Source organism: Peromyscus eremicus, chromosome 23 (genome assembly GCF_949786415.1).
Source record: "Peromyscus eremicus chromosome 23, PerEre_H2_v1, whole genome shotgun sequence".
NCBI classification, from domain to species: domain Eukaryota; kingdom Metazoa; phylum Chordata; class Mammalia; order Rodentia; family Cricetidae; genus Peromyscus; species Peromyscus eremicus.
Window position 1 is genome coordinate 30,223,348 of NC_081438.1, and position 136,889 is coordinate 30,360,236.

The following is a 136,889-nucleotide window of genomic DNA, read 5'->3' on the forward strand; positions in this document are numbered from 1 at the left end:
TCCATCTTGAATTTTTCTGTTTCTTTTTCTTTTTCTTTTTTTTTTTTTTTTTTTTGGCAGTAATTGGTGGGGAGGGGCGGGGGTTGCGTGCCACAGCATGTGTGTGGAGGTCAGAGGATAATTTGTAAGAAGTTGGTTCTTTCTTTCTACCACAAGGTCTCAAGAGTCATTCTGGGTCATCAGGCTTGGCAGCAAGCTCCTTTATTCTCAAAAACATCTCCCTGGCCCTCATATTGTTTTGGGGGGACAGAATCTCTCACTGAGACCTGGAGTTAGCCAATTTAGCAAGGCTGGCTGGTCCCTGAGCTCCAAGAAGCTACCCACACCCAATTCCCCCAGCACTGGTATTACACAATCACGCCACCACATCCAGCCTTTTCACATGGGTCTGGGGAGTTGAACTTGCTTGCGCAGTGAACCCTTTACCAACTGAGCCATCTCCCTGGGCCACAACTCAGCATCTTTAATACCTGGCCAAGTGCAAGTCCAGAGCTCCTTCTTGCATACTGGAACCCCTAAAGCTCCTGGTCCGTACTACTGCCCTTGCCACCAGTGATGCCGCTGCCCACCAGGTGGGGAGAAACATCCTCCCCAAATTCATCTTGATTTTCCTTAAGGGTCCATCCTCCTGCTGCAGATCTCTACAGTGAATTGAGTTCTCCAGTTGAGTAGTTAGGAGCACTCTGTCATTCTGGCGGCTGTGTCGGGAAGCTCTGGTGAATCAGTGGGATCAACCCACACCTCTGGGGAAGCCAGTGCAAACACCCAGACACATCTATCTTTGTCACCCGACAAACACAGCCCTGTCCCTAAATCCACAAGCCCGCTTCCTTTCCTCTTGAATGCTGCTAGCCTCTTACGCCATATCCCATAGAGAGCCTGTGGGTTGCTGGATCCTGTATGTATTAATGTTTCCCGACACTTCCTGGGAACTCTCTATCTGTTGTTCGGGTTAAGCAAAGCTTTGAGGTGTTTCTTCTTGCCAGTGGTGTATACCAAGTTGGATTTGCTGACTGGTTTGTCCAGACTCTTACTTGCTAACCTGTGTTTTTTATGGTAATCATCTCTCTTTCTGCTTTTTACTTTGGGCTTCTGTGGTGAGCAGTGTTTGTTGTGGTGTGAAATGATATACATTCAGAATTTTCCAAGACACAAAAGCGTAGGCCTTTTTTTTTTGGTCCTGGTTTGATTTTTTTTCTTTTTCTTTTAGCAACAGATAGAGGACTTGAGTTTCCTGCCATGCTGGAAACACTGAATCAGACTCTTGTTTTCTTTAAAATCTGAAAAGCTCAGCCAGGAGTCAAGAATCAAAGAGGCTGTTGAAGGTGGTGTCTGATAGGCTGAGGTGCACCCCTTTCCCAGGGGACTGATGAAGCAAAGGTGTGTGTCCACTCACACAGGCAGTCAGATTGCTAACTCAAAGCGCTCCTTCTAGGAGGTCATTGGGAAGATGGTTCCATCAGTTAAGTCCTGAGTTCCAGCCAGAATTGATATTTAAAAAAGGAGGAGGAGGAGAAAGGGGAGGAGGAGGGGGAAGAGGAGGAAGAAGGAGGAGGAGGAGGAGGAGGAGGAGGAGGAGGAGGAGGAGGAAGAGGAGGAGGAGGAGCAGGAGAAGAAGAAGCAGCAGCAACAGTAGCAGCAGCAGTTGGATATAGTAACACTAAGACAAAGACATATAGATCCCTGGGGCACACTGGCTGGTCAGACAGCCTAGCCAAACTGGGGAGCCCCAAAACAGTTAGAGGTCCTGTTTCGAGAGTAACAAGGTGGCTGGCTCCTGAGAAGCAACACGCAGGTTGTTCTCTAGCTCACACACACACATGCACATACATGTATACCCACAGGAACACACACACACACACACACACACATAAGAAAATTACTGGGCCAGCTCAACAGGTAAGGGTGCTGATCCCTGGGCCCCACGTGGTAGAAGGAGTGAACAGACTCCCAAGAGTCGTCCTCTACCCTCTACACGTGCACCAGGGCACCTACATGCTTGTGTGAGCACACGGGAGCACACGCAAGTGATAAGACATTAAATGCTGTAGGAGGCTGAGCAGTGCTTGCCCCTCCTGTGATTTGTCCGTTCCTTCAGTTCAACACCCGGCGTCATCCACAGAGAAACCGTTGTGATGAGCATGCCCCTGCCGTTACCAGCCCCGGGACCTCAGACAGCTCACTGAACTGCTGTCTTATCTATGAAATGAGGACAAGTCAGGAGTTGGCCCCCTCTGTAACCCCCAGCTCTCAGGAGGTGGAGTAGAGGGATCGGGAGTTCAAGGTCGTGCTCACCTACATAGTGAGTGTGAGGCCAGCCTGGGCTGGATAAGACCCTGTCTTGAAGAGGAAGAAGAGGAGGTGGTGGAGCTAGAGAGGGAACGGGAAGCAGGCAGGCAAGCAAACAGGACCCGGGGGCTCACAGAATTAGGACAGTCATCTCGAGAAGGGGCTCCTGGGAGATGGGTGAGCCCACCTCCTTCTCTCCTGCTCTCTTACATAACCACTTTTCCCCCGTTCCCTGTGGGGTGAAGCCATAAGCAGATTCTCACCAAATGTGGCCCCTTGACCTTGGACTCCGCAGCCTCTAGACCCACAAGCCAAAATGTTTCTGTTCATTGTACATGACCCAGTCTATGGTTTTCTGTTCCAGCAGAAGTGTGGTGGACTAAGACACATGCACACACACATACTAACACACACACACACACACATCCCACATACAACACAGACACACAATACCATACATATCCAATACTATACACACAATGCATAAACACACATATATACACATATGCACTTAACACACACCCGGGAACTACCATGTACACTCTGGGATGTACTAATAATTCAGGGAGCGGGAAATGGAAATATTGCTCAGTGGGTAGAGCACTTACCTAGCATGCATAAGGCCCTGTTTTCCATTCCCAGTGTTGGCTAAATCAGGTACAGTGACATTTACCTGTAATCATGGCATTGAGGAGACAGAGGCATGAATATCGTAAGTTCAAGGTTATCCTTGACCACATGGTGAGTTTAAGGCCAGGCTGGGCCACATGAGACCCTGTCTCAAAAAAGTGTGTCAATGAAGAAAAGAAAGATCTCTACCCCGTGCGTATCATCTGGTGTCATAGTTAGCACTTAATAGACTAGAATCCCCTGGAAAAGGTCTCAATACTGTCTTTATCAGGCTGGTCTGTGGACGTGTCTGTAAGGGATTGCCCTGACTGCTGTGGGAGGGCCTCACCCACTGTGGGCAGGACCATTCCCTTGGCAGGTGGTCCTTAGCTAAATAAGGAAGTTAGCGAACAAGCCAGCAAGCCGCATTCCTCCATGGTTTTCTGCTTCAGGCTCCTGCTTGAGTTCCTGCCCTGACTTCCTTCAGTGATGGACTGTGATCTGGAGGTGCAAGCCACACAAACCCTTTCCTCCCTGAAGCTGCTTTTGGTCGAGTGTTCCACCGCAGCAGCAGAAAGGACACTACATCTGTTGAGATAGATGGGGAACAGCCAGGTGCAAGACAGCACACTTGCTTTGATGATGAGCTAGGGAGCAGGTTGACCAGAAGGAGTACAACAAGACCTCCTGGAGCTGGGAGAAGCTGAAATGACAATGGGAACATGAACGAATTTTAGTGTGGCAGATGAGTGGGGAAAATGGCCTATACAAGGCTGGGGCAGGGCCAAGATGGAGTTCAGCATGAGGCCCTAATCCTGTCCCCAGAACCCATGTTATTTAAAAAGAAAAAAAAGGCAAGGCAGTGTACCTCTGTAATCCAGTGCCAGGGAGGTGGAGACAAGTGGATCCCTGGGATTCACTGGTCAGCTGGCCCAGCCTAATCTGTGAGCTCTGAGTTCGGTGAGCGACCCTGCCTCAAAAAACAAAGTGAGTGTGGGGAGATGGGTCGGTGGGTGAAAGTGCTGGTGTGCAAGTGTGAGGACCTGAATTCGAATCTCCAGCATCCAGGGAAAAAGCTGGGCATGGCTGTGCACGCCTATAACCCAGCACTGCAGGGAGTGGAAACAGGAGGATTGGGGTGTCTTGCTGGCTGCCAACTTAGCTCCAGGATCAGAGAGAGACCTCATCTCAAAGGAATATGACAGGGAGTGACAGAGCATGGCATTTGATGTTCTTCTTGAGCCTCTACATGAATGCATGGCCACCTGCACACATACACACACATACACACACATACACACACACACACACACACACACGGCTGAGGAAGACACCTGACTTCAATCTCTGACCTCCACATGTGTGAGTACATGTGTATACACACACACACACACACACACACACACACACACACACACACACCCCTACAGCTAGTGTTGTGTGTATTTTAAAAACTAAAAGATATGAGGACATGGGGACATGGGTGGAAGGCCACCACAAGCTTGGGATGCTGTGCCAAGGAGGGCAGATGCTGTCCTACAGGCGAAGCTGAGCCACTGGGGCATTGGAGCAAGGGCTGCATGCCAGGACGGATGGACAGGTTACAGAGATCACGGACAGCAGTGAGGAGAGCAGATGGAACCCTCAAGGCAAGAGGCAAGCCCTCGTTTAATTGGACACAGGCCAGGCAGAGTTTATTGCTACTCCAGGAAACTTCGCATTGAAGTACAACACACACACACACACACACACACACACACACACACACACACACACACACTCATTTGAGAGCCACGCAGCTCCTGGGTGTGTGTTTTTGTGATTGCCACAGAGTGTGCACACACCTCCAAGGGACATTGAAGTAGAAACAGAACACAGCAAGCTGAAAAGTAATATTGTAGGATGGTGGTTTCTACTACAGTAGGAACTTCTAGTTATGTATGCCCAGCTCTCCCATTCTTCTCTCTACTTCCTGACCGCAACAATGTCACCAGCGGCTTCACACTCCTGCCACCCTGATTCCCCACAGTAGTGGATTAAAACCTCAAACTGAGCCAAAATAAATCCTCTATTTTAGATTCTATTTTATTAACGTGATAAAATACCCTGACCAAAAAAAAAAAAAAGAAGCAAAACCAACTTATGGGGAAGGGTTTATTTCAGCTCACAGTTCCAGGGAAGTCAAGGCAGGAACTTGACACAGCTGATCACATCACATCACATCCACAGTCAAGAGCAGAGAATAAATGCATGCATGCTCAGCTCTCAGCTCCATTTCTCCACTTGTCCACTTCAGGATCCCCTGTCTAGGGAATGGTGCCCCCGACAGGACTGGGTGTTCTCACATCAGTTAACAGTCAAGACGATCCCCCACAGACATGATCTAAGTCCCTTACTGAGACTCTTCCCAGGTGAACCTACACCGTGTCCTCCTTCTTCTTTCCTGTATACTTCACTTTTCTCACCTCAATAGCAAAAGGAACATGGTATGAGTTATACTCTGTAAAGCACACTCGTTTTAAGCACATATTTGGTGGGTTTTCATAAATATCGTTAGCCATGTAGCCACAATCTCAATCGAGATAGAGAATGCTTCCATCGGGCCAAAAAGCTGCCTTGTTACTCAACACGATCCCTGGGTCAGCATCTTCCACCCGTACCTGGGCTGTCAGAAAGGCACGCTCAGGCCCCACCCTGAACCTGCTGGATTCAAATCTCTGTTTGACAGGTTGGTGAGGGACTCAGTGTGCACATATAGACAACCCAAGTTCCCACAGAGAGAGTTGATGAGCCCAAAGTGCTGTTCCCCTTGATGTAAGTAGCATAGCCTGAAGCAGGTCCGGAGTAAACGATATGTGATTGAGTTTGAAGAGAACAAAAGAGGAGTAAGGAAAATGCCAAACGGGGAGGAAACTGGGAAGCCATAGCGAGAAGCTGCTCTGATCCCTGGACCACAGACTTGCTCTTCCCAGGCCTGACCTCCAGTGACATGACAGCTCCGGAAAACTGTGAGGGCAAGATTTGGGGACACTGTGGCTTATGGGGAAGCTACTTCTAGCTCTCTGTTCTGGACCAGAATTGAGGAAGCCACCTTACCAAATCTGTGTGGTGTGGCAAAAACCTTAATTTGGATATTTGTCTAAAAATTTTTTAAATTTTTTATTTGTTTGTAATATTGGGTATTGAATCCAGTGCCTTGCACATGGGAGGGGCTCTACCACTGAGCCACACCCCAGCCCCTCACTGGGGGATTCTAGGCAGGTGCTCTACCACTGAGCCACACCCCAGCCCCTCACTGGGGGATCCTAGGCAGGGGCTCTACCACTGAGCCACACCCCAGCCCCTCACTGGGGGATCCTAGGCAGGGGCTCTACCACTGAGCCACACCCCAGCCCCTCACTGGGGGATTCTAGGCAGGTGCTCTACCACTGAGCCACACCCCAGCCCCTCACTGGGGGATTCTAGGCAGGAGCTCTACCACTGAGCCACACCCCAGCCCCTCACTGGGGGATTCTAGGCAGGTGCTCTACCACTGAGCCACACCCCCAGGCCTTCACTGGGAGATTCTAGGCAAGTGTTCTTCTGTTGAGGGCCTTTGTACCTTTTATTTAGGGAAAAGGTCTTCTAAGTAGGTCAGTTAGGCCTTGACCATATAATTCTCCTATCACAGCCTCCCAAACCCTGCAATTATAAGCATGAAGCTCCACACTCATTTCTGTGGTTTTTAAATGTAAATTAATTTTTTTAACACTTAGTTAGTAGTGAGTTAGTTAGTTAGTTAGTTAGTTAGTTAGTTAGGTGAATGTGTGGATCATTTTCTAACTGGGGAAGTCTTATTCTGGTGCCAGTAAATGAAGCCAATAACTCAAGAAGGACCGTGATGGGAGAAGAGTGAATTTCCTCTGACAACAAGCCAGCAGGTAGAAAATGGACAGTTTTCACTCCACATCCATTTCTTATTAATTTTTTTTTTTTTAAGCAGAATCTCAGCTCTTCGGTCCAGGTTGTCCTGTACTCACTATGTAGCCAAGGTTAGCTTCAAACTCGCGGCCCTGCAGTTCTGTGGTTCCTAATTCTTGTAGAACCTCCTAACACTTCCATTTTCTGTTCACCTTACCCCCTACTCCTGCTTGCTCCTTATCTTCCACCTCACGGCATCTGTACGTGAGTCATAATTATTCTAACCCCTGTCTGATCATCCCCAACATCTGTCCACATCACTGCTGGATCCGGCTCTAGCACCACTTTATCTTCAGAGTGTGGTTTTGTTTGGTTGTTTGTCCTCGTTTTTGTGGCACACCTTGTGTGTTTTTCGATGATGGCTGTCCCTGCTGGGCTGAGTAATAGTAGCTGTGGACTGTGGAAGTAGCTCATCTCTGAACTGCCCCTGTTTTCAAGTTGGGTTCCCAGCACCACAATGAGGCTCCAGGGATCCAACACCCTCTTCTGGCCACTTGGGGGCACTGCATGCAGATGCACAAACCCCCACAGACACACAGGCATACATAGAATTAAAACATTCTTTTAAATCTTTTTTTTTTTTAACAAATAATGGAATGGGACCATGCAGTGGGAGGGTTTGTGTATTTAGGTTCTGTTCAGTGTGTGTTGTAGTTAGAGGTTCCCAAAGCTTCAAATTGCTGGGACTGCCCTACTTGCCCCCGGGCATCCCTGTGTCCTTCTCCTCACAACTGGGCTTAGTTCTGCAGGCCTGGCAGCTATAATCCACCGAGACTTGGGGCCCCCGTAGTGGTGTAACTGGGGTTTGAGGGCAAAAGTTCAAGCTGCAGCAGCCTTGGCAGGTTAGGTCCAGCTGCCCATCCCACCACAATCCTGAAAAAGATACGTTGTGCTGACCCGCCGAGAGGGGAGAATTAACCAATGTCACCACTGTAAACAAAAACCCCCTCCAAGCCCACCTTCAGGGACTGATTCAGGTTTAAGCAGACCAGGAATTGGGGCATGAGGCACAGATGGGGAAGTGGCCCTGGTCAAGACGGGGTCTGGTGGGCTGTCATCTCAGCTCTTGCTCTGCAAAGTGTTCTAAAGACGTCCTGATCACTGCCATGGCTCGGTGGAGCCAGCTGGATCTCCCATGATGGAGATACCTCTGCTCCGGCGTAAGCCTTCACCATCGTGGTTGACTGCCCTGCCTCACCTCATTTGGGCAGAGTGTGTCCAACAGGCTCCTTGTTGTGTCGGAGTTGGGTTAGGTCCCTCACAACAAAGACGCTTGTGGTTCAGCCCCACTGTTCATGGAATTCTGAGTGACTCAAGGGGAAAGCTGAGGAGGCAAATGCAGAGCCAGGAGGTTCATGGAGGAGTTTGTGAGACCAGCAACTGAGGTCCTGTTTCAGGCATTCTTGAAAAGCATGGGCAAAGGAAAACGTTTTATAACCTGTCACTAGTGTCAGTATTTAGTGAGCCTGTGCTTCAGGACTGGGACATTCATAAGTGACTCTCCAAGGACGTACTTTATGGTCTACCTCTGAGGCCACATGTGGGTGAGTCCACAGGACCAGAGCCAGCCCCTCCTCTGGCCACTAGAAGCTGCAATGTAATAGCCATTATTCAGCCATGGCTCACACAGCCTTCTGGGGTTTGCAGAGGATATTCCAATGGAACCCCTCCCTGGGACCCCCAAAGAAGTTCTGGAGGGGTGTGGCATTCTCTGTCTTCATTGACATCATCCTTATTCCTGCTGTCACTGAGGGGCCCTCAATGGGGCAGTACCCAGTTAATGTTTTGTTTGTTTGTTTGTTTGTTTGTTTGTTGTAATTGACTCTGCTCAACTCACTGTAGAAGATTTGAGGAGTTCGGTTTAAAGCCAAAAAGATGAGAAACCAGAGCTCCTGGCTTCCTGGCCCACCTGCATGCTCAGTGTGGCTTGCTGTCTTCGTCACTTGGCGCAGCTCATGACCTCTTAGAGCTGCGGGATGACAGCTTTGATGCCCTGACACTGAACTGGCAGGACACCAGCCCCTCGTTACCGTCCCATGCCCCCTCATACCCGCTCTGTCTCCTCCTCAGACTTCCCCTAGAGGAAAAGGGGCATGCAGCTCCTGCCAGGTGAGGGGGTGGTGGCCTGGCCCCACCCTGTGACCAGTGTCCATAGAAACTTCAGATCACACCTTCAAGAGGCTGAGGCGGTGGTTCAGTGGATAAAGTATTTGCCATGCAAACAGAAAGACCTGAGTTCAGTTCTCCAGCTCCCACGTACAGCCAGACTTGTCTTTAATCTCAGTGTCTCTATGCCTAGAAAGGAGACAAAGACAAGGAAAACCCTCAAAAGCTCAAGGCCAACTCACCCAGTGTGTGCCATTGTGAAGGACAAGATAGCCCGCCCCAAACAAAGTGAAAGGTAAAGCCAATGGATGAGATGGTCTGCTGATCACATGCAGGCAATGGGCCATACATGAGCATCTACACACACGTATACGTACATATGTATCACACACACACACACACACACACACACACACACACACACACGGTAAAAAACAAACAAAAGCCGGGCGTTGGTGGAGCACGCCTTTAATCCCAGCACTCGGGAGGCAGAGCCAGGCGGATCTCTGTGAGTTCGAGGCCAGCCTGGGCTACCAAGTGAGTTCCAGAAAAAGGCGCAAAGCTACACAGAGAAACCTTGTCTCGAAAAACCAAAAAAAAAAAAAAAAAAAAAAAAAACCAAAATGCCGTCAAATCAACTGCACTTAACTCCTACATCAGGTTCAGTTCTTGCCCAAGCCCGGCAGGCCTCCCTCACCCCCTGACCTCTGCCCCTCTGCTCCTCCCTTCCTACTTTCCTGGCAGTTCTCTCCAGCTCAGCTGCCTCCCTTATCTGACTTTCCATTACACTCTGTGGTGAAGAGAAACCACATCCCTGGCTGTGGCTCAGTGGGTAGAGTGCTTGCCTAGCATGCAGAAAGCCCTGGGTTCGATCCCGCAGAAACTAGTGATGCATGCCTGTCACACTAGCACTTGGGATATGGGATCAGAAGTTCAAGGTCATCTTCAGATAGGCAGTTTGGGGTCTGCCTGGGCTTCATGAAAACCTGTCTCAAGAAAAAAAGAAAAGACTCAAGGGCTGGGGCTGAAGAAATGGTCCAGTGGGTAACAGCATTTGTAGCGCAAGCATGAGGACCTGAGTTAGGATCCCAGCACACACCTAATCAGCTGGTTGTGGCTGCATGCACCTGTAGCCACACTGCTGTACAGGTAGAGACCAGAGGCCTTGCTAAGGCTTGCACGCTATCGGGTTAGCTCCAAGCATCATGGGAGATGCTGTCACATGGGAACAAGACAGACAGTGATAGAACAAGGTACATGCCATCCTCCTCTAGCCTCCCAACATGCACATACACTATGAAAACACACACACACACACACACACACACACACACACACACACACACGCACACACACGCACACACACACAGTGGAGAAACTGCAGTACAAATGAAAACAGCTGCAGCCACTGCAGGAAACATCTGGGCAGCTGCAGTAGGAAGCTCCCTTAGAGTTAATATTTATTTATTGACTGTGGTGGTTATTTATTTATTTAAGGTGTGTGGGCATTTGCCTGCATGTATGTGTATGCACCACCCATTTGCCTGGTCATACAACAGGTCAAAAGAGCGCATCAAATTCCCCGGAACTAGAGTTACACATGGTGTACCACCATGTGGGGGCTGGGAACTAAACTTAGGACCTCTTCAAGAACAGTAAGTGTTCTTAACCACTGAGCCAACTCTCCAGCTCATGACGATTATCTTGATTATCAGTTTGACTGAACTTAGAATCACCTAGGAGACACATCTCTGGGCATATCTATAAGAGACTATCCAGAGAGGCTGGGGTGTGGCTCAGTGGTAGAGCACCTGCCTAGAATCCCCCAGTGAGAGGCTGGGGTGTGGCTCAGTGGTAGAGCTCCTGCCTAGAATCCCTGCTCTGATGTTGGAGATTCCCAGTCTCTCTGAGCTCTGGTTCCTTATCTGTGAGATGAGTGCTGTATTAGCCTCTGTTTCATTTCTGTGACTAAATACCTGACAAAACTACTTAAAGGAAGGAAAGTTTCACTTCGGTTGACAGTTTCAGAGGGGTTTCCTCTAAGGCCGCTTGACCCCGTGCATTGGGGAAGAACATCATGGTGGCAGGAGGGTGTGGTGGTGGAGAACTGTTAACTCATGCCAGACAGAGAGTAGAAACAGAGACAGCCACTGGCCAGGACAAGACATATCCCCTAGTACCCATCCCCACTGACCACCTTTCTCCAACTAGACAGCCTCCCAGTGCTTCCAGAACCACCCAGAGAAGCACCACCATCTAGGACTCAGGAGTTGAACACATGAGCCTATGGGGGACAGTTCCTCATCAAGTGACAGCATGTGTACTGTGTGTGTATCACAGACACAGGCAAGTAGGGTATCTGCTTGGAGACGCTTAGAGCCACATGTGGTCAAGTCAGCCAACAAAGGCGATCGTTATAGGTATTTACAATCCCAATTTCCTCCCCTGTCCTTGTTTGGATTTTCACATTAATCACCAAACAGCCCCCTCTCCCTGGTTAGTTAGGGTGACCTTCTAATTTATTATCCAAACCTGGGTGCTTTTTGTTTTAATTAACATCCAGAAAATTGACTCCCTTTGGCATGTAGTGCTATGAATTTTAATGCCTGTGTGGGCTCATGTAACCACCACCGCAATCTGGATTCAGAATGGCTCCATCTTTCCCGAAATAACTCATGAGAACTGCTCCTCCATGACACACCTGCTTCTCTTCCCAACCCAGCGCTACTGTTGTGCTGGGGCATCGTGGTTTTCTCTTTGCATGAACAGTCTATCAGTAGCATTCTATAAGATGCAGGCTTTTGACAGCACCCTCATTCACCGAATCACCTACTGCCTTGGAGATTTATCCATGTTAGGATATATGTGAATAGAGTTTTTTCCTTCCTTTTTTGTTGTTAAGTAATATTCCACTGTATGGATGTACCATGTTTGTTAATTCACCAATTGGTGGACACTTACATTGATGCAGTTTGGAACAGTTTGTGTATAGATATGTATATACATTAGTTTGCAGGTTTTGTGTGAATGCAAGTTTACATTTTTCTTAGTTTTATAAAAATGACTAAGCTGCCTCCCAAAGTATGCTTTGTTGTTTGGATGTTAGCAGGGATTGAACCTTGGCACCTCATGCATGCTAGGCAGCTGCTCTGACACTGAGTGTTAACAGCCCTCCCAGTGAGTTCTAACCACTGCAGGTCTTCACCAGGGCTTGGTATTGTTGGTATTTTTTTTTTCAGCTGGAGCAATGCTAGAGCTGAGGGATGTCATCTCAATGTGGATTTACTTTGCCTTGCCTTCATGGTGAATTCTGCCTGTTATGGCTTCTGTGTGATGGATCTCCCACAGCTTTGCCTGTTGGTGCTGTTTGGGGAGTTTGTGAAACCTTGGAACAAGGGGTCTGGTGTGCAGACACAGGAGTGTGGGGACAGGGCTAAAAAGACCAGTCTCTAACATAGCACCGTGTCCAGTACGCCTGCTCGCTCTCTCTCTCTCTCTCTCTCTCTCTCTCTCTCTCTCTCTCTCTCTCTCTCTCCCTCTCTCTCTCTTTCTCTCTTTCTCTTTCTCCTTCTCACTCAGTGAACTGAACCCTAAGTTCCAGCTGCCACAGATGCATGCTACCACTGCCACCATGCCTTCCCTGCCGTGATGGGCCATATCCCCTTAAACCACGAACCAATTAGATCCCTCCTCCCTTCAGTCATGTCTGTCTGGTAGTCACAATGATGTGAAAAGTAACTAACACAACACTGAAACTTCTTTGTATGTAGTATGTGCACATTTGGACATGTGCATGTGCTTACATGAACGCATATGTGCAATGTATCTGGAGTTCTGGGATGGAAGAACTTTTTCTTTCTTGAAGCAGGGTCTCTCACAGACCTGGAACTCATCATGTAGGATAGGCTGCCTGGCTAGCGACTTCCAGAGATTCGCATGTCTCTACCTCCCCAGTGCTCAGATTACAGGTATACACCACTACATCCAGCATTTTTTAAAAGCAATTCTTTGGAAATTTTATTGTATGTGTATGGGTGTTTACCTGCATGTATGTCTGTGTACCACGTGCATGCTGTGCTCATGAAGGCCAGAAGAGGGCATAAGATACCCTGGAACTGGAGTTACTGATGACTATGAGCCATCACGTGGGTGTTTTGAATCAAACCCAGGTCTTCTGAAAGAGTAGCCAGTGCCTTTAACCACTGGACTATCTCTCCATCCCATGCCCAGATCTTAAAAAACAATTCTTTATTATTATTTTAATTTTGACATCATGTGTGTATATGACATGCTGTGATGACATTACCCCAACTACTCTCTCACATCCCTCCTTCCGTGCCTTCATCCCTTCTTCCTACCCACCCTTCCTTTCTTCTGTCTGTCTGTCTTTTCTCAGGGACCATGCATGCAGTCACAGTCATGTTTGCAATGGTCAAACTGCAAACAGAAGGCAGCGCCCATCACCTCCTTCCCCATCCTTCAATTCCCACACTCCTTCCAACCCTTCTTCTGTGGTGTTCCCCGAGCTTCCGGGGGGGGGGGGTCACAGATGTTCTACTTGGGGTCAAGCACTCAACAATCCCTTATTGGCAACACTTTGCCCAGTTACGTGCACCCATGTTGGCCACATGCATGCTTATTTAAGCATATGATCCGTTGTGAATTCACTTTTGTGTAAGATCTCAGATGTATTTAAGGTTTGTTTTTTGGGTAACAATGGCAAATTCTTCAAGTACCATTGACTGAAAACCTGCCCTTCCCCTATTGGATTGCCTTTGAACCTTTGTCAAAACCTTGTTGGCCACATGTTTCTGGCTGTTATTTCTATGCACGGTGCTGTCCCCTGACCCCTGTGTCTGTCCTTTCACTAATATGACACTACAGGGTATGGCCACTATGGGAATTTTACAGGTCTGTATTAGGTAAAGATATTGCTAGAAATCCACAGAGTCTGCTTAATGGACAAAGGAATTTATTAGAGAAGGGAAACTCATGATACAGAACAGAGAAATTATTGTAGGGTCCTGGAAGGCTGGGGCACAGTCCCACGCTGTTCTTTTGTCTGATCTGTCTCTAGCATCCAAAACCAAGAGGGAATGAAGAGAGACAAGTATGTGCATCCCAGGTCTTAAGGGTCCTAAGCAGCCATGCCCCAGGGGCATGTACTTCAAGGTCATAGGCAGGTATAACAGTTACCTACTACCTCACTAGGGGCAGTGCTTCAAGGTCATAGCTAAAACAGCTACCCACTACAGGTCTGAAAAAAAAATCAGATTTTTCAAACCATTGTGACTATCTTAGTTTCTTTGTCTTTCCCTATAAATATATACTCCTCTGGTCTGTGTCTACAACAGTAGGGCTGGGACTCTATTGTCACTGAGCTGAATCAGCACATCAGCTCATCAAGAGTGTATTTAAGTCTTCTTTGAGTTCCTTCATCCATGTTTTATAGTTTTCTATAAACTGACATTGTACTCATTTTGTGAGAGTTTTACTTAATTTGTTTTGTGGGTTACGGGGAGTGCCTTTAAATCACATCAAGCATTTGGGGGGGGGGGTGTCAGTCTTCTTCTGTGACAAGTACCTTAGAGAAACATTCTGATTCCTAAGGAGAAATGGTTTTGTTGGGTTCCTAGTATAAGAACGTTTTAATCCCAGGTCGTCAGTGGGATCTACTGCTTTCATAGCAGGAATGTGTGGCAGGGCTGCTCACTTCATGGTGGCCAGGAAGCAAAGAGAATAACAGGAAGGGGACAGGGCTGAAATACACCCTCCACAGGCATGGCCGAGCAACATGCTTCCTTCAGCTAGACACACCTTCACCTTCCACAGTCCCATCACCCCCATGATGGTCCAGCTACATTTCAAATCTATCAATGAACTAAACCATTAATTAGGTCTGAGTTCTCATGCTCTGATTGAGTAGCTTGGTCTAGTCAAGGCGATGGCCATGGTCACAATTACCCATCACAAAGTGACCCCAGGCTTTTGTGCCTTGCTGTTAATACCCACCTCCCACTGCAGATGGGTGGCCATTTCCCTAGGGCAGAGGTCAACATGGAACTACTGTCAAGTGACTTAACTTGTCTCAATGAATATAACAAAATACCAGGAACTGTGTGGTTTGTAAACATTTATTTCTCACAGCTCTGGAGTGTAAGAAGTCCAATCTCAAGAAGCTGGCAGGTGAAGGTTCCCTTCATCTTAGATGATGCCTTCCTGTTGGTTTTCTGCATGGTAGAGGGGACCAGACACATCTTTAGGCCCATTTTGTCAAGGTATTCCCACCTGTACTAGTTAGCTTTGACTGTTGACTTGACACCTCAATTACCTGGGAAGAGATTCTCAAGTGAGGAATTGTCTGGATCAGATCAGCCTGTGGACATATTTGTGGAGGATTATCTTGATTGTTAATTGATGTAGGAGGGTCCATTCCACTGTGGGAGGCAACATTCCCTAGGCAGGTGGTCCTGTCTGAATTGTTAATTGATATAGGAGGGTCCAGCCTACTGTGGGCAGCAACATTCCCTAGGCAGGTGGTTCTGGACTGTACAAGAAAGCTAGCTGGGCCTAAGTCTGTCTACCAGTCAGCAAGCATCATCCTCCATGGTTCATGTCTCATCTCTCTGGCTGTGAAGTGAGTTTCTTGGTCAGATAATGCTGTGTAGAACAGCAAACAGTCTAGCCTTCAAGTTCCTGCCTTGACTTCCCTCAGTGATGGACTGTGATCTGGAATTGTAAGCCACATGAACCCTTTCTCCCTCAAAGCTGCCTCCGAGTGTTTTATCACAGCAACAGAAACTGGGACTCCACCCTGTTGAGGGCTCTATCCTTTTGACAGAATCACCTCCAAAGGCAGGGTGCTCTATCTCCCTTCCTGACTGACCACATAGAGTCAGGATCTCAATGCATGGTTTCTGGAGAGCGAAGTCATTCTGACCATAGCCTCGGGTGTGGGGACCGTACTGAGACATATTACCTAATTGGTACCCAAAGTGGCTGGACTAGTTTATGACCAAGACAGAGGGGTCTGTTTATTATCAAGTGTAAATATGTGTATGTGAATATAAATGTTTGCATGAATGTGGGAGCACATGCACCTATGTGCACGCTTGTGAAGTTCAGAAATTGAACTCTAGTTTCTTCCTCAATCACTCTCCATCTTATTTGAAAGATTTATTCCTTTTCAGTGTGTGTGTGTGTGTGTGTGTGTGTGTGTGTGTGTGTGTGTCTATGTGTGTGCAGTACCCCTGGAGGCCATAAGATGGCATTTGATCCCCCTGGAACTGGAGTTAAAGGTGTCCTAAGATGCTGTGTGGGTGCTGGGAAATGAACTCAGGTTCTCTGCAGGACCGGCTAGTGCTCTAACCACTGAGCCACCTCTCCAGCCCCTCTCCCATTGTTTGTTAAATGTTTAAAATTAGGTTTATGCATGTGTATCTGCAAGTGCACGTGCTCATGAGTTCAGATGCCCACAGAGACCAGAGGTTTCATTTCTCAATGGAGCTGGAGTCACAGGCAACTGTGAGCTCCCCAACATGGGTGCTGGGAACTGAACCCCTGTCCTCTGCAAGAGCAGTGCACATTCTGAACTGCTGGGCCATCTCTCTGGTCCCTCTGCCTTATCTTCAAGTCAGAGTCTCTCACTGAACCTGGAGCTCACTGATTTGACTAGACTGGCCAGAGAGTCCCCGGGATCTTCCTGTCTCCACCTCCCAGCCCCAGGGTTACAAGTGTGCACCACCACACCCTGCTTCTATGTGGCATCGGAGGATCCAAATTCATGTCTTCACACCTGCATGGCAAGTCCTTTACCCACTGAGCCACCTCCCCAGCTCCCTGTGGCCTGTTTCACAGCTCCGGGAGCTCGTGTGAAGCACGGCTGTGTTATCTCTACACATTTCCAACCCTGGCAGCAAGCCTCCTCGTCACTGTGCTCTTTGGCCATATAAGCATCGGTGACTTGCTGTCTGGATTTCCGGCTCTCCTCTGCCGTGGGCCTTGTCTTTCTCTTATTGATGGTGTGCGTATTCATCGCTATTTCGTATATTACAGATGTTTCCCTGGACCATAACTTATATTTTAACTTTGTCATGCTGTTTTTCACCAGGCTGGAGTTTTAAATTATGATGTACTTTGAAGCATCAATCTTTTCCCAAATGACATTAGCATATTATGCCTTGTTTAAGGAGGCCTTTCCTATCCCAAGGTTATAAACATATTTTAATGTTTTCCCTCTAATACATCTGGAATTTATTATTTAATTTCTAAGTCATTCATCTATCTGTGGATTATATTGGCAAAGGGGCAGGGGAAAACATAATTTTTTTTACAACTTTGCTAGCATATGATCAAATACTTATTGAATATTTATTTTATTCTCTACATTGTTTTGTGATATGGCTCTAGCTATGCACTAATATTTAATCTGTATGTGTGTCAGGAGGGTGTACCCATGCCTGAACACACATGTGGAGACCAGAGGACAACCGTGTTCAAGGCAGGGCCTACGATTATTTGCTGTTGTGTACAAACTACTCAGTGGCCTGGACCTGGGAAGAGAGTATCACTGAGGGATTAGCTGTGGGCATGTCTGCAGGAGACTGTTTTAATTAAGTTAACTGATGTAGGAAAACCCAGCCCAGTGTGAGTGGCACCATTCCCTAGGCAGGATGTCCTGAACTGTTTAAGAGTGGAGAAGTCAAGCTGAGCTCTGCTCCTGACTATGGATAAGGTCTCATGACTTCCTGCTCTGATGGACTGTAACCCTACAATTAACCCTTTCACTTCAAAGCTGCTTTTTGGTCAGGGTATTTTATCACAGCAACAGAGATGGAACTAGAGCGTGGTGATTCCCCTGCCTCCGGCTCCCCAACCCATAGAAACATGGTGTGACAGATGCATGTTTCTGTGCCTGGCTTTCCCTGAGTTCTTCAAATTCGAACTCGGGTCCTCATACTTGCACAGGAAGCACTTTACTCACCAAGCTGAAAACGTTTTCTTGTACGTGGGATATTGACTCATCTTTTGCTCATTGTTCTAATTACCTGCTTCTGCAACCCTGAGCCTATCATGTTCTACCATGTGTGTCTTCTGGTCCAGGGCCTGGATGTGACCACCTAGCTGAACTTTCTCATCGGTAGAGATATTTCACACTCATGTCATTGTTCGTCTCTAAAGACTTAATCTGCGTTTTTAAACTTCTGGCATATATTTTAGAGATAATAACATTTTCATTCTCTAAATTTTTTATCACTGGGACTAACAAAATGGCTCCCTGGGTAAAGGTGCTTGCTGCCGAGCCTGATGACCTGAGTCCCATCCCTAGGACCCACACAGTGAAAGGAGAAAACTGGCTCCCAAAAGTTGTCCTCTGACCCCTACACATGTGCACTGTGACACCAACGCCATACACACTCACATGAATAAATAAATACATACATACATATATACATACATACGTAACAAAAATTTAAAATAATAAAATAAAAAAATATTGTGTTTTTACTAGCAAATAAGCTATATGTTATTCCTGCTTTTTGTTATTGCTGGAACTTACCTTGGTGTCTAACCCATGGTGAATTTCATAAAATCTGTTAGGAATTTGTATCCATGCTTTGTTGGGCGCCAGACTCTGGGCTCTGGGTTCTGAGCCCCTCTGAGACAAAATGCTTTATTTTGTCATTTGTAATGTACTCCTTCGTCCCCTTCTCTGAGAACTTTGTGACTGTAATGACATCTTTACTGGTTCATTTATATTTCTCTGAATTTTGGTGGTGTGTGTGTGTGTGTGTGTGTGTGTGTGTGTGTATGTCTGTGTGTCTGTGAGTATATGTGTGTGTGTGGTTTGTGCCTGTGTGTTTCTGTGTGTGTCTGTCTCTGTGTGCGTCTGTGAGTACAAGTATGTGTGTATGTGTGTTTCTGTGTGTGTCTCTGTGTATGTGTGTGTGTGTTTGTGTCTGTCTGTCTCTGTTTGTCTGTGTGTGTATGTCTATGTGTGTGCATGTGTGTGTGTATGTGCATGTGTGTAATGCTCATGTGTTGGTACAGATTTGGTTAGATGTGTGTGCATATACCACCATGCTTGACATTTTCACATGGATGCTGAGGCTCTGATCTCAGGTCTTTACACTGTGAGGCAAATTTCTTACCAACCAAGCCATCGCCCAGCCCTGGTAGCTCCTCTTTGTCCCTTTCAAAGCTGTAACTCTTAAATTCTATTGTCCTGTAAAAGTATGGCAGTCCTTTATTACATTTCTTTATGTATTTATTTATGTGTGCCCCACTGTAACAGACTCAGTTTAATTTAATTTGCATATTCTCTATCTATCTATCTATCTATCTATCTATCTATCTATCTATCTATCTACCTGTCTGTCTATCTATCTATCTATCTATCATCTATCTATCTATCTATCTATCTATCTATCTATCTATCTATCTGTCTATCTATCTACCTGTCTGTCTATCTATCTATCTATCTATCTATCTATCTATCTATCTATCTACCTGTCTGTCTATCTATCTATCTATCTATCTATCTATCTATCTATCTATCTATCTATCTATCATCTATCTATCTATCATCTATCTATCTATCTATCTACCTGTCTATCTATCTATCTATCTATCTACCTGTCTGTCTATCTATCTATCTATCATCTATCTATCATCTATCTATCTATCTGTTTGTCTGTCTATCTATCTATCTATCATCTATCTATGTGTCAGTCTGTCTATCATCTATATCTATGATCTAGGTTTTTTTGAGACAGTGTGATCCAGGCTGGCCTTGAACCCACCATGTAGCTGAGGATGACTTTGAACTGGCCCTCCTCCCTGCTCTTCTGAGGTGTGTGGCAGTATCCCTAGCCTTAATTCTTTCCTCACTAACCCTGTCTTGGAGCACGGTGATAGTCTGAAGTCCTGAGGGTTTAGAACTTCAGCATGTCAACATGGGGGACAAGTCTCCAGCCTGTCACAGTGCCTTCCTGTCATCTCCTGTCCCTTCCTCTTGAGGCTCCTCTCTCTTCATGGCCCATGTACATCTTTTACTAGTTTTTTTTTTTTCACTAAAGGACTGTGGGGTCTGGAAAGCTTTTGAATCTTTAAATGTATAGCAAAAACGTTTCCCCCGTTTTTCGAACATTTGTGTCATTGTTTGGCTAAACATAGAATCCTAATTACAAACTTATTTTTCTTCAGAACTTTGAATCTACCGCCCATTGTCTTCTTGCAGCTGAGGTTGTTAGTGGCTGCCTCTCATTCTTTTCATTTGTTAATTGGGGAGGGGTGTTTGAGACGGGACCTGATGTAGCCCAGGTTGGCCTCCAATTCCATATATACCCTAAAATGACCTTGAACTTCTCATCCTCCTGCCTCCACCTCCTCTGTGCTGGCTTTACAACTGGTTTATGTGGTGCTGGGGGTGGGACCCGGAGCTTCCTGTGTGCTGGGCCAGCATTCTACTCAGCCACAGGTCCCCAGCCTCATTCTACTACGCAGATAGCATATTTCTGCAAGCTCTGGGGGTTTTTCCCTAGCTTTTCCCACTAAGCCACTTAGATGGCCCTTTCCAGTCTTTTAGCTTGGTAACTTGGTCGTAAGCGAGATCTACTCATGAGGTCAGTCCACCTGCAGTTTCTTCTCTGTATGCTTGAGTGGCATCTCCCACTGCCCTTGGAGGGGTCTGAAGCACGCATTTCTTTGGGGCTATTATGTTTTACTTTTTGTGTGGTTGGTTGATTTTAACAGCATCTCCTTGTAACCTAGGCTAGCCTTGAATTTTCTATGTCATTGCGGGTGACCTTGAACTGCTAATCCCCCTGCCTCCACTTCTACAGTGCTGGTTTACACTGTAAAGTTACGGAGTTACAGTGTCCCTGGTGGAGTATCCTCTAGCTTTGTCTTTCTTGGATGTCCAGAGTCCTGGCGAGAGGACCATTCTCCCGCAGACATTCTCCCTGGTCCATCTACCATGGCTGCATCCGCTCACCGCAGCCTTTTGAGAGGACAAGGTGGGGTCAGCTGCGGTGTGAGAAGATGCGGCAGCCAATGCATCCGACTCCCTCTGGATTCTCCCTGCCCCCCCCCCACCTCCAAACCCCATGTCCATGTAGGAAGTCACCCCCGTGTGGTGGATGAGGAGAATGTCCCATTTCGGACAGGTCCTCAGTTGTCCCTGTCGAGCCGTCCCCGGCGCATGGCTGCTCAGGTCTTGTGGGCAGCCTTTCCTTCAACCACTTGCGTTGGTTTGTATACTTCAGCCTAGGCTTGCTGGTAGCTACTGAAAGATTTCTTGCCCACTCCATTAGGAGAGGGAGAGAGGGGGAGCTGTGTTTAGCGAGTGTGTCTTATACCATTAAACTGCCTGTGTGATGTCATCAGTTAACCTTGCCCAATTAGTGAATTGAAAGGCCACCGTGCTTTCTCATTTTCTCTCCTTTCTCCTTAAAACTCTTTTTGCACGAGCCAGGCCTAGTCGGCTCTTGCCTATAATCCCAGCATTCAGTAGGTAGAGGCAGGAGGACTGTCATGAGTTCAAGGCCAGCCTCGGCTATATTAATGAGTCAAAGGCCAGCCTGAATTATATAGCAAGACTCCGTATCGAGAGAGGGGAGGGGGCTAACAAGCTAGGATACAGCCTCCTGGAAGAGAGCTTGCTCAGCATGTGCATGTCCCCAGCTTCAACCCCAGTTCTCTAGATATGGATAAATAAACAGAAGAATTGCTTTTTGGCGATGTCAGCTCCTCCCATCCTGCTCTTTGAGTCTAAGGTACAATCCGGCATCTTCTATATGTATCTAAACAGTTCCACATTGTGGTTTGGACCCTGCATTATTTTAATTGTGTCGGAGGAAGCATGTGCCACAGCGTGAATGCAGAGGTCACAGGGCTATAGGCTTGTTCAGCGGGAGCCTTTACTTTACATCATGCCAACCCCAGGGGCCTCTGTTCTTGCCTGTCTTGTCTTCTTACATATTAATGAGTGTAATTAACATATTAATTATCCCCCCAATCTTTTGTGACTTGCAGCCTGTCCCCTATGTCTTCACTCACATACCAGCCAAAGGTGTTCAATAATAAAACAAGACCCAAAGTGGGACTTTTGTCCTCGCCACTTAAGACCTTCTCCAGAGTTTTAAAACAATATTCAACACAAGCTAGGCCTGTGGTGTATACTTATAACCCCATCACTTGGGAGGTGGAAGCAAGAGGATCAGAAGTTCAAGACTAGCTTCTGCTACATATCAAGTTTGAGGCTAGCCTGGGCTACATAACAAGATCCTGCCTCAGAAATTTTTACTCAACACACACAAACATGTGTTCCTACAAGTAACCTACTTAGGCAATAGTGTTCCCATGAGATAGCTTTCAGCTCTCCGAGCTGGCAAGACAGCTCCAATATAAAAGCATTTTCCATGCAAGACCGACAGCCTCAGTTCAATCCTGCAAACCCTGTGGAAAGAACTGATTTCACACAGTGGTCCTCTGGCCACATATACATGCTCACACACACATATGTGTAAGAAGGAAGAGGAGGAGGAGGAAGAGAGAGGGAGAGATGGAGAGATGGAGAGAGAGAGACAGAGAGAGAGAGAGAGAGAGAGAGAGAGAGAGAGAGAGAGAGAGAGAGATTGTCCATGTAACTTCTATTTTAGTCTCCGGGTCATAGAAAAATGGCCAAGCTGGGCACTGCGGCACACACCTGTAGCCCCAGCACTTGGGAGGCAAAGGTAGAAGGATCATGAGTTCAAGGTCAGCCTGGATTGATATAGCATGATCTGAAAAGAAGAAATGAAAAAATAGAGAGAGGAGGGAAGGTGTGGGGAAGACAGAAGGAAAAAGTGGACAGAGGCAGAAATTAGATGGAAAGTGTAAAGTAGAGCAGAGGTTCCCAAGTCTTAGACTGGGGGCAAGTGCAAGAATGTCTAACAATTTGTAGGATGGTCATGTGTCAAACTCATCAAATTTTGGATTTGGTGGCATACAGTAATGATCATTTCACTCATTTCTTACGACTTCCATGTGCCTACCAAAACCTTCAGGTTTTTTTGAGTGTGGTGACACATGGCTGGAATCCCATCTCTCAGGCAGAGGCAGGGGGATAACCTTGAGTTTTGAGGCTAGCTCTACATAGAGAGTTCCAGGCCAGCAAAACATTGACTGCTTTCCTATTCTGTTTATTTGGTTTGTATCTGTTTGAGAAAGGATCTGATGCTACAGGCCAATGGGCTGGCTTTGCTCTTTGAACCTGCCTCCCTCGGCCTTCTGAGAAACCAGGAGGAGAGGCTTACACCACCAGGCCTAGAATTGTTGTTTTTTGTTTTAAAAAAATAATAATCTTGAGGGGGCTGGAGAGATGGCTCAGCATTAAGAGCACTGGTTGCTCTTGCAGAGGACTCAGGGTCAGTTCCCAGCACCCACATGAGGCAGCTCATAATTGTCTGTAACTGTAGTTCCAAAGGATCCAACACCCCCTTCTGGCCTCTGCCAGAACTACACACACATAGTACACATCAATAGACACACACACACACACACACACACACACACAAACATAAATAAAAATAAATTTGATTTTTTAAATTATTTACTTTTTGTCAGTTTCATACACGTGCACATGTATTTTGATTATATGTACCTGTTCCTCTCTCACCCCCTTTCTACCTCTTCTGGAACCACATTCCCGACACATCCCTCCTACTCTGCTCTCATACCTGTTTTGTTGTATTTAATTACAGTTGCCTACATGGATAGGGGGTTGTTTACTGGCTCATGGACAAGTTACCAGTGGCTACACCATGGAAGAAAAATGATTCTCCCTCCTCCATTAACTGTCACTAGCTTGTCAGCTAAGCGTATCACCTCAAGAGCCCTGTCCCCCATCCATACCCAGCAATGTTTTGTCTCTGACTTCTCCAACCATGAGCTGATGCCAGGCAAATTTTCAAAGGCCTGTATAACCTTGACAGGTAAACATTGTTCCCTCATTCCACAGATGAGAAAGTGTAGAAGACTGCCTCATGCACCAGCTAGCCTAGCAGACAAGAGATCATGACTCGAACAAGGTAAAAGGCAAGAATCCACACCTGAAGTCATCCTCTGACCTCTACATGCACGTCCACACTCACACCTGAGGTCATACTCCCAACATGCATGCTTGCACTCACATGTGAATATTATCCTGGACCTGGGAGGATAGCTCATTGGGGGAAACACCTACCGCACAATCATGAGAACCAGAGTTTGGATCTCCTGAACCCATGAAAATGCTGAGTGAGTATGGCAGCCCACGAGTAATTCCAGCCTCAGCAGGTAGACACAGGATCTCCTGAGCAGGCAGACTAGCTAGACTAGCTCTGTTGGTGACCTCTGGGCTTGATGGAGAGACCCTGCCTCAAAGAATAAGGTAAAGAATGATCAAGATAGACTACCAAAGTCAGTCTCTGGCCTCCATGTGGGCACCCACCTGCACACAGGCATGCACCCACACACCTGCCAACAGGTACATACACATGAGAAATTTTTAAATTAAAAACATCATTCCAGAAGTAATCCCAGAGAGCAAGTGGACTCAGAAATTGCTGCCTACTGGGAAAGACTTCACTCTCTTGATTTTATGAGAGAGGCTCTCTTGTAGCCCAGGCTGACTTTCAACTCACTATGTAGCTCAAGCTGGTGGAACTCCAGATCCTCCTGAATCCACCTCAGCAGCACATGTGGATAGTAGTTCCTGGAGTGGAGGGAAGCCTGGGGCCTGAGAGGCAGGGGACTGACACATGAGCACAGACTGGGGACTTCCACCAGATCGCACTCTCCCTCTTCCCAATGTGTCCATTGACTACATCAATACATCTCCTTTCCTGCTGCCCACTATTAATGGCTCTTCTCTTTTTATTGACTTATTGTGGCCTTACCTGACTTAGGAGACAAGTTGTGATCCCCCAAGTTTAACAACAACTTCTCAGAAAGCCTTCAAACCTGGCCTGGGTCATGTCTCAGTGGTAGAGCACTTGCCTAGAATCCCCCAGTGAGGGGCTGAGGTGTGGCTCAGTGGTAGAGCACCTGCCTAGAATCCCCCAGTGAGGGGCTAGGGTGTGGCTCAGTGGTAGAGCACCTGCCTAGAATCCCCCAGTGAGGGGCTGGGGTGTGGCTCAGTGGTAGAGCACCTGCCTAGAATCCCCAGTGAGGGGCTGGGGTGTGGCTCAGTGGTAGAGCACCTGCCTAGCATGTACAAGGAAGGCCCTGAGTTCTGTCCCCAGTACTGCGAAGGAATAAAAACACTGGAGAAACTAAGGTGGAGAAAATTCCTGGTAACTTCTGAAATATACCCCGGGGGTTAACAAGCCATGCTTGACTCATTCTCTGGAAGAGGAAGCATTTGGTGTTGGAGCTGTGATTAAATGGATCCCTGTGTCAGCTACAGAAACAAGTGTGTTAAGGACGGCGAATCAGCCCCAACTGTGTGTGACCTCGTTTTATTGCCCTGTGATGTGACCTCAGCATTACTTAAGTGGAGTTGCTGTGTTTTTTATTGCACTTTCCCCATCTTTCCCCACGGCTGCCCATATTTTGTGCCACACTCCCGTCTCGTCAGCCACCGTCCATTACTGTCATACTGTCACTGCTCGTCTGACATCCTTGCAGCGGGTGCCAAATGGAGTTGTCCTGGTTAAATAAACTGAGCGAGACTGAACTGCAGAGGAGAGAGCGAAATCAAGCACCTGAAGGGAGCTGACAGTAACTGGGTACCATGGTGTGTCAGTTATTACTGGCAGAAGCCGGAGAGTATTAGCATGTAGAACACTGTAGATGGATCAGGACCAGTGCTGGGAAACTGGAAATCATTGCCCAAGCCTCTGGGAACTCTACCTTCTCATTTGTGGTGTGTGGCTGCGTTTCTCATTCATCTTTCTATGGTTAATTTTTATTTCCAGCTGCCCAACTGCGGACGTGAAAGATTATATATATATATATATGTGTGTGTGTGTGTGTGTGTGTGTGTGTGTGTGTGTGTGTGTGTGTGTATGTACGTACGTACATACATATGTATGTATGTATTTTAAGAAGAGGAGGAGCTGGGGAGATGTCTCAGTGAGTGAAGTGAACATGTGAGGACCTGAGTTTGGATCTCTAGGGCCCATATAAAGCTGGATGTGGTAGCGTGCCCCTATAATCACAGGGCTCCTGTGGCAAGATGAGAATCCCTGGGAGCTCGCGGGCTGGCTGGCTCATCATGCACTGCAGTGAACTATAAAGAGACGTTGTCTCAGACATGGTAACGTGGAGAACCAACACCCAAGATTGTCCTCTGACCTCCATATTCATATGATGGCATGTGCATGTCTGCACACATGTACACACCATACACACACACACACATACACACCATACACATAAAATTTTTAAAAAATTCAAGATATGATTAATCTCATATCACTCAGTCCTCCATTGATGCAGTAGGAAAATTAACTGGCTTTGATGCAGATCCTGGCTATCCATCACTCATCAGACTTGAGATAGGTCACCCAGCCACTCCAGATGATAGCTCTCTAATCCACAAAATACAAATGGTTCCAGAACCATTCTTTACAGAGTCATTTTAAGGATGAAATGAAACAATGTGTGTGGTACACATCTGTATCCCAGCTCCTCAGGAGGCCAAGGCAGGAGGATTACAAGTTCAAAGTCAGCCTGTGCTGCATAGGTAGTTCTAGGACTAATGTACACACACACACACACACACACACACACTGAATGAAAATATAGTTCAGTGATAGAGCACCTACTTAGAACCCACCAGTAAGACGGCCTTTAGCTAGACAGTGGATAACTTAACTAGAATTTGCCAGTGAAGGGTTGGGAGTGTGGCTCAGTGGTAAAACACCTGCCTAGAATCCCCCAGTGAGGGGCTGGGAGTGTGGCTCACTGTAGAGCACCTGCCTAGAATCCTCCAGTGAGGGGCTGGGGTATGGCTCAGTGGTAGAGCACCTTCCAATTCCACCCACAAAAATCACACAAAAAGGATTAAATTACGTAGTGCCTTTATATGTTTAATCCCAAGGGTAATGGCAGTCACAGGTGACAGACAAGAAGACATGTCACTCCAAATGCTACCAGCCAACCAGGACCAGATTCAAAATGCAGATTCCCAGAGTAGGGTGTAGCTCAGAGGGTGGAGTGCTTACCCAGAATGCACTAGACCCTGGGTTCTAGGACCAGCACAGCATAAACCAGGTGTGGTGCTCATTTCTTTAATCCTAACATATACGAAGATAAAGGATCAAGGTCACCCTCAGCTACTTAGCAAGTTGGAGGTTAGCCTGGGCTACATGAGACCCTATTTCTGGGCATGGTAGAGAGGAAAAGAAAAGAACTTTTAATCAAATAAAATACAGGTTCCCAGACCTGAGCTCTGCCCTGTTGTGTCAGAATCTACATTCAACAGGATTCCCAGCTGGGCTATCGACCCCAGCGGTCAAGAACCTCCTTGTGTTTTCAGGTAATTTTAGTCAATTGAACAAACAAATCTGTGTAACGCTATGTTATGAAGTCAAGAAAATAATTGGTGCTCCTGGGAAGGATTCACCGACCGAGCCCAAAAGCTCTCCGGAGTATTTGAATAATCGGACTCTTTACAGAGAAGGGGGAAAGCCCAGAAAGGAAGACTGTTTGCCAAGGAACGGCGAGGTTGTGGCTGCGTGGTCGTCTATAAAAGCCACCCACCACGAAGCGGCAATGGTCACTTAATGAGCTCACCCATCTGCAGTCCGGGTGGAGCCACGTCTACACCTGCCGCACCCATGCCAGTGAGAGCCGCTCATCTGGGCTCTGCTTCCCAGCGGCCGCCACAAGCTGGCAATGGCTGTGGTGGCCACGAGGGGGCGCAGCAGGTCTCGGGGCTGGGAACCTTGATTCCTCCTACCTGGGCCTATGCTCAGGTAGGTCTCCTCCCCTTAGCATGTGCCTGAGTTTTAGAGCGAGGGTCCCAGGAGACAGGCAGGGCCACACAGTCAGAAAGTGGAGGAGGAAGAGGGAGAGGAGGGGGCAGAGAGGGATGGAGAGGAGGAGACACAGCACAAGGTAATGGCCCCTTCCTCCAACTGTGTTCCTCCCTCCCCCCCACACCCCACTACCTTCTCCATCTTCTCTCCTTCCTCCTTCCCCTCCTTCTTCTCTGTTTTTCAACACTAGGTCTTGCAGTGTAGCCCCGGGTGGGCCTCAAACTCTCCATCCCCCTGCCTCAGCCTCCTGAGAGTCAGGATGACAGAAGTACCCGGCACACCGGACCCTAGTTCCTTCCAGCACGGTTTTGAGAGTCTCTTGGTGTGTGCCTTGCGTGTTCTCTCATTTTTATTAGTGTTCTCTTGCCGCGATTTGTTGATCCGCCCTCCTACGGATGAGTGTTATAGGCGGAGCTGCTCAGGCATTCACGCACAAGTCCCAGCATTCACGCTCAAGTCCCAGCACTCATGCACAAGTCCCGACAATTCATGCACAAGTCCCGGCATTCACGCCCAAGTCCTGACAATTCATGCACAAGTCCCGGCATTCACGCCCAAGTCCTGACAATTCATGCACAAGTCCGTCCGTCCCGTCCCGTGCCCCCCCCCCCCCCCCCCCCCCGGCACTCACGCAAAAGTGCCGGCCCACCGACATGTCTTCCCAAGTAAATCTCTACAGTCTCACTGGAGTTAACATCAGCTGATACAGGGCGGCTTCACATGCTGGAAGCCCTGGGTTCTATCACGCTTGTCATCCCAGCAATGAGGAGGCAGAGGCAGCAGGACCAGACGACCAATCCCCAACCACATAGCGAATTCAAAACCAACCTGGACTACATGAGACCCTGTCCCCAAACTTTTTACACGGAGCCTGTGAAGTGACCCAGCAGGGGAAGGTGCTCGCCCTCAGGCCCTCCACGTGTGTGTCATGGATGCGAACCCACACACATGCACATGTGTTCAACTGTAATAAAGGTATTTGCTTAACTCACAGGCTCTTGGGTCTTAGAACCCCAGGTCTCTGCTGAGTCAAGGGGGTCGGGTTGTTCAGTTTCCCAAACAGCTGTTGTTATTGACATCTACCCCACCCTTGTTCTGTGTGACTGTTTCCGCTGCCACACACCTCATACACTGGGGTTTTAGATGTTCACCATGCTATCAGATGTGTGTGTGTGTGTGTGTGTGTGTGTGTGTGTGTGTGTGTGGTATGTTCATGTGTGTGGTGTGTGTGTATGAGGTGTGGAGTGTGTGTATGGTGTATGTGGTGTGTGTGTGGTGTGTGTGTGTGTGTGTGGTGTATGTGGTGTGTGTGTGATGTGTGTGCTTTGTGTGTGGTGTGTGTATTGTGTATGTGTGTGCGGTATGTGTGGTGTGTGTGTGTGACGTGGAACAATGGGTGCAATGGAGGTGAAAGGGCAACACACACACCACACACACACACACACACCACACATACACACCACACACACACACACACCACACACACATACACACACCACACACACACACACACACACACCACACATACACACCACACACACACACACACCACACACACACACACACACACACACACACATACACACACACTTCCTTTGAGGCGGGGTCTCGTTTGCTGTTGCATACACTGCTCTGCTGGTCCAGGAGCTTCCAGGGACTCGCAGGTCTCTACTTCCCGTCTCACTGGAGGAGCGCCAGGGTGACAGATGCACGCTGCCATGGACTCTGAGGATTTGAACCCAGGTCTTCACCCTTGCACAGGAAGGATTTCCCCCACTGAGTGTCTCACCAGCCCCCTCACTGGTCCAATGACAAGTAGCTCGGAGCGTTTCCTCCTGCATTTATTGGCCATTTGTGTCTCTTCTTTTCCGAAATGCTGGTTTAAACCTCTGCACACTTTTTATTGGGCCGTTCATTCTTAAAGCTTTCATGTGAACAGTGTTTTGTCAGTTATACGTCTTGAAACTATTTTTTCTCCAAGTGCATGGCTTACCTGCTCATATCATTAGTAACATTTCTGATATGCAGTTGCTTGTTTTGATGAATTTCTTTCCAAATTTGTGGCTCACTGCTTTCTGGAGTGTTCTGAGATAATCTCTGCCAACCCTGTGTTATAGAGGTTGTTCCACGCCAGGTGTGATGATGTACACATCTGTAATCCCAGCATTCTGAAGCCCACCCGGGCAGGTGGATGGAGAGGTGGAAACCAGCCTGGACCACATAATGAGACCTCATCTCAAAAATACAATCAGAATCTTACATTTTCTTCCTAGAAAATTACAGCTTTGAGTTTGACTTCTAAGTCTGCAGTCTGGGGCTGTTAGGAGACGGCTCTGTCAGTCAAGTGTGAGGGCCTGAGCTGGGCTCTCAGCATACATGGAAAACCTGGGTCTGGCAGCCCAGTAACCTCAGCTCCGGGGAAGCAAAGACAGGGGGATCCTCAGAGCTCATTGGTCAACCATCCTGGCCAATTGGTGAGCTCCGGGTTCAGTGACAGACCTTGTCTCAAAAAATAAAAAGATTGTGTTGGGGAGGCGGCTCAGTGGTTAAAAGCATATACACTGTTCTTGTAGAGTGCCCAAGTTCAACTCCCAGCACCCACACTGGGCAGCTCACAACTACCTGGAACTCAAGCCTCAGGGGATCCGACACCCTTTTCTGACCTCTCCAGGCAACTGTACTCATATACATAAACCCACACATGGACGGACACGCATAATTTAAAAATTAAAAAATCTTTTTAAATTACAAGATGGAGGCTGAAGAGATGGGTCAACGATTTGGTTAAGAGCAGTTGTTGCTCTTGCAGAGAACCCAGGTTCAGTTCTCAGCATGGACATGATGGTTCACAACCATCCGGAAGTCCTGTTCCAGTGGATCCCACACCCTCCTCTGACCTGCATGGGCTCCAGACATAAACATGGTTCACATACATTCATGTAAGCAAAACATTCATGCACATGAAATAAAATAGAATAAAATAGACCTTAAAACTAATACACAAAGTGGAGACAGATGGATGAAGACACCCAAATGCTGACATCAGCCTGCACATACATGTGTACACATTCACACACACACACACACACACACACACACACACACACACACACACACACTCAATCTGTCTTGCACTGCTTTGTGTCCAGTATGAGATGGGAATTGAGCTTTGCTTTCCCGTGGGTATCTGCTTGCTGCCACTCCGGGTTTAAAAGACTTCTCTCGCCACCAAATTATCTTGGTGCCCTTGTCAAAAATTAATCGGCTATAAACAAAGGTCTGCCTTCAGACTCACCATAAGAACTGATAGTGGCTTTTCCATTTACTTTACCTATTTACTATTTAGCTTGACCCCCAAACCATGTTCACTATTTCTTGATTTGTGTGACATCACAGCAGCCCTTGAAATGGAGTCACATAAGTCCCTCACTTTTATCCCTCTGGCTATTCAGAGTTCCTTGCCTGTCTTTCACATTTATGTGTGGTGTGTGGCACATGCACGTGGGTGTATAGGTTCACACCAATGTGCAGACATGTGGAGGCCAGAGCAGGACATCGGCTGTCTTCCTCTATCACTCTCTGCCTTTTTGCATTGAGAAGAGTTCTCACTGAGCCAGAAGCCATTTTGGCTTGACTGGCTGGTCAGCAAGCTCCAGAGATTTGCCTGTCTCCACTCACACCCCAGTATTGGACTTACGGCCCAGGGCAGCCACGCCCAGCTTTTCACATGGGCCCTGTAGATCCAAACTCCAGTTCTCATGCTTGCAGAGCAAGGACTCAATCACTGAGCCATCCCCCCTGCCCCCTTGCTTTTCTGTATACATTTAAGAATTCTGTTGCTAACACTCAGCCAGAAAACCTAACTGGAATTTACTGAGACTCCAGATCATCGGACGATGTTATCTTAACAAGGTTGAACTATCTTGAAGTCCATGGACATGGTATATCCTCCCATTTGATTTAAGGCTCCTCAAGTTTTCTTAACATTTCTTTGTATTTTCAATGTATTTCTCACATCATCTATACATTCAAATCCTAAGCATTTTATTTTTTATAGGTCAGGTTTTATTGAGTTCTGTATATTGATCTTCTGTCCTATAACCTTGTTAACATGGTGAATAATTGTTGTTAGTTATTATTAATTGATTCCTATTGATTCTAGATTTTTTCTGTAGCCCCCTTTAGATTCTTAAGCTAATTGTGCTGTCTGCAAAGAATGGCAATTGTACTCTTTCTTTCCAAATTTCACCCTCTTTATTTCTTTTTCTTGCCTATTTAGATTGGCTGGGAACTCTAGTATGTTGAATAAAATGGATTAGTACAAGTATCCTGGCTTTCTGACAGGATGGTCTTGAATTCATTATGTAGCTCAGCCTGGCCTCAAACTCATAATCCCCCTGCTTCAGCCACCCTGTGCTGGGGTTACAGGCATGCACCAAGTTGCCCAGGATAGGAAAGTGGTTAGTTATTTTAATCTCAAAGTATGAGTAACTGTTACTGTGTGGAGGGCAACACCATCCACACTAAGTTCCTGAGAGATTTTTATACATGTGATGCTGTGCAGCGCTTCCTAGGGACACATAAACAAATGTCTATTCACCCAGATAGGTCACCAGTGACAGACCAGAGGTATTATCCCACTCAAGTATGATGTTCATTGGGGTTATTTACAGAAGTGTGAGTGAGGGGTTACTTACATAACATGGTTAACTCAAAGGCAGCTTCATCAGAAAAAAAAAAAAAAAGTCAACCCAGCACAGGTAAAGACTCGGGAAAGCTGGATCCCTGGAGGTCCCTGCACATCTTACAGGTCTCTCCGTTGGAGGGTATCCTGTCCATCATCTTCTTACTGTTTATATAACCATGGGAAGTTATATGCACTATAACTTGTGAATCCTGTAAGTTTCAAGAATTTCTTGAGACTTGTGGGTTTGGTTTACTTCCTGAGTCTTACAGAGCCTCCCTCCTCCCTTTAGGAGAGAATAGTTTAGTTCAAACAAAAAAGCTACAAAACAGATGGATACTGAACTTTGCCAAATGATTTTTTTTTTGCCATCTACTGATGGCAAGCATAAGGACTTGAGTTCAAATCCCAGAACCCATGTAAAGCTGGATTCAGTAATATGTATGTCTGTAATTCCAGTGCTCCTATGGAAAAGTAGGAGGCAGAGACAGGCGCATCCCAGGAAGCTCAAGGGCCAGACAGGCAGGCAGGCTCAGTAGCAAAGTGGAGACAGGGGCCAGCTACTTAGCACACATAGCCATAAACAATAGACTGTCACAACTGGAAGCTGTCTTCTACCTCCCACGCGTGTGTGATGGCACTTACACACCGTTCTTGCACACACACACTCATGTCACACACAAACACATACACGTGGAGGCATTGCAAATTAAAAATAAAGGAGATGTTATTTGGGGACCCTGCAGTCCTGGCTGCTGTGTTTTGTGACTGTGAGTTAAGTCCGGGTGATTGGCAGTATTGTTCTAATCTTCCATGACCTTGCTTTTTATCTACCAGTCCTAATATTTAGCAAAAGGGGGTTATTGAAGTGGATAAATACTGGGCAAAAAGACCACAAAGCTTCTGTACGCACTGAACAGATTGCTAAAAAACAATATAAAGACAAATTCTTGAACCTGGAAAATAACGTGTTTTACAAGCACAAGGACCCAAGTTCAATCCCCAGTATCCGTGTTAAAGAAAAACATAGGCATAGTGTCCTCCCTCGGGAGACGACAGATTGCTGGGTCTCACACACTGGCAAGCCAAGACAAATCAGTGAGTTCTAGTCCAGTGAGAGACCTCATCTCAGGAAATAAGGAGGACAGCGCATGAAGAACAGCACCCAAGGTTGACCTCTGACCTCCACGTACATGAGTACATGAGTACACACACACACACACACACACACACACACACACACACACACACACACTACTCTACCGATTAAGAGGAAGAAAAAAGGGAGGGAGCGAGAGAGGGAGGGATAGGGGAGGGAGGCAGATAGGTAGGCAAACTTCCCTTTCAGTTATACAGCTGCCTGAGTTCTGTATCTCTGGCTGGAACACATGTTCTAGATTCTTTTCTCTTGTTGTGAATTTGTTGTGTGTCTGTAGCATGGCCTTCTTACAGATGTCAGTGTCTTCTTGTCTGTTTTTAATACAGCCATTGTGTGCGTGTGTGTGTGTGTGTGTGTGTGTGTGTGTGTGTGTGTGTGTATACAGTGTTTCCCACTGTTTATCTTCTCTGGGTCTTCACAGATAATTTTTAAAAGAGTTTGTGCATGTATGGGTTATGAGTGTTTTGCTTGCATGTATGTTTGTGTGCTACATGCATGCAGTACCCATGGAGGACAGAAGAGGGCATTGGATCCCCTGGAATTTGGAGTTAGAAGTGGTTGTGAGTCACCATGTAGGATCTGGAACAGAACTCAGGTCCTCTGTAGGAGTAGCCAGTGCTCTTAACCACTGAGCTGAGCCATCTCTCCAGCCCCTTTCTCTGGGTCTTTACACTGAAAGTGTGTGTGTGTGTGTGTGTGTGTGTGTGTGTGTGTGTGTGTGTGTGTGTGTGTACGCCAGAGGTCACCATCAGGTATCTTTATCATTCTCTACTTGAGACAGGATCTCTCACTGAACCCAAAGCTCAGCTAGTCAGCTAGACTGGCTGGCCAGTGACCCCCAGGGATCCTCCCCTCCCCCCCCTCCTCCTGGCCCTGGGATTATAGTCCAGTACCACTGCACCTGGCTTATTTAAACATGAGTTCCAGAGATCCGAACTCAGGTTCTCAAGCTTGAGCAACAAGCATTTTATCAACTAGGCCATCTTCCCAGACCTTTCTTGCTCTCCGTGGGCAGACCCAGGACCTTTCTGAGGCTCCGTTTGCATCCCTCCACTGGCTCGTTAGCCTGATCCTGTGTTTTATCTCTGCACTCACTGTTCCTCTGTGGCTTTTAAAGTGGATCTTTAAGTTACCCTGGACTATTCTGTAATAATATTATATGACTTCGCATAGACCGCAGAATCTTACAACCACATCCATTTCATTAACCCTCTGTCTTCCTTTGTGCGGCCATCTTCCGCCTGATTTCTACCTCTATTAGACAGTGCACAATCCATTATTAGTTTGGCTTTAGGCAGTCACGTTTGAAAGAGACTAAGAATGACTTTAGAAAGTTCCTTCACTCAATACCTTCTGATCAAAGGTTCAAAGGAAGCCGTTAGTGCACATCAGAGCTCCATCTGGTATCATTTTTTTTTTTCAGTTTGAGAAATGTCCCTCAGCGTGCTTGGTGGCTCATGCCTATTACCCCATCACTTGAAAAGCTGGAGCAGGAGGATAGAAAGTTGGAGGCCACTGCATGACTGTGATCGTTTTCATTGTCAACTTGACACTCTAGACTCACCCAGGAGACAAACTTCTGGATGTGTGTGTGTGAGGAATTATATGGATTAGGATCGCTGAGGCAGAAACACCCACCATGAAGTGGGCAACGCCTTTCCTTGGGCTGGGGTCTCAGACTGAATAAAAGGGAGAAAGTGAGCTGAGCCCCAGTATCCATCTCTCTGCCTCCTGACTGTGGATGCCATGTGAGCAGCTGCCTCACGCTCCTGCCGCCACGCCTTCCCGTCATGATGGACAGTGTGCCCTCAGACTGTGAGCCAAAATAAATCCTTCCTTCCATTATTAGTTTGGCTTTAGGCAGTCACGTTTGAAAGAGACTAAGATCAAGTGTTCAACAGGATCAACACCATCCCCAGCAAAATACAACAAGTATTTTGTCACTGGTAAGCTAACATCAAAGGGGTATTGGTTAACTTACTCCTCTGGTGAGAGTTCCCTCCCCAGGACTGTCTGTTAGCTGGGGAGTCACAGACAGTGAGTGTCTATAGACACTCAGTAGAGTGCCTGTCAGTATGTGTAAAAGGGGAAAGAAGGCTGCCGCCATGCTGTGGCTTGGGCAGAGGCTAACATTCTTTTTTGAAAGATTTGCTTTTCAATCTGTGTGCTGGTGTTTTGCCTGCACATATATCTGTGTACCACATGTGTACCTAGTGCCAGTGGAGGCCAGAAGAAGGGGTTGGAACTGGAGTGGCAGTGGTTGTAAGCAACCACATGAGTGTTGGCCATCAAACCTCAATCTTCTGGAAGAGCAGCCCATCCTCTTAACCATGGAGCTATCTTTCAGGCCCCAGAGGCTAGATTCTAACATTACGTTCTTACAACTGGATTCAGAATATCCAGTCAGGCTTGAAAAGCTGTAAGCCTAACAAGTTCTGGGTGATGCTGATGTTGATATTGATGCTGATACTGGTACTGGTGATGATGATGTTGGTGATGATGCTGATACTGATCTGATGATGGTGCCAATGCTAAAGATGATGGAGATATTGGTGATGATGCTGATGATGGTGATAATGTTGATGATGATACTGATGCTGATACTGGTACTGATGTTAAAGCTGATGGAGATGTTGGTGATGAGGTTTACCCTGATGATGGTGCTGGGGATGGTGTTGATAATGTTGCTGGTACTGATACTGACGGTGGTGCTGACGCTAAAGCTGATGGAGATGTTGATGCTAATGCTGATGGTGCTGGTGATGTTGATAATGATGCTGATGCTGATGATGGTGCTGGAGCTGGAGCTCACACTGGTACTAAGGCTATTATAGCCCACGTTGCTTCACAAGGTGTTTGCGTCTGTGAGAAGGGTTTGCATGGGGCACTAAACCCAGAAAGTGAAGAGAAATGGGAATGGTTTTCAAAAGCTCATTTTTCTTCCAAACACTGGATGTTTTCAGCCAGCTGCACCCATTGAACTAACAGCCATGCCTGAAGGCATTCGGGCTATAGTACCTCAGACATGTCTGTACTGACCCAGGAAAATTCCTGCAGAGCCTCGAGGGGTCAAAACCCAGGCTCTTCTTTCCTGTTCATGAGCCAAAATCCAAATGCAATAAGCTTCTGATATTTTTTAATCCCTCAAAAACTCTATTACTTTCCATCATAAACTTTTTTTCTAGGATGTAATGATATGTGGTCTGACTGCAGACAAATTCTACAGCGCCATGCTGCAGACTCTGCTGTCCTCAGGTCTGACCAGTGTTCAGTGTTCTCAAAGGGTGGGTCTGTGTGCCTCCTCCTGTGTACACAGCACACAGGATCAAGTGTTCAGAAATAACCTCTGCATTGATAAAAAGACACAACCTTGAACCATCTGAGCAGGCAAGGATTTCAAACACAGTCACGCATACGACCCTGTGTGTGAAGATGCTTTTGGGGGCAAGAATTACGTTAGAACTACCATGTGTACTTGTTTTCCCCCGGCATGTTTGAGAGACGCACAATCAAGTTTTAACTTCAGCTTCTTGGATAATGTGCAGAACAATCTCTTTGTTTGTTTGTGTGTGTGTTCCGAAAGACAAAGTCTTGCTATGTAGCACAGGCTATTCTGGCGCTCATCATCTTCCTGATTCTGCCTCTCAAGCATAGAAGTTAGTTAATTCTTGATTTTGGAAATTGTTATTTGTGTATTTTGGGTTGGTTTGTTGGGGTTTGGTGTCAGAAACAAAACTCACTGCCTTGCACATGCTAGGTAGGCACTGTAGCACTGAGCCACACCCCAGCCCCTCAATGGAAGAGTCTAAGCAAGTGTTCTACAACTCATCTGCATTCCCAGCCCCTCACTGGAGTTCTAGACAGAAGCTTTGCTGCTGAGCCATGCCCCCTCCCCATTCCCCTCACTTTGGACTTAACAGGGAGCTCACAGATGGATGACGACAGTGAAATTCCAGACTTGGGCTTTAGAAACTCGTTTACACCCTATTCGCTGTAAGTGTCCTCACCCCTGTTTCGTGGGGAGGCTAAAGGCAGGCATGGTTGGAGGAAGAGAGTATGTTTTGAGGTACACAGGAGAGCTGCATAGTCCTGCTGACCTTCTAGGCCATGAGCAGAAGAAACTAAAAACTTCCCACCAGAGAGATGAATGGGTGCCCCTCCCCCCACAGCTTGACATCCCCATCAATGGCAGGGCCAGAATGGACCCCGCTGTTTGCACCTCAGCTCCCACCTAGCATCTCACAGTGGAGCCAAGATTTCTGAGGTCTGCTCGGTTTCCTTTGAGTTCCTTGGAAGCTGCACTGCACTGTGCCTGGTCTCTCCCTCCCGCCCCTCAGACAGTTCTCCTTTAGAAGGGTTGTGCCGAGGAGATGCAAGCCAGGCCATGCATACAAGGCAGACAGGACCAGCCGGACTAATAGGACTTAGGGAGACAGTTCGCTAAGGAACTGACTTGTGCAAGGGTCTCACCCCCCCTGCAGCTGCAGAATCTGAAAAACCAGTGGCTGACCCACTCCCAAGTCCAAGGGCCTGAGAGCAAGGGGGTCCAGTGGAGCCCTGGAGTCCAAAGGCTCTGCAGTCTGAGGGCAGGAGGAGATGAAGGTACAGCACAAGAGAGAAAGAGAACCCTCCTGAATTAGTCACTTGTCCCCTCACAGGGACGAAACACCTGATAAAAGTAACTTCGGGAGGAAGGGTTTATTGTGTCTCACACTTCAAGGGTACATAGTCCACCATGACAAAGAGACCATGGTGGCAGAAGCGTAGGCAGTTGGTCACATTGCCCCTGCCTCCGGGAAGCAGAGACAGGTGAATGCTGGTGCTTAGCTTGACTGTGGGATGATGTTGCAAACATCCAGGGTGGGTCTCCTCCTCCTCAGTTTACCTAATTGGTGGTTCCAAATGCTAAGAAGCTGACAATCAAGATTAACTATCAGTTCCAGCCTGCTTGTGCTCCACCCGCAATAGATCCAAGGGGCCCACCTATGCCGACAGTGGGCATTCTTCACCCATAGCAAATGCTCATACTCACATGTTTCAACAGCTCCTGCCCCAGCTGCCTGGGCAGCTCTCGGCTCAACCAAGCCAACATACAAAATCAACCATGACAATATATGGCTATTGTGCATAAGAGACTCAAGGTGGAGACACGGAACCTGGGTGAGCAGCCGTTCCTCATGCTCTGGCCACAGACTGGCTGAAGCAAGTGGCCATGAGAAAGGACCTAGCCAGGAACAGATGGACAGAGGAGAGGAAAGAGTTAACAGGATGGTAGGCCCTGCTTTATGTGACTCTCTGCATCTCCACTCTGGCTTCCATGGCGACTTCATTAGCAGCAAGCTGCTAATTAAATTTCATATTTATGATCAGAAAATAAAATCATTGGACCTTTCTGAAATAGGATTTTATGAGTTTGGGCTCAGGCAGCTGAGTCAGCAGTTGAGGGCCTGGGCTGTTTAGAATCACGGTTTCAAGGCGCAAATAAATAAAGCAAATAGAGCCAGCACGTGTCTGCGTCCCTTGGACTGGTTTGTGATGGGCCCAAACAAGACAAACCTCCGCCCACTCAGAAAATGGTGCTTGTACCCATTGCTTGGGTGTTGGGTTGCTTGGAGCTTGAGGTTTGAGCCAGCAGCCCCTAGTTGAAACATGGGTGCTGTGTTTCTGGGTCCTCAAGCTTCTTTGAGGGTTCTACAGTGTTCTATTCTGAGTAATATTTTTCCTGCTGTGTTGGAAGCATCCTTGGTATGAGCATGCCAGAAGTGCCCCAATGCCACTTCCTTGTTGTGTGGAATTCATCAGCTGCCACCTTCCTTGAGAGGTTCCCAGGATAGCCCCTCCCCTGTGGCCTCCAGAAGCTTCTCTACTCTGCTGCTGCCAACGAGACAAGTTAAGACAACAGGGATTGGTTCTCCCCCAACGTAGACTTAGAGGCCCAAAAATCACAGTGTCAGTGGCTTTGGGGGAAAAACCCTGCTGCCTTTTCTAGTTCTGTTGGTTTGTTTGCTACAGGGTCTCCCTGTATAGCTCAGGCTGGCCTCAAACTCATATCCTCCTGCCTCAGCCTCCCAAGTGCTGAGATTACAGGTGTGCAGCATCATGTGTGGCTCCTCTTCCAGCTTGTTATTTTTTGGTGTAAGTGTGTGATGTACATGCACTTACATGTGTGTGTAGTATAGTGTGTGTGTATGTGTGTGTGCGCGTGCATACACACAGGAGCCAGAAGAGAATGTCAACCATCCTACTCTATCACCATCCACCTTACTCTGATGAGACAGAATCTTGTTACTGAATCTGGAGCTGAGCTGGTGGCCAGAAAATCCCAGCAATCCTCCTGTCTCCACTCCCCAAGTGCTGAGGTTACAGGTACAAACAACTATGCCTGGTTTTATATGGGTTCTGGGGATCCAAACTGAAATCCTCAAATGTGCCCAATTCCAGCTTTTGGTGGCTCCTGACCCAGTCTCTGTGTCTGTCTTCAACTCACTTCTCTGGATCTGTATCATTTCCTCTTGTAATAGAAACACCTGTCACTGTATTTGGTCCAGTGTGGCCTCATCGTGATGAAGTCTGCAAAGGACCCATTTCCAGATAAGGCCATATTCTACATGGACAAGAATTTAGGAAGAGACACCCTCTGTATTAGTTACTTTTTTCTTCACTATACCAAAATACCTGAAAAGAAACAGCTTAAGTAGGAGAGAGTTTATTTAGGCTTACAGTTTGATAGGATACAGTCCATCCTGGTGAGGAAGCCGTGGCGGTGGGAGTGAACAGGCTGATCTTTGCAGGCAGTCAGGACACAGAGTGAACAGGAAATGAAATTAGGTTTAAAATCTCAAAGCCCACCCACAGTGGCCCACTCCCTCCAGCGAGGCTCTGCCTCCTAAAGGCTCTACAACAGTGCCACCAGCTTGTGATAAAGCATAAAAACATGTGCACCTACGGGGGACATTTCGCATTCAAACCACAGCCCCCAAATGAGAGGTCTAGTCGGAGGGAAAGATTGAAAGTCAGAAGAAGCGGAAATCACAAGGTTAGAGAGTCAAGAACCCAGTGTTACCACCTGTTCAGGGAAGGCCTGAGTTTCCAGAAACTGATGGTCCAAGTAAGGATGCTTTGAGGATAGCCAGTATCCATCGTATGATTGACAGGCCCACTTTGCAGTGTGTTTCCACAAGAAATGACAACATATGTTCACTTGAAGACTTGTGTGAGAGTTTTCTAGTCAAACAGGAACCCCAAATGTCCACTGACAAAAAAAGAACCAATAAATAACTGTGATGTGCGCATCAGCAAGCTACTGCTTAGTAACCAAGGGGAACACCCTACTGATGCATAATAGACCCAGTGAGAGCTAGGAAGATGGTGTTGGGAGTCAAGGGTGCTTTGGGCTCTGTGTCCACTAACAGCAAAGTCAAGAGAAAAGGAGAACAGAATACTGTGTGTACCTGTAGGTAGATGCCTCTTTTCTGGAATGTTCCAGGCCCCTTCTCCCTCCCAGGTGGAGTCCTTGGTATCCTGGGTGAGGATCTGGAATAGCAGCCAGGGCCGGTGCAAACGGCAGGGACACCAAGGATGCAGGGGAAGAGAGGCTCCTGCCCTGTTCTTTACCTCCCTTCTGCTACCCATGGCCACTGCACCCCAGTTCTCTGTGCCCACCCCCAAGTGCTATACAGAGCACAGCCCCTTCTGGTCTGCAGCCTCTTCCCCACCCAGGAGTTCAAATCACCCAGACTCCACTTACACAATCATTCAAACAGCTGGTAATTGGGGGTTTTATTTTGTTTTTCTTCCTTTTTTGTTGTATTTTTTTACCATGTGTGTTATGTGTGTGCAGTATGTATGTGTGTACATGTTTGTTCATACATGCATACTGGTGTCTATGGACATATGTGTACATTCATGTAGAGGGCAGAGGTCAATGTCAACTGTCTCCCTGGATCATTTCTACTCTGTGGTTTTGTTTGGGTTACTCGTTTTTTTGGGTGTTTTTTTTGTGTGTGTGTGTGTGTGTGTGTGTGTGTGTGTGTGTGTGTCTTTGTGTGATGTGTGAGTGTGTGTCTGTATGTCTGTGATGAGTGTGTGTGTGTGTGTGTGATGTGTGAGTATGTCTGTATGTCTGTGATGTGTGTGTGTGTGTGTGTGTGTGTGTGTGTGTGTGTGTGTGTGTATCTATGTGCATAATGTATGTGTGGACACATGTGCTGTGGTGCTCCTGTGGAGATCAGAGGATCACTTGTGTTCTCTCCTTCCATCTTTATGTAGGTTCTGGGGATCGAACTCAGGTCCTTGGAGGCTTATGCAGCCAGTGTCTTTACTTCTCTATGAGCCTGGAGATCACTGATTAGCTGGGCTGACCAGCCAGTGAACTATGAGGATCTGTCTCTCCCCACCCCCAGCACTAGGATTATAATCACATGCCGTGTGCCTGGCTTAGGTTTTTTTCTTTTTCTCACACTATAGAGTCTCACACTATAGCCCAGGCTAGCCTCAAGCTTGTCATCCTCCTGCCTTAGCCCAGCAGCTAGGATGATCTGTACCACCACATCCGCCCTCGGGTTCTGCTCAGAATAAAACAAAAAGAGAAGTATACAGCCCACCACAGCCTCCCTCTGCACCTGCTAAAAATAGAGGCAGCCTCCTCAGAGCGCGGCGGCCATGTGGGCTTCCGGGGGAGGCTGTGGCAGCCTGCCAGTGTCAGCACTCTCCGGGGCCCTGGTACCCCCTAGCAGAGGACAGGGAATGTGAGAGACTCATGGACAGATGCCCCTGCCAAGCCCAGGACACAGGCGGTGTGCAAACCCGTGAGTACATTTCCCCCACAATCCCTCTGTGGCCCTCATGAGCAGAGCTAGTGGATCTGTGTCCCAGGTCTACCAGTGTTGGGCTTCACATCTGGTCCTTCTGATCTTGTCTATATGTGTGTGCTTGGGGCCTCCACATATGTCCCTTCTCAGTTTTTCTCCCTCAGTGCTTGGGATGGAGCCTAGGGCCTTGTACATGCCAGGCAAGCCTCTACCGTTGAGCTATGCACATCCCCTAGCTCTGGATTTTTTGCAGTGGGGACTCGCTGTATAGCCTAGGCTGACCAGAAATCCTCCTGCCTCTTCCTCCCCAGTGCTGGGATGATAGGCATGCAGCACCATGTGTGACCCCTTACTTTGTAATCTCCTGTGGGATGGGGAGTCTCAACTGCCAGGGCCTACATCACACTGGGCTGGGCTGTGTGGAGCCCAGAATTGACCCACAGAAGGCTCCCCACAAACCCTGATGTTCCCTGGGAACAATGTTCCCATTAGCCTGTTGTCACAGGTGAGAGCCTTGTTTCTTCTGACTGAGCACCCTGTCACAGTTGAGGAGCAGGGTCTGTACCCAGAGGGTGTTTTCTGGAAGGCTGGAGATGTTTGCAGCCCCCTCGGGAGAGGATTAGAGGATGTATGCCTTGTCTGCCTCCAGAAGTGTCTCTCAGAAATGTGGCACCCCAGCCTGGTGGCCCCACAGAGAGGTGAACCTCTCCACCGGGGAAGGATTCTTCCCCCCTACCCCAGCACTGTCGGCTGGTCCCTGTGGGGTTGCTTTTGTTTGTATGTATGAGATGAGTGGGGTGTTGGTGCTGTCCAGCAAAATGCCCAAGGCCACCCTGGAACACCTGCACTCCAGAGCCACACCAACCATGTGCAGGTTGGGCCAATTCCCCCCAAGTCCAGAGCAAGATTGGGAACCCCAAAGATATTCTCCCTTTAGGAGTTGTTGGAATCCAGCAGGATGTCTGACTCTGGGTTAAAGGCTTGTGGGGTGTCCTAGGGAAATGCAGCTTGAAGAGGCTTTGGAAGGGGCTGAAGAGATGTCCAAGTAAGTAAAGCACTTGTCTTGTAAGGATGAGGCCCCAAGTTCAATGCCCAAAGCTCACTTTAGAGAGTAAAGGCAGACATGGTCTCTTCTTGCAGTCCCAGCTCGGACAAGGAGGGAGGTGGAGACCCGAGGATCCCTGGAGCTTGATGACCACTAGCGTGCTTACTTGGTGAAGTTCCAGGCCAGTTAGAGACCCTGTCTTCTCAGAGGAAGACACCTGAGCATGTCAGTGGCAGCTGAGGTTGTCTTTGGACTTTCTCACACAGACACTCACACATACTCACACACTCATACACTCTCATACACACACACTCTCACACACACTTGTGTACCTTCTCACAGGTGCATGCACACACTTAGGCATAAAAGAGAGTGAGAGAGACTTCAGAAGCCCAGAGAGCTCTTTTGTTGGCCAGAGACAAGAGACCACAGTTGGCTTTTATGCGATTAAACTAACTTCAGTGGGTTGAAAGTCAACCAGAGCTGCTGTGCTGTTCGTGTCCTACATGTAGTCCCATGGAAGATCACAGGAAAAGTCACAAGGCCACAAGTTAGAGACCAGCCTGGGTGACTTAGTGAGTTCCAGGCCAGCCTAGATACAGTGGGGAACCATGTCTTAAAAAAAAACCAGAAATAAAAGTTTGGAAGGGGCTGAAGAGGTGGCCAAGTAGGTAAAGCACTTGTCTTGTAAGGATGAGGCCCCAAGTTCAATCCCCAAAGCTCACTTTAGAGAGTAAAGGCAAACATGGTCTCTTCTTGCAGTCCCAGCTCGGACAAGGCAGGAGGTGGAGACCCGAGGATCCCTGGAGCTTGATGACCACTAGCATGCTTACTTGGTGAAGTTCCAGGCCAGTGAGAGACCTCAGTGAGAGGGACTGAGGAGATGGCTCGGGCAATTAAAGATGGCTCAGGGGGTCAGAGTTCAGATCCAGAACCCATGCAAAGGCTAGTGGGTATGGCAACCTACTTATAATTCCAGCCTCAAAAGGTGGACACAGGGAATCCCTGGGGTAAGCTGACTACAGCAACCAGCCATCTGGACGAGCTCTGGGTTTGACTGAGAGACGCTGCCTCAGTAAATAAAGTGGAAGAGAGATGAAGAGTGACTCCCCACTTCAACCTCAGACCCCTCAGACCTCCACACATGTGCACATGAGAAAAAGAAGAGAAAAATGAAGAAGCCAGCAGGGCTTAGAGGAGCCTCTGAATTGAGCACACAGTCCATCCATGCCACACAAAGTCACACTGCGGTGCAGATAGTTTAGGGCCCCTCCACCGTCACACCTCAGGGCCGAGCCCAGCCTGAAGCCTTCGAGCCTGGCTCTGGACAGACAGGTGAAAAGACTTAGAGACAGGAAGAACAGTTCCCAGAGCCCCGGTTGAGCTGACCGGTAGCTTCAGGCCAGGCTTCTGACGGCTTTCTCTTCTCACTACACGGATCGTATCACTGGCACACACGTACAAGGCTACGCACTGACGTCTGGCTCCCTGTCGTTCATCTGCATGTCAAGAAGTCAGAAGTGGTCCCCAGGCGTAGAGTCCCAATTCACTCCCTTGCATTCGGAGTCCATGTAATGTTTTTAGTACGGCTGAGGTATAGGAAACATTGGAAATCGAAAAGATGATGTGGTCTTCTGTTTTTCTCTCTCTCCCTCTCTCTCTCCCTCTCCCTCCCTCTCTCTCTCTCTCTCTCTCTCTCTCTCCCCCCCCCCCCCGTCCCTCTCTCTCTCCTCACTATGTAGCTCTGGTTGTCTTGGAACTCACTATATAGACCAGGCTGGCCTTGAACTCAGAAAGATACACCAGCCTCTGCCTCCCCCGTGCTGGGATGAAAGGCATTCACCGCCATGCCCATAGATCTAATATTTCAATAGAGAAAAATAAAAGAGAACCTAAAAGTCCTGAAGCCAACAATCTCATTTAAGGACACTTTTACACTATACATGGGTCATTAAAAGGAAAAGGGGGATGTCTCGGCCTTGAGAAAGCAAGTAGGGGTATCTTAAGACGGCTCACTACTGACACCTCTCACTGTACTCAGGTGGAAAGTGTGAATCAAAGTGTTGTTTTGTTTTGTTTTGAAGTTTCGAGCTCACTGGTGGCTTCGAAGCAGGTGAGCAGGTCTCCGGGAAATTACTCAAATTCTGTTCAAGTGTCTTGTAGTCTCAGGAGCTCTCTGCAGGAGGGATGTGTGTAATTTGAACTGGTTACAGCCTTCCTAGGCTGGCAAGCCCCGTCACTCGCCCCTGCCGCCCCCACTGGCTCCTTTCTCTGTGTTTCCTTTTTCTTCATTTCTCTTTCCCTTTCTCACCCCTGCACCTGTTCATGCTAAATAAAAACTGGGTTCTTGTTCCCCTTTCTCTCGAAAGCCCAAGTCGTTGTCTGTCCACAGAACCCTCCCCCACGCTTACCCCCACCCCCACACACGCCATGTTTCTTCTCTCATCTGGCTTAACTCCATTTCTGACTTCGGCATCCTGCAAAAGTCCCTCCCACCATTTCAGGTTCTCCAGCATCACTTCCTCCAGGGACCTCAGGTTTGAAAAGCCATAGGCATTCTCCACTGACAAGTAACTGGGCCACCTCCAAGGCACAAATCCCAGCACCCAGTTCCCCTCATCCATAGCATCCGCTCTCCCATTGGCTAGCCTTGAACAACAATAATAAAATGATACTTGTGGCCAGGTTGTCTCGGGGTTGGAGTCCACGTGGGTTTTGTACCTGGAACCTGTTCTCCCAAGCTCCAGAAATTGTAACAGCGTTTGTTTTCATACAGGGGGGGGGGGGGCGGGGGGGGGGGATTTGTAGAGCCTAGACCCACCATCTTTCTTTTCGGGCATGCATTTATCAGTGAACTCCAGAAGAGGGCGCCAGATCCCCCGGAACCAAAGTCACTATTGTGAGCCACCCAATAAGGGTGCTGGGTCCTCTGCAAAGGCAGTATCCACTCTCAACCCTTGAGCCATCTCTCCAGCCCCTTGCCTTGCTTGTTGATTGGTTGGTTGGTTGGTTGGTTGGTTGGTTGGTTGGTTAGTTGGTTGGTTGGTGACAGCCTTCATTGTCCTGGAACATCCGGATTGGGCTAGGCTAACACTCCTACACAAACATGGACACGCCTTTCACTGACTGAGCCATCTCTCCAGCCCGACATTCACCATTGTTCTTAAAGTTGAACATTTTGGTAGCATTTCATACAGTCACAAAATTTTGCAGCCATCATTTTTAACTAGTTCCAAAATATCTTCCTAAGTGAGTTGGAGGAGGGTACACTTTTTTATTTGTTTGTTTGTTTGTTTGTTTGTTTGTTTGTTTATTTATTTATTTATTTATTTATTAGAGAGAGAGAAAGAGGAAAGCATGATGTGCTATGTAAGGAAGTCAGGGGACAACTTGCTGGAGTCTGCTATGTGGGTCCTGGGGATCAATTCATGTCATAGACTCGATAGACGCTTTTACCCTTTACACCATCTCACCAGCCCTTACCTTATTTTTTGAGACAGGGTCTTGCAGTAAACCTGAAGCTCACTGATTCAACTAGACTGGCCAATGAGCCTATCTCCACCTTCCCAGGGCTGGGATTATAGGTTCATGCTGCTGGCCTTCACTTTTTACATGGGTGCTGGAGATCTGAACTCTGGTCCTCACACCTGCACTTCAAGTACTTTACCCACAGAATCGTCTCTCCAGCAACAAATTCCAAAACATCTTCATCTCACAAAAGAAGGCCTGGTACACCCTAGCAGTTACCCTCTTCAGTGACCCTTCCCTACCCCTAGCAACTGCAGTCATGCCCAGTATTTGAGGGGACATTGGGTACCACTATTTATGAATGCCCAAAGCCCTATTGTAAAGTGGCACGGTATTTCCCATGAGCCACTGTGTATCCCTAGGATGTTTGTCATTGTCCATACAATGCCAAGGCTGTGTAAAGAGTTGCTGTGCTGTCTTGTGTAGAGAACGCAGACAAGGAGAGGAGTCTGGGGCTGGGGAGATGGCTCAATGGATGCATTAGCTTTATTTCCTGGGGTCATAATAAAATTCTTTGACAACTTACAGGACAAAGAGTTTGTTTGGCTCACAGTTCCAGGTTATAATCCGTCCCTGAGGGGAAACTGAGGCAGCAGGAACTTGAAGTAGCGGTCGCATCCACAGCCAACAGCAGAGAGAAGTGAATGTGTGCTCACCTGCTTGTGCTCCGTTCCTTTCCTCCACTCTTAGACCAGCCAGGATCCCCTGCCAAAGGGAATGGTGCCGCCCACAGTGGGCAGGTCTTCCTAGCTCAATTAACAATCTCTTGAACAACCATCACTCTACCTAGTTACAAAATATCTTCCAGAGTGTGTTGGGGGAGGCGGATGTGTGCACTTACATTTGTGAATGCATATCTGCATGTGTGTGTGTGTGCATACATCTGGAGGTCAAAAGTCCACTTCTGGGGTCTTCTTCCATTGCTCTCTACATTTTTATATTTGTGTATGTATTTATGAGAGAGAGAATGCTACACTGTGTGATATGCAGCTCAGGAGTCTGTCCCACCACATGGGTGTTAGAACAGACATACTCCAGACCAACCTAATCTAGACAACCCCCTGATGGGACTCCCTTTGTGGGGATTCTAGATTGTGTTAAGTTGGGAGCTGAAACACACCAGCACAGAGGGTAAAGCACTTGCTGTGAAAACATGACGATCTGAGTTCAGATCCCTGGCACTCACCTAAAGAGCCAGGTTATGCATGCTTGTAACTCCAGTTCACAGGGGACAAGGGCAGGAGGATTCTGGGGCTCACTGGCCATCCAGCCTAGCTGAATCACCAGTGAGCTCTATGTTTAATGGAAGGGCTTATTTAAAAAAAAAAATAGGTGGCTGGGTGGTGGTGGCGCACGCCTTTAATCCCAGCACTTGGGAGGCAGAGGCAGGCGGATCTCTGTGAGTTCGAGGCCAGCCTGGTCTCCAAAGCGAGTTCCAGGAAAGGCGCAAAGCTACACAGAGAAACCCTGTCTCGAAAAACCAAAAAAAAAAAAAAAAGGTGGAGAGCCATAGAGAGAGACACCCAACATTGACATTAGACCTCCACACATACATACACAGGTGAGAACACACACACACACACACACACACACACACACACACACGCATGCACACGTACCTATATATATTCAATATGTAACTTTTCTTTTTGAGTATTTCCAGTCCTCACTGGATAACTCTTGGCTGTGGAGAGTAGACCCTTCCTGCCTCTCTGAATTTGCCCATTGTGTTTTTTAATATTGGATTATTTTCCTCCTGCTAATGTCCCCAAGGCTCATTCATGTGGCAGCATGTGTCAAAACCGCATTCATTTTTACAACCAAATAGTATTTTATATGGGCACAAGCGTTCCCTTTCTTTCGGACGTCAGCGGCTCTGTGGGTCCCGGGCTTTGGGAACCACACAGAGACAGACGACAGGAGGTGAGGGAAGGGAAGGCGATACCCCGTGCCGGATGCCCTGGAAGAACCAGAGGAGTTCTGACACCCTGTGCTCACGTTCCCCTGTCACCCCATTGTCTACTTTGTGCGGCTAAACCTGAGCTGGCCCTTCCAGGAAGGCGGTGAGAGAAGCCGGCAGCTGCTGCCAGCCTTTCCTGAGCTGCCGTTTGGCTCTGCTCCGGAACACATTACAGCAATTAATTACATCCAACCCCTGATTATCTCAAGTAATAGGGGACAGAATAACAGAGCTAATTGAAGATCGGGGGTGCGGGGATGGAGGGGGCCTGTGCCATGGGAGAGCTATTTACTTTGTGGTTAATTACTAGTAAAGAAACGCTTTCTGGTCCCCCACTCTCACACACGCACCGTCTCTCTCTCCCATGCTCAAGCCTAACATTTAATTGGATTCGAAAGCCTATTTTTGTTCTCAACATAGTGGCTGCTCAATTAATGTATTTTAACTAGCAGGTTCCCCTGGTAGCACCTTGGCAGAGCTTTTGGGGATGGGAAAGCAGGCCAGTTTCTGGGGCTACCTACCTCTCCATGGGAACGCTCCTCGTTACAACCATGGGCGATCAAGAGATCCACATGAAGGCACTGGGCCGATTCTTCCACAAAAGCTGCCTCCCCGCACACAGGAGAAGGATAGAGGGGCAAGATGGGCCATCTGGAGCCTCCTCACGTGAGCCGCAGGTCCAGACACTGAGAAATGGCTGGTGGCTGCTGCTCTCAGCAACTCTGTCTCCCTGCAGGCATTTGAACCCGTCGTTTCTTCTGCTCCTGTCCAGGAAAAAGCTAAGAGCCTCTGTCATGTTCTGCCATTCCCCAACACCAGCATCTTGCCTGGTCCGTTTTCCTCCCAGGGAGTTCAGCCAAGTCTAAACCTGTCCTGGATCAGATCACAGACACCCAAGCATGAAGGCACAGAATGGCAACTGACTGCCTTCTCAGCTCCTGGCACCACCTTGGATACCACGGCCACAGCCTCCTCCTTGCTGCAGCCTGTTCCACCCTGGTGTCTGCTGCTGGTTTGTTTATTACTGAGTCATTCCGTCCTCCATTTCTGAGATGGATTGAGGGCCAGCTGCACTCAGATAGCACAGCTCAAGGGCATCCCCACCCAGGTCTCCAGGAATCTCTCTCCCAAAATTCACCTAGTAACAATGACACAGTGAGGGAGCAGTGGCCAGTTCCTTGCAATCTGGTAAGTGCTGGTAAATGCTGGCTGGTATCTGCTTGTCAGTTCTCTAAGAATTAGAATCCTACATCAGGGTTGGGATGTATCTCAGCAGGAGATGGTCTGAGTAGAATCCCCCAGTGAGGGGCTGGGGTGTCGCTCGGTGGTAGAGCACCTGCCTAAAATCCCCCAGTGAGGGTTTGGGGTGTGGCTCAGGAGTAGAGCATCTGCCTAGAATCCCCCAGTGAGGGGCTTGTGGCTCAGTAGTAGAGCACCTGTCTACAATTCCCAGTGAGGGGCTGGGGTGTTGTTCAATGCTACAGTACTAGTATAGGAAGTGCAAGGTGTTTTAGATTTTATCCCAGCACAGAAGGAAGGAAGGAAGGAAGGAAGGAAGGAAGGAAGGAAGGAAGGAAGGAAAGAAGGAAGGAAGGGAGAGAGGGAGGGAGGGAGGGAGGAAGGAAGGAAGGAAGGAAGGAAAGAAGGAAGGAAGGGAGAGAGGGAGGGAGGGAGGGAGGGAGGAAGGAAGGAAGGAAAAATTACTAGGATCCCATAAACAAAAGCAAATTCTGTAGTCCTTCCCTGATCATGGACCCTTTTGCAAGACTATAGAAAGTGTTCCTCCATTCTGACGCCACCCTGGGACAGCACCATCCCTTCCTGGGGGTTCGGTAGAACACAACGTTTCGGGAAGGAGCCCACGCAGTGCTCAGCTTGCGGGACAGTCGCTGGCTCCTCTTTACTCTCCTAGTAAGAATGGTTTGTGACAAGCAGGCTGTGTCCCCACAGGTCAGACACTGAAGAGATGTCTCTTGTAGACTTCAAGCTCATGACTGATGGAGGGAGAGAGATGGATTGGCACTTAGCTACAAACTGCAGGCACAGCAAATCACGGGGGACACGCGAAGGGCACCAGAGCCCACAGGCAGGCTGTGGCGGCGGCAACCCTCCCCACACACGGGGTTTGGGAAGAAGGTCTTATCGGCTGAAGGGAAGCTTCTATGACAAGGAAAAGAAAGGCAGCGCTTATCCATTGGAAATCAATCGGCTCATAAATATTAAACGCCCACTTATGTAAGATGCTTGCTAAGCCACGGGGTGTACAAGGAAAGATGAGAGAGGTCCTCACCTGAAGATAACTACACACTAGATATAAAAGGATACTGACATCCCCAGGGAAGGGGATTTCAAGTCAAAGACCCAGGCAGGGTGACTGAAGAGAGTACCTCAGATAGTCCCCTGAATTCTACTGAGGATGGAAGGAATCATACAGAAGGATGTAGGGACTGCGCAGCTCGGTCTCCAGTTCTCTGTTGACTTGTTGGTACTGTCACTAGTGTCTAAGGTTATTGCTACTCATCCAGCTTCACTGATCAAAAAGAGGCCCAGAGAGGTTGAGCGACACACTCAAGGACACAGAGTAGGCAATGTCAGAACTACAGTTCCAACCCAGGGCTCTCTTCTCTCCTCGGCTAGGACACGGAGGGGAGCTGTCCAACTCTTGGTATTTGACTTCCTTCCTGTTTGCTTAGTGTGGGATTTTACGATCCTTCCCCCACACTCCACCTTTCTTTCCATCTCATCTGTCACCAACAAACACAACTGACCTGAAGCTCTCGAGGAGCAGGAGGTCTCTCTTCCTTAAGTGTGCCTGTTCTGCCCATGCGACCCAGCCACCCCACTAAGTCAACAACAGAAAGAACCGCTGGCCACAGCAGCCCATTGGACAAAACGCTCCTGCTTTTTCTGTTGCCTGGAAATGGATCTACTGAACACACAACGGAGAGCCCACAGCTTTGACCTCACTGAAACACTTCGGGAAAATGAGAAGACTGAGACCTAAGCAAAGCCCAGGACCTGTGCTCCCTGCCCCCAGTGTTAGCAGGACCTAAAGGCCTCTTGAGAGAGATCTTGGAGCCTAGGACTGGAGACGTAGTTCAGTGCTCACCTGGCATGCATGAAGCCCTGCCTTCTGCCCTCTGCACTGCATAAGCCAGCTGTGGAGATGCACATCTGTAATCTCAGCATGCTGGAGGTGGAGGCAGGGGGATTAAGCTCATTCTTAGATATATAGCGAGTCTAAGACTGGCCTAGATTGTCTGAGTGGGGGTGAGGAGAAAGACAAAGACAGAGAGACAGGCCAACCTTGAAGTCCCATGCAACAATAGCAAAAGTCACTCCCGAGTCCCCTCCTGGACACTTTCCTGGCGTGGTTGGGAGGAGCTGGGGTCTCTGACCTCAACTGTAAGAGAATCCTGGCACAATAATGGGAGAATTAGAAAACCGGAGCCCCAAATCAAGTGTGGTGGCACACACCAGCAATCCAGACACTGGGGAGGCTGAGGCAGGAAGATCGCACTGAGTTTGAGATCATTCAGGCTACACTGTGAGTTTATATCAGCATGAGCTGTACAGCAAGACCTTGTCTCAAAATAAAAATAAATTTTAAAAAAGAGAGAGAAAGCCCCAATCCAGGACCACATACCATTATAAGGACGTTGAGGCCTACATTTCTCCAGTTAGCAACCCAATTGTTGGGAAAAGTCGGCTGAGTTCTCTTCAAATACATGGAAATGTGTTTGGAAATGCAAACTGCACTCACCTGCTCCTGTGGTATTTCATAACACGAGTGGCCCGGCGGCTGGAAATGCATGGAAAATCAATCGCCACATTGATTCGCCGCAGAAGTTCAGTTCGTATAAATGCAGAAGCTCACTCTGTGAGCTGGTGCCCAGAGGGCCTCAGGGGCAGCACCCCGAGCTGCAGAGCCAGCTCTGGCCTGAAAGATAACGTCACTGGTGCTGCGAGCAGTGGCCCTGTGATCTGCCGAGACTCAAATTCATCCTTCAAACGCTGGTAACCAGGGTTGCAATCCAAGCTGCCTGGGCCCCCACTCCTCTCTTTGCCCCTCCTCGGCGCCCAGTCTTCTCAGCAGCTGTTCCCCCCCAGGGGGCCTTTGAGCTTGTATCTGCTTCTGTCCTTCCTGAATGTGGCTCTCCCTGGCCTCCTTCCTCAGCTCTGGACAGGTGTGTTGCTCACCTGTGTCTTCTCGTTGGTTAAACCTTGTTAGAGTTAAATTTCCCCCCTGCCTTTGTGTTCTACTGACTTCTATACATGTTTGCTAAATCATATGAGTAAATAAATGAATGACTCAGTGAATGAGTGGGTGAAAGAGGGAATGAATGAGTTAGTGGGTGCATGAGTGAATGGGCGACCAAAAAAGTAGCTGAATGAATCAACTATGAATGAGTGACCATGACTGAATGATAAATGACTGCATGAGTGAATGAGTGAACGATGGCTGAATGCATTCACTCATTAATGAATGGGTGAATGAATGGGTAGGTGAATGAGGGAGTTAATGAGTGAGTGAGGGAGTGAATGAGTGAGCACAGCCCAGGTCACTCTGGAATAAGCTCACCAGACTTTGCAGGTCCTCCCTGGATGATGTCTAGAGGTGTGGCCTAGTCTTCCATCTTGACCTTGTCACACCTCCCTGAGGCCCCTGTCCTCATAGAGGTGCACGAGGAGAAGATACAGGGGAAGTTTAAGAATTCTGCTCCCTCCCTGGATGCTGTCTGGAGTGGGGCTCCTATTTGATGATGCTGGTGACCTTTCCTATGCAATTTGAGACCATCCGACCTTTTCTCTTAACAGGTTATCAGTCCCACCCCAGGCACTTATGTGCTAGTCATGGCTCCCCAGAGCCGGGTTCTACTGGTTAATGCTGGCAGAAGGCACTGACTTTCCTGTATCCACTGTACACTCCCCAGACTGTCTCCCAATGCCCCCAAACCAAAAGGCAACTTGTGCCTCCCTCCTGCCTCAGTTTGCAGAGTTTGATTCCCAACTCTGAGGCTGGTTTCTGGGATCTGGAAGCCTACGCATGCTCTACCCTGTCTCTGCAGCCCTAGGCTGGAAAAAGTCCTAGAGGCCTCCAATACAGGTTACCTCCCAGCGGCCACACAGCAGGCCTGGGATAAACAGCAGGATGGGGTTCTGTGCACCAAGGTATTCAGCTGGTGCCATGAAGGAGGGTGTGGCTGGGGGAACCACATAACGGTCTGCACTGCAGGGTCATAGCACTTGCAGTCATCAAGTTCTTCTTGATTGGCAGGTGCTGAGGGCAGCTCTGTGGCAGGAGTGCATCATCACCAAGCCTCATGTCCTTACAGCATTTGATTCCACAACTATGTTTTTGAAAAAAGGTTTTTGAGACAAGGTCTCATGTAGACCAGGCTGGCCACATATTCTCTATGTGGTCAAGGATAAACTCTTGATTCTCCTGCCTCTATTTCCTGAGTACTGGGATTACAGGTGTGCACCGCCATGCCCAGTTTATAGGGTACTGAGGATGGGACCCAGGGTTTCATGCTTGCTGGGCAAGCACTTTGCCAACTGAGTGAGATATATCCCCAGCTCTCTACAGCCATTTCCTGAAGTCCCATAACATCACCAGATAGCATCACAGAGACCGTGGGTGCCCGGCTTCCTCTCGACCCTAACCATAAAATGATAGCCAAGATGTCCCCACATACACAAGAGGAACAAATTTCATTATGCCTGCAGCTGGTGCAAGGGTAAGCACTCAGGGGTTTTGATTGGAATCAGCATGTGTCCTCAGTCACCACAGGCCACAGCAGGAGGGGACAGTATTTCATCAAAGCCATATCCCCTCTCCCTTCCAGCCACTTCTTCAAAGCCAGAGCTTCTTGGGAGCTCCAAAATAGGTGACCTCGCTCTGGGACTTGCACTGGGTCCCAATGGCCCTCCACGCTGAGCTGTGCACACTGCTCTGGGATCCGTATAGGATAAACATCCATCAAGAGCCAGCATGAGAAATTGGTGTGCGTTCCTGAGCTATTTAAATCTGTCAGTCCTAATTGTGTTTTCCTTCAAAAGCTTTTCCACAGAACTGCTAGAAAAATGAGTGAGGGGGTGCAGAATGGGAGCACTATCCTTTGGTAAGATGAGGTGTGCACCCTTCCAAAGTTTACTGTACAAATCTGAAACCACTAGAGAAAGTGTCTGGGGGTTGGGGATGGGAGGAGATGACATTTGGGCATTGCCCTTGGGCTCCGAGCTTGATGATGCGCCATGGCCTCTGCGGTTAATCTGTGCGGTTAATCAGCTTGGCTAGGTTTTTTTTTTATTATGTTGGGGTGTGTGTGTGTGTGTGTGTGTGTGTGTGTGTGTGTGTATGTCCAGGTGCTCATGCACACAGTCATGCACCCGTGGTGGGTATGCATGCCATGGGCACATGTGGGAGCCAAAAGACAACTTGTAAGAATCAGTTCTCTCCTTTCATCATATAGGTCCCAAGGATCAAATTCAAGCCTCCAGACTTGGTGGCAAAGTGCCTTTGTCTCCAGCCTGCTTGACTGGATTTAGAACCACCATGGAAACAAACTTCTGGGTGTGTCTGTAAGGGACTTTCTAGATCAGGTTAATTAAGGAAGGAAGTCCCGCCCTAATTGTGGGTAGCATCACCATAAGGGCTGGGGTCCTGAGCTGAATAAAAAGGGAGAAAGTGAGCTGAGCATCATCAGCATTTGTCTCTCTACTGACCGAGGATGCTGTGTGACCAGCCGCCTCATGCACATGCTGCCATGATGAGCAGTGGTACCTCAGACAGAGAAGCAAAACAAGCCTCTCCCCGCCCCAAGCTGCTTGTCCGGTATTTGATACCAGCTAACACAACTTCCCGTGCATCCTATGGAAGTGCCCTCCCATCTTAATTGACACCAAGTAGAGATATTTTAATCCACAGACCCTTGATCCTCTGCCAGTGTCCTCTAACAGTAGACGTCCATAGCCTCCTGAGGGTTGCAGCTGATTGTGAATATTCCAGGCATCCTGGTGCTTAGGGAGCTGCCTGGGATAGTGGGCTGTGCTCTTGGCTGGATGGTGCTAAAAACTCTGTCTGTGATGCAGATGAGAATATGGGTACCCACAGACTAAAGAGAGCTGATGAGGGAAGGGATGGAGTCCAATAGGCCTTATGGAGGATAGAGAGGGGGGCTGTGTTTCTGTTTCTGAACAGTCAAGGACATGTTGAGGACCTGAGAAAGGACCCGAGCAGGTGGGTATGATGAATGGTTGGGCCAATGCCCATAGCCAGGGATCCAAGAACTAAACTGCAGATGGCCAAGCACTTGACGGTGGTGGAGTCTGTCAATTCCTGTTTCCTAGGTGACGCTTATGTACTGTCCTGCAAACCTCTCAGAATTGCCTCTTTAATTTCTCCCCTACCGCACTTTTGATGCCGGTAGCGTTTAGTCTTTCCCAATGGCTCCCTGTTGTGCCTCAGCCGTGAAATGTCTCCTGTACTCTCATGTGTCAGAACACTTGGTTCCCAGCAGATGGCGCTCTTTGGAGAGTTGTGGGGCAGGTCTTGAGGGTGGTTATAGGATTTAAGGCTATTAGTCCCAACCCATTTCCATCCTCTTTCCACTTCTTTTTTTAATTAAGAAATTTTTTTTCATTTTACATACCTATCAAAGATCTCCCTCTTCCCTCCTCCCACCCCTCCAGCCTCCCCCTCCCAACCCAATCCCCATTCCCTCCTACAAGAAGGTAAGGCCTTCCATGGGGAGGTACATTTAGTAGTTACCTATGGAAAGGTAAGCAAGCTGCCTCACGCTCCTGCCACCCTGCCTTCCCCACCATGACAGACTGTGTACCCCTCAACCATGAGCCAAAGCCAACCCTTCCTCCTTCAAGCTGCTTCTTGTGAGGTATGTGGCCACAGCGATGCCCATTCCATTATCATCCATAAACAAAAAACACAAGAGCAGAAAGATGGGGCAGGTTGCTTGATCTTAGGGATCAGGAATGTGTGACCAGGAGGAATGTAGATAAAATGTGTGGCTCTTACTAATCATGCACACCTGCTATGGATATATTCGCTTACAAGTAATAGAAGTATAATCTGATTATATGCCTTCTAGAGTTTTTGTCATAATCAAAAACACAAAAGTGAGCTCCGGGATGCCACCAGTGGCCCAAGGCTCTTATTGTTTCCTTAAAGTATGGCCTTGTCTTCATAGTCACAAAATAGCTGTTCTGCTTCCAAACATCACATCCACATTCCAGATGAAAAGACAAGTTAAAGGCTCTTCCCATCTGTTTCTGCCCCCTTTGGAGAGTTTTCCTAGCTAGATGTAGTGACACATATCTATAAAGCCAACATTTTAGAAGCTGAAGAGACAGGATCATGAATTTGAGGATAGGCTAGACTACCTAGGAGGCCCTGTCTCAAAAAATCTAAAAGAAAGGGTAGAAGGGATGGTAAAGGATGAGGAGAGAGGATGATGGAGTGAAGTGGGGCAGAGCATTCCCTGATGTCTTGTGCAGAAAGTCCCACTCAGCTGTAACTGCTGTAGCTGCAAGGGAAGCTGGGAACACAAGTTTCTGAGATGCGTTCTGTTAATGCCACAGACAAACTTGAAGATCTGTTCGCAAGTAAGAGAGGATGGATATGTTTGGCAGCTGGCGGTGCCTGCCACTCCACTGTGAATTTAAAATGATAATTGCTGCTTTCAAAATATGTATCCATGAAGCTGTGCTGATTGCTGTACACATGTTAATTGATGGGAAACATTATCCTGTCAATATTTCGGTTGAGCGAACTTAGATGAGATAGACAGAAGTTAGCAAAGCAACTGGGAAGTGAGGGGGAGTCGTGCAGGGGGAGATTCCAAGCTGTCTCCTTAAGTGCCCTGTTTGCAAGAGTGAAGGGGATTATTTGGGGAAGAAGGTGGGCCATGAAGGGTAATTTCAATCCATTTGCATAACACTTCCATCTCAGGGTGATAAATGCTGTGTGCACTGGGAATCGGGGTACAGACCAGTGTCTCTATGGTCCTTTTCTTTTGCAATAGATCATCCTTTTAAAAATATGTTCTCTCTCTCTCTCTCTCTCTCTCTCTCTCTCTCTCTCTCTCTCTCTCTGACAGGAGTCCTTTGAATTAAGTGAGGGTTTCACTGGAATAATTAAACCCTGTGTATCAGGCTGCTCACTCCAATCACCCACAAAAATCGATTAAGAGACATGCATTTATCTCACTGACTGCTGACCCACATCTGATTCCAAGGCTTTTGTGCTGGGGTGGCTCTTCGAGAGGAAAAACAGGGGTTTTGCCCATACAAAACAGCTCCTCCAGCCTGGAGAGATGGCTCAGCTGTTAAGAGCATGTGTTGCTTGCTCTGGAAGAGGACCCTGGTTCAGTTCCCAGCTGAACTGAACCCACATTAGTTCCCAGCTACCTGTAATACAAACTCTGGGATATAAGCTGCCCTCTCTGGCCAACACAGACACCTGTGAGCACACACACACACACACACACACACACACACACACACTAAAAATAAACTTAAAAAAGCCCAGCTCCTTTCTGAAAGGCCTGGAGTTTTCTGGACTTGAGGTAATAGAACTCTTACTGTTTATTTTATTCAAGATGAGATAATTGTTTTATTAATTCAGCTTACAAATACATATTGAAAATGTATTAAGAGGAAAGCCCTGTGCTATGTTCTACTGGGAATACAGACGTATCTGGGCCTCTGACAGGCTATGCTCCAACAGAACAAATGAATACAGCAATAAGAGGAAAATGAGTGCTCAAGAGGCAAATGATATCACTGGAGAGAGCAGCCGAGAAGGTCCCAGTCCAAAGCAAGGCAGCCAGGAGCAGCTGGCCAAAACTGCAGCACGGTCAGCATAGGACTGTGGGCTAAATCCTCATTATCCAACAGTATGTTGATTGATGATGCCCTCATATGAATACATCAATAAGCTCTGTTTACAAACATGCCACTCCCCACACTCAGCCGTCCCTCCGACATCTCATTATGTTATACCTGTCAGGGTTAGAGTGTCTGTGGTGCTTAGGTAAATGTTGTGCCTCGTAAGCCAAGTTGTGTGCTATGATTGTCTGGAGTGTGTGTGTGTGTGTGTGTGTGTGTGTGTGTGTGTGTGTTTGTGTGTGGTGTGTTTGGTGAAGTCAACAATGCCTCTTTTTTCCATCTATTTGGGTTTTTTTTAATATCATTATTTTTTCTCATTCAGCTCTCAGTTTTGTCGATTGCCTGATAGTATCACTTCCCAGCTATGGGATACATCACATAACTGTTTTCGGTATTTCCCCTGGCTTTCTGTGTCTGGGCAGCCTTCCTGACTCTGCTGAAGTCTTGGCTGCTTTCCCCAATGGGACCCCTTGTCTCCCAAGCCCCCATCCCCCACCCCTTTTGCTTTATCCGTTCCTTCTGCTGGAGCAGACCCTTTAGGGGCTACCTAAGAGAAGGCACACAGAAAGTAGAGTTTCTGACTTTCTGAAAGTATGTCAGTTTGTCCTACTTAGCATTAACTATCAACTTCACACAACCTAGAATCACCTTTTAAAAGAGAGCGTCAACTGAGTAATTGTCTTTATCGGGTTGGTCTGTGGGAATGTCTGTGAGGGATTGTCTTGATTGCCTTAATAGATGTAGGAGGAGTCAGCCCACCATGGGTGGCAACATTCCCCAGTAGTCTTGAGCTATACAAGAAATGTAGTCAGGAGCCAGCCAGCAAGCAAACCTCCATGGTTTCTTCTTCAGCTTCCTGCTTTAGGTCCTTCCCTGACTGCCCTCAGGGATGAACTATGATCCAGAAGTGTAAACCAAACAAACCCTCTCCTTCCCACACTGATTTGAACATGGTGTTTGTCACAGCAACAGACAGGAAACCAAGACATCTAACTTATTTTTTTCACATATGAAAAATAGTTTGGGTGCTCAAAATTTAAAGATACTTTCCTTAAAAAACAGTGAAGCCCTTGCTCCACCATGTTTCAGCTTCCAGAACTGATATCCAGAGGTGTGACGTACCACACTTTCTTCCCATCAGCAGGGAATCTGGATTTTTCCTTCTGGGAGATTGTAGGATATTCTCTTAATTGCCGGTGATGGGAACTCTCAAAACAGAATAGCAAGGAACACATGCTTTCACTGTGTTGCAGTAAACACTGTAGAGGCCCTTTAAGTCAGGAGGTTGATGCTCAAACATTCTGAGAAATCTCAAGCCTTGTTCCTCGGTACCCTCATGCCTTGGTTTATTTTCCATCCTCAGGGGTTACTAAAGTGGAGACATAACCTGTGTTCTCTCTCTGGGATTTGTGTTCATTGTTGGACCTTTGGCATTGACCTCGGTTTTCTTAGCTTCCTTCAACTTTTTCTGAGACAGAGCTTCACTGTGTAGCACAGGCTGGTCTGTAACTCATGGTCCTCCCCTGCCTCAGCTGCCTGGGCCTGGGATAACAAACCTGTCCTAAGGAAGCCTAGTCAAATAGTTGTTTGTTTTAAAGTTTTCCTCTGATTTAATTCATTGGTCCCTTTTACAGCTGTCTTTTACCAGTTTGTGGCTTGGGCTCTGTCTGATGTAGAGATTTTATATCAAGTCATCTTTGCTGCTCTCTCTGTTTATGCTTAGGTGGGAGGCAACAAAATACAAGTATGGATTTTGCCTGTGACCAGATGGCCTTCCCTGTGGACCACCCCAAATTGACCATCTGAGAACTTGGTTTAAGTCTGGCCTGAGCTTATATAGGAACATAGCCATTGCGAGGAATTTTGTGTGCATAATTTCTGGTCATAACCCTTTTAAAAAGTTAACCTTTTTGCAACCAGTTCCAGAAACTGTATATTAGCTGAGTAAAATTAGAGAGACCTGGATCCACATCCTCTCCTCATACTCATGTAACCAGTTTTTCTTTTCTTGGCACTGAGATGGCCAAGGTGACAATGTACCATCACTCCCCGAGTATTTCAGTTGTCTTTCTCAGTGCTGTGGACCAAACACCTGACAGGAACTGACTCAAGGAAGGCATGGCTTCTTTTGGCTCACAGTTCAGGTGATACAGTCCATCAGGACCAAAAAGCCACAATGGTGGAACAGCTCCTGAACATGACCACAGGAGGCTGCTTGTTCACATCTCTGTAGATCAGAAATTGGGGTAGAGGGGGATGCCAGCTTTCACATTGATTTCTCCTTTTTCCTCTCTTTGTTTAGTCCATGATTCCAGTGCGTGAGATGGCGCCCCACACACTCAGTGTGCTCTTTCTCCCCTCAGCTAATTCTCCTTGGGCTGCACCCACAGACATGCATAGAGGTGTGCACTCTAAAGTGCAGTCAGGTGACAGTTTAACACTAACATACAAGGAACAGTCTATAAGTATTAGGGCTTGTTGCACGAATCCTAGATGGTCTTATAATAAAAACCCAGAACCAGATATTGGGGTAAATGCTGAAAGATCAGAGGAAACAAGCCACAGCTACGTCTCACCTCACCAACTCCTCAGCTGAAAAGGGAAGATCCTGTCTCCATGAATCCTCAGACTGAATGCCTTTGAGTCCTCAGCCAAAAGGCTCTTTAGTTCCTGTCTCCTCGTGCCTTATATGTCTTCTCCACTCAGCCATTTCACTTCCTATCTCAACCTTCCTAGTGCTGGGATTAATGGTGTGTGTGCTTCCCAAATACTGGGGTTAAAGATGTGTGCCACCACTGCCTGGCTCGGTTTCTCTCTCAATCTCATGTAGTCCAGTGTGGCCTTGAACTCACAGAGATCCAGACTGATCTCTGCCTCCCAAGTCCTATGATTAAAGGTGTGTGCCACCACTGTCTGACCTCTGTGTTTAACTCTGTGGCTGGCTCTGTCCTCTGACCTTCAGGCAAGATTTATTTCTTAGATTACAAATATCACCACAAGGGATGGCAACTTCCATCATTGAGTATGCCTAGAAGTCAATATCAAAAGCGACCAAGAAACCAATTTATCAAAACAGAGTCATAAAATTGCCCCTGGCTTGGGACCAAGCTCTCAAAAGTGATAATCAAACTTCCTAGACCCAAACCAGAATTCCCAGCATCCCTGTTGGCAGCCCTGTGCCTCACTTTCCCCAACTGATATTGATAAGGCAGAAAGATAGAAAAGCAAGGAAGGATGGTCGTACGAAACCTGCAAACCTGTTTTCTCTTTCTTACAATTAAAACTTTCCTTATAACTAAAAATAAATTACTGAAAAACCTCTTCTGCAAATCTAAAAAGAAGCATGTGTCATTTAAAGGAAAGGTGCATGTAGGGCTAAGAATGGGGACCCATGTGGGAGCCCCAGACCCATGTAAACATCTGGGTATAGTGGTGTGTACCTGCAATCTCAGTGCTGGGGATGGGGACCCGGGTGTGAGCCTGGCACCCATGTAAACATCTGGGTATAGTGGTGTGTACCTGCAATCTCAGTGCTGGGGAAGGGGACCCGGGTGTGAGCCTGGCACCCATGTAAACATCTGGGTATAGTGGTGTGTACCTGCAATCTCAGTGCTGGGGATGGGGACCCGGGTGTGAGCCTGGCACCCATGTAAACATCTGGGTATAGTGGTGTGTACCTGCAATCTCAGTGCTGGGGATGGGGACCCGTGTGTGAGCCCGGCACCCATGTAAACATCTGGGTATAGTGGTCTGTGCTTGCAATCTCAGTGCTGGGAGGCAGAGACAGGCAGATCTCTGGGGCTCACTCTCAAGGCAACCAAGCCTAAGCCGTGAGACCCAGGCCACTGAAATACCCTCCCTCAAAAAATAAGGAAGGCAGCTCCTAGGAAACAGTACTCAAGGTTGACCTCTGGCCTCCACATTCACAGGCACACACACGCAAGCACACATGAGCATATACATACACATACACAAATGTGTGTAGAAGAGTGTCAATCCCTTTGCTCACTGGCCTGTGGCTTCCTCAGCTCCCGTGAGACACTCTGTTCTCAGGTCACCTCTTCCCTCATCCCTCTTCCCTAGCCACAGCCCAAGGCAGCCATGTGTCTGCTTCTATCCCAGCGGCACAGCAGAGAGACCATGGAGGGACCAAGGAGATGTGTCCTCAAGAGATGCGTGATCCTGCCACATCCTATAGCCAAAGACCTCTGACAGCTCATCCCAAGCTGCCAGACACTGGCAGGAACAGCTCCAGACATCTGGGAAGAAGCAATGTCACCAGTGATTAATGCTCGAGGCTCAAACTAAGCAAGCTCCTGATTATATCGTAGTGTCTCGTGGTTCTTGTCACTTGAAAGAAGAAAGGACATAGGGCAGTAGCCCAAGGCCCCCTGGGGTTCTAGGAAACTATCAGACCAGGCGTACATCCTCTCTTCACCTTTACTGGCTTTGAACCCCACTTTTCCTTTCCTCTTCTGGACCTATTTTCCCAGAAGGAAGCTGAGCTAGTCCCTCAAAAATAAAATAAAATAAAATAAAATAAAATAAAATAAAATAAAATAAAATAAAATAAAATAAAATAACCAGTCACCACTGGTCTCCCAGCATGACTGAGCCCAAGGTCAGTAATGCCCGTGTCAGTCACCATGAGAAACACCACCTTTGGGAAATTACAGAGCATGTGCACCGTGGCAGGTTCCTGACCAAGTCTACAGCGGGCTGGAGGCCAAAGATGTAATTCATAGTGAAGGGAAGTCTTAGGGGCCAGAAGGAGGCCCCCTGGCCCAGGACCTATGAGTTTGTAGCTGCAGGTCTCTTGAACATCTACCACACAGGCTGCAAGTGACCCCAGAGCTCCCCCCTGCCCATCTTTCCATCCCCTTAGGTCTCAGTGTGTGTGGCCACTGGCTTTCTCCAGCTAACCTCCTGCAGCTCATGATGTGCTGCACCTAACACTGTCCCCTGGAGAGATGCGCCTGGGGTTCCATTTCCCAACAGAGAGCCTTTTAGATCCTTGAATGTTTTCCTTTCTCTCTGCCTCCACCCTTGCTCCAGCTTAACAGTCCTCTTCTTTTCAGATTCTGGTCATATCCACTCCCGTTCCAACGGCAGACTGGCCCCAGAGAGGACACCACGCATCCAGAAAGTGTGACTCTCAGATCTGCATAACAGTTCCCTGGCTCTTGTTGACAGAGCACCGACCATATGCCAGGTACTAGTCCATCTCTTCTATATCAAAAAACTAAGACGTGGAGTAATTAGCTGCTTTCCAGTTGCTTGGCAAAACGCCTGGCAAAATCGGCTTGAGGAACAAGGGGTTTATGGTGGCTCATTGCCGGAGGGCACAGTCCGTCACGGCCGCTGCAGTCAGGAAGCAGAAAGAGATGCATGCTGGTCCTCAGCTCAATTTCCCTTCCTCTCTATTCAGTTAGGAACCCTAGCCCCGGGGATGCTGATGCCCACATTTAGGGGGGCCTTCCCTCCTTAATTAGCCTCATCTAGACAGCCTCTCACAGGTGTTCCCGGGGATGTGTCTCCTAAGCCATTCTAGGTCCTGTCAAGATGACAGTCACTATCAGTCATCACACAGAGGTGACCTAAAACTTCACGTAGAAGAAAGTGAAAGCCCAAGTCTGGGCCGGGGAGACTGTTAAAGGAAAGCCCAGCATGCCTGGAGTGCGGTTTGTGATGAGGATGGCAGGATGGGATCTACAGAAGCCTTTACAGGTCAAAATTGAGGAGCTTTGTCTTAGTTTTTATATGTGTGTTTTGATGTGGGGGTGTGCCCATGTATGTATCACTGCATATGCGTACGAATGCATGTGGAGGGCAGAGGGAGGACAGCCTTTATATCGGTTCTCAGTCACCTTTTTTTGAGACAGCATTCTCATTGGCCTGCAACTTTACCCCTTAATCTGGGCTGGTTAGCCTCAAGCTTCCTGGGATCCTCCTGCTTCTGTCTCTCATCTCCCAGATTACAGATGTGTGCTGCCCCACCCAGATTTTTATATAGATTCTGGGGATCGCAGCTCAGGTCCCGAGGCTTGCAAGGCAAGCACTTCACTGGCTGAGCCACCTCTCCAGTTCCCAAGGTAGTTTTTTAAAGACAGATCTCTGTGCAGCCCAGGCTAGTCTCACACTTGTGATTATCCAGTCTCAGCCTCCCCAACGCTAAGATCGAAAGTCTGCCACCATGCCTGGTTAAGATCAGTAGCTGAATGTTTATTATGACAATGAGAAGAAGAAGCCACAAGATAAAAACCGTGAATGAAAGAGGCTGGTGGCAGGCAGTGGTGGTGTGTTCTTTTAACCCCAGCACTCAGGAGGCAGACGCAGGCAGATCTCTGAATTTGAGGCCAGCCTGGTCTACAGAGCAAGTTCTAAGACAGCCAGAGCTACACAGAGAGACCTTGTCTCAAGAAAGAAAGGAGAAAAGAAAGAAAGAAAGAAAGAAAGAAAGAAAGAAAGAAAGAAAGAAAGAAAGAAAGAAAGAAAGAAAGAAAGAAGTAAAGAAAGAAAGAAAGAAAGAAAGAAAGAAAGAAAGAAAGAAAGAAAGAAAGAAAGAAAGAAAGAAGTAAAGAAAGAAGGAAAGGCCAGCAGAAGCCAGGCAGCTGTGCTGGGGTTTGTGTGATGGGAAATGGTCTTCCTGGAATATATTTCCTTGGTGAAGATGACCACTGTGGTCCAGGGTTAGACTTAACAGGAAGCCAGACTATGCAAAGGTTAAGTCAGGTTTGACAGAGCCCAGACTCAAGCAGGTCAGACACAAACCATCCATCTGCATAGGCTGTGAAAACCCAATCTCTGTGTATCAGAGGGAATCTGTGTATCAGAGGGAATCAGGATGCTTTCAAAGAAACTTAACACACTCTACTGGGCTGGTCCCAAGTGAGGAGGATGGGTCACACCCAGTAACAGTATTTAGAGGGGAAAATAAACTCGAAATTGAGTCTGTGATGTGATTCTTTTGAGACTGACCCATAGTCCTTCTCTGTGAACTATTTGTACATACTAAAAATGTATATGTAATATGCGTACATGACAACAACAAAATAACACATGTGCTGTGTCACCAGCTGTGATCTGGAGCTTCATCAATGATGGCCTCTGGATACCCTTCCAGGAGCACACCTGGCTGGCTCTTCCCCTCAGGAGGAGCCACCCTTCTGATTTTTCCCTGTTTGGGAGAAGAGCGTATTGAGGATGGAACACAGGATCTCAAGCATGTTATACTGAGCCACACCCCAGCCCCTCACTGGGGGATTCTAGGCAGATGCTCTACCACTGAGCCACACCCCAGCCCCTCACTGGGGGATTCTAGGCAAGTGCTCTACCACTAATCCGTACCCACGACCCCTTTTTAATTCTTTATTAAATTACCCAGGCTCACCCTGAACTAATTGTATAGCCCAGGCAGGTCTTTAACTTGTGGTTTTCCTGCCTCAGACTCCTGAATAGCTAGGATCTCAGACATGACTCACCAGGCCTGGCTTAAATGGAGCGATTTCTGTGAAGGTTCAAACAGGATACCTGGAACACTATGCCGCTTCCGTAGGTTTTGTGATTTCCCTTCTTTGGGTCTCAGTATGCTACTAGGGCACAGGTTTGTGGCTTTTTGTGTCTGTGACTGACTCTCACTGTGGAAATCTGAGCCCCTTCAGGGGGAGGAACCATGGCACTCACTGGATCTCACAAGCTGTTTGTCTTTTCTGAGCACCTCCTGATCCATGGTGGCTGAGGTACATGTAACAGGGGACACTTGTGATGTGTCAGTTCCTGTGACACCACAGGTCTGTGACAACCTTGTCTCTGAGGCTGGAGGTCCCCATCATGTCTGCTTAAGTAAGGTTTCACCCTAGTCATTTCCTGTATGGCTGACTGCCCTGCCATGCACAGGGCACCTCAGGAAGAGTCTCTCTATGGCACTGGGTACCCTATCAATGGTTTCACACATGCTGTCTTTGAAGGGCAGGAAGCCATGCTTCTTAGACCCTTTCCTACTCAGCCCCCGAGATGTAAGGTCTCAGCACCTGGCTTGCAGCTCTCTGCCTAGCGGGTCTTTGCACAGAGTCACACACTTGCAGTTCAGGGGTTTGGACTGTGCATCACAGAGGGCTGGCTTCCTGTGACTCAGGGTAATAAGGCACCCACTTACAGATGAACAGGCCCTGGGGCAAGGGAGGAGAAAATGGAGGAGACAGGACTTCAGGTGGATTAAGTCAATGTCCTGACTTCATCTTTTTTGTTGTTGTGATTAAGTTCCCTGAGAAAAGGCAACTTAGGGCAGAAGGGTGTGTTTTAGCTCACAGTTCCAGCTTACAGTCCACCATTGCGGGGGAAGTCAAGGCTGGAACTCCAGGAAGCTGGTTACAACACATCTTCAGTCAAAACACAGAACAGTGGATGCTGCGTGTTTCACATTCAGCTCATTTTCTCTCATGGTCCAGGACCTCACCCCAGGGAATGGTACTGACCACAGCCAGCTGGGTCTTCACTTCAATCAGTCTGAATAAGAAAAAATTCCCTCACAGGCATGTCCACAGGTCAACCTGTTCTAGACAATCCCTCATGAGACTCTCTTCCCACGTGATTCTGCAGTTGTATTCACAGCTGAAACCAACCACCATAGTCAATGACCATGGAGAAACTGAGAGCAGGGAGGGGTGGACAGAGGTCGGCCATTGGGTACCAAGTTCCTGTTAGACAGGAACAAGATGTTCTAGCATGCTATCACACAGTTGAATGACTGTGGAGAACTGTTCTGTGTCTCAGAAGGCTGAAGAGTGGCTTGGGGGATGTCTCAGTGGCTAAAGCATTTGATGCATAAACACAAGGACTTGAGATCAGATCTCCAGCACCCATGTAAGTGTTAGATAGGTGTGGTGGCCCATTTATAATCCCAGCACTCAGGAAGCAGAGGCAAGGGATCCCAGGGGCAAGCTGGACAAGCCCTGGGTTGAGAATATATATATATGGTGGAGAATAATTGAGAAAGACACTTGACGTCAACTGGCTTGCACATGCACACACATGTGCAAATATATGCAAACACATATACTCACATCACAGACATGCACACATACACACACAAAATATAGTTTAAAAGTCTGTGATGTGATGTTGTTGTCTATGTGACAACAACGTATCATATGTGAACTGAATCCATGATTTCTATCCACTTCAATCCAGTTTTGGCTCATCATAGAAAATGGATATTTTTACTCAAGCCTCTGATTGTATAGGAAAAATTCTATAAATTCAGTAAATCAGTTTACTAGGGAGGCCAGTGAAGGACTCCAGCAAGGACCAGACACTACACACGATGACCAGAAATGATGCATGTCCAAGGCTCATAGGGAAAGGACCAAAGTCTTACATCAGGAGAGATGACCCCAGCCACCCCCATCTCATGGGACCTGTGTCTCCCTGAGGCCTCATTGCACTGACTCTTCCTCTGCTCACTCACCGCTTCTCTACCCCCAGAGCTGCAACATCCCTGGGCTTCTGCTTTTCCATTGTCCAGCTGGAGGCTGCGTAATTACTTCAGTGCTGTCTTCTGGTCCAGTTCCCTACACACACACACACACACACACACACACACACACACACACATACACTCACACACAGCCTCTCCTTGGCCACATATACAAAACTCAGGGTCTGGAAATTTGTGTGTGCAATCTTCCTTAAGCCAGTGAATAACCAGGGGGATTTATCTGGCATTAACGAGGTTTTGGGGCAGTGGCTTTCAGAGAAGACATGGTTGAGAGTAGATACTAAGAAACCAACCCTCCCTGGATTTTTGTCTTTATTAACTTTTCACGAGTGTGGAGAAATGAAATGGCACATCCTTAACTGACAAACAGGTTGGAGAAGAAATCTCCAAGTTAGTTGCATCAGTGAAAACACAGCATCCTAGAAAATGCGAGATGCAGCCAAAGCAGAGCTCTGAGGAAGAATTGTAGCTCTGCATGCCTGCACTCAAAGGGAAGAAAACCCCATGTTAGTGAGTGATAAAGACAAGAACTGAGACAAATAGGTGTGAGATGGACAAGGAGTGGAGAATGCCAGTGGGTCCTAGAGTCGGGACTCAGAGTGATTGAGTTTTGTTGGTGGTGGTGGTGGTGCTGGTGCTGGTGCTGGTGCTGGTGCTGGTGCTGGTGCTGGTGCTGGTGCTGGTGGCTCTGGTGGTTGTGCTGGTGGTACTGGTGGTGGTTGGTTGGTTGGTTGATGTGTGTGTGTGTGTGTGTGTGTGTGTGTGTGTGTGTTTGCATGCACAAATGTTTTCAGGTGAGTGTATAGGACGACTTCCTTTTTCATCCTCAGGGATGCTATCCACCTCCTTTGAGACAAGGTCTGTCACCAAACCTGGAGCTCACCACTTCAGCCCTAGGGATCTTCCTGTCTCCACCTCCCCAGCACTGGGATTACAGCCCACACCTCTGATTTTTAGTGGGTTCTGGGAATCGAACTCAGATCCTCATGTGTAGATGGAGTTTTCCTGCCTGGCCCACAGTCAGGACAAATCTCTCTCACCTGCCAGTCCCACAGCCGCTCAGACCCGACCAAGTAAACACAGAGACTTATATTGCTTACAAACTGTATGGCCGTGGCAGGCTTCTTGCTAACTGTTCTTACAGCTTAAATTAATCCATTTCTATAAATCTATACCTTGCCACGTGGCTCGTGGCTTACCGGCATCTTCACATGCTGTTTGTCATCATGGCGGCTGGCAGTGTCTCTCTGACTCAGCCTTCCACTTCCCAGCTTTATTTTCCTCCTTGTCCCGCCTACACTTCCTGCCAAGCCAATGGCCAATCAGTGTTTTATTGACCAATCAGCAACACATTTGCCATACAGAACATCCCACAGCACTTCCCCTTTTCTTCTCTTTTTTTTTTTCAAAAAGGAAGGTTTTAAACTTAACAAAGCAAAATTACACATAATTTGGGAATTTGGGCATAGCTTCTCTTACTACTTCCTGCTGGAGGGGGGCATTGTATCTTATGGGGACACAAAGAAAATTTTAGGATTATGAAGTAGTCCGTGAGGGTGTATTGTCTGAGCCATTTGCCTTGAAACCATTCTGGATGTTGGATCATCTGGGCCATGGTGTCATCGGAGACCTTTCAGGGGGTCTTGGCTGGTCAAACCTGATGTATCTTAATCTTGAACAAATCCATAGCCTCTGGCTTTCTGTGGGAACAAAAGCAAAGTCTCTTTTCCAAAGCAACACATTCTTACATCCAAATTTTGAAGTCAAGGTATCTTTAAAATATACATATTGTCATAACTCAACAGCTTTTACAATCAAATGTTTTTCTGCAGTTAAAAATTTCAAAGACAACACAATCCAGATTCTATGTGTAATATTCATCTTCATGTGGCTTATTTTTTTATATTAATTTTACTGTCTCTTTAAAGACTTTATTTTTTAAAACTATGTATTTGTTTCTATAACTGTATATATCACCTTTTTTTCTCTTTTAAACCTATGTATATTTTACACACATTGTAAACTATTACATCTGAATCTGTCTTATTGTGAATCTATTGCTTTAAACTGCAGCAGTTGTGGCTGCTGGCTCCGCCCACCTCAGCTTCCCAACATGGCTAGTTTACTGCCAGCTCTGGGAGCTATCATGGGTCTATGCTTTTATCCAAGCAGCGTGTAGCCCAGAAACCTCTTTTTTTCGTTTTGTACTAGCAAAGTCTAAATGCACCATGCAGCTTAATGTGCCACTTGCAGAGGCCTCATTCCTGCCATACTGCAGGTCGAGCGCACACTCCAGGAACCCACCAGTAGCTCAAACCGGCAGCTGCCGCTCATTTGAGAGAGACAATTAGGAAGCTGTTTTTAGCTCCGTTTTAGAATCTTTTTTTCTCAGTTTTTAGGTGGAAACTCTTGCCACCATGTTGGACGCCATTTGTAGATGAAGTTTTCCTGCCTGGCCCACAGTCAGGGCAAATCTCTCTCACCTGCCAGTCCCACAGCCGCTCAGACCCGACCAAGTAAACACAGAGACTTATATTGCTTACAAACTGTATGGCCGTGACAGGCTTCTTGCTGACTGTTCTTATAGCTTAAATTAATCCATTTCTATAAATCTATACCTTGCCACGTGGCTCGTGGCTTACCGGCATCTTCACATGCTGTTTGTCATCATGGCGGCTGGCAGTGTCTCTCTGACTCAGCCTTCCACTTCCCAGCTTTATTCTCCTCCTTGTCCCGCCTATACTTCCTGCCTGGCCACTGGCCAATCAGTGATTTATTTATTGACAAATCAGCAACACACTTGACATACAGACCATCCACAGCACTCATGCTTGTGCAACAAGCACTTTACCCTCTGGGCCATCCCACCAGCCCTTGGAATGGCTGTCTCGACAAACGTTCAGCTACACTGAAAAAAGGAAGAAACAAAAAGATGACTCTGGTGATCAGAATCGGAACTAGAAGGGGTGCTGTAGCTGACTTTACAGAGATCAAAAGGACTGAGGTGGAAGCCATGAGCAACTGTCACCAACAAACAGCATACCTTGAGCAAATTCCTAGAATGACACAGATGGCCATAACTAGCTCAAGAAATACAGAGCATGTAAACTGACCCATGGCAAAGAGTGATCCCATCAAAATCTTGATGGGTCTGGGGAAATGGCTCCATCAGGAAAGTGCTTGGCATGCTTGTGTGAGGACCTGAGTTTGATACCCAGAAGCCATATTAAAAAAAAAAAAAAAAGCTAAGAAGCTGTGCAGTGACACACACCTGTAATCTGAGAGCTGGGAGACAGACACCTCTGGTGCTCGCTGGCTAGCCATACTAGCTCACTGGAAGGTTCCCAGCCAGTGAGAGACCCTGTCTCATAATAAGATGGACAGTACCTGAGGAACAATGCCTAAGGCTAACCTCTGGCTTCCACACATGTACATGCACGCACACACACACAAATGACCCCAACACACAGAGAGAGGCCCATGCTCACATGCTGTAAACTTGACTGAGCAAGTGAAATTTTAATACTGATTCTCCAAAAACTCTTCCAAAAAGTTGAATGAGAGAGAATACTCCCTAAGACATTCCTATCAGGCTAGAATGATCCTGAACTCAGAACCAGACATCACAGGGAAAGGAAACCATAGATAAATAACTCTTATGAATACAGATGCAGAATCCTTTCTATTTTAAACCTGGGAAATTGAATCAAATAGTGTGTATGTGTGTGTGTGTGTGTGTGTGTGTGTGTGTGTGTGTGTGTGTGTGAAAGAGAGAGAGAGAGAGAGAGAGAGTAAATGGGATTCATCCTTGGGGTACAAGGTTTAATTAACATCTGAAAATCAGTTCATGGAACACACCACACTGATAGAATCTTAAAAGCCACATGATCATCTCTATAGATTCAGTAAAGTCTGATTTAACAAAACCAGAGTCGATGAGCCATTGATGACAGTGATGGTCTTTGTCCCTAAGACCAGGAACAACACAAGAGTGTCCATAGTGTCCACATTCTTCCACTTTTGTGTACTTAGGTGCTAGGCATAGCAATTAGGTATGAAGGAAAAATAAAAGACAAAAGAGCTGGTGGGAGAGTCCAGGGGTACAGTTCTTAACTAGAATCCCCCAGTAAGGGGCTGGGGTGTGACTCAGTGGTAGAACACCTGCCTAGAATCCCCCAGTGAGGGGCTGGGGTGTGACTCAGTGGTAGAGTACCTGCCTAGAATCCCCCAGTGAGGGGCTGGGGTGTGACTCAGTGGTAGAGCACCTGCCTAGAATCCCCCAGTGAAGGGCTGGGGTGTGGCTCAGTGGTCGGGCACCTGCCTAGAATCCCCCAGTGAGGGGCTGGGGTGTGGCTCAGTGGTAGAGCACATGTCTAGAATCCCCCAGTGAGGGGCTGGGGTGTGGTTCAGTGGTAGAGCACATGCCTAGAATCCCCTAGTGAGGGGCTGGGGTGTGGCTCAGTGGTAGAGCACCTGCCTAGAATCCTCCACTGAGGGGCTAGAGACACATCTCAGTGGTAGAGTTCTTACCTAGAAAGCTCAAGGCCCTGGGTTCAATCCTCAACAACACAAAACCATATCCATTAGCATGTGCTCATACACACACACACACACACACACACACACACACACACACACACACACACACAAATGCATCCAGATTGGAAAGGCTTAAGTAAAAGTATCTGATATGACATTATCTTACACATAGATAATCATAAAGCCCCTACTAAAGACCTACTCAAACCAATAAATGATTCCGAATGGCATGGGCTTCCCAAAAGCTGGAGCACCATGCCTCGAGTTGTGCCACTCTGAGGAGCATGTCTTCACATACAGACCTTTGGGTGGCATTCAACACCCACACTGTAACACTTCCTGCAAACTATAAAGCATTACTGGACAAAATTAACGATTTAAAGTCAACACATGAAAATCAATTGTATATTTGTACACCCTCAATGAACATTCCTCAAATGAAGTTAAGAAAGTAAAGCCCATTTATAATCATTGAAGTAGTAAGAGTAAGAATACATTTATCAAAAGAAATGCAAGGTTTATTTGCTGTATTAGTGAGGTTTCTGACGTAATGAAATCCCCTAATACGTGATGCATAGGAGGTAACAGGAGGTCACAGTCCTGAAGAGTCAAGTCCATAATCAAGTGGCACACTGGTTTTGAATGTGAGGACGTGTCATGATGAAAGAGAATGTCAAGTCAGAAAGGACAAAGAAAGAAGGAGGGAGAGACAGAAAGGGAGATGGAGGAGAGAAGAGATGGATGATTTTCCACATCCCTTTTATCCTATGTCCCTAGTGACAGACCTTCGGATGATATTTGACATCCAAACTGTATCATACACTACCAATTATAAGCCATTGCTGAAAAAACTGAAGAAGAGGTAGATACAGGGAAAGGCATCCCATGTTCGTGGATGAGGGACTTGGTCTTGTTGGACAGCAACAGCAACGGTGCCCATGTTGTGGATGAGGGACTCGGTCTTGTTGGACAGCAGCAGTGCCCAGGTTCATGGATGAGGGACTCAGTCTTATTGGACAGCAGCAGTGCCCATGTTAATGGATGAGGGACTCGGTCTTGTTGGACAGCAGCGGTGCCCATGTTCGTGGATGAGGGACTCGGTCTTGTTGGACAGCAGTGGTGCCCATGTTCATGGATGAGGGACTCGGTCTTGTTGGACAGCAGCGGCGCCCAGGTTGCTCTTCATGTTCAGTGGGTTCACTATCAGAATGCCAACTAGCTTTTTTACAGAATTTGACAGGCAAGGGCCTGGGGAGATGGCTGAGTTCCACACAAGTCAATTCCCATCACACACGTAAAAAGCCAGGCACGCCGGGCAATGGTGGTGCACGCCTTTAATCCCAGCACTCGGGAGGCAGAGGCAGGCGGATCTCTGTGAGTTTGAGGCCAGCCTGGGCTACAGCGTGAGTTCCAGGAAAGGCGCAAAGCTACACAGAGAAACCTTGTCTTGAAAAAACAAAAAACAAAACAAACAAACAAACAAACAAAAGCCAGGCACAGCAGTGCACATCTGTAATACCAGCACTGGGCGGGGGCGGGGGGAGCAGGAGAATTCCTGGAGCTCACTGGCCAAACAGCCTGGCCAAATAGATAAGCTTTGGGTTTACCAAGAGACTCTGTTCCAAAAACTAAGCGGAAAGTGATTGATAAGGATACCAAACATCAGCTTCAGGCCCCACATGTTCATGCACACATGCACACACACACACACACACACACACACACACACACACACACACATGCATACACACAACACACACATCCAAAGAAACTAACTAATGAATCCTAAAACTGTAAGGGGGCACCTAATAGCCAAAGCTATGTTTTAAAAAAAGAAAGTATTGGCTGGGCAGCGTGGCACATGCCTTTAATCCCAGCACTCAGGAGGTAGAGCCAGGTGGATCTCTGTGAGTTCGAGGCCAGCCTGGGCTACAGAGTGAGATCCAGGACAGGCACCAAAACTACACAGAGAAACCTGGTCTCAAAAAAAAAAAAGAAAAGAAAAGAAAGAAAGTATTGGAAAACTATTTCACAAAATGCCTACTACAAATCTACATGAACCTAGATGGTGTAATGCTGGTATGAAAATGTAGATCAATGGTATTAAGAGTCCAGGAACAAACACTGACATTAACCAGCTGATTTTCAGAGTATCAAGGTCATTCAGTGAGGGAAGATTAGAATTTTCACCAAATTTTTCTTGGACAACTAGATATCTACACATGTAGTCATACACACATACTCAAAATTAGAGTTTTCTTCTAGAAGAAAGAGGAAGAGGAGGGAAGGAAGGAAGGAAGGAAGGAAGGAAGGAAGGAAGGAAGGAAGGAAGGAAGGAAGGAAGGAAGGAAGGAAAAATGCAGTTAAATCTTTTTGTTGCTTGAATGTGAAATGTCCCACATAGGGCTCATGGGTTTAGACACGTGGCTCCAGCTGGTGATGCTGTTTGGGAAGGCTGTAGAACATTTAGGAAGAGAAGCCTTGACAGAAAAAGTGGGTAACTTCAGGCAGGTCTTGAGGCTTTATAGTCCAGACTCAATTCCTGTTCATGCTTTCCTTCCTGACTATGGATATAATGTGACCAGCCGGCCTCTGCTTCTTCCACCATGCCTCCCCACCATGATGGAACAATCCCCTCCAATGTGAATCAGAACAAACCCTTTCCCCCTCAAGGTGATGGTCAGAGTATTTATCACAACAGCAGGAACAGGTCCTTACCTCACACCACAAACAAAACTTAATGAGATGGATCATAAGCCTTGATTTAACAAAAAAGGAAGTCTTTATTGCTTTGCTATCAGACAGTAGCTGCTTTATGAATGCAGAAGTACAAATGAAAATGTTCAACAAACTGGACTACATCTGAATTTAAAAGTTATGAACAAGTAAAGGCATATGCCGCCATGCCTGTCAACCTGAGTTCAATCTCAGGGACCCACATGGTGGAAATAGAACCTACTCCCCCATGTTATCCTCTGACCTCCACATGCATGCCCTGGTATGCACTCACCCACATACATATGCACACACACACACACACACACACACACACACACACACACACACACACACACAATTTTACAAAAGAATTAAAAGTATATACAACAAACATTGTCTTATAGACAGTGAGAAGATAATTGACAGAACAGGAGAAAGTTCTTGCCAGTCAGATATCTGATGACAGTCTTGCACACAGGGTTCATGATGAACCCCTGCAACTCAGTAATGAACAGAAAGAAACTCAATCTTAGAGTAGTTTAAGGAGCTGAACAGATATTCCTCTACACAAATGGCCCATACACATGTGAAAAGGCATTCCACACCATTAGTCATTAGGAAAATGCAAATCAAAACCACAATGAGATGCCATTTCACAACCTGGGGGGTGGGGTGGGGGATCAGCTATCACAGAGAAGTCAGAAAGAGCTGATGGTGTTATCACGAATATAGAGAGGTCAGGGTCCTCAGGTGTCACTAGTACCAATAAAAAATGGCACCCATTGCTCTGCAATTCACTGCGGCAGGTACTCAAAATGTAACACATACATTCCTGTGCCTGAGGAGATGGCTTAGTTGGTAAGGGTCCTTGCTGTGAAAACATAAGAACCTGAGTTCAAATTCCTAGCATGAGTATAGAAAGCCAGGTGTAGCGGTGCTGTGGAGTTGGAGACAGCAAGGTCACTGGGGCTTGCTGACCACCAGTCTACCTCCAGGGTCAGTGACAGAACCTGTCCCAAAGCAATAGAGCAGAGAGTGATAAAGTGGGGCACCAACATCCTCCTCTGGCCTCCACAAGTGTGCATGTGTGTGTGTGTGTGCATGTGTACCTACACACATGCATTTATGTCTCACACACACACACACAATTTTTTTAAAACATGAAATTTCCATGCATCTTAGATTTTCCAATTCTCTATATCTACTCAAAGGAATAAAAAGCATATATCCACACAAAATCCTGTCCATGCATATCCTGAGTAGTACTGTTCATCAAATTACTCAAGAAGGTAGAAAGAACTAAACGTCTATCAGTCATGAAGAGTCAAACAAACTGTCAACCCAACACAAGGAACAATTATTCCACAATGCATGTGTGTTCATCTGTGGGGTGCGCCTGTGTGCACAGGACGACTCTAGTGTCATCTTCAGGTTCTGTCCACCTTGGGTTTTTTGAGACAGGGGCTCTCACTGATCTGGAACTCACTAAGTAGTCAAGGCTGGCTGTCCAGTGAGCCTCGGGGATTCATTGTCTTTGCCTCCTCAGAGCTGGGATTGTGAGTGTGCACCACTATGCCCAGTTTTTATGCAGGTTCTGGAGATCAAGCTCAGAGCCTCCTTTGACTCCCCCAGTCTTGACTGACAGTTTGGGGAGGAAGTACCTACATGATGTCTTAAGTGGACGAACAGAGTCACAGCAGGCTGGAATTCCTATGAGTCTGTTGTACAGAAAAGGAAAATTTGTATGTGTTGACAGTTTTAATTACGGACACAGTGTAGAATCACCTGAGAGTCTCAATGAGGGATTGTCTAGATCAACTTGACCTGTGGACATGTCTAAAGGGAAAGTGTTTAGATCACATTAATTGCTGTGGGAAGAGCCATTCCCTAGGCTTAGGTTTTGAACTGCCTTAGAGGAGACAAAGTGAGCTGAGCCCTCACATGCGTGCATTCAGCTCTCTGCTCTGGACTGTGGATGTGATATGATCAGCTGCTTCAACTTCCTGCTTTGTCTTCCCTGCAATGATGAACTGTGAGCCGGAATCCTGAGCTAACATAAACCTTTCTCCCCTAAGTTGTTGTCTTGTCAGGGTATTTTGTCACAGCCAGAGAAACAAAACTGGGAAGCTATGGAAACAGAAAGTACATTAGTTGTTGGAGATGTAGGAGTTGGAGGAAAATGAATGGCTGGGGTTTCTTTTTGAGATAATGAAAATGTTTTCAATTGATTGTGGTGATGGTCACACAGTACCATTTAACTGTACACATTAAAAAGATTAATCACATGGCACATGAATTCTAGCCCAATAAAGAAAGCTGTTTTGAAAGGAAGGGGGGAGTCAGGGAGGAAGGAAGAGAAGGAGGGAGGGCAGATTGATAATTGCTTCAAAATGATAGAACTTTGAAAATAGTATGGAAAAAAAAAAGTTGTCCCCAAAAGATTACATATTTTCAATCTGTGCATAAGCAAACCACAGAAAGCAGGCTTGTGGTTGCAGATACGGATACTCTAGAAGTTAAGAGTGAATGCTAATGGGGGCTAGGGAGATAGCTCAGTGGAGAGTTTGCTGCATAAACATAAGGACCTGAGTTCAGATTCTGACACTCATGCAAAAAGCCAGTCAGGATATTCACACCTGTAACCCCAGTGAACAGGGGCAGAGACAGGAGGATCCCTAGGGTTTGATGGATGCCAGCCCAGTTCCAGGTCCAGTGAGAAACCCTGTCTCAGGCCCAGTGAGAGACTCTGTCTCAGGCTCAGTGAGAGACTTTGTCTCAGGCCCAGTGAGAGACCCTGTCTTGTGCTCAGTGAGAGACCCTGTCTCAGGCTCAGTGAGAGACCTTGTCTCAAGCTCAGTGAGAGACCCTGTCCCAAAGAAGCAAAGTAGAGATGATCAGGACCCCTGATGTTCTCTAGCTTCCATTTGTGCATGCAGGTGCACATACCCACATATATGCATGTGAACACGCACCATGCATACATAACACATACAAAAAAAAACGTGAATCATCATCTAAAGAAATATTTTCTTCAAAAGAGTAACCACTAATAGGTATGAGGTTTCTTTTAGAAAAGACAAAAGTACCCTAAAAATATTAGGCCATTGTGATCAATGAACAACATCATAGTATATTTAAAAGGCGTTTAGGCTGGAGACACAGCTCAGCCACTAAGGGCGCTTACTGCTCTTGCAGAGGACCTAGATTCAATTTCAAGTGACAAAATTGGCAGTTCAAAACCACCTATAATTACAGTTCCAGGGAATCTGGCATCCTCTTCTGGCCTTCATGAGCACAAAGGGTACCTAAACTCTCACAGGCACACACAAATAATAAATAAATATTTTAAGTCATTAAATTAAAAGGAACAATTTTATGGTGCTTGAGTTATATCTCAATAGAGCTACATTTAAAAAATGAACTAATTAGATCCATATATACTCACCTAAATTAACCTCAAAAAATGTAGAGGAAAGAAAGCAACATCAAAAGAGATACAGAGAGTATGGTATTGTTTGGCTGGAATTTGAAAGCAAATGGCATTATATAAATATTGTTTGGAGAAAGATATATTCTTAGTAAGACAAAAACCTGCATGGGAAGAGCATACCCCAATGACAGGACTTCTGTCTCCCTCTAAACCATCCTTTAAAAATGTTACAGCTCATCTTTCTATTGTTTTGTGTTTAGTGTGTAAGAAAATTTATACTTGTATTTATGTCCCCATCTTCTTCTCCCTTGGATAAAAGGCAATATGTCCTATTCACTTTTCTCTGCTATACTTTTTTTTAGTCTGGCAATATGTTCCAGCCATCACTCCTGAGCGTTTTACAGCATTGTTCCATAGAGGCTTTTTTATTAACCTTGTTGGGGTTTATACCTCACAGGAGGAGGGCCAGCTATGGATGACTACATGGAGACACTGAAGGATGAAGAGGATGCCCTGTGGGAGAATGTGGAATGCAACCGGCACATGCTGAGCCGCTACATCAACCCTGCCAAGCTCACCCCCTACCTTCGACAGTGCAAGGTCATCGATGAGCAAGATGAAGATGAGGTGCTCAATGCACCCATGCTCCCATCCAAGATCAACCGGGCAGGTAACCGTGGGAAAGAAAATGAGTACACTACACATGGCCAGTCAAGGGATTGCCTCTGGTTTAGCTGGATCAAGATGGGGCTCATCTAGATGAGGGATTTCATTCTGGGGTTTAGAGATGTTGTGTTACTCAACTTTTTCTAGTGAGGCTTGAATGTCTACTCACCCCAGCTAGGCACGAATGACAAACCAAGGACACAACTCCACCCAAGTCTGTCTCGGGGAACCAATGAGTTATTTATCAAGGTTACTTAAAGGAGCATGAGTGAGAAGTCACATGAGCATGGATTGTGTTACTTATGAGAATGTAGGTGAAGGGTTCATTAGAGGAGCATGGGGGGGTCCCTTGCAAGATTATGGGTGAGAGGTTGCTGATGTGGGAAAAGGGGTCCTTACAGTGTGATGGGTCCCTCACAGGATCCTGAGTGAGAGGTCCCTCACAGGAGCATGGGTGACTCTGGCAGCTTCAGCACAGAAGGTCCACCCCAAGGCAATGACAGACTCTGCAAAGCTGCATCCCTCGAGCTTCCTGTACAATTTGCAGGCTGCTCCACTGAAGAGTCTCCTCTCCCCAGCTTTTGTACTGCCTGTGAAACCTCTGGGAGGGGCCTTGAGAAGCTCCCGAGCTTCATGATACCCAAGTCTTAGCACCTCCTTCCCTGAGCATCCCTGGTCCTCCCTCCAGGTTGGAATGTTACACCTGGAAGAAACAACATGAGTAGACCACTCCCTGCCCTGTCTAAGTGTGATGTGTGCAGAACTCAGAATCCATGAGCTTGAAGGGGAGAGCATATGTTTTGCTTTTACAAACCTACACTGACATTTAGCATTGCCTTACATTATGAATGTCAGCAGGCAACAGATGACACTACTGATTAGTAACACCTGTGACTTTGTCAACAGTAAAAACAATAGCGAGGTATGTATCATATCACAGCTCTGCAGATTCCCTCATGCACTGTTTTCACTAATCCCTGCCTAGAACTTACAACAGTCATTAGACCTGTCTAAAGAACTTGTAGTTTAATGCATTAATCAAGAAAGTCATTTAGTAACAAATCACAAATTTCTTTAACATTTGAGAGTTGTATTTTATTATAATTGGGTTCCTCTGTGGTCTGGTGTATGTAATATTTTTAAAATGCTATTTTGCTGGAAGATATAGCAATATGGTAGAGCACCTGCCTAGAATCCCCCAGTAAGGGGCTGGGGGTGTGGCTCAGTGGTAGAGCACCTGCCTAGAATCCCCCAGTGAGGGGCTGGGGTGTGGCTCAGTGGTAGAGCACCTGCCTAGAATCCCCAGTGAGGGGCTGGGGGGTGTGGTTCAATGGTAGAGTGTTTGCCTAGTATGCACAAGGCCCTGGTTTCCATCTCCAGCACCACAAAAAATATATATTATATATTGTTCTGAGAAGAAATCCACAGGCTTTCTCATGGTTCATAAGACTTGCTCAACTTTATTGTGCTTTCTCATGTACCCATGTTTGTGTGCTCATCTCTGTATTGGACACTGGGTCACACTACACAATGTTTTTCTTTCTGTGGATCACAGTTGGAAGGGTTTAGAAATCCCCATCCCACAGCAGGGCTGATGACAAGTGGTCGGCATGCTTCCGCTGTCTCCTGTATCCATGGAAGCCAGCCTTAATTAAGCACAGCATGCTTTCCCACTGAGCTTGGATGCCACTTTGGAATCCTTTTCAACACAGTGCTCCAGGCAGCTTCAACCAAACAGTCAAGACTGACACACAATGAAATTGATACTTTCTGTCCCAGGAAAATGGTAGAGTGTTAGGAACCTCGAGGGAAGTGATATTTGAAAATATTTAAAGAAAGACCATGAAGTACAAACAGTAAAAGAAATCAGTAGTGTCTTCTCCCCTGTTTTTGTTGATATAACAAAAACCTGAAGCAGAACAGTTTATAAAGAAAAAAAGTGCGTTTAGCTCAGTTTCAGCACAGCTCTGGTGAAAGATCTCTTATTCATGTCATATGATAGTAGGGACATGTGGGTAAGGAAAAGATGACATCACCAGGACATCAGAGGGACTCTCTAGGAGTACAGCCCTGAAGAGCTCTAGGATCCTCCACTGGGCCCCAACTCTTAAAGGTCCCACCACCAGAATTCTCCAGAATTCAGGACCAAGCTCCCAATACAAGAACCTCTGGGAGAATCCAAACCAAACCAAGTAGGATGAATGCTAGAAACTGCTGGAAGGATTCCACATAAAAATGTCTCCAGGACGTGTAAGATTCCCAAAGAACAGACCCCTGCCCCTTTCCTATGACTTTTTCTCATTGCTGTAACAAAATGCCTAACAAAAGGCAACTTAAGGGAGACAAAAGTTTGGTTGTTTGTTTGTTTGTTTGTTTGTTTTGGCTCACAGTCAGAGGTGACTCAATCCATCATGGCTGGTCACATTGCATCTACACACAGGAAGCTGAGCATAAACAAGAAATGGGGCAGGGCTATAAAACCTCAAGGTCCTCCTTCAGTGATTGACTTCCTTCAGCAAGACTCCACCTCCTAAAGGTTCCACAATCTTCCCAAACAGCTCCACCAGCTGGGGACCAAGTGTTCAAACATGCAAGCCTTTGGAAGACAATGCAAGTTCAACCCACAGCATGCAAATACTTGTCTTCCATGCTCTGAATCTTGGGGAACCAGTCTATGTGATGCCATAGACTCCCAATCTTCTCCAATCACAGGAGAACTGGTGACTGGATGTTTGGGTGGTTTTTTGTTTTACTTTGTGAGGTTTGATTTTTGTCTTTGTGTGGTACTTGGGGATCAAACCCAGGGTCTTGCACAAGTGAAGCAATTGCTCTACCACTGAACTACATGCCAGGCCCTTCATGGTTTTTATATGGTTCATGGTTCCTAGCACTAGTAGATTGGGAATGTCTTTGAAACCAATGGTTTATGGCTCTCTCTGGCAATAAAGCCATCTATCCAGGTTTTGTCAATTTATTGACACACTGAACACTCATGGACTCTGCCCAGTGCCTAGCTCTTCACTTTCCATTGTCCAGACTCCATGCTGTAACTGAGGAATGAGAGAGTGTGATGAGACTTTGGGGGGCTGTGCTTTAATCCTAGTGCTGGGGAGGTGGAGACAGACTAACTCTCACTAGCCAGCCAGCCTAGCCTGCTTGGTACACTGTAGGTCAGCAAAAGGCCATGAATCAAAAGGGAGAGTGTCTGAGAGAGTCACTGTCCTCCCCCATTATATGGTTATACCATTTAAACCCCTTTATATAAGACATTTATATGACACCTCCCAAGGCTTAAGATCTTTGAGAAAGAGGGAACAGAAAAAATATAAAAGCCAGAGGTAATGGATGTCTGTAAGGAAAAAAAACCAGAACAGTGGCTGTCAGACAAGACAGGGACATTGCACACATGAATTCACAATAGCTGTGACTGCATGTGTAAGACCTACACAAGATAGAGCCAGCCAAAATGCCCAGGACACCAGAGGTACTCTCTAGGAGTATAGCCCTGAATGACTCTAGGTAGGAGAGGGTCTCATGGGGTCTCAACCCCAGCTGAGGAGATGTTGGCAGTTGGTATTTTTCTGGGAGAGAGAGAGTCAATTTTCTTCAAGGAAATGGGAGGTGGAGACAGGAGAATTCCTGGAAGCTAACAGACCAGCTAGCCTGGAAACAAGTGACTCTGTCTCAAGTAAGGTGTAAGGCAAGGACTAACACCTGAAGGTTTCTTCTGACACATACACACACACACACACACACACACACACACACACACACACACACCATGGCACATAAGTGCCTACATAAACACACACACACACACAAACACACATACATACACACACACACACACACACACACACACACACACACACACACACAAGTATGGTAAGACTGTCTTCTTAGAGATGTTAAGGGTTACAAGTTTAGGATGAGACACGGAGACTGGCATCCAATCAAATACGTCCTCACAGTTTGAATTGACCGCCCCCCCCCCCCCAGGCCGCCTGTTGGACATTCTTCACACCAAGGGACAAAGGGGCTATGTGGTCTTCCTGGAGAGTCTAGAGTTTTACTACCCAGAACTTTACAAGCTGGTGACTGGGAAGGAGCCTACCCGGAGATTCTCCACCATTGTGGGTAAGTGGCTTTCCTACCAGGGGCATGGGGACTCTAATGGGAGTGTGTGTGTGTGTGTGTGTGTGTGTGTGTGTGTGTGTGTGTGCGCATACTGGATAGTGTGCATACTGGACTCTTAGGCTACCCATCACTTACTTTAACTGATGACATAAGATAGGTAATGGGGGCCAGGCGGTGGTAGCGCACGCCTTTAATCCCAGCACTCGGGAGGCAGAGCCAGGCAGATCTCTGTGAGTTCGAGGCCAGCCTGGGCTACCAAGTGAGTTCCAGGAGAGGCACAAAGCTACACAGAGAAACCCTGTCTTGAAAAACAAAAACAAAAACAAAAACAAAACAAAACAAAAAAAGGTAATGGGGACACACTGAAGCCAGGGCTAAGAGAACTGGGTACTCATTAATAACCCCCCCCCCCCCGCCAAACAATGCTGGAGTCACCGCACAAGTTCATTCTACCTACGGAATCTTCCTTCCTGGGAGATCCTGAATCAGTTTATTCTATCTTGGCCAGACCCCCAGGATCCCACCAGCTCCCTTTCCCCGTCCGAGCCCCGCTGTGGTGATCTCACAGCTCGCTGGTTGTCTCTCCTTGGTCAGCTTGGACCCGAGACACGGGCCTTTAGTGTGACCACAGGGTCCCTACATACTACATGCTCCGGTTCTTCCAGCATGCTCTCTGCCCCTCCACTCCCTCTCCCTCTCTCCTTCCCTCCCTCTCTTTCTAAAATTGTTCCTCTGCCTCCCCCCATGGTTCACTCTCATGATCAACATGCCTATACTGTGTGGAATCCTCACGGTCATATTGTTGTTACCATTTGATTTTTTTTTTAAACATTGGTCTTTCTTACCATACAGTAAGATCTACTACAGCCAAGGCCTGTTTAGCTCACCTTGAATCCCCACTGCCTAACAGGAACTAAGAGCTTAGTAAATACTGCTATCCAGACTTGATAGTACAGGCTTATGATCCCAGATACTCGGGAGGCTGAGATAGGCAAATTCAAGTTGAGGGCCAACCTGGGCAGTACAACTCGGTGAAACTTTATCTCTAACATGTTATAAAACAATGGAGTTGTAGCTAAGCAATATAGTTCCATCCATAGCATTGCAATAAATAACCAAATAAAATGTTGGTGAGTATAGTAGGTGCTTTTCTTGTTCCTGTAACAAAATCCTAAAGCAATTTAAAGAAGGGTTTCTTTTTTTGAGGGTACAAGTCCATCAGGGTAGGGAGGGCACGGCGGCAGGAGCATGAAGCGGCCAATCATGTTGTATCCACAGTCAGGAAGCAGAGAGAGATGAGCGCTGGGGCTCAGCTCACTTTCTCCTTTTTATTCAGTCTAGGCCCCCAGCCTGTGGAATGGTGCAGCCCCCAGTTAGGGAGGGTTTCCCGCCTCAGTTAACTTCGTCTAGATAATGCCTCACAAATACGTCCAGTGGTTTGCCTTCTAGGTGATTCTAGACCCTGTCCAGTTGGCAGTGTAGACCATCACAGTGTGCGTATGAGTGAATAAATGCCAACATCCCTGCCCTGCACCTCAGGCCTGACTGGGTACCCCTCTCCACAGTGGAGGAGGGCCATGAGGGCCTCACACACTTCCTGATGAACGAGGTCATCAAACTGCAGCAGCAGGTGAAAGCCAAGGACCTTCAGCGCTGTGAGCTGCTGGCCAAGTCCAGGCAGCTGGAGGATGAAAAGAAGCAGCTGACCCTGACGCGGGTGGAGCTGCTGACCTTCCAGGAGCGGTACTACAAGATGAAGGAGGAGCGGGACAGCTACAACGATGAGCTGGTCAAAGTCAAGGATGACAACTACAACTTAGCCATGCGCTACGCCCAGCTCAGTGAGGAGAAAAACATGGCGGTGATGAGGAGCCGCGACCTCCAACTCGAGGTGGGGACCCCTGGGCTCCGGCTTAACTGAGGGAAGGGGAAAGAAATGTCCTGGGGACTCAAGACCCCCCTAAAGGGGTACATGCAGACAGGCCACAGAGCCCTCCCCCAGCTTTGTGCCCCAAACAAGCGAGGGGAGGTGGAGCGAGAGGGACACAGGCTCTCGGGCTCCAGAGCCACCGTGCACCAGTGTATTTCAAGTCAATAGGCTTTAGCGGCTTAGTCATCCACCACACTCTGCTCATGTGCAAACACATGCATGATGGTCAGAGGGTGATGGGCCTATATACACCCTGAATCTCTTCAGGCTCATGCATAAAGGCTCCCAGAAAGGTAGGGAACCTAGATCCACTTTGCACATGTCCAGACATGGGCACACAGACCCTGTGCCAGGAAAGATGAGAGGAGACTTTGGAGAGTTGGGGCGGAAGTTGTGTGAGGGGACGTGGGAGACCCAGAGCCAGATACTGTGATGCTCACAAAACTTAGTGAAAAGATGGGTTGCACCTGTCGGATGGGCGTAAACTCCTGAGAGCCTGTATTCACAGAACTCAGCGTGCTTGCTGGAGCATGAGATAATCAGTATGTTTATCAGGGGAAAAAATCACCAGCCAAGTGGTTGATCTATTTAATGAATTTACCTCCCAAGTGGAGAAGAGGAAGGAGATTTGTTTAATTTCAAGTTTTGTTTATCTGTTTGTTTTTGTTTTCCTGAGACAGGGTTTTGCTATGTAGCCCAGTCTGACCTTGAACCCACAGTCCTCCTGCCTCAGCCTCAGGGATTCCAGGCCTGTGCCACCATGACCTCACCGTCCCTTTGGTTTATCAATCCCCACCATATTCCTAGCTGTGTTCCAGGTGTATGAATCATAAAAATAAGGTGCCTCCATGGACCTCCAGGGTGATCCACCTGATTGAGATGTACCAAGAATAGAAGACAAAGCCACACATGGAAGTTTACACCTGTAATCCCAGTGCTCAGGAAGTTGAGGCAGGAGAATCACAGGTTTCCATGCCAGCTCAGCCCACGCTGTATAACAAAAGAGCAAGACCCCGTCTAAAAGTAAACAGCAGAATGAAAGATGAGGGGAGAGTGAGGCATGCTGGTTATCGCTCCCCAAAGGCCCAGGGAGCACCATGGGGAATGGGACAGGAAGAATGGAGGGGAGGAGGAAGGGGTAGAGTGTTGTAGAATACTGTCTTCCAGACACTACCTGACCCCTGCACTGTCGAACTCCCAGTAGCTGGGATTAAATGCACATGATTGGACCCATCAGCACCTCGACATGGAAGGGAGAAGGGCCCATCACCCCCGGCCCCCAGTCCTCCCTAAGGAGTTCTAAACAGCCCATGGTTACTGAAGGAGCAGGAGAGATTTCCTCCAGTAGTGTCGCCAGTGGTAAGGTGTCTGTATCTCTGCCAATAACCCTTCACCTCTGCCCCTATAAGCAACCCTAATGAAACTCACTGGGTCCCCCAAAAGGGGGAAACTAGTTGGGAAGAGGAAGGAGATCAGCAAGAGTGGAAGGAGACAAGAGAGGTTAATAGGGTGAATATGATATAAATAATAAAAAATAAATAGGTATACAAGCATGAAGATGTCAGAATGAAACCCATTGTCATGTATAATTAACTCATGTAATAAACATTTTTTACAAAAATAAGGGAATGAGAAAGCAAGGCATGCAAGTCAGGGAGAGAATTTGGGGGGGGGGACCAAGTAGGGTCCTCTTGGCTCTTTCTGTCTTCTTAAATGGCTGGAGAAACAGTGAGCCTGGAGCCAAATGAGCAAATGGCACAGGAGGAGGAGATATGGTGTGGGTCCAGATCACAGGGGCACAGTAAGAACTCTGGGATTTATTCTCCCAGTGATGGGAAGCCACTGATGGATTGCGAGCTGGGACGTGACAGCTGATTTATCTCTCAGGAGGCTTGCTCTGGCTGCCGGGTGGGAAGCAGACTCTCGGGATATTTATTAAGCACCTGCCATGAGTAAGACACTATGCTAAGCACTGTAGGGGGATGTGGGATAAATAACCCGAGCTCTGCTCAGGTCATGTACAATTTAATGAAGTAGACTGGTCAGTAAACAAGCTGTGGGAATTCAGATGGATTGAATCTTCATTTCCGTGAAGAGCATGAAGCCAGGCCTGGAGGGTGCATGCTTATACTCCCAACACTAGGGAGACAGGAGAATCACAAGTTCAAGGACATCATTAGCCATATAACAAGTTGGAGGCTAGCCTGGGTTACATAAGACCTAGCCTAAGAAAATAAGGGAGGGCTGGAGAAGTGGCTGTGCTTAAGAGCACTTGGTGCTCTCCCAGAGGACCCAGGTTCAGTTCCCAGCATCCACATGGCAGCCCACAGCCATCTGTAACTCCAGTTCCAGGATATCTGATGCTCTCTTCTGGCCTTGGTGAGCACCAGGCACATATGTGGTGCAGACACAGATGCAGACAAAACATTCATACCCATAATAAGTAATTTTTTTTTAGGAAGTTCTATCTTCTAGAGTTCCGATTTTCACTTCTGACTTTATGGCCTTATTGGCTATGGCCTCAGGGATTGGGGTTTGTTTGTTGATTTGTTTGTTCCTTGTTTTTTTTTTTCTCATTTGTACAAGATGATAAGGGAAATGGTATCTGTGCTCTGGGATTGCTGAGATAACAGTATCAATCTTTAGCAGAGTAAGTCTCACACATACCTGGAACTAGAACTCTAGACCCAACCTGAGAACACTTCCTTGGGCTGAAAACTTCAAAGACACTGAATAGGAATTGTTTTATAAGGATCAAGAAGAGGCCTCTGGGTTGTTTGTTTGGGATTTGGAAAAACCAGCCTGTAGCAGAGACTTAGAAGTTTCTTCATTAGAACTTTATCCTGAATTATGCACCAATAGATGAATGGATGGATAGATGGATGGATGAATGGATGGATGGATGGGCAGATGTATAGATATTGGGGGAGTTGCATGTGTTGGGAAATGCGTATGCAAGTATGGGTGTGTGAGTGTGAAGGCCACAGGACAACGTCTTTTCTCAAGCAGCACTCACCTTGTGTTTTGAGACAGGGTCTCTCACTGGCCTGTACCTCATCTAGTAGGCTAGGCTGATTGGCCAGTGAGCCCAGGGGTCTGCCTGTCTCTACCTTCCCAGCACCTAGATTATAGACAGGTACCACCATGCCCAGTTTTTGATGTAGGCACTGGGGATTCAACTTGGGTCCGGATGCTCAGATGGCAAGCACTTCACCAGCCAAGCCATTTCCCCACCCTCTTCCCAACATCTCTTGCCAGTGGTCCTCACTCCTCTGCTAACATGGGTATTTCCAGATCGACCAACTCAAGCATCGATTGAACAAGATGGAGGAGGAATGTAAGCTGGAGAGAAATCAGTCCTTGAAGCTCAAGAACGACATTGAGAACCGGCCCAAGAAGGAGCAGGTCCTGGAACTGGAGCGGGAGAATGAGATGCTGAAGACCAAGATCCAGGAGTTGCAGTCCATCATCCAGGTGAGAAGCAGCATCCTTATGTAGATGAGGGGAGGTGGAGCAGGGTGAGTATACCTGCTAGAAGATGAATACCAAGTCCCAGCTTACTAGCTAAAGGGTCACAGGCGTCGCATGTCAGCCTCGGAACGCACATTCTCCAAGGGTAAGGTAGGAGTGACTACAAACCCTTTTGGCAGAGGCTTGACATTGTATAAAAGTTTTTGTTTGGTTGCTTGGTTCTTTATTTTTGTTGTTTTGGTTTTGTTTTTGTCAGGCCTAGTGGTCCAGGTCTATCACCCCAGCTACTTGGGAGGCTGAGGCTAGAGGATTGCAAGACTGAAGCCTCCCTAGGATAGCAGAGTGAATTCAAGGGCAACCAGGGCAACTTAGTGAGATGTCTAAAATTTAAAATGTTTAAAGATGATAGAGCTCAGTGGTAGAGCACCTGCCTAGAATCCCCCAGTGAGGGGCTGGGGTGTGACTCAGTGGTAGAGCATCTACCCAGACTCCCCCAGTGAGGGGCTGGAGTGTGGTCAATGGTAGAGCACCTTCCTAGAATCCCCCAGTGAGGAACTGGGGTGTGGCTCAGTGGTAGAGCACCTGCCTACAATCCCCCAGTGAGGGGCTGGGGTGTGGTTCAGTTGTAGAGCACCTGCCTAAAATCCCCAGTGAGGGAGGGACTGGGGGTGTGGCTCAGTGGTAGAGCACCTGACTTAGATGTCCAGTGCCCTAGGTTCAATCTCCAGTACTACTGGCAGTGCCTTGAACATTCTAGGCAAAGTCTCTATCACTGACCTCCATCCTTAACCCTTATTCTAGTGATAATACTTACCCCAAAAAAATAACAAATGAGAATATCATCCACATGGAAACCGACATCCCAGCTCTGGGAGAAGAGAACATTCAGGAAACCTTAGAGGTCCCTGAACACTGTACTGAATATAGTTTCCTGTACCCCAACCTCAAGAGCCTCCCACATTTGTGACCTCAGAAATGTGTGGGTACAGAAGGAGATACCACTGAGGGTCAATGCTCCAAAATACATCTGCAAGGGACAAAAACATATCTCCATCTTTCTAGAACGATCCCCCACAACTGCCTGGGGTTCCTGGCTCTTGGAGCAGAGACTGAGTCCCAGATTAGTGAGATTTGGTTAGCTGATATTCCAGGGGGGTCGCCAAATGCAGAGGTGTCTCCCTTTCTTGTCCCCTCTGAAGTGTCTCGGGGAGCCACAGTAAGAGCTGGGCTCCAGTAAGAGCTGGGATGGAACAGTGGGCTTAGGGCTCCCTGCTTCTTTACAGGTAATAAACTCAAAAATTGATAGTAAGCTGCTGAAAGACCCAAGACAATCCCCTGGTGCATCTGCTTTCCCACCATGAAACCTTCTGCAGTCTTGGGGTGACTTGGGGTTATCCCTTTTGTTCTTCTCCCCCTGTACTCATTTCTGTCCCCATGCCACCCAGGCTGGCAAGCGCAGTCTACCTGACTCAGACAAGGCCATCTTGGACATCCTGGAGCATGACCGGAAAGAGGCGCTAGAGGACCGGCAGGAACTGGTCAACAAAATTTACAACCTGCAAGAGGAAGTCCGCCAGGCGGAGGAACTGCGGGACAAGGTGGGAGTACCATGGACTCAGGGGATCACAGCCAGCCAGGCCCTTCCCCAGCAGTCTGCATGGATGCATGTTAACAGGAATCTCTGATAGTAAACCCTGGTCTGAATCGCCATCCCACCATCCCAGCATTCAGCCTCATTGTGTGTTGTAAATGACGAGGGTTAATGCAGTCCTTGCCTTCCCCCTTGCTAGTCCAAGCAGCCACCACGGATGTGTCTCCATGGTCCATCTCTCAACAGTCCACTGGTGATTGGCCAGCCTCCTCCTATAGTCCCTTTTAGTCAGATAAGTGGCAATCAGGACCAAATCAACACACCAGATCTGGAAGAGGATAAGCCAACTGCAGGCACTAAGCAAACAGCCACCGGACTGGGGAAATGACTCCGACTGTAAGGTGGAAGCATAAGGGTTATGTTCATGGCATCCATTTTGAAAGCCAGGCATGATGGCACACACCTGTTATCCTAGTGCTTGGGGCAGGGGGTGGAAACCAAAGGATGCCTGGGGCTGGCTGGCCAGCCGTCCTTGCCCTATCAGTGAGCTCCAGGTTCAGTGAGAGACCCTGTATCAAGAAAAATAAGGTGGAGAATGATAAAGATAACTTGATGCTGGCCTCTGGCCATGTGCACCCTCATTCACACATGGATTTTCATGCATGTCTGCATACAGACACACCACTCACACACACACATACCACACTCACAATACATACATACCACACACACAACACACAACACACACACAACACACATACACACACACAGCATACACACACACAGACACCATACACACACTCACAACACACATGCATATACATACCACACAGAACACATATACATACTATACACACAACACACACAACACACACATACCACATACACACAACACACACATACCACACACACAGCTGCTATCCTTAACCTTTTGATGGCTCAGCACCGCATTGTTCTCGCTCATTGCTCGCAGTACCTGGAGGAGAAGGAAGATCTGGAACTCAAGTGCTCAACCCTGGGGAAGGACTGTGAAATGTACAAGCACCGCATGAACACAGTTATGCTGCAGCTAGAGGAGGTGGAGCGAGAGCGTGACCAGGTACAGTGCCACCCTGGGCACGGAGGACCGTGAGACTGTCCAGCAGTGCCCATAGCACACAGTCTATTTGCCTGTGGTCTGTGCTCCTGTGGTCCATATCCCTGACCACAGAGCTTCCTCATAAATCTGTCTCTTCTGTCTCTAGCTCAGAGATAAATTCCATCACAGGACAAGGGGGTCATAATACACAGGCCTTAGGGGATCTTGGGGTCCTGAGCTGCACCCCAGTGGCTCCCATGGTGCTTACCTGGTCTCTTTAGTGAAATGAGTCTGTCACTCATACAGTGTGTGCCCAAAGCAAGGTATCCCCCCAGAAGGCTCAGTGTCCTCATCTGGAAAATGGGAATAGTTACCAAAGCAGCACGCCACACACACTGGTGCGGTGCAGACCCTGGGGAAGGGAGGGTACAACACAGCTCTTCACAACTGTGCCTGGCACATGGCAGGAGCAGGTTACACAGCTGTAGGACTGCAGAATGCAGAAGGGAGAGATTCGAATGCCCAAGCTTCAGGGACAAGCTGGGTGTGCTAGTGCAGGCTAGCCCTCTCAGCATTTGGGAGGCAGAAACAGGAGGATCATATGCTCAAGGCCTGCTGAGGCTACACCAGCTGAGCAACTTAGTGAGACCCTGCCTCAAAATACAAAGAAGATAGCTGGGGATGGAGAGATACAGTGGGATGTGCACCTAGAATCCCCCAGTGAGGGGCTGGGGTGTGGCTCAGTGGTAGAGCACCTGCCTAGAATCCCCCAGTGAGGGGCTGGGGTGTGGCTCAGTGGTAGAGCACCTGTCTAGAACCCCCCAATGAGGGGCTGGGGGTGTGGCTCAGTGGTAGAGCACCTGCCTAGAATCCCCCAGTGAGGGGCTGGGGGTGTGGCTCAGTGGAAGAGCACCTGCCTAGAATCCCCTAGTGAGGGGCTGGGGGTGTGGCTCAGTGGAAGAGCACCTGCCTAGAATCCCCCAGTGAGGGGCTGGGGTGTGGCTCAGTGGAAGAGCACCTACTTAGTGTACACAAAGCCCTCAGTTCTATCTATACTATTTCTGGGGGAAAGGAAGAAATGTGCACAATGGGTCCCTTGGCTTGACATCTGAACTGGAGGCAATGCAGATCTCTGACCATACTTGAGTTCTCTTGGGGTGAACACATAGCTCTTCCTTGGCAGGCCTTCCACTCCCGAGATGAGGCACAGACTCAGTACTCACAGTGTTTAATCGAGAAGGACAAGTACCGGAAGCAGATCCGTGAGCTGGAGGAGAAGAATGATGAGATGCGAATTGAGATGGTGCGGAGGGAGGCGTGCATCGTCAACCTGGAGAGCAAGCTCCGGCGCCTGTCCAAGGACAGCGGCAGCCTCGACCAGGTAGGCTTAGCCCGCCATGTCCCCATAGCCACAGCCGGGCGTCCTCCAGATCCCTGCTGATGGCTGACCATCATCACACCATCATCTCACACCATCATCATTGTGTCCCCTGCCCTCTGACCTCTGTGTGTGTGTGTGTGTGTGTGTGTGTGTGTGTGTGTGTGTGCACAGAATCAGGTGGGGGCCACTCATTTCAAAGTTAGGGGCCTGTGAAATGGCTCAGTGCTTGTCATCATGCCTGGTGACCTCAGTTCCATCCCTGGGACCCACACAGTCCCAGGAAGGACAAAACTAACACCCTCAAAGTTAAAAGTTTCGGTCACATTCCGGGCTGGCCACCTTCTGGCTGGGTGACTCAGATCACTTCTCCTAGTTGCCGTGCCTGTCTGTGGACCACAGCCAGCAGTGAGCCTTCCCTTCACACTCTCTCATAATGTGGAAGGTCACCATGACTAAGATACTCTGTGCTGATTAAAGTCACTGGTGCCCATGGGTGGAAACTCGTTAGTAGACAGTGAGGTGGGTGCAGACTGCTTCTCCCAGAAGCCTCCATGACACCTAGAAATGAAGGAACACCACTGCCATCCCTGGGCAGAGGCTACACAGTCCCTTAAAAATATCACAGCACAAGCTGGGAAGATGGCTCCGTGGGCAAAGTGCTTCCCAGACAGGCATGAGGAGCTGAGTTCAATCCCCAGAATATGCATTTAAAAAAAGCCGAGCATGGTAGCACATGCCTGTAATCCAGTGCTGGAGAGGTGGAGACACGCAGATCCCTGGAGCTCACAGGCCATCTAGTCTATTCTACTGGGTGAGTTCCAGGTTTGGTGAGAGACTCTGTTTCAAAAACATCTGGGTAATGACCCCAAAGGTTGTCCTCTGGCCTCCACATACTTATGCATGCACACCTTACACACATGTACAAACATTACACACACACACACACACACACACACAGCATAGGGTAGAGAGTGCTATACAATTAAATCCTCATTTTCAAAGCAAGGGAATACAGAATCAGCAGTTGGGCACAGGCAATATCGTGGCACGTGAGCAGGGTTGTACATTTCAAGTTCAAAGGCGTCATGAAACCCATGGAGGAGGCCTTCTCTTTTGGGCTCCAGAAAGACTCTTTACTTGGGGAGTTCTGGAGGTCCCAAGCCCCACCTGGGAGGCCCCTAAGCCTGACTTCTCCTGGCCACATCACTCAGCTTCCAGCCTTGTCAACATATCTCTTTCTCAGGGAGACCTTCCCTGGCCCCTGCAGTGGAATTCAGGAGCCCCTGTGCAATGACTTCATCCTGCGGACACGACAGTTTGTAATCTGTGTGAGCCCCACCTAGGCCCTCTATAGTCAGCCCAGGCACTAGACACAAGACTCCTTAATGAATAACCTCTAGATGTCTCCATGAAGCTGGAGTTCTCCCACTCATATTGGGCAAGGAGCAGCACAGATGGCATTCGGGCCCTAGAGATGGCATGAACCAAGACCAAGGGGCAGACACAGCCAGCGAGGTAGCTAATATGTGATGGTCCCAGCTGTCTGTTGGACTGGGAAGCAGGAGAGGTGGGAAGAAGCACACCATGTCAAGGTGTGCTGACAAGCCATGGCACCCAGGTAGACATTCGGGGAGTCAGAAAAGAACAGCACAGGCTGAATGTCAAGTTTAGTACCCAAGGGAAGAAACAGCCCATCAGCCAATCTGCCTTATGCCTATTACCAGCTCTCTCTCTCTCTCTCTCTCTCTCTCTCTCTCTCTCTCTCTCTCTCTCTCTCTCTCTCTCTCTCATGCTCATCCCTCTGCCTCAGAGTCTACCTAGACACCTTCCTGCCACCATCATCTCACAGAACCTTGGAGACACCAGTCTCAGAACTAATGGCCAAGAAGCTGATGATTCTTCAACCTCAGAAGAGTCGCCTGAAGATAGCAAGTACTTTCTGCCTTACCACCCACCCCGGCGCCGGATGAACCTAAAAGGCATCCAGGTACCCAGGGGCAGGGGTGGGAGGCAGTTGGTGACATGGGGGCCTCATACAGGTAGATATGGTACCTGGCTCTGCTTGGGTGTGACTTGACCTGTAATAGCCCTGGACAGAAATCTTTCCTGCTTGTGATGTCCATTTGTTTTGAAAGCCAGAGTGTGTGTGAGAGGACTGTATTCAGATTCTTCCCCAGGCCCCATGTTGGGAGCTGATGCCACAGCAGAAACCCTGACACTTTGGTTGGTTCCCAGGGAGATCCAGTTCATGAGTCAGTGGGTGGGTAAATGGGAGGATGGATGGGTGGTTACATTGATGGATGAATGCATGCATGCATGAAGGGCTGGATGGATGTGAGAATGAATGGATGATGGATAAATGGATAAATACATGGGTGGATGATTAATGGATGGATTAATGATGATTGGTTACATGGATGGATAGGATGGTGGATGATGACTGGCTGGGTAGATGGATGGATGGTTACAAGAATGGATGGTGGGCTGGAGAGATGGCTCAGAGGTTAAGAGCACTGACTGCTCTTCCAGAGGTCCTGAGTTCGATTCCCAGCAACCATATGGTGGCTCACAACCATCTGTGATAGGATCTGGTGCCCTCTTCTGGCCTGCAGTCGTACATGCTGTATACATAATAAATAAATAAATGTTTAAAAAAAAAAGGAAAAAAAAAGAATGGATGGTGGACTGATAGATAAATGAGTGGGTGGATGGATGGATTGATGGATGAAATAATTACATGGATAGATGGAATGATGGCTGGATGGATGGATGGATGGGAGGATGGGTGGTTGGATAATTACATGGATAAATGGTAGATTGGTGAATGAGTAGATGGATTGTTGAGAGGGTAAATGGATGATGAGTGGATATGTGAATGAATGGATCATTATATGGATGGACAATGGATAAATAGATGGGGGAATGGATGTGTAGATGGATGATGGATTGTTACATGGGTGATGATGGATGAATAAATGATGAGTTGATAGGTGGGTAGATGGATTAATGGATAGGAGGATGAATGATAGATGAATGAATAAGGTTACATGGATGGATAATAGATTAATGGATGGATGGATGGATGGATGGATGGATGGATGGATGGATGGATGGATGGATGGATTATGAATGGATAGATTGATGGATGGATGGATGGATGGATGGACGGACAGATGGATGGTTTTATGGTTGGTTTCAGGGATTGATGATGCACTGATTGATAGGTGGATGGTAGACTAATAGGTAGATAAATAGTTACACAGATAATGGAAGAATAGGTGGATGGACTGATGGATGGTGGGTGGCTGTATGAATGAATGGGTAGTTACATGAATAGATAATGGATAGGTGGACAGAAGGATAGATAGATGGATTGATGGTGAATAGATGTGTGGATGAATAAATATTTCCAAGTATGGATGGATGATACATTGCTAAATGAGTGGATAGTAAATGAATGGGTAAATGGGTAGTTACATGGATAGGACCACCTCATCAGAGCCTAATTATCCCTGCCTCTCTCTGTTCATGGGAGAGGATAGCACATGTGACCAAAGGTGGCAGGCAGCTTCTCTGTAGCCCAGCCTCTCGTGGAGGTCCCCTGCACATGTGTCATCTTGGCATACAGTGCTCCTATGCCTCAGTAGTCTAGATCCCTGTTCAGGGGCTTCCTTGGATGAGGTTCATCTGGACCACCAGCTGACTGATCCAGGCACTGCGGGGTGGGGGGAGGCCACATTTGTCCCAGCTGCAGGAGACTGGCATACATGTATGGTCCAAGCAGCTGCGGATCGGGCAGCTTGCTTTATTTTTCTCTTAGCTGCAGTGGCGTGTGTCTGGGGCCTTGTTTGATTTGTGTCCTCTGTCTCATGTCTTCCCCTCCCCTCTCTTTCAGCTGCAGAGAGCCAAATCCCCCATCAGCATGAAGCAAGCATCTGAGTTTCAAGGTTAGTAGGCTGCCCGGATCCTTTTCACCCTTGTTCAGCTGCCACTCCGCCTCTCTCATTCCATCTGTTCCTCCCTCTTCAGTGACAGACCCTGCAAGTTCAACCTGGGCTAGGCCTCAGGGGTATCAGAGTGGTGACCAGTCCGTGAATAATGCTCACCATCCTCCAAAGTGTGCAGTGGTCTGTCCAGCCATGCATTGCCTCTGTGGCCCCCTTGGCCAAACAGAGCATCTTTAATTTATTTTTGTTTTGCATGAGTATTTTTGTGATGTCCATGTGTGTATGCTTGTCCCTGTGTATGTGAATGTGCATATGGGTTTGCATGTGTGTGCAGAGACCCAAGGCTGACTTGAGAATCTTCTTCAATTGCTCCTCAACTTTATTCATTGAAGTAGGGTCTCTCAATTGAGCCCAGAGCTCATGAATAAGGGTAATCTAGCTAGCTAGCCAGGTTGCTCGTTTCTTTCTGAGCACTGGAATTACAAGCTGACTACCACACTTTCTGAGCATTTACATGGATGCTGGAGATCCAAACCAAGTCCTCATACTTACACAGCACCTACCGAGTCACCCCCCTAAGCCTTGAACTGAGCTCATCAGCAAAGGGACCTTCCTCATCCAAGATTCTGGCTGGCTCTCCAAGGCATACTGTCTTCAAGATGCCTCTCTCAGCCTCACACCAGCTCTGCAGGAAAGGCTTGCAAGACAAATGAAGCTCTTGCTATATGCCAGTGCTGAAAGGTTTCAGAATGCACTCCACAGCCCATACAGCCAGAGCAGGGTCACAGGAAGGAGGTGGAAAGTGCCAAGGGTCATCCCAGAAAGGAGTTGAAAGAATTTTGGGACATTGATTTAAATGTAGCCCAGAAATGGGAGAATTTAAGTCGCTGGAGATGAGCTGTGCAAAGGGGGAGCAGAGAGAGTGGGGTGAACCCAGGAAGTGTGGGGTGCAAGAAAGAGTACTAAGAGTGAGACCTCAGACAAGGAGAGCGGTCTCACAGCCCAGAGGTTCATCCTGACCCCCCTCAGCTTCACTCTCCTTTAGCGACTTAGGGGAGGGAGGGAGAGAAGAGTCCAGATCTAAACTCTCCTTGTAGCCACATTAAGTGTCTCAGTCTTTATCCAATTGTGATATGCAAAGGTCCTGGGGCCTGCAGAATACAGCTACAATATCCTCCTTAAAAAGAAGGTGAAGGATGCTAACGGACCAGGGAGAGTGCTTCCTCACTGCTCGGCAGGCCTGACAGGCCCCCTAGCGTGAGGGGCACATGGACAGAACGGGCACCTGTGTCTACATGGCTGTGCACATGCATAGGTCTAGGCACCTCAGGGTGCGGGTGGAGGAGTGTATGTAAGTGATAGACGTGTCACACAAAAGTTGAGGAAGATGCTCACGAAAATGCCGAGCAGCTCCTGAGGGACAAGAGACAACAGAGAGGGCTTTGCTCAGGTGACAAGCTTGCCTACCTTTTCCTTGTTGAGCAAGGAAAGGTGGGACCCATTCTGATGATGGGAAAACTGGACAAGAGTTTGTCCTGTCTACCCAATGCCTCCTCATTTGACGGGGGGGGGGGGGGGGGGACCCTCTGTGGGTCCTCAGAGACAGTTTTAGTCTTGACTGGAGCCACCCTTGTCCAGCCTGACTCTGGGCAGGGTATATTATCCTGGGGCGGGGGGAGGGGATGCCACCTGCATTAGAGTGAAGGTCTTACTGTTGTTGCTCCAGGGGACGCCAAAGAAGGCCCAGCAAGCTCCTGATTTGCTCTGTTCCCACCCATGCATGTCAGGGGGAACCCCCCCAACCCCAGCTAGAGGCTTTAACTCCCCCCCTTTCTCTCCCATTGTTTGCGCCTGCTTCTCCCTGTTTCCTGCGGCTTTGATGAGGACAGTTAAGGGGCATGAAGAGGACTTCGCAGACGGCAGTCCCAGTTCCTCCCGCTCGCTGCCTGTCACCAGCTCTTTCTCCAAGATGGTGGTGAGCTGGCTGTGGTTCTCACTCCGTTTGCACACCCTTCCAAGTCCCCAGGCTGAGCCTGGGGCCTCACTGCTGTTTATTTAAAGAAGTTTCTCTTTCCCTAGCTCAGCAATGTATTCACACCTTCCTGCCGCCTCCTTTCCCAATTTAACACTTGATGGGAGGAGGAGGAGACAGGCCTCCTAAGGGATGGTGGCCAAAGAGGCCGTAATTCCGCAACTTCACGGTCCCAGGCCACTATTTTGGGAGGCTGCAGGCAGGGCAGGGGGCTGCTGGATCAGCAGCAGAGGGAGCACCCCCACTTCTGGACAGAGTGAGGCAGGGTCCCAGCCTTCAGTTACATCCAGCTATCTGTTTGTCCCCGCAGAAGGCACAAGATTAGAAATTCTAAGCCCGAGGGGTGCCCTGGGAAAAAATGTCAGCTCAGCTTCTCAAATCAGACCCTGAGGGAAGTAGAAATTTGGTAATGGATGTACAACAATCTGGTATCAGCTCCTGTGGCAAAACCCAAGGTATTTGCCCCCAACAAAGCACCCCTCTTCACACCCACTATGTCCAAAGCACAGCCCTCAGATAGGCACAGCTGGGAGCCAGAGCCCAGCCTGTGCAGGGTCACGAGGCCTCCCAGCTCAGTGGTTCCCGTCTGCTTCTTCCAGCCAGCAGCTGTGGAAGCAGCTGTGCTCCCGAGCTCCGCTGACTGCCCCAGGGCTGAGCCCAGCCTCCTCCAGCCAAGGTCATGCTGAGGACCAGCTTGCTCAGCCCATGCTGCCCAAGTCGGAGCAGGAACATCCCAAGTTAAATTTAGTTTCCGTGTATATAATATTTATGCCCGCAGAGGCATCGCGGATAAATATCCGGTAACACAGCTGTGCCGTGTTCACAGCAGCCCCACCGGAGCCGCAGCAGTATCATGTCAATCACCGCAGAGCCCCCGGGAAATGACTCCATAGTCAGACGCTGCAAGGAAGATGCGCCGCACCGCAGGTGAGTGGCGAGTGGAAGCCTTAGCTGTCCCTGTCTCCAGGCCCCCACGGTGGTATAAAAACATAGAAGGAAAGGGAAGAAGTAGCCCACTGTCCACTACCCCAAACACCCCACTGAGGTAGTTAAGGCTTGGATATGGGGAACCACTCTCTTTTGCCGTCATACAGCCAAACCTACATCCTTTGTCCCCGTATGCCCTAAACTGGGTTCCCAGTTCCTGAGGCCTCAGACCTGAGATTTCTTTTGTCACCCAAAGAGTGGGAGATATATAAGGACCTCCTCCCACCTCCTGGAAAACATCGGATTTTCAGACTTACATAGCAGCTAGGTGACCCACTTACACTCCACTCAAAGTCAGGTGCCAGGCTGGGGCGATAACTCAATAAAAAAGTTGCCTTGCAAGCACAAAGGCCTGAATCCAGTCCCCCAGAACCCACATTCACAAAGCCAAGCATGAGGCCAGCCAGCAGAAGGGCTCAGCGGGTTAAGGGCGCTTGCTGCCAAGTTTGATCATTTTGAGTTCCATCCCTACAACCTCCACATGGACATGCACATGCACACTCGCATGTACACACTCACAATAAATTAATATGATTTTTAAATTTTAAAGTGGGGACTAGAGAGGGGGTCCTGTGATGAAGAGCATTGGCTCCTCCTGCAGAGGATCTGGGTTCAGTTCCCAGAATCCACACGGCGGCTCACAATTTCTCTTAACTCCAGTTCCAAAGGATCCAACCTCCTCCTGACCTCCATAGTCACCAGGGACATGCATGGTGCACATGTACACAGAGACAAAACATTAATACACATCAAATAAAAATAAATAAATCAGCCGGGCGGTGGTGGCACATGCCTTTAATCCCAGCACTCGGGAGGCAGAGGCAGGCAGATCTCTGTGAGTTTGAGGCCAGCCTGGAAAGTGAGTTCCAGGAAAGACTCAAAGCTACACAGAGAAACCCTGTCTCGAAAAACTAACTAAATAGATAGATAGATAGATAGATAGATAGATAGATAGATAGATAGATAGATAAATCTTTTTTTTTCTTTTTTTTTTCTTTTTTTTTTGTTTGGTTTTTCGAGACAGGGTTTCTCTGTGTAGCTTTGCGCCTCTCCTGGAACTCACTTGGTAGCCCAGGCTGGCCTCGAACTCACAGAGATCCGCCTGGCTCTGCCTCCTGAGTGCTGGGATTAAAGGCGTGCGCCACCACTGCCCGGCGATAGATAAATCTTAAAATAAGATTAATGACAAGCTTGTGCTTGTAATCCCAGCAAGGAAATAGGTAGGTCCCTGAGCTTGCTGGCCAGCCAACATCGCCTAATTCGGTGGTTCTCAACCTTGCTAGTGATGCACCCCTTTAATACAGTTCCACAGGTTGTGGTGACCCACAACCAAAAAATTAATTTTGTTGCTACTTCATAACTAATTTTGCTACTGTTATGAATCATAAGTATCTGATATTCAGCCCCTGTGAAAGGGTCATTTGACACCCCCACCAAGAGGTCGCAACCCAGAGGCTAAGAACCGCTGGCCTAATTTGAGTTCCAGGCCAATGACAGACCCTGCTTTAAAAGACACCTGAGGTTGTCATCTGGCCTCCACATACACACAAATACACACCATCTGTGCGCGCATCTAGGCTGGCCTCTCACAGTCCATACCCCTGCTTCTGCCTCCTGACTCCTGCGATTACTGGTGAGAACCACCACATCTGGCTACACCTGGCCTCCACTCACCTGCTCAGCCATTGTGAGATGTGGTCTATGCAGGCCACCAGGGCGGCCTTCCCTGATGATTTAGCCTTTCTCCCTTAGTTACTCCTGCTTCATCCCACCCTCCTCATCCTCCCATTCCCTCCCATATTGCCTCTTAGAAGCAAGGCCTGATGGAAAGCCAGAACATTCCAGAAGCTCCCTCACCTTGTTCACCTGCAGCACACACTCACACCGGTGTCCTTCTTGCCCTTGGCTTATGTCTTGCAGCACCGTGGAAGAAGATAATGACAGCTGTGGGTTTGACACCTTGGACCTTGACGGTGTGTATCTGCCGGGCCCAGAGAGGCCGGTGACCCGGGAGGGCAGGGTCTGTCCAGAGAGGGACTCAGAAGAGGGCAGAGGGGAAGATCTGAACAGAGGCTCCAGCTAGAGACCAGATAATTCTGTGATTTACAGGCAGAACCAGCCGCTCAACAGAAGGAAAAAGAGAAACTTGATTTTTAAGTAGTAATAATTCTAGGACTCAGTATGTGACTCAACCATAGAGTGATTTCTTATAATCCCCCAGTGAGGGGCTGGGGTGTGGCTCAGTGGTAGAGCCCCTGCCTAGAGTCCCCCAGTGAGGGGCTGGGATGTGTCTCAGTGGTAGAGCACCTGCCTAGAATCCCCCAGTGAGGGGCTGGGGTGTGTGTCAGTGGTAGAGCACCTGCCTAGAGTCCCCCAGTGAGGGGCTGGGGTGTGTCTCAGTGGTAGAGCACCTGCCTAGAATCCCCCAGTGAGGGGCTGGGGTGTGTGTCAGTGGTAGAGCACCTGCCTAGAATCCCCCAGTGAGGGGCTGGAGGTGTGTCTCAGTGGTAGAGCACCTGCCTAGAGTCCCCCAGTGAGGGGCTGGGGTGTGGCTCAGTAGTAGCACCTGCCTAGAATCCCCCAGTGAGGGGCTGGGATGTGTCTCAGTGGTAGAGCACCTGCCTAGAATCCCCCAGTGAGGGGCTGGGGTGTGACTCAGTGGTAGAGCACCTGCCCAGAATCCCCCAGTGAGGGGCTGGGGTGTGTCTCAGTGGTAGAGCACCTGCCTAGAATCCCCAGTGAGGGGCTGGGGGTGTGGTTCAGTTGGTCTAGTGTTTACCTAGCTTGCACAAAGTCCTGGGTTCTACCCCCAGCACCATATAAACTGAGCTTGATGACACACTACTGTGATCCTAGTACTTGGTAGGTGGATGCAGGTGTATTTGGAGTTTAAGGTCATTCTCAGCTACTTAGAGAATTGGAGGCTAGCCTGAGCTACATGAAACTAGAAGTGGAGGCCAGGACTGAATTTAGGGGCTAGTCCTGAAACAGGCCATGTTGGGGATACTGACATTCTCTCAACTGTACATAGGCTATATGGAGAGCCAGCAGTGGGGGCCTGGACTCCAGATCATATGTATGGCCTCAACAGTCTGCATCTCCCAGCTAGGGATCCCAGCTCAGGCCTAGGCCCAACATCCCTGCTGGCAGAGACTATGGTGTTAACACCATGAACCAGAGGAATCTGCCTCTGCTTGATCACTGAGAGGGAGGAGAGCCTGGAGATGCTCCCCCAAACCCCCGCCCCCATGTCTCAGGTATTCCCGGGGCTCCACCCTGCTCTTAGGTTAGGCTCCTGTGCTTCAGAATCCTGCAGACATGCCCTGCCAGCACCCCCACCCCCATTCGTGGCCCCTGGCTAGCAGAGGCCACCGGCAGACAAAATGGACAGAATAGCGATCCTCACAGCTGGGGACCATCGCAAGCTAGCAAGTGTTAAAGGGGGGTTAGCACCTAATGGAGGCCGGGTAATGAAAAGAATCAAGGGTTTTAGATCGGGAGGCCGGGAAGTGAATCCTGGGCAGGCATCCAAAGTATGTTGCGGGTGTCGGGAAAAATTCCTTGTGCAGAATTGGCCTTTGTTATCAGCCCCAAACAGGACCAGTGTGTCCCTCACCCTGGTGGCTCTGTTCCAGCCAGTATCTCCCCTGGGAACTTACAGTCCAGTTGAGGTGAGAGAAAAGGATAAGGACTTCAGGCCCTACAGACCCAGAGTATAAGGGTCAGTGGAGGAGGGCGGTGAGACTGCGGAGGGGGGCGGGGGAGGGGGGAGGCCAAAGTGAGACTCCCAGAGCTCACTTCCGAGGTAGAACTGGGAGCTGAAGAGATGGCTTAACGGCTGAGATCTTGCTCCACAATCATGAGGACTGGAGCTTGGACCCCAGCATCCTTACAGCAAGGAGGGTGTCCCTGCCAACATCTCTAACAGAGACAAGAAGCCTGCAGAGCCTGGCTGTCCTCCTGCCAAGATGAAAAGGCATGAACCCCAGGTTCAGGGAGAGCCCCAGCTGCAAAGGAATAGGCAGAAAGTGATAGAAGAAGGTACCAGGTGTCCTCTTCTGGTCTCCTAACTCACTACCTATCTGGTGAGGCTCCTTAAGAAGAGAGGCAGGAGGATGTCTATTTTGAACTTTTCCACCTGTCCTGATGGCAGGACAGGCAGGATAGAGTCAGAGCAACAGGATTCTGATCCCAGATCCCTGCATCTGGGTACACACCTGTAATCCCAGCACTTGAGAGATGGAGGCAGGGGAGGACAAGTTTGAGCACAACCTGGGCTACATGGTACAACCCTGTGTTCTGCCTCTGGAGGGAGCTGACTCTTCCCAAATTCCAGTCTACAGAGCTATGCTACTATTCCTCTCTAGGAGGCACTGCCCACTTGATGTCAGGAGGTGGGTGGGAGAGATGGCCCTAGGTGCTCCCCTTAATGCACCTAAGTCCTGACAGCCTCCCTCACTCCTGTGCAGATGACAATCATGAACGCTACTCCTTCGGACCCCCCTCCATCCACTCTTCCTCCTCCTCACACCAGTCCGAGGGACTGGATGCCTACGACCTGGAGCAGGTCAACCTCATGTTCCGGAAGTTCTCTTTAGAAAGGTATGGAGATGGTTAGGGAGACGGCTCAGTGGATATGGGTCTTGCCACACAAGCATGAAGACCTGAGTTCAAATCCCCAGAACCCACCCACATAAAAAGCTAGGTGTGGTGGTACGTGCTTGTAATCAGCAAGCTCCAGATTCAGTGAGAGACTCTACCAAAACAAGGAGGACTGAGGAACAACACCCAAGCTTGACCCCTGACCTCCACATGCACACACACACACACACACACACACACACACACACACACACACATACACACATACTCAAGCACACACAAAGGAAACAGGGATAGGACAAAGGTACCAGGGATGGGAGTGGCCAAATTGGAGCTCAAGGATGGGACCCAAGACCTTCACCCTCTCAGTTCCACACAGAAAGGACCATCTCTGTGTTCCAAGACTAAGCTCAGGGTCTCAATCACTCAGACTAAGGATGTAGCTCAATTGGGAGGGTGCTCACCCAGCATGCATGAATCCCTGGGCTCCATCCCCAGCACCACATATATCAGGCAAGGTGGCCCCCTGTAATCCCAGCACTCAGGAGGTGGAGGCAGGAGGATGAGAAGTTCAAGGTTATTCTCAGCTACCTAGTGAGTTGGAAGCTAGCCTGTGCTACATGAGACCTATCTCAAAGTGGGAGTTGGGGCACACACAGAGAACCACTCCATCTGTTCCTTGGCTATCTCTAATAAGAAACCTAGACACACAGAGGAAGGGCCAGGTAGTCAGTCATTCCTACTTCCTGGGGCCAGGAAGGTGGCTGAAGTCATCAGTCCCTTAGAACCTGGAGGCTCCCAAGCCTCTGGGACACATGCAGCCACGCCACCAGCATCCTTCCCAGCTTGCTAGCACATCCTGGGTTTCGCCCTTTCTCTCTTGAGCCCAACTGCCTATTTTATTTCCCAACTCAGGCCCTTCAGGCCATCGGTTACATCTGGGGGCCATGTGCGGGGCACTGGCCCCTTGGTGCAGCACACAACCCTGAATGGAGATGGACTCATCACCCAGCTCACCCTGCTGGGTGGCAATGCGCGTGGAAGCTTCATTCACTCCGTCAAGCCGGGCTCGCTGGCAGAAAGGGCTGGACTTCGTGAGGGCCACCAACTGCTGCTGGTGAGAGACAGAGGGGGAAGCTGTGGGGTGCCCAGGCCCTTCTCTTCTATGTGTGCTCATGAGCACACGCATGCACACCTAGACACACACACACACACACACACACACACACACACACACACACACCCATTGCATGAGATGATGCCCTGTGTCTGGAAGAAGGATGCTCCCATGGGAAGCAGCCTTAGCCCCACCAAGCTGCCCATCTACAGAGCCTAAGAAAACAAACAGCTTGTTTTTGCTCTGTAGCTGGAGGGCTGCATCCGAGGTGAAAGGCAGAGCGTTCCATTGGATGCTTGCACAAAGGAAGAAGCCCGTTGGACCATCCAGAGGTGTAGTGGCCCCATCACCCTGCACTACAAGGTCAACAATGAAGGTAAAGCCTAGATCATACCTGGTCCACCAAGAGTAGGGTAGAGGACTCAAACCCTGAGCCTCCCCTTGCTTATCTGTGCCCGGTGAGGAAATGAGCCACACCACAACCCAAGAGGAAATCAGTGATTCCTCTTGGGTGAGCATGAAAACGCTCTGTGTCACCCCGAACCAAGTCCACAAACCTCCTGGAGAGCCTGGCTCGCCCCTCTTCCTGCCTCTGTGAGACTGAGCCAAGCCAGGCCTCGGAAGCACATCTGGGCCCCTGACAGGCAGCCCTGCCTCCCCGCCTGGTCCCGACCCGCCCCCTCTCGGCAGCCCTTCTGCCGGGTGATGACTTGGATTCTCATTCTCACCTCTGGGTTTTCCTGCGTGATTGCCTCTGCAGCTGAGTCTTATTTTTAACCACAGTAATCATGAATATTTGAGCAGAGCATAAATAGCCCAGCCCGCTTCTCCAAGCCGCCCTCCTGCCCCTTCCCAGCAGCACCGTGGTGCAGAACTCAGTCACCCCCACTCATGGGAAACGCTCCTACCAGCTCCTGACGCTGGGCTTCTGAACCCTCCCCCCCCCCCGACACACACACACACACAAATAAATAAATAAATCTCTAGGGAACACTTTGACCCCTGGGTCACAGGACTGCAAAGTGAGTTGCGCCCCCTACCGGTGAATGACAGCATAGACATCCATCCAGATCAGATTTCTGGGAGTGGCCCCTTAGCCCCAGAGCACAGCCCAGACTCAAGGATGCTGTAGGGTATGAGGGAGTCTGACCCACCGCTGGACTAAGCTAGGGCACCCCTGAAAGACCCAATATAGGATCTCTGTTTCTCCATGCCAACCCAGCTGCCTAGGATGTCCTTTGGCTATGCGTAACCTACTAGGAGCCCGCTTGTTACAGCTCCCATTTTGACACACACCCCTCTGACACTGGGGTTGCTTTGGAGATAAATTATAGACGTATACCACAGGCATTCACTGACAGCTTGCAGAATTTATTAGATTCATGCTGTAAGCCCTCAATGCCTCCAAAGTTATTTGCAAAATTTTACTCAAAAGACCAGTAATATTTGGCCTTAATAGCGTGTGCAACAGTCTTATTAACCCAGAAATGCATTTGGCAATAGCTACTGGGGCTTCCACACAGATTCATAATGGCCTGGTGACACAACTTCTGTATGCATATCCAAGAAAAATGAGTCCATCCGTTCACCAAAAATAATCTGAGTGACTCGCAGCAGCACGGAATACTATAAAGCAATGAAAAGGAACGAGTGTCACCATGCTATGTCTTACAAATGTAATGTCGTGCAGTAGCAGCCAGAAAAGCATGGGAGCTCATGGTCCTTGTTTCCATTTGTGTAACATGAGGTAGAGCTAGCTAGGGCAAGTGCAACCAAGATAAACTTAGCCTGAGGGAGCCTGACAGCAGGGTTCACAGGAGGAGCTCAGGGTAGGAGCTTATCCACATGTATGCGTTTGTGAAAATTCATTGACTTGAAGGATGTGTATAGCCTACTGCATGCTAAGTAGCTGTGGACAAGCTCCTTGCAATGGTGGAGAAGGCCTGGAGACCACAATACAGATGTTGGTAAACTAAACGTTGTGGCTTGGCACAAATTTATACTCCACACTTGCTGGAAGCCCAGATGAAAAGGGACCCTCACAGATGACATGGCTGCCCATTCACAAGGAGGAAGACGGGTACACAGATGAAGATGGAGATGACGACATCTCCAGGGTGCTTGAGTGTTTGGATTGTGCCCCCCTCAGGATACCGGAAGCTGCTGAAGGAGATGGAGGACGGTATGATCACATCAGGGGACTCCTTCTATATCCGCCTGAACCTGAACATCTCCAGCCAGCTGGATGCCTGCTCCATGTCCCTGAAGTGTGACGATGTGGTGCATGTCCTGGACACCATGTACCAAGACAGGCATGAGTGGCTATGTGCACGAGTTGACCCCTTCACAGACCAAGACCTGGACATGGGCACCATCCCTAGCTACAGCCGGTGAGTGGGGGGGGAGCTCTGAGACCACCCCAGGTCCAGCAGCCCCATTAGCCTGACGAACTGGAAGATACTGGCACCTCCTTCTGTAGAAGGCATCCTTACCCTAGCAAGGATGGCACTGTGTCCCCACAAAGGCTCCTATCACCCTCATTCTGCGCAGTGACCACCAGACATGCTGTAGAGCCCTCTACCTGGAGCCACACCCCAGCCCCTCAGTGAGGGATTCTAGGCAGGTGCTCTACCACTGAGCCATACCCCAGCCCCTCACTGGGGGATTCTAGGCAGGGGCTCTACCACTGAGCCACACCCCAGCCCCTCACTGGGGGATTCTAGGCAGGTGCTCTACCACTGAGTCACACCCCAGCCCCTCACTGGGGGATTCTAGGCAGGGGCTCTACCACTGAGCCACACTCCAGCCTCTCACTGGGGATTCTAGGCAGGTGCTCTACCACTGAGCCACACTCCAGCCCCTCACTGGGGGATTCTAGGCTCTACCACTGAAGCTTCATCCTCATTTTTTTTGTTTTTTGGTTTTTTTTTTTGTTTTTGTTCGTTTTGTTTTGTTTTGTTTTTTTACTTTGCAATATAATCTGAGTTGTCCAGCCTGGAGTTGAACTTGCAGCCCTCCTGTCCAGCCCTTCCCCTTCTAGGACAACAGGCATGACAGTCACACCTGGCCTTTTCTTTCTATCTGAGGTTCAGAGTCGAGGGAGGGGATGGACCCCAGAGCCCTGGAGCATGTTGGACAAATGCTCTGTCTCTGAGCCGTGCCCTTTAGTCGTTTCTTTTTAATCATCCTGGGCTGAACCCCAGCAGGTGTCCGGGCTATTTGGGTGCCTCTACTTCCACAAAATGACACCTGCACTTCTGGGCCCTTGCTGCTGCTTGGCCAGTCACAGGCAAGTGGATCTTGGCCAGTCAGATGGTCAGTGGAGAAGCCTAGGTGCAAGGACACGACCCCCCAAGCTGGTCTGCAGACACTGTATCCCAACCCCAGTGGGAGCCTGGTGTTGCACAGTGACTCCTGAAGCCGAGTTCCTCCCGACTGCTGGGCTCAGTTCTAACCCTGAGGTTGTTCCCATGTCCGCTCCCCAGGGCTCAACAGCTTCTCCTAGTGAAGCTCCAGCGACTGGTTCACAGGGGCAGCCGGGAGGAGGCGGACAGTGCTCACCACACCCTGCGCAGCCTCCGGGTAGGTATACACACACATACACACAAACACACAGCAGTGGAGTGGTGGGGTAGGGGGCCTTGCAGCTCCCCTCTTCTTCTCTACATGTAAGAAGCAGGAGCTGGCCATGTTGCCATCTCATCAGGAAGATGCATTGCAGGGCGTTTGGTCCTTTGCGAAGGGGGACTCCCATGAGCCCTGCCCGCTGTAACTTAGGGGACTCAAATGCATCTCACCCCATCCCACTCTGGTCTCAGATACAAGCAGTTGCTTTCTCCTAGCTGCTGCTGCTGCTGCTGCTGCTGCTGCCGCCGCCGCCACCTCCGCCGCCGCCGCTGCTGCCCAGCTGTGGGTCTTTGATGTTGCACCTTGACACTCAAGCGGGAGGGAACTTGGGGACAGGTGTCCCTCTCTCTACAGCAGGCTCACACTCAGGAGCCCCTTGCTTAGCTCGGGCTGATTGACAAACTCATTTCAGAACACCCTGCAGCCCGAAGAGACACTTTCAACCAGCGACCCTCGGGTCAGCCCCCGCCTCTCCAGAGCGAGTTTCTTCTTTGGCCAGCTCCTCCAGGTAAGGCTGGTGATGGGAAGCCCGCTGACTTTTCTAGTGCAGTTTGCCAGGGCTCCGCCCTCTGCCTACCAAGAAGAGATGCCTGTGTGGAAATAACAAGTCTTTGTATTCCCGCGCCTCTGGTGACATCTCACAGCACCTGGTTTCTTCCGTCCCATTTTATCCCCACAGTGACAGGTCTGTAGACAGACTCCACGCCTGCTGGAAGCCTGTCTCACTTCATAAAAGATTTGAAGAAACTTCAGGCCAAAAGAGCTTCGACAACTCAGCTGCTAAAATATGATAGAAAAATCAGATGTACTGTAGCAGGAAGGGAAAACGAGCCCTCCAGATATTTAAGCCAGTTTACTTCCTCTGAAGGAGCATTAAACTTCCCAGAGCATCCCAGCAGCCAAGGAGATAAGGGAAACCCAGCAGGTTCCTTGAATCTTGCCTGTCTGTAGAAACAGTTTAGCTCTTCAGGATTGGAAAAAAGTTTTCCTCGTTGTAGTTAATTTCAAAAGAAAAAAATTATTTTAGGAGTGGATAGCACAAGGACCAACAACAAGCCTGATGTGTGCTGCCATATAGGTACAGATTCAGTCTCTATAGCCAGTCCTGTACTCATAGTTGAGAGAGATAAAGAATCTGAGTGTGCAGCCCAGAAGCACATTTTCTGCATGGATGCTGCATTAATAAGACTCGGATGCAGCAAGTGCAGCAAGAAATAGGCAGCACCTTGACCCCCAAACCCAGATAGACATAATTATGCGACAGAGACAGACAGATGGGAGAGGACCCTGCAGCGTGTGAGACCTCCTGAAGCCAGGGCCATCTACCATGACACTGTTAAGCCCATGTGTCAAGCTAAGTTTCATCCAAAGACTCAAGGCTAAGATAAGGGTGTGACTCAGTTGTTAAAATGCCTGCCTACCGAGCATGGAGCCCTAGGTTCCATTCCCAGCACCACATGGAGCATGCGTGTAATCACAGCGCTCAGGAAGTGGAGGCAGGGGGATCTGAAGTTCAAGGTCCTTCTGGGCTGCATAGTGAGTTTGAGGCCAGCCTGGGCTACATGAGACCCTGTCTCAAAAAATATATAAAAATAAAAGCATGCACGTGGTGCACACTAGCACTGGGCAGGCTGCTGGCTCTTCTGCAGAAGGAAGCAGGAGAGACTCGAAGGTGCCCAGGGGGCATTGTGGGAACCTGAACTCTGTTCCAGAGAAGTATCTATGAACTGTGTGAGGGAGCCATGTTCCTTGAATCCAGAAGGTCATGGGAGCAGGGTCGGGGAGTTGGAGGGTTCCAGCACGTATGGAGCCCAGGGGCTGCCAGCCACGGTCCTCACCAGCTAGAGTAGTAGCTGCAAGTGGTGTCTTTGTGTGACAGTAGCTAGAATGTCCCAGAGTCTCATGCAGGCCCTTTACAGCAGAGGTGATCTGCCCTGGGCCCCCAGAGTAGAGTCAAGGTTTGAACAAAGGCCGGGCTGGTTTTGTCTGCCTGGTGCAGCTCAATCTGGCTCAAGACTTGAAGCCAACAGAATTCTGTCGTTCCGCCCTCCTGCCCCACCCTCCTGCCCCACCCTCATCTCCACAGTTCGTCAGCCGGTCAGAAAACAAGTACAAACGAATGAACAGCAACGAACGTGTGAGAATCATCTCTGGGAGCCCCCTGGGGAGCCTCTCCCGGTCCTCGCTGGATGCCACCAAACTCCTGACTGAGAAGCATGAAGGTGTGTGAGGACCTCCCGGCCCCTCCCCACAGCCCAGCAGGGGCACGTCTGGGCTGGCCTTGCGGGGCACACTCCAACCTTAAATGAAGCCCTGTGATGAGCTTGAGCAGCAGAATGGACAGGCAAGGGAGGGGGCTGAAGAAACGGCCCTGTCTGTAAAGTACTTGACCCAGAATCGTTATGGTTTGTGCTCACAGTCCCAGCACAGGGAAGGCAGAGGCAGGAGGCTACCTGGAGTTCAGTGGCCAGCCATTCTGGCCATTGATGAGCCATCTTGGTTGAATGAGAGACCCTGTCTCAAAAAAATAAAGCAGAGAGTGATGGAGAAAGACAGCCAATGAGATACCCAATATCTACCTCTGGCCTGTGTACTCAAGTGCATGTACACACACACACACACAGAGAGAGAGAGAGAGAGAGAGAGAGAGAGAGAGAGAGAGAGAGAGGCATAGTAGCACACATCTGTAATCCCAGGATTTAGTTAGCTGAGGCAGGAGAATTGCCATGAGTTGAAGGCCAGCTTGGGGTACATAGTGAGACCCTAGCTCAAACAAAATCAAAAGGATACATGAGGCTGGGCGGTGGTGGCGCACGCCTTTAATCCCAGCACTCAGGAGGCAGAGCCAGGCAGATCTCTGTGAGTTCGAGGCCAGCCTGGGCTACCAAGTGAGTTCCAGGAAAGGCGCAAAGCTACACAGACAAACCCTGTCTCAAAAAACCAAAAAAAAAAAAAAAAAAAAAAAAAAAAAAAAAAAAAAAAGGATACATGAGAAGAGTCACCCAACCCTGCCATCCCGTCAGAGTTGTCATCTTCCTGTCCCTCACCACTCCCCGGGGTGATATCCTCACCCAGCTCTGGCCTGCCTGACACCTGTCATTGTCCCTGTAAGCCCAGGTGCCCACATGGATGGAAGCCATTTGCCAAGACCTATTTACTTACTGATTTCTCTCCCCACTGAGTACCTTTTTCATTTATCTAGCTGGTCAAAAGCCACCCAGGGCCCTGCCCCTGGATGATGCTGAGCCAGCTCCTCCCTGCACCCCCCACCCCATCTAGGCTGAGCTCTCTTGGAGACAGGGAGACAGACCCCAAGTATGGATGATCAGGAAGACCTCTTTGTACCCATGCTGGGTACAAAGCCAGGGACAAAGGAACAGGGACAGAGCCCTGGTTCTGGGAAATGGATCCCTAGATGCCTGGAGCTGACCTTAATAGATCCCCTAGCCTTGGGACTCAGGGGAACAGAGGACTATGCCTTCCATGAAAGACCCCAAAGCTTTGCCCTGTGGCCTGCCATCTTGCCATGGGGTCCTCTCTGCCACCCCATCACTCTCCTGCATTTACCCCTCTGTCTGCCTGAACCACCACAGTGCAGGATGTTCTGGGGAAGTCCCTATCTATTCACACCAGACAGAGAGAGCAACACCAGCCCAAGGAGCAAGTCCAGCCAGATCTACTGTGGTGAGCCAGTGAGTTTATTGGGGCTGGTCACAGGAGCATGGGCGACTCAGGCCGCTGCATCTTCAGAAAGGTCCCACCACAGCCCGGGCGATGATTCACAAAAGTGGAGTCCCTGGAGCTTCCTGCACAACTTACAGACGGCTCCACTGAAGAGTCTAGCTCCCCAACAATTGTTGACTGCCTCTGTAACCTCAGAGGGGGCTTGCGTATGCACGTGTGGCCATAGAGGCCACTCAGGTATTGTTATTTAGTCACCATCTACCTTACTGGGTTTTTTGTTGTTATTGTTGTTGTTTTGGTTACAATTTTTTGTGTGCACCCATTCTTGCCACATGAGTGCAGTACCCACAGAGACCAGAAGAGGGCGATGAACCCTCGGGAGCTGTAGTTACAGGTAGCTGACTGTCTGAGTCACCTGAGGTGGGTGCTGGGACTTGAACTCAGTCATCTGCAAGAGCAGCAAGTACTCTTGTTTTGTTTTGTTTTGTTTTGTTTATTTTTATATGCATTGGTGTTTGACATGCATGTTTTTGTGAGGGAGTCAGATCCCCTGGAACTTGAATTACAAACAGTTGTGAGCTGCTATATGGGTGCTGGGAATTGAACCCAGGTCCTCCGGAAGAGCAGCTGAGCCAGCTCTCCAGCCCCCAGCAAGTGCTCTTAACTGGTGAGCCGTCGCTTCAGCCCCCCATCTTGTTTTTAAGACAAACTCTCTCATTGACCTGGCGACCCGGATGAGCCTTGACTGACTGACCAGAAAGCTCCCTGGGGACCCAATCCACCTATCTCTGCCTCCCCAGCACTGGGATTGTAAGCACACACACCACAGGATGTTTACATGGCTTCTAGAGATGAGCGCAGGTCTTCACACACTTTCACAGCACGTGCTGTGCCCCCTGAGCCAGGCGCCCCCCTCAGTTCTGCAGGTTTCTGAGTCCCCTGAGTTGTAAGTTTCTGGTGAGCCCTGTGGCCCCCATCAGGAGCGAACATTCCAATCAGGAAGGGTACCACTCCAATGGCTCTACTCCTGGTCACAAGCCACACCCCTATTCTAAGAAGCTGTCCTTGGTCTACTGAGGTGGCCCATACTTCAGGACACATTAGGGTTCCTGTGTGTCTCTGTGTTTTCCCCACAGCCCCCTCAGAGGCATTCCCAGATGCCCAGAGTAGCTCCAAGATACCCATGTCCCTTCCCCCATCACCAGAGGCCTCCAGGCTCCATGGGGCCATGAGGGTGGCCAGGGCCTCTATACCCTAAACGTGCCCTGGTACGGGGTAGACTCTGACAGCCCACCACTTCTGTTCTCCACCAGAACTGGACCCTGAGAATGAGCTCAGCCGGAACCTCACCCTGATCCCCTACAGCCTAGTGAGCGCCTTCCACTGTGAGCGCCGCCGACCGGTGCTCTTCACTCCCACCATGCTGGCCAAGACACTGGTGCAGAAGCTGCTCAACTCGGGGGGGGCCATGGAGTTCACCATCTGCAAGTCAGGTGAGCGCGGCCAGATGGCAGGCAGAGGGACACAGGCCTCTGGAGCCCATCACTAGGGTAACTCAGCCTCCTCCCCTAATTCTCCGCTCCCCTCTCTTCCATTGCCCTTCCTCCTCTTCCTCCATCGATGCCTGCCTACCCCCCCACTCCTCCTCAGTGTTCTCACACTGTACCCACTAAGTCACTTCCTAATGATCTGTAACCCACATACTTCTCTCCAGCTAGACCACAGCTCCTTCAGTGCAAAAGCGTGTTTTAACACATTTTTAATCCTAATGCTTGACCATGAGCAAGATCCTGTGGGTGGTGGGTAGATAGATATGTGGATAGATAGGTAAGTGGGTAGATAGACGGGTGGGTGGATAGGTAGGTGGTCAGATAGATGAATAGGTAGGTAGATGGGTTGGTAAGTGGGTAGGGAAGTGGATGATAGATGGAAATGAGTAGTAGGTAGAAGGGTGGTGCATGCCAGGAAGATGGGTAAATGGGTGGATGGTAGATGATGGAAACGTAGATGGTGGATGGATGGATGAATGAATGGATGGATGGATGGATGGATGATAGATTGATGGGTGAATAGGGATAGGTAGTGGGTAGATAGATGGTAAACACTTGGGAGATGGGTGAATGAGTGAATGGATGGACAGGAGGATGATGAATGGTTGGACAGGTAGATGCTGAATGGATGGGTGGTATATGGATGGATGGGTGAGTAAATGGATGGAGAGTGAATAACTGGATAATGGATGAGTGGGGTGATGATAGATGAGTGTATGGGTTGATGATGGATGGGCAGATAGAGGGATGGATAGAGGATGAATGGACGAATGAATGGATAGGCATGTAGGGCTGGTTCTATAGGTGAGATTTATGGTTGAACTGGACTCTGTGTTGACCCACAACACCGGAGCTACTTTGCGGTAACACTCACAGCTGAAAAGCCAGACCATGAGTGTTCACTAAGTCCCTGCTGCATGGTCTAGCATGAAGAGCATGAACCATGGCCTTGATCCCACCCTCAAGGAGCTGCCCCATCTAGTAGAGAAGATGAGGTTCCATTTAACCACAATGTGAAAGGACCAGGTAGATATCAAATTAGGTGCACCCAGGAGGGGACAGATAGGGCCTGGAAGAAATGACCTACCACAAGTAGCACTTGCCACCCTGGGCACCAACTCCCCTCTCTGCAGATATCGTCACAAGAGATGAGTTCCTCCGGAAGCAGAAGACTGAGACCATCATCTACTCCCGGGAAAAGAACCCCAACACCTTTGAGTGCATCGTCCCTGCCAACATTGAGGCTGTGGCAGCCAAGGTGAGGAACACTGGGTACCAGCCAGGCTGAGACCCCACCCAATCATCTCTGTGAAGTGCTGGGTTGTGGGCAAGAGTGGGTGACCACAGGTATGGCCCTTCTTTCTCTCTACTCGGGCCCCAGATCACTCTCTTCCTCCACTCTTTGTCCTCAGGTCTCTGATGTGGGCTTGTGTTTTGAAACCCTTTGCTGTTTTCTGTTTCTGCCAATGGTCTGGTGTTGGCTCGTATCAGCTAAAGGTGTGTGTGTGTGTGTGTGTGTGTGTGTGTGTGTGTGTGTGTGTGTGTGATAGAGAGAGAGAGGGGAAGGGAGGAGGAAGGAAGGGATGCATGGGAAGGGAGGGGGAGAGGGGAGAAGGAGGAAGGAAGGGAGAGAGAGAGAGAGAGAGAGAGAGAGAGAGAGAGAGAGAGAGAGAGAGAGAGAAGGGTGTACCAGGATGAGACAGAAGCACATTCTACTTTGCTTTCTGTTGCTAAAATAAAGACCATGACACAAAAGCAACTTGGGGAGGAAAAGGCTGATTTCATCTTACAACTCTCAGGTCATGCTCCATCACTAAAGGAAGTTAGCACAAGAACTCCAGGCAAGAACCTAGAGGCAGGAAGTGAAGCAGAAGCCATGGAAGAACACTGCTTACCAGCTTGCACCTCATGGCTTGCTCAGCCTTCTTTCTTATACCCAAGACCACCTGCCTAGGGATGACACCACCCACAGTGGGCTGGGCCCTTCCGCACCAATCACTAATCAAGAAAGCGCCCACAGATTTGCTTTGCAGGCAATCTGATGAAGGCAATTCCTGGACTGAGGCTCCCTCTGCCCAGGTTAGTGCGTGTCAAGTTGACAACAAATAAATAAATAAACAGCACAGCATGGGTGTCAGGTGTCACATCCACTCAACCGTGGGAAAGAGAAACAATAGAAGAGTCACAGACAGCCCCCCAGGAATGTCACAGTGTGCGAGTCAGATTCCTCTGGAGCTGGACGAGGTGATCCCGAGTGACCCTAACGGGACAAGACGATGCTGATCAGCTGTAAAGCATGGAGTTCTTCCTTGCTCTGAGGCTTGAGAGTCATGGCAGGGGAGAGGACGGCACCCTTGGGGGTAGCAGGAGCCAGTAACCTGGCTTGCCATACATCTGGCTGGTCACATATACACCCTCCTCGTGTGTCATTGACATGCACAGATGAAGGCAGAGCCAACCTTTTTTGGCCAGACTGAAGGCAGCATGCATGTGTGTTTGTGTGTGAGAAAATGCATGTGTTTATGTGTACGTGTGTGTGTCAAGATCAGAGGACAACCTTGGGGGTCATTCCTCAGGCACCAGCCACTGAGGTGATGGCTAAGTTGGTTAATTACAGCTGTGCAAGAATGAGGAGCTGAGTGCGATCCTCAGGACCCACCTGAAGATCCAGGCATGGTGGCGTGGACTGTAATCCCGGCACTAGGAAGGGATAGATAGAAGATGCTGGCTCATTTTATGTCAACTTGACACAAGCTAGAGTTATCGGAAAGGAGGGAACCACAGTTGAGAAAATGCCTCCAGAAGATCCAGCAGTAGGGCGCTTTCTTAGTGATTTCTAGTGATGCCATCCCTGGGCTGGTGGTCCTGGGTTCTATAAGAAAGCAAGCTGAGCAAGCCATTGGGAGCAAGCCAGTAAGCAGCACCCCTCCATGGCCTCTGCATCAGCTCCTGCCTGCAGGTTCCTGCCCTGCTTGAGTTCCTGTCCTGACTTCCTTCAGTGATGGATGGACTATGGATGTGGAAGTGAAAGCCAAATGAACTCTTCCTCCCTGAGTTGCTTTGGTCACGGTGTTTCATCGCAGCAACAGTCACCCTGACTAAGACACGTGGATTCCTGAGGTTCAGTCACCAGCACTAATCAGCTTAAGCAAATCATGAGCCCCAGGCCAAGAGAGAGACTGTCTCAAAAGAAACAAGGAGCCTGCCACTGAGCAAGGTGACACTATGGTTGACTCCTCTTGCCTTGGATCCACATTCACACACAAACACACGCACAACATCTGAGCTATATTACATAGGAAATCAGAGGCCATCCTGGGCTACCTGAGATCCTATTCAAAAAAAGAAAGTCAAGCCAGGCGATGGTGGTGCTCGCCTTTAATCCCAGCACTCGGGAGGCAGAGCCAGGCGGATCTCTGTGAGTTCGAGGCCAGCCTGGGCTACCAAGTGAGTTCCAGGAGAGGCGCAAAGCTACACAGAGAAAACCTGTCTCAAAAAAAAAAAAGAAAGAAAAAGAAAGTCAGGTCCTTTTAGGGAGTTCTGGAAATGGGGAAGGAAAAGTAGGTGTGGTCTCAGACAAGACGGATTTTACTAGAAAAGTGGCGCCCCACCAGCCAGGGTTAGCGGGAGTCAGAGGAGCCAACAGTGAGGGGGAGGAACTGGGGGTGTGAGACTCGGGCTGTGTCTAGCTGCAGCCTGGCTGTCGGGTCCACAGTGTGTGCAGAGAAAACTTCATCGAGCATGTAATACTGTATCCTCCCCCTCTCTTCCCTCCTCCACTCCCTCTCTCCTTCTCTTCTTTGTCTCTCTCCCTCCTCTTCTCCGTCCTCCCTCCCCCTTCTCTTCTCCCTCCTCCTCCTCTAGCTTTTCTCACTGTGTAGCTCAGACAGGCCTGAAAACTAACTGGAGAGTCTCCTACATCCCGCCTCTTTTTTGTTTGTTTGTTTGTTTTTTTTGTTTTTTTGTTTTTCGAGACAGGGTTTCTCTGTGTAGCTTTGCGCCTTTCCTGGAACTCACTTTGTAGACCAGGCTGGCCTCGAACCCACAGAGATCCACCTGGCTCTGCCTCCCGAGTGCTGGGATTAAAGGCGTGCGCCACCACCGCCCGGCAGACATCCCGCCTCTTAAGTGACGAAATTACAATCATGTACTGCCAAGCTTGATTTACATATATATTCTGTTTCTTGTTTGCCTGGGATTTTGTTAAGGTATTTTTTGTTTAGGGGTGTGTGTGTGTGTGTGTGTGTGTGTGTGTGTGTGTGTGTGTGTTTGCACAGTGTGACTGCGGTGCCCACAGAGGTCAGAAGAGAACATCACATCCCCTGGCTAGAGTTCCAAGTGGTTGTGAGCTGTCACGTGGGTGCCGGGATCTGAACTCAGGTCCTCTGCAAGAGCAGCAAATACTCTTAGCCACTGAGCCATCTCTCCAGCCTTTGTTTGTTTTTTAGATACCCTCTTACTATGTAGCCCAGGCTGCCCTCCAATCACTATCCTCCTGCCTCTGCTTCCCAAGTGCTAGGATCACAGGTGTGTACCACCACACCTGGCTTTTTATATTCTTTGTATTTCTTTCTTTTTTCTCTCTTTTTACTTTTGGCACTAAGTCTTACTAGGTAGTCTTGTCAAACTCATGAGGCTCCTGCCTCACCCTCCCAAGTGCTGGAACTCCAGGCACACACCCCCATGCCCAGCTTTCTATGTTTTTTTTATCGTTTAGTTTGGCTTGGTCTTTTAGACAGGTCTCACCATGTCGCCCAGGCTGACCTAAAATTCTCAATCCTCCTGCCTCAGCCTCCTCTAGGGCTTGATGCCTCAGCCAAGAAGGACTCGTTCTTTTCCACAAACAGCAAGCTCCTGGTTAAGCAGGAGCCGCAAGGTCCCTCCAGCCAGCCACCCTTCCTGACATTTTCTGTTCTCTTACCCAATACCAGGAGCAACCTGGAAGACTGGGGGCTGGGAGGGGGGTGAGTGTTCATCGCAAGCCCCCCTTGGGCTGGACCTAGACTGCAGATGCCACTGCGCTCAGCAGGGTTGAACAGTGTCCAGAGGTGTGGGTCTCCAGCCTCACCGAGACCCACTTTGGAAGTTCCCTAGCTCAGCCTGGCACCCAGGCTTGGCCTGGCACCCACAAGGGTAGATAACGTGGGTGCCACTGCTGACAGTGACTGATGTGCTTCCAGAATAAACACTGCCTGCTAGAGGCAGGGATCGGCTGCGTGCGCGACCTGATCAAGTGCAAGGTGTACCCCATCGTGCTGCTCATCCGGGTGAACGAGAAGAACATCAAACGCTTCAGGTAAGGACACCCCAGTTCCCACGCTGGCCCCCTACACCACGTTCTACCCATCCCTTCCCAAAATCCTGGGTGCTGGGTCCTGTGACGCTGACCCTGAGCACAGTGGGGGAGATGCTGGGGCACGTATGTAAGACACAATGGGATGAATGTGGCTGTTGGGAGAGGGTCTGTCAACTTCCTGTCACTGAGATGAAGTACTGAGAAGGAGGGAGGTGGCCAGATGTGGTGGCACAGGCCACTCGGGAGGATCAAAAGTTGGAGGTCAGCCTGGTAGAATAGTATTCAACCTTGAAAAAGGAGAACATTCTAACATCAGGCACGATAGTGACACTCAAGGATAGGACACTGTGAAATCAGCCTGGGGACAGACACCACATGGTTCCACTTACAGGAAATCCCTAAAGTATCAGATTCCCAGGGACGGAAAGCAGAATGGTGGGAGCCAGGTACTGAGGAGGATGGGTAGGGTGGAGTTTGTGTTTAATGGGGACAGGGTTTCCATTTAGGGTGATGACTTGATTCTGGAATGAAACAGGTTCTCACCACATAGCCCAGGCTAGCCTTGAACTCACACGTGAGCCCAAGCTAGTCTTAAACTCTTCAGTAGTGTTAAGCACACTCACTGCTGTGATCCCAGCACTCGGGAGGTGGAGGCAGCAGGTACCGGGCATGTGTGGTCCAGTGGCCCAGGCAGGGGCAACTGTGCACTCCAGGCTTCCGTCTCACACTGTGGGCATCAAGCCCCGCAGCCTCCCCATGTCTTCCCTTGCCATCTCTCTCTCCCCTCACCCCCACAGGAAGCTGCTACCACGGCCAGAGACGGAGGAGGAATTCCTACGTGTGTGCAGACTCAAAGAGAAGGAGCTGGAGGCCCTGCCCTGCCTCTACGCCACCGTGGAGGCGGAGATGTGGAGCAGCGTGGAGGAGCTGCTGCGTGTCCTCAAAGACAAGATCGGGGAGGAACAGCGCAAGACCATCTGGGTGGACGAGGACCAGCTATGAGTCCGTCTGAGTCTGAGCCGCTGGACACAGACATGGGGATCCTGAGCCCCTAGCAATGAAGTCACCAGAAGCCACCTGGTGGAAGGTCAGGGCCCGCTGGCGTGACAGTGATGAGCAAGCACAGGACACTGAGCCTGGGGCCCAAACCCAGCAGCCCCTCCAAGGCCAGAGCAGCAGTTGAATGTAAATGCATGGGACAGGGACAGATGACTACCTGCAAAGTGCAGGACTCCAACAGCCAGAGTGGCTGGCAGCCCTAGGGGAAGCGCAGAGCATGCGTCCCAGGCAGGCTGGGTCCTGGGAGATGGGACACCTCCCATGCCCTTTTTTCTCTTGCATTAAATTTTCTCCAGTTCTTCGTTGTTGATCACATCCTTTGCAGGGGTTCTAATCCCACACCGCCTCACTAGCTGAGGTTCTTTCCAGCAAAGTCACTAAGGCAGGAATGAGCTCAGGTTTCCCATGTGCACATGTTCTCTGACTGTAGTCACCAGTATAGTTTCTCAGCTGGGGGTGGGACCTCAGGAGACACTCCCACCCCTGCAGGTCCCCCTAGAACCTTTATTGGTTTGATCCCCGTATGAATAACCACAGCTCTGTGAGCTCATGAGTGCAATGCCCTGTCGTGTCCAGGCAACAGCATTTCACAGCTCTCCTCCCGGTGCTCAGACTTTCACAATCTCTCCACACACACTCACTTAGCGTGAGAGGGTTGATGTAGATGTTCCACCTACAGCCGAGCTTGCAATCACTTAGTCTCAGCACTCACCAGTTACCAGTCTCTGCAGTAACCATTGCCCAATGCACACGAGAGCTTCTCCGACTAGGCTTGAGAGCAGCACACTTCTACGGGTGTGTTATGGCAAATATCGTAGGTTGAATCTCCACTGGTTCTGTCACATAATCAAGACACCAATGTCCTCGGCTTTGTTCTTAAAAAAAAAAAAAAAAAAAAAAAAGCCAGCATAGTGCAGCTTCTGCCATTTTCAAAAGATACCCAAAGTGCAACAACATTAGGAAGTGGGGAGTGGATAGCCAGGAGACCCAGTGCGTACAGGTTCTCTCCCTCGTGCCTCACGACCCATCTCTAGTCTGCCAAGTAGCCGGGCACCTTTCAAATCAACATTCCTGACAGAGCCAGCAAGTGTGAAGCCTCCTTTTTCCAGAACAGCCCACGGAAACAAGCTAGCCGCTCTGGGTCTGCCGAGGTCCAGCGGCATCCATTTAAGTCGAGATAAAGCGCCTAGTGAGGAGCGGAGGGGCCGAAGGGCCAACACTCCCACCTCAGTAAAGCCTAAAGTGATGGTAAATTTTCTCCAAGCACAGGCCCGTCGCTCTTCCACTTAGAAGTCTGGCCAAGGGGACAGACGTGACTGGAAAGGAGTTCTCGGATAAAAGGTCTACTGATTTATTTCTATTTATTTATTTAAGTTCGGAAGCCCCAGGCTGGCTGGGCAGAAAAACCAAATGCACTTCCTAGAGTTTGAGGGAGGAGTACAGAGTGAAGATCTGGAAGGGAATGAGTGTCTAGGTGCTCCTTTCCTCCAGGGATGGCCAAGCTCCAGCATGCAAGACTGAGGGCAGATCCAGGGTGGCAAGGGTTGAGATGGCAGGGAGGGATGGAAGGAGGTTCCCACCCACCACCCTACACTCTCTGCATTGACCTCAAGTCAACACAGCCTCAAAGTCCCCAGGCTCCCGGGTCTCATCCTCCCTCACACAGGGCCATGGCAGGCTTGTTGGGCTCTCTCTAAAAGGAACACTCACATGTGGGCAGAGCCCAGAGCTGCTCAGGAAAGAGGGTGTAGGAGGCAGGAGGAGAGAGAAAGGGGTGCTTTCTGTGTTGTTTGGACACGGAAGTCACGAGTGAGGAGGCAGGTGTTTGCACCCCTACCCTCACCCAATCCCAACTCCAGGCTGCTTTGAAGCCAGTGACTGGTTCAAAAACCATATTAGAAGTGTCCACACTGGCTGGGTGGCTGGAAGTGACCCCGTATGGGAATTTGTTTTTTTACATACACTGTGTCAAGTTCACAATTGGCTCTGAGCCCCACCCACCCCCACCTGTCTGGTGAGTGGTGATATAAGGGGGTGGGGGGTAAGGCTGGGAAATTGCACTCACCTCTAGGTATATATCTGAAGGAGAAGTTACCGGAAGAGGGAAGGTAGGAAAGAGGAGAAACAACAAAAGAGAGAGGCAGAGCACTTGCTGGCCAGGGAGCCCCGAGGATCCCTGGGATGGCAAGCCCATGCAGACCTGGCTTGGTGACGTGTGTTCTGGGGACTGAACCCAGGTCCCCAAGCTCGTCATCCAAGCACTTTACCAGCTGAGCCATCTCCCGACCTACCAACCCAATTTAAGCGATGAGCCTCTGGGAGCTGGCGCCGTGAAAGCCAGTCAAAATGTCATTTTTAAGAGTGTGTTCATTTATTTTAACATTTAGCGTGTGTGTGTGTGTGTGTGTGTGTGTGTGTGTGTGTGTGTGTGTGTACACACATGTGGAGACCAGAGGACAGACTGCAGGAGTCTCTTCTTTCCTTCCACCTTGTAGATCTCGGAATCAAACTCAGGTCACCAGGCTTGAGGACGAGCAGCTCTACCTGCTGAACCATCTCACTGACCTTTATCCTCAGGATGTCACTGCTGACTCTGCCTATGATTTGTCCACCCCATGGCTGGGGGCTTCAGTCAGGGGTGGCTTGACTGTCACCACTCTTGGGAAGACCCCTCCTGAATCTCTATCTGTTCTCCCCTGCACACAACAGAGCCTGGAACATGTCGTCAGCATTGAGGAACCAAATGCTGCAAGGCCAGGGTCCAGGGTCAGTGCACACAAGGCCAGCCCATCATGCCTCCACCACTCCGAGAAGAAGCTGGTGTTTGGAAACATTCCAAGCAATGCTTGAGAGCCTGTTGCTGGCACCCTGTGGACTCAAGGCAAAGGCTAAAGAGCCCAGGGTCCGGGATCCTTTCTGCTGTCTTACAGAAGTGGCCCTGACCCTGGGCATGGCTAGGAGTGAGTTCTTTAGCAACCTAAGCAGTTAGGACTACAGATCCTAAAATCAAAACTGGAGCCCAAGGAGTTGAGGATGTGGCTCAGCTGGTAGGGTGCTTGCCTAGCACTCAGGAGATAGAGATGGGAGGACCAGAAGTTTAAGGGCACATCCTGGGCTATATGAGACCCTATCTAATAAAGGAATAAATAAATATTCTAAAAGGACCTTGAGGAATTGAGGGTGCTGCTCAGTGGGTAGAGCGCTTTACATGCATGAGTCCCTGGGTTTCATCCCCAGCACCACACACACACACAAACACACACACACACACACACACACACACACACACACACACACACACAGCACCTGGAGCCTTGGATACCCGGCCCAGAACTCACCTCTGAAAGAGCTCATGTCAACATGTCCCTAGAGACCCTGGCTGCTCCAAACGAGCAAATGCACAGGACACATGTTGTCCTTTCCTGGGATGGAGGTGAAGGGCGCTGTGGTGTGAACAGCTGGCCTGGCCCTGGTTCTCCCGGAGTGAGGGATGCCAGACCCCTTGGCTGCAGTTGACCCTCCCTGGATCGAGGAGGACACCCAAGGGGAGGGAGCACCAGCCCTCCTGAGGCCAGAGTCAGCCCCAACAGTGCTCCCAGCCCAGCAGACACAGGCACTGAAGTTTTCAGAACTCGGCTCTGCTGCATTTGGAGCTGAGGTTAATAAGCAGATGTCGCTCGAGGGGAAGGTGGCCTGTGAAACCCGCCCCCAGGCAGCTCCTGCTAGTGCAGACAAACCACAGAAGCCCAAACTAGGGAGGAGGTGTGGGCCCACAGACCTGGAGATGGGGGCTGAGTCGGGGGTGAGGGGGTAGGTGGCGGGAAAAAGCTCAGGTGGCTGACTGTTTTCCTGTGTCTGTCAATCTAGCCTCAGTCCTTCATACTTTATTACCGTCACCAGGCTGCAGATTTACAGCTGTCTTCACTGGAATTACCATCCGTGCGGCATTTTCCAAGGGCTCTCTTTTCCTTTGCTTTCTTTTTTGGAGAGAGAGAGAGAGAGAGAGAGAGAGAGAGAGAGAGAGAGAGAGAGAGAGAGAGAGAGATTGAGATTGCTAAGGAAGGCTTCTAGCACCCTCTAGTGGTGGGAATGGCTTTGCCATGCCCTCTGTGTACCTAGGTGTATATACATGCTTATTTAGGTATGAACACATATGAGGATGTTGAGGCACACGTTTGCATGTGTGTTCCAGCACATACATGTGTATGCACATTCGAGTATATGGACATGTGAGTGTGGTGTGTGTGTGTGTGTGTGTGTGTGTGTGTGTGTGTGTGTGCATGCACATGTGTGTGGCTGTGGGCACTCAGATGTTCACTCATGCTAAGTTCTGGGGGTCAGATCTGTGGGGGACACATATGAGCACAGTCTCAACATGAATGCCTAGAGGTCCTAACTCTCCTCCAATGGCCTCAACACCTCCATACTGTGGTAGCAAGCTGTTCCCTGAGCTGAGCAGACCCAGCCTCCAGTGACTGTTCCCCCTCAGACCCACTGATCTGTCTTTCAGTCAGAGAGGTGGACGTCAGGAAGTGGGGAGCATGAAGGGAACCTTGATTTCCTTACCCAGGATTCTACAGTCCTAGATGTCCTCCTCCACAGAGACGTGGCATGACCTGGTCACCCCTTTTGTGCATAGCCTGCTTAAACAGTGCTAACAGCAGGACAGCCCTTCTGGGCTCCTGACTCTTTCCTGCCCCACCCTACCCCAAAGCCCGAGACCCTCAAAGCCATTCCTCAAAATCCTACTGTGGTGGTTGGAATGAAATCGCCCCCAGAGGCTCATGGGGAATGGTATTATTTGAAAGGATTAGGAGGTGTGGCCTTGCTGGAGTAGGTGTGGCCTTATTAGAAGTAGTAAGTCACTGGGAGTCAGCTTTGAGGTTTCAGAAGCTCAAACCAGGCCCATAGTCTCTCTTCCTGCTGCCTATGGATCCAGATGTAGACTCTCAGCTCCTTCTCCAGTTCCACGTCTGCCTATATGCCACCATGCCTCCCACCATGATGATAATGGACTACACCTCTGAACTGTAAGCCAGCCCCAACTAGTTTTCCTTTCTAAGAGCTGCCGTGGTCAGGGTGTCTCTCCACAGCAATAGAAACCCTAACTAAGACACCTACCATCTTCAACTCCAGCTCAGGGTGGTCTGTGTGGAGGAGAAACTGCCAATAGGCCCTGAGTGATTCCCCAAGATGGACTCGAGTCCATGGCTACTCCTGACTGCTTGCACCCCATACACAGTTCAAGTACGCCTCTGGGTTTCCAGCTGTGAAATGGATCAACATTATGAAACTGGATCACAGCACTGCACACGTTGCCTGTAGTATACACACTGCAGCAAGTGCATATCTTTATGACATGGGAAAAGAATAGCCAATCAAACATGGTTTTCTCAGTTAGCAAAGGAGAAAGTAGTGAGGTGGGACACATGGTGGGGGGCAGTCCATAACATTTGTCACAATCTATTTCTTTATAAAACATGGGGGGAAGGGACTTGGGTTCAGTAGATAAGGTACTTGCCGCACAAGCATGAGGACCAGAGTTTGGGTCCCCAGAACCTACATGAAAGCTGGGCAGGTGTGATGTCATCCCAGCTCTCAGGTGGTGGAGACAGGGGAAGCCCATGAGTAAGCAGGCTAGCAGCTATTCAGTCAGCAAGCTCTGGGTTGGATTGAGAGACCCTGCCTCAGTAAATAAAGAGAGAGTGATCACAGATGTCAACCTCAGGTCTCTACATGCACTCACACATACCCACATGCAAACACATACATACTTACAATTCATATATGTACATATACATACCAAAGAAGAACATGCATAGAAAGTATTAGAATTCCATGGACCTGGAAGCCAAGAACACAGCAGGTTCATTCTATACCTCTGCAGTTTTCTGTGTGTTTGAACTGATTTGAGCAGAGACAGTATAGCCAGGTAAAATAGTGCACACCTGTTATCCGTGTACTTTGTATACTGAGGCAGGAGGATCAGGAGTTCCTGGGCTGTATAGTAAGGCCATGCCTCAAAAAAATAGACATATAGAAAGATGGATGGCTGAATGGGTGGGTGGGTAAATAGATAGATAGATAGATAGATAGATAGATAGATAGATAGATAGATAGATAGATAGATAGATGGATGATACACAGATGATAGATAGACAGACAGATAATAAACAGGTAATAGATAGATAACAATACTAATAATGAGGAGGAAGAAGATAGATAGATGATAGGCAGATAATAGATAGATAGATAAACAGATAACAGATAGATAATAATAATGAGGAGGAGGATAGATGATAGATAGATAAATAGGTAGATAGGTAGATGATAGAGATAGATAGATAGATAGATAGATAGATAGATAGATAGATAGATAGATAGATGATAGACAGATAAACAAATAATAGATAGATAGATAGATAGATAGATAGATAGATAGATAGATAAAAAGATAATAGATAATAATACTGATAATGAGGAGAAGGAAGATAGATGATAGATAGATAAATAGGTAGATAGGTAGATGAGATAGATAGATGATAGGTAGATAGATAGATAGATAGAAGATAGATAGATAGATAGATAGATAGATAGATAGATAGATAATAGGTAGATAGATGGTAGGTAGATAGATAGATAAATAGATAGATAGATAGATAGATAGATAGATAGATAGATAGATAGATAGATGGATGTGACATTAATCTTCTGAGAAGACTCAGACCTCTTCAGGTGCCTGGGTGGGTGGATGTTGGATGCTCATTCCGCCTGTCCCTGAACCTGCTGAGTGACAGATGCTTCACCTCATTGTCCCTGTCCATCCTGATCCACTGTCTCCAACAAACCTTAGGGATCCTCTGCCCCTTCCCAACACTTAGTGGTTCACTCACTCGAGTGGCTCCACTCTCACTGAATGTATGAACTCTGTAACCACCGCCTACTACAGCCTCGATGCCACCGCAGGCAGGGTCCAGGGAGCTCCCGATATGCAATGCACGAGATGGTTTAGGGGGTAAAGAAAGTAGTATATATCCTATAGATGACATGTGTGTGATATATAATATGAGACTATGAAATATATTGATGATCTTGATTTTCTGTTATCGTCTATCATTGGCAAGAAATGCAGGCTTCCCATAAGTTCATAAATTACGGTGATGCATACCCCTCTCTCTCTCTCCCCCACTCCCCTCCTTTCTCTTTGAAAAAAAAAAAACAGGTTCTCTGTATGTGATCCTGTCATCCTGCATCTTCCTGCTTCCACCTCCTGAGTACCTGGATTGCAGGTGTGGGCCACCACACTCGGTATGCAAAGTTTCCTTTTATAATCCAACTACTGAAATTGATAAAGATATTGAGGTGACCACTGGTAGATAGTCCCTTCCATAAAATACTTGCTGCACAAGCATGGGGACCTGAGTTCCCTAAATCTATAGAAAAAATGGAGTGGTGGCTCACACCCATCTGTAACTCCAATTCCAGAGGCTCTGACGCCCTCTTCTGGCCTCTGTGAGCACTGCACACAAACAACAGAGAAGCATGCAGGCAAAAACATCCATGCACATAAAAAAATAAAAATAGATCAGCAGATAAAGGCTCTTGGCATGTAAGTCTGATGATCTAAGTTCGAGCCCCAGATTGCATGTAAAGGGGGAGAGAGAGAAATGATTTCATAAAGTCCTCTGACCTTTATATGCATGTCTGGTCATGTGTGCCCACACCTGTACACACACACACACACACACACACACACACACACACAAAATTAAAAAAATAAATGTAAAAACCTAAAATAAAATAGATCTTTCTAAAAACTGACAGTTCCTGAGGAATAGCCCCTAAAGTTGAGCTCTGTTCTTCACACATGCACACATACCCCCAAATGTGTGGGAGCATGCACACAACACACACACACACACACACACACACACACACGCTACATACCAGAAAAAAAGTGATTATACTTAAAGATGAGGTGTGGTGGAGGATGACATATGGATGCTGAAGGAAGCTCTGTGCCCCAGCCAGGTGTCTGACTCTAAAACCTACACGTGCTGCCCCTGGGATACACTCCAGTGCTGAGTGGGCCATACGGAATGTGGGACATCTTTTCTTACACGTCAAAGGACCAGATGCACACCACATGTCATGCAGGTGGAACTGGTGGTTAGGAATATATGGATGACAGGGCCTCCAACCTCCTCTCTGTCTCTCTCTTTCTTTCTTTCTCTGAAATTACATGGACAACATCCCTCCCTCCTCTTTCTCACATCCCCTTCATTCCAAAGGAACCACAGATCTACCCAAGTCCAGGTCCTGTATTAGCTCCACCTCCTATTAATTAGCTGTATAACCTCAGACAAATGTCTTTCTACCTGGGTCTGGGTCTCTCCACCTGCCAAATCAAAAGGTGACCTGAAGTGTGGCTCAGTGGCAGAGCACCTGCCTAGAATCCCCCAGTGAGGGGCTAGGGTGTGGCTCAGTGGTAGAGCACCTGCCTAGAGTCCCCCAGTGAGGGGCTGGAGTGTGGCTCAGTGGTTGAGCACCTGCCTAGACTCCCCCAGTGAGGGACTGGAGTGTGGTTCAGTGGCAGAGCACCTGCCTAGAATCCCCCAGTGTGAGACTAGGGTGTGACTCAGTGGTGGAGCACCTGCCTAGAATCCCCCAGTGAGGGGCTGGAGTGTGAATCAGTGGTAGAGCACCTAGAATCCCCCAATGAGGATCTTACTGTCTTACTTTTCTGAAGATGTCTTCAGCATAGCCTGGGATTGTTTGTCCAGATACCTCTTCACTGAACAGACCCTATTGTCTAACCCAGGGTTGCTTCTGACAGATCCACCAACAGAACAGCTTCCACCTGGAGCCAGTGGATTTACCCCTTGCTTATCAGTCATGGCTTAACCCAGTGGTTCCCAACCTTCCTAACGCTATGACCCTTTAATACAGTTCCTCATGCTGTGGTGACCCCCCACTCATAAAATTACTTTTGTTGTTACTTCATATCTGTAATTTTGCTACTATTACAAATAGTAATGTAAATATCTGTGTTTTCTGATGGTCTTAGGTGACTCCTGTGAAAGGGTCATTTGACCTCCAAAGGGGTCACAACCCACAGGTTGAGAACCACTGGTCTCACCAAACTGGATGGCAGGTGGAGTTAGGCACTGCCTGCACACAGCACCCTGGGTAGAAATAGCCCAGATATCCCAGAGCCATAGCTGCACTTAGACCTGATAACTCATGGACATTTTGTTCATGCTCCAGGAAGCAGGTGGTGCATGTGAAGGTGCTCATGGGCCCCCAAGGTATCAATCAAAGGCCAATTTTTCTTTTAGAGGTTGAGGCCACTTGTGAAGGTGGCATGAGATGAGTCTGTGGAGATCCCCAGAGGTCCGCCAGCAGGGGACAGCAAAACACACGTCCTAGTCATGGCTCCCAAGCAGGTCAGGGGAGGGCCGGAGCCCTTTTGCTTCTCCTTCCTGACTCAGCCTCATGGGAGGCCTGGCCCCTTCCTATCCCATCCTCCAACCAGGACCCCTGCTCCCAGGATGCCTGTGCACCTCTCAGCCCCTCTCCTCACCATGCCCTAAAAAAGCCACTGACTGCTGGGGATGGTGGCGCATGTCTTTAATTCCGCACTGGGGAAGCAGAGGCAGGTGGAACTCTGTGAAATCAAGGCCATTCTGGTCCATGTAGTGGGTTCTAGGCCAACTAGGGCCTACGTATGAAACCCTGTCAAAGAAAGCAAAGCAAAGAAACCACATATTCCTTGGCAGTGGAGTGGGTTCTGTGAGCACTGCACAGTAACACCCACAAGAAGTGGAAAGTCTCCACGGAGAAAGCCCCGCCATCTTTGTCTCCCCAGGACCGGGGCTTAGAAATCCACTTCACCATTCAGTCCTTAAGACATCCGGAGATGCGGGGGCATACGTCATCTCTAACACACCAAAGAGGAAACTGAGGCCCAGAGATCAGATGTGACTTCCCTGGCCAAAAACTGCCATGGAGCTTTAGTACTGAATCTCTGGGACCCAGGCAGGCTGGCATCCTGTGGTCACTCACAGCACACACTGAGAGGTTGGCAGAGCTACACAGACACCTGTGGGAAACAGTACCCAATGTGCAGCATGCCCCGGAAAAGACCAGGCTAAATGTCACATGAGTTTGGTGTGGCATGATGTGGTTTGGTTTGGTTATGACATGTCCCACTACATAGCCCAGGCTGGCCTGGAACTGGCTGTGTGTCCCAGCCTGGTCTTGAACCAGCCAAGATGCTCTTTTCTCAACCAAAGCATGGGATTCTGGGTGTATACTACTATACCTGGCTGCACAGGGGCTCCAATGCATCATCTTTGGAGACACATAGAGAGGTGAAAGATTCAGGGGGCCCCAGTGAACCCCGAGAACCACTGTTATTTCCTTATTGCACCAGTATCTTCCCCCTTGTGCCTGGAAAAACATAGTTCCCACGAAGAGAAGGATGGGGACCTGTAGACAAATTCTAACTGGTCTTAATAATAAAAACCCGGAGTCAGATATAGGGGTAAATACTGAAAGAGCAGAGAAGCAAAGGAGCCAGCCACAGTCACCTCTCACCTTCAGGACTTCTCAGACCAAAAAAAGAAGTCTCCTCCCACCTTATATTACTGCCGCCACCTCCCTAGTGCTGGGATTGAAGCTGTGTGTGCTCCACCGCCTGGCTCTGTTTCTACTTTAGATTGGAGCAATCTCATGTAGACCAGGGTAGCCTTGAACTCCTGATCTTCCTGCTTCCTCCTCCAAAGTGCTGGGATTAAAGGTGTATGCCACCACGGCCTGGCCTCTGTGGTTAACTAGTGGCTAGCTCCGCCCTCTCATCTCCAGGCAAGCTTTATTTGTTAGAGCACAAACAAAATATCACCACAAGGACCCTTCACCAGAACTTCTAGAGTTCTACATCTGGATGAGACAGGAATGACCTGATGCAGGCTACCCCTGCCCAGGGCCCAGAGCTGGTGGGACCTCGAAATTTGGGGATGGAGCTGGGCACGGTAGTGTGTGATCCCAGCACTTGGATAGCTAAAACATAAGAATTGCAAGGTTGAGGTCAGCCTGTGCTACATAGTCAATGCTAGACCATCCAAGGCTATGTACTAAGATAGAATACTTGCGGTATAAGCATGAGGACCAGAGTTTGGGTCCCTGTGACCTGCCTGGGAAGTCAAATGGGGCAGCATGTGCCTGTTATCTTAGAGATGCAGAGGCAGAGATCCCAGGAGCTCTGTGGTCAGCCAGCCTAGCCAAAACTGAGCTCCTGGAAAGAGAGACAGTCTCAAAACATAATGTGGAGATGGCTCAGTGAGAAAAGTGTTTACCACATGAGCTTGAGGGCCTGAGTACGAATCCCAAGAACCCAGATTAAAAACTGTGCACATTCATGTATGCATCTGTAATCCCAGGGCTTCTGTAGTGAGAGGGGCAATGGAGATAAGAGAATTCCCAGAAGCTTATGGGTGAGCTAGCTTGGCATACACAGTGGCGAGACCCTGTCTCAAATAAGCGGGAATCAAGGATTGACACTCCAGGATGTCCTCTGATCCCCACAACTCACACTCACACACACACAATATACACAATATACACACACTCACATACATAATATACACAAAATACACATAGATTTTTACAATAATCAGATGGGGATCAATTAAGGAAGACATCCAACATTGACCTCTGACCTCCACATGCATGTGCGTGTGAATGAGCACACATACACACAGAGCACGCACACACACACACAGAGCACGCACACACACACACACACACACACACACAGAGCACGCACACACACACACACACACACACACACACACACACAAGAATTTTAGGGTGCTGGTGCCCCCAGGACGGCCATTCCTCTCTCCTGTAGGACTTGACTACAAGCTCTTCTTGCAGAAGAGCACCCCTCCAGGGGCTAAGCCCACCTTTCCTAGGGCCAGCCCTGGCCCCCCACTGTGGGCTGGGATATAAATTAAAATTCAATTTCATTAGAGCCAGTGAGCAATCAATCCCTGGCTGGGCTAACAATGCGGGGCAGGGGGCCTCGCTGCCTTCTGAAGCTGTAATTCACTCGGCCCTCCCCCGCTCTTGTTCCCAAACTGCTAGAGCTGCACTTTGCAACCAAATTTATGGTCCTGGCAGCGTCTGGGGCCTGAGTTACAGCTGCAGGTTTGATCGGGGACTGCATTATTCTGCATCTAATCCTTGCGCCTGACAGCCAGGGAAAGGCCTGGTGCTCTCCCAAGCTAGGCATTGTCCTCTGGCCAGCCAGGCTCAGCTGGAGGCCGAGGGGTCCCAGGCCTAGGCCCCAAGCCACACACACCCACGCAGGACAGCTGCGATCCCGGAGCTCAGCCCACATCGGTGCTGACTTCCGCCAAGCGCTGTGGGTTGCGCTGAATTCTGAAAAGGGGAATGGAATCCCACGTTGAGAGGCCATAAACTGAGGCATAGAGAGGTCACTTGAAGGTTCCAGCGAGCAGACTCTGAGCCAGTGCATCACAGAAATACTTCCCAGGAGTGCACAGAGACCGTGTCCTTGGGTTCCATTACAGTACTGCCAATATGAGCCAAAAGCAACTACCCATACATCACAGACCAAGTGAATTAAGGAATCTCATAGCGCCCCCCACCTCTCTGTGTGCGTGTGCTCACATGCTGTATGCACAGATGTACATACAGAAGCTGGAGGAGAACATTGGTATACTACTTGGTCACTCTCCACCTTTCTTCCCTTGAGAAAGAGTCTCTGTAGCTCAAACTAGCCTAGAATTCATACCACTCCTGCTTCCTCAGGCACACAAATGCTGGCATTATAGAGATGAGCCACCATATCCAGAAAAACATGCTTTTTTCTTATTTATTTATTTATTTGCTTGTTTATTTATTTTTTACGTGCATTGGTGTTTTGCCTTCATGGTGGAGCTGGAGTTACAGACTGTTGTAAGCTACCCTGAAGGTGCTGGGAATTGAACCTGGGTCCTCTGGAAGAGCAGCCAGTGCTCTTAACTACTGAGTCTTCTTTCCATCCCTTGGGTTCTGATTGAACCCAAGGCCTTGCATATGCTAGGGAAATACTGTACCACTGAGCCACCCGGCCAGTCCCTCATTGGGGGATTCAAGGCAGGTGCTCTATCACTGAGCCACACCCCAGCCCCTCACTGGGGGATTCTAGGCAGGTGTTCTATCACTGAGCCACACCCCAGCCCCTCACTGGGGGATTCTAGGCAGGTGCTCTACCACTGACCACACCCCAGCCCCTCACTGGGGGATTCTAGGCAGGTGCTCTACCACTGAAACACACCCCCACACTTTACCATCCAGCTATGTCCTCATCCCAAAGACTTGCTTTAAGATGCTTGCTCTCCCTGGCTACATTTAAAAGTTTCCATCTCCTCATGAATCAGGTGTTGCTTATTGGTCCAGAGAGGAAGGATCAGTGGCCTATGATCCTGCATCCACCCACAAAGGGAATGGCCTTTGGGGATCCTGAGCTCCTGTCATTAGGACTGGGCCACTGGGCCAGACTCCTTGACCTCTAACCTCCTTGGCTGGCCTTGGAGATAAGCGGACAAATTAAGTAAGAGAAAGGCTGGTCTAAAGTCCTTCCTAGGGGGCAGCAGGCCCCACCCCCAAGCCTCTTACAGTGGTCTGTTGGGGAGCAGAGGGAGCAACCTGAGTCAGTTTCAGATCTGGCTGCCTGAGATGGACTTCCAGATCAACCCGCAGCCTCCATGAAATGAAGGTGATCGTGTGTGCCATCATGAAGGAGTTCCTAGGATCCCAGCAAAGGATCTGTCCCACCCCCACCCCTGTAGGGACCCAGCAAAGGTGGCTTTCTCCTCACTTCGCAGGGTTCTCCTTGGAGAAACAGTGCTTAGGAAAGCCTCCCAGGGAATCTTAGAGCTCCACGGAGAAGCAATGCCCACGGGAGACTGTTGTACAGGACTCTCCTCGTCACCACACCACCGCCATCTTTAGGAGTTCGGCTGAGCATGCTTGCAAAGGACCATTGTAACTGGGCTTGTGACTGCTGATATTCCCTCACAGGAGAGGGGAAGGAGGTCCTAAGACCTTCACCTTGGTATCCAGCCATCTCTCCCAACCAGTTGTACGCAATTCTGCCCTAACTGCACTTGGCCTTAGGGTCCCTGGGAAGCGCTAGAAGATGTAGGTGGGGTAGGATGAGGGGAGGGGACTTTGTCTACACAGGCATGGACAATCATCCTCCATGCTGGGTAAAGGCCTCCCAGTGTGGCTGCTTTAAGGTCACCCTTGCTCTTGCCTGTAATTCCTCACTTGCTGCTCTGTAAGTGAGTCTAATAAACTGATTCCTGGGTGCACTGTGGTGACATTGTACCTTGGTCTGTCACTGGGACCTTAGGAGTAAGAGATGTCTGTGTCTCACCCGGGAAAGGAACGTAGGCAGCCGCGATGCAAACATAGCAAAGCGAGACGTGCCAGCCTGGGCGACCGTCCAACTGAGTCTGTCACCTCTTTATCACGGCTGTCATTCTGCAGTGCAGGCCACTGTCACCTCCCATGGGCCACAGCAAAGGTCTCCTCCTTTCCATGTGGGCTCCCTGCAGTCTACTACCTTTCCTATAACAAGAGGGTCAGTGTGTGAGTGTGTGTGTGTGTGTGCATATGTGTGTGACATAGGTGGGGGTCACCATCATGTTGGTTCTGGGAATCGAACTCAGATCATCAGGCTTGACAGCAAGTGTCTTTGTCCACTCACTGAGCAATCTTGCCAGCCCCCTAGCTGTCTTTTTAACTTCTAATTTGAAACGAGTTCTCTCTATGTCTATGTTGCCTGCGCTGTCCCTGAACATCTCTCCTCCTGCCTCAGCCTCCCGAGTAATTGAGATGACAGATCTGTGCCACCATGCCCAATTAACATTATTGATTGAATGTTGGAAATCAAGCTGGGTTTGTAAGAATGGTGGCCGGCTAAGAGGAGAAATTGAAGAGGCGTTCCCGGGGTGGAGCCTCATGTAAACAATACTGACTGGTGTAGAACAGAGCCTGAGGCGGAGGGACAAGGAGCCGGAAGAAAGCTCTGCCTGGTTGGGAAACTGAAAGAGATAAGCCTGGGAGATTCGAGGCAATCTCCTCATCTGTGCATTACAGAGTCATAACTCTGCATAACCTCCCCTGCACCACGATAATCCCAGACACCGGTTCCCCAGCCTTCAAGTTCACACTGGCAGGGCACAGGCAAGACCTGACTCAGCTCCATGGGCAGCAAGCAGGCAGCCTCTGCCTCTCCAGCCAGGACACACCCGAGGGTCATCCTTCCCAGACACGCATGGCTTCTGATGGGAAACAAAAGGGACCCCCTTCCTCCTCTGCATGCTCACCCAGTCTCTTTGTAAGTCAAAATGTATTTTTTTTTTCCTTTTCCTAATTAACTCCCTGCCACCATGCTTGCAGTAAAGGCT

General features: G+C 48.6%; 1 protein-coding gene across 1 annotated transcript; it reads left to right on the forward strand.

The window, feature by feature from the left end:
- Positions 1–79,693: 79,693 nt before the first annotated feature.
- Positions 79,694–121,571, forward strand: Card11 (caspase recruitment domain family member 11; the record flags this gene model as incomplete). The annotated part of the gene is made up of 23 exons (XM_059249808.1): positions 79,694–79,919; positions 83,915–84,052; positions 85,618–85,943; positions 89,277–89,456; positions 90,899–91,051; positions 92,018–92,143; positions 93,306–93,503; positions 95,314–95,490; positions 97,399–97,450; positions 99,340–99,422; positions 100,309–100,409; positions 102,390–102,442; positions 104,939–105,071; positions 105,987–106,188; positions 106,438–106,564; positions 108,338–108,578; positions 109,674–109,770; positions 110,228–110,323; positions 111,902–112,037; positions 114,813–114,992; positions 116,183–116,307; positions 120,230–120,345; positions 121,143–121,571. Coding segments are annotated over 23 exons (3,471 nt in total), but the record flags the coding sequence as incomplete, so codon positions are not given.
- Between the last annotated feature and the right edge of the window lie 15,318 nt (positions 121,572–136,889).